General features: G+C 42.2%; 1 protein-coding gene across 2 annotated transcripts; it reads right to left on the bottom strand.

Annotated features, from left to right (window-relative positions):
- Positions 1-74,382: 74,382 nt before the first annotated feature.
- PLOD2 (procollagen-lysine,2-oxoglutarate 5-dioxygenase 2) lies at positions 74,383-138,790 on the bottom strand. 2 transcript variants are annotated; one of them, XM_028731223.2, is made up of 20 exons: positions 138,137-138,790; positions 121,201-121,292; positions 117,701-117,837; positions 105,304-105,467; positions 103,653-103,765; positions 102,244-102,307; positions 101,408-101,505; positions 101,038-101,139; positions 99,781-99,906; positions 96,464-96,585; positions 94,056-94,160; positions 92,562-92,687; positions 86,741-86,882; positions 85,510-85,572; positions 81,916-82,029; positions 81,480-81,545; positions 80,509-80,613; positions 77,158-77,304; positions 76,387-76,512; positions 74,383-75,005 (listed from the first exon to the last, which is right to left on the bottom strand). In XM_028731223.2, exons 1-20 carry the CDS (start codon positions 138,258-138,260, stop codon positions 74,850-74,852), a joined length of 2,292 nt encoding a protein of 763 aa, XP_028587056.2. In that variant the 5' UTR covers positions 138,261-138,790; the 3' UTR covers positions 74,383-74,849. The 2 variants fall into 2 exon arrangements, with proteins under 2 accessions (XP_028587056.2, XP_028587057.2); XM_028731224.2 differs by lacking the exon at positions 85,510-85,572 and having other exon boundaries at positions 138,137-138,789.
- Positions 138,791-144,179: the final 5,389 nt, after the last annotated feature.

Raw genomic sequence — 144,179 nt, 5'->3', positions numbered from 1 at the left:
ACATTTCTAGTGAGGTGCTTATGTGAAACACAACCTTACGCACTGAAGCAATAAAACCAACTGTTCAAGACTCCAAAATGATGAAGCTCTGGCCATATGACTTGTTATGCCAGAACAATGTGGGTCAGGGTGTGGTACACCAGGGAGTACGGGATTACAATGATGGGACATTATAGATGTATGCTAACATGTATGATTCCAGTATCCTCAGCTTTACGGTACCTAAAGTTTCATGTTTTTTAAATACTATTTTCTAGTTGTGCCGACTATTTTCCCTACAACTGTGATACTGGCCACATCTGGCCAGTTTGTGCAAAAGTTTTATCTATAGGCATGCAGTTCTGATAATCCCAAGCATGCCTTTTGATGGACACAATGTAATATGAACCAGGTAACAATAAATATATGTTAGACTACAATCCTATGGTCCCAGTGTGTTGGAGATATGATTTTCTGAATCTCTGTCTCTCTCAGGGTGAAGAGAGATGTACAAACTTGCAAGCCTCTTCTCTGATGCCACAGAAGGGGCCATGGCCAGTGTTTCTCTAGCATTGAAGCTCCAATGTTGGAGAGGGCAGAAAAGAGGTTTTCAGCAGTGCATTGGGTGAAGCTGTGAAACCACTGGATCAAAAGCTCTCCTATTCCAAAATGCCCCCTGTAACTGAGGACAAATTATGGGGCTTGTGTAGCTTATTGGTGAATCAATGCGAGCAAAATTGTTTTTTATAAATAAAAGTTCCCAGATTGCAGCTGGGGATTCCCCACTATCCACCCTGCTGGATTTTAATAGAGTGGTTCCTCAACTTTCATCTCTTTCTCTCCCTTCCCCAGTAGATTTTTCTGCTTTGCAATTGCCACTGAAGTCAGTGCATATTCCTCCTTGCTAAAAATCTAGTGTCTGATAACACTAGATTTCTCCACATGAGCCCCAAGATAGTTAGGACTATTTGAGTGTATGAGTGTATGTGTTTATATGACCTTTAAAAACTGGACTAAATTAGACAGCCCTATAACATTTATTGCTAGCCAATCTATGGTTAAATGTTATCCAAAGAGCATTATTTTAAGTACTCATAGAAGCACACCCCATCTGATGCTAACTGTTCCAGCTGATCAAATGTGTCAAAATCAGATGTGACAATTTTTTTTTTCATCTTTTCCACCTAGAAAATTAATTGGGCTGTGTGTCATCTATCACAGTCTCCACTAAGCTATGATACTTTGATCAACAGTCACATGGTTCATTAGTGGAGAGAAGTCTAGATTGACTTGCTGTCATGGTTTTTTATTTAAGGTACACATAATAAGAGGCTATTCTCCTAACAAAACTGCATTGAAGTCAGGAAAGCAGTTCAGCTTAGCCTTAGAAAATTGCTTATTAGCTCTCTCTAATTGGAATAACTCACAGCCTGAGAAGATTTATCTTTCTGGCCTACATTTCATCTTCGATGTGTGCATTTTATTATTTTATCAATCTTCATAAATTTATAATAGCCTGGTTAAAAAGAAAAGTTTCCTAAACTAAACCCATTTCACTAACAACTCTTCAAAGACTTGTTCAGGTGTCACAAATGTGTTTCAGCCTTTTCTTTCTTAAAGCTAGCAAAATCTATATGAAACAGAGAAAACATTTATATTTTAATTAATTAGGCCTCCTCAGTCATATTATTACATGGGGGGAAATAATAACATTTTGTCATTACTGATTTTGAAGCAGTAATGGCTGGCAGGGCAGTACAGGCTGTGTTACTAATCTGCCTTCCCACCCAGTGCCTTGCATCACTGCTGCTTACAATGAGGAAGAGGAGAAGGTGAAAGGGAGTATGAACTGGGTGTGGAAGGAAACTGATGCTACCCAGTAAACTGAACTCCAGAAAAATGCAAGGAAAACAGCACTGAGGTAGACAGCCTGAGCTAGTATGTGGAGGGGATTCAATCACATATCAACAAATTCCTGTTCAGTTAAACAGCAAACTTTGTACAAACAAATCAGGATGAATACTCAACAAATGCTCATCTAGAAGTGACCTTAGTCCAGGCATAACCACTCAGTAGAGAAACTATACAATTAAAGATTTTTCATTCATTCATTCATTCATTCATTCATTCATTCATCTTCTTCTTGGGTTTTTGGACCAAAGCTAAGAATTTGACAGTTAGTACAGATTAAGGAAAAACTACTGTCTGAAAGTATGGGACACGGGTGGCGCTGTGGGTAAAACCTCAGCGCCTAGGACTTGCCGATCGCATGGTCGGCGGTTCGAATCCCCGCTGCGGGGTGCACTCCCACTGCTCGGTCCCAGCGCCTGCCAACCTAGCAGTTCGAAAGCACCCCCGGGTGCAAGTAGATAAATAGGGACCGCTTACTAGCGGGAAGGTAAACAGTGTTTCCGTGTGCGGCTCTGGCTCACCAGAGTAGCTTCGTCACGCTGGCCACGTGACCCGGAAGTGTCTCCGGACAGCGCTGGCTCCCGGCCTCTAGAGTGAGATGAGCGCACAACCCTAGAGTCTGTCAAGACTGGCCCGTATGGGCAGGGCTACCTTTACCTTACTGTCTAAAATGTATAAATTATTATTGGAATGTGAAACAAAGGACAAGCTGGCTAAAGCTTCAATGCACCACTGGGCAATGGACATAGGGCATAATATAGAACTATTCCTCTGGGAGAAACTTTGGAAGAACGATTTGAAATTTACTGTTTGCTACACTTTGAAAGAGAACTACAAGAAAATGATTCATAGATGACACTTAACCCCGAGCAGATTGGCTAAGTGGTATAAAGTAGAATCAGATTTGTGTTGGAAATGTAAAGAAATGGAAGGAACTCTTTTCATATTTGGTGAGCATGTAGAAAGGTTAAAGAATATTGGGAAATGATATATAATGAGATAAAAAAATGTTTAAAACAACCCTCCCCCCCCCCAAAAAAAGAACCAGAGACATTTTTGTTAGGAATTGTTCAGACAGAGGTCCCCAGGTGTCTGAAAAACTTATTTATGTATGCAACAGCGGTGGCTCAGATTTTGTTAGCCCAGGTAAGGAGGATTTGCAACTTAAGATAATAGAATATACAGAGTTAGCTGGTCTAACGAATAGAATAAGAGAGAAGAAGAACAGGTATTTAAAGAGGAGTGGAAGTTTTTTGCTGAGTATATGGAATATGATTGTGTACAGTTGAAAATGCTGGCAGTATTAATTCAACAGTAAAATAAATGTTGGAGTGATATAAGATAGGGGAACTGAATTAGATGGTTATAGCAAAATATGCAGGAATGGTGGGTAAGCTAAATGAACCATGGAAGGGGAAGGAGGGAAGTCACTCAATGTATGGTATATTGAATGATGTTTAATTTGAGATATAAAACTGAAAACTTAATAACATCTCTCTCACACTGTCTCTCTCTGTCTCTCTCTCAGATTTTTCCTTCATTGAGCTTGGCTCAGTTGATGAGTCGTAGCATTAAAAACAAAATTCTCTAGGTGGCATATACTGTAAAATAGAGAAAATTAAAGCATACCATACAACTCAATAAAGCCATAAATCAATAAAACCCCATTCAGCAGCCATAAAATCAGCCATAAAATCCAACAGACAGACACAAATCAAAACACCAGCAACCAATCCAACAAAACACAGCCCACCTACAAAAGCTAAAAACTGCCCAAATTAACATTATTCTACAGATTAAAATAAAATAAAATAATAGCAATGATATTAAAGAGGTAGTAGAGAAGTTAAAAGACAGGTGACGGAGCCATCATCTGGTGCAAAAACCCTCAAAACATTGAAGTCTCTCTGGGAGAATGAGATGCTGAGATGACCAGTGATGGTAGGTAATTTGCAAAAGGGAAGACATATGTGGGGGCGGGTTGATAGCCAGGGTGACATGGCAAATCCAGAGCTTGCTACATCATCAACAGCTAGCTGTTATTGTTGTGTTTTTATTGTTGTGATGTACACTGCTTAGAACATATTGTTATATTTAGTACAAATTTAATAAATAAATGGCTTTTATACTTTTACAGGTAAAGTATAAAAAAAATATTTAGGGAAATACTAGGGAAACCCCCAAATTAAGGTAGAATAGCCTTGGCTTAATGTAACTGCACTTCATTCTTCCCATCCATATGGTTTAGAAGGACCATAGCTCAATGGGCTTGATGGTGGAGCATCTGTCTTGTATGAAGAAGGTCCAAACTCCAACCTCTGGTGCTGCCAGGTAAGGCTGGGAAAAGTTCCTGCATGACACCTTGGACAGCTGCTGACAGTCATAGAATCATAGCATTGGAAGGGACTCTGAGGATCATCTAGTCCAGTGTTTCCCAAACTTGAGTCTCCAGCTGTAGTTTTGGACTACAACTTCCATCATCCCTGACCATTGGTCCTGCTAGCTAGGCATGATGGGAATTGTAGTTCACAAACAGCTGGATACCCATGTTTGAGAAACACTGATCTAGTCCAACCCCTGCAATGTAGGAATATGCAGCTGTTCCTTATGGGGACTGAACTTGCAACCTTGGCGTTATCAGCACCATGCTTCAACCAGCTGAGCTATGCAGAGTAGGCAAAACTGAACTAGATGGACCAATAAGAACATAAGAAAAGGCTGCTAGATTAGGCCAAAGGCCTATCTAAACCAGCACTCTGTTCTCACAGTGGCCAAGTAGATTCCCATGGAAGGTCCCATGGTGTTCAGTGGTATTTACTTCTAGGTAAGTGGGTACAGGACTTCAGGTTTAAATAGACCCTTCCATCTGGTCTAGCTGTGGTGTTATTATGTTTTTTGTATTACGTGGAATACCCAGTGTGGCCTCTTTTAGTTTAGTTTAGTTTTTTTTTACTTTGAGCTCACATTCCTATTTCTAAATCTCGAATGACAATTTGATATCCAAGAAGCATAATGACATGAAATGAGCTCTGGTGCATCAGAACAAAGGTCCAACATGTCACCATGACTGACAAGGTGTCTGTAGGAAGTCATAGGCAGAACCTGAGTGTTCCAGTCCTTTCCCTTCCCATGATCCCTAGCAAATGGTATTCAGAGACAAATTCTCCATATACAGTTTTGAGACATACTTCACCATTATTAAGTGTAGCACAGTGATTCCTCATAATGAATATATTTCCAGATCTGAGTAGGACTGTCAATGCCTCATTAAATAATAAAAATTATTTCTCTTCTAGTACCAAATCTATGTTAATTTGAATCTTCATCTTATGTAGCTGTATTGCCTTCATTATTCTTCTTAGAAAGGAGAAATGGGAGTTGCAGTGGAATCTGTTTCACTCAGATTTGGTCACATGCATAATCCCATGAGCTTGGTAGGGATAAAGAAGTTGGGTAGGGGGGGGAGTTCACCTCCTTAAATTTTTCTTCCTTTAACTTTGGATTGAAGCTATGCTTAGCCTTGAGAGCTTGTCTTTTAGCATTATGACTAATAGCCTTATATGGTATAATGCAATTGGCTGGTATTTTACACATTTTTGGCAAGGTTAGCTGTTTTCCCTAAGCAAAGATTAGATCATTTATACATACATCAGATCATTCTGAAATGTTGGATTTCAGAAGCATCAAGTGGGAAACATAGACCAGTTAGAGGATTGACAGATGACATTCTTTAACCTCCCCTTGAGTGAAGTAAAAATACGTGTAGCCCATCAGTTTCCATGGCTAGTCCCAATGTTATTCTCAAGTAACAACAAATATGCTATTCAACTGAGTTCCATATCTTCTCATTCTATTGCCAGAAGAAACACTCTCTCTCTCTAAAACTCCAGTATGAGCTTTCCCTCCCTCCCTCCCTCCCTCCCTCCCTCCCTCCCTCACACACGCAGAGTGCAGTCTCACACGTTTCTACTTAGAAGTGGACATGGGACGCAGGTGGCACTGTGGTCTAAAGCACTGAGCCTCTTGGGCTTGCCAATCAGAAAGTCGGCTGTTAGAATCCCCGTGAAGGGGTGAGCTCCTGTTGCTCTGTCCCAGCTCCTGCCAACCTAGCAGTTCAAAAGCATGCCAGTGCAAGTCAATAAATAGGTACCACTGCGGCAGGAAGGTAAATGGCATTTCTGTGTGCTCTGGCACTCATCACGGTGTTCCATTGCACCAGTAGCAATTTAGTCATGCTGGCCACATGATCCAGAAAGCTGTCTGCGGACAAACACCAGTTCCCTAGGCCTGAAAGCAAGATGAGCGCTACAACCCCATAGTTGCCTTTGAGTGGACTTAGCCATCCAGGGCTCCTTTACCTTTTTTTTTTTATCTTAGAAGTAAATTTCATTGACCTCAGTGTGCAGCTCCTTCCTTAAATGAAGCTCATACTCTTCCAATTATTTCAACTCATCTTAACATACACTTAAATGTGTGAGTTGAACGCTGAATCATTAAGAACATAGGAAGAACCTGTTGCAATGCGTCCGAGGGAACGGGGGCAATTGGCAGACCCCCAGCTGGCTCCAGCCCACCGGCCGGCAGCCGGTCGAACTCCAGTCCTCTGTTCTGCATCAAAAAGTGTGACTCAGAGCTTCAGAAGCTGAGCACGCAAGCCAGCAGAGATAACAAACTCCTCGCAACGCAATGGCGGACAGAGGCATATGTAAAGCATATTTACAAGCAGTTTATTCAGCATAGACAAAGAAAACATGTCTGCTCTCCTTCATGTCTAAGAGCAAAAAACATAACACAAAATCTATACACAAACGGAAGTTCCCAGCAAACTGTGCTGGAATGTAAACAGACACCTCTACACATCTGTTTATGTGGAACAGAACCTGATGGGTCAGTTGAAATGACTTATTGAGTTCAGCATCATGGTCTTACATTGGCCAAATAATTGACTACAGGAAGACTGCATACATAGCCTGAGTGTAACAGCCCGCTCCTCATCTTGTGATTCCCAGCCACAGGCATTCAGACTGTCTCTGACAGTGGAGGCAGAGCATAGTCATCCCTGCTAGTAGTCCCTGATAACTTTATTTTCCATGAATTTGTCTAAACCTTTTTTAAAGCCAGCCAAATTTGGACAATACATATTGTACACTAATATCTGAGCCAGCCCAGCTGTCCTTTCTCACTGAAGGCCTGATGTTGTGGTGTTGGGTTCCAAAGCATGAACTATTCAACTGAAATGGAAACTTCTTCTGCGCTCTGGACAAAGATGACATTTTGGGTGGAACAAGTTGCCACATACACATTTGTGGATCAAACGCTGCTGGAAGTCAGTAATCACTGGGTGCCGCTTTTTGGATTGTACACTGACCTCAGAATTATTTCCTCTCTGGGTGAGTCACAAAATGTCATAGCTGAGGTAAGTTTCCTGACCAAGCTGAATACATCATGGAGTGCCCTCTGAATTATCTGTACTTAACTTACCAGCTACTGCGCACGAGGTTGCCGCCAATCTTTTTATTTTCCTTCCAAATTGATAGTCCATCGTTTCCAAAGACATGAACATAAGGGTGGGGTTCCATGCATTCAAATGTAGAAAGGACAGCAAGATCTTCAAATCACTGGGTGACAGATGGTGGACATTTGTCCTTACAACCTTGTAGTAGAAGACTCTTAGCGTCCATAAGGTCTCAAAGACTCACTTGTTCATCTGTTAGTCCCCATGCCACCGGAATATAATTTAAGAGTGTGGGAACACCAGCTTATATGAACATAATTTGTGTAACGTAATTTGAAAGAGATATACTACAATAAACTGAAGTGTCCAAACCTTTTGAAAAGATTCTCCTTAGAATCAAGTTATAATGGGTAGTGTTTTTTTTATCTCAGAAACCTTCCACCTTGGACTAGATTATCCTCAGGGTCCTTTCCAGCTCTGCAATTCTAGGATGGAAAGGCAAGTTAGAAATAGACCTAAGGTGGGTCTAGAAATAGAGCCAAAATAGGCTATTCTGTGCATTAGCAGATGCTCACTTGAAGTCCACAGTCCTTAAATATAATGGAAGCATCAATAAGAACAGAAGAGTCCTGTGGCACCTTAAAGACTAACACATTTATTATAGTATGAGCATTGATTGATTGCCTTCCCCTTCACCAGATGCATGAATCATTATCCTGAGTTACCAGTATATACTGTACTGGTAAGCTTATTGACACTTGCAGTATGTGGAAATAGATAGATAGATAGATAGATAGATAGATGATAGATAGATGATAGATAGATAGATAGATAGATAGATAGATAGATGATAGATGATAGATAGACAGACAGACAGACAGACAGACAGACAGACAGACATACAGATACAGTGGTACCTCGGGTTAAGAACTTAATTCGTTCTTGAGGTCCATTCTTAACCTGAAACTGTTCTTAACCTGAAGTACCACTTTAGCTAATGGGGGCTCCCGCTGCCGCTGCGCCGCTGCTTCACGATTTCTGTTCTCATCCTGAAGCAAAGTTCTTAACCCGAGGTACTATTTCTGGGTTAGCGGAGTCTGTTACCTGAGGCGTCTGTAACCCGAGGTACTACTGCAGATGATAGATAGATAGATAGATAGATAGATAGATAGATAGATAGATAGATAGATAGATGATAGATAGATGATAGATAGATGATAGATAGATAGATAGATAGATAGATAGATAGATAGATAGATAGATGATAGATAGATGATAGATAGATAGATAGATAGATAGATAGATAGATAGATAGATAGATAGATAGATGATAGATAGATAATTCAAATAACAGGAGATAGGACTGAACATACTGATGAATTCTAATTCAGCTGTTTCACGTGGCAGTCTCAATAAGTGTCAATAAATGCCATCCTCAAAGCAAAAGGGAAGAGATGGGATATTTCATATCTGCCTGCAGTGGCTCTTTATAGTATATTTTCAGCTTAGTTGTTGCCCTACCGCTACTAAAACTTTATCCTGGAGAGACTGAGACAGAGAGAAAGATTGCAGAGATAAAGCAATAATATAACATGCTTATTTTTTCCATATTCCTGTATCTTGTAGCATGAGTTTGAACACTGACTGCAGATTTAGTCTCTTTTGTGCCAAAACAGCATGTTTGAAATCCTCTGGAGAAGCCCCAGGCGCCCAACTGCTGCATGATTGATCAAATTAGCCTTCTGATAAATAGCAAAGGGGAGGCCTGCCAATAGCTTTAGACATTCCATTGCCCACAAAATATGCTGCTACAGCTCTGCGCATCTTTATTTATGCTCTCGTAGCAATGGATGCAAGCCAAAATAGATAAGCAATGGGTAGAGAGAATATTTTTTTGGCTGGGTGGATCCAAATCAAAGTTCACCTTATGCACATATACGAAATACAGCGGTATCTTGGTAGTCAAACGGCTTAGTTGTCGAACAAATTGGCTCCCGGACATTTCAAACCCGGAAGTGAGTGTTCTGATTTGCAAACGTTTTTTGGAAGCCGAACATCTGACGTGGCTTCTGATTGAGTGCAGGAAGCTCCTGCAGCCAATCGGAAGCCTTGCCTTGGTTTTTGAAGTGTGCCAGGAGTCGAACGAACTCCCAGAATGGATTAAATTCGAGAACCAAGGTACCACTGTACTACAAAATGGTCATCATGGCCTGATGAACAGAAAGTCTCTCTCTCCTCACAGTTCTTCCTCTGGAGCAGCTCCCAAGTCTCTGTGCAGGTTTTTGCAAAACCAGCCCATAATGCTTAGAGGAGGCAGTGGTGGAGCACATTCCTTGCATGTAGAAAATCCCTGTTTCATTTACTGGCACCTCCAGTCCAGCTTGAAAAGACCCCTGTCTGAACCCTAGAGCATCACTGCAAGTCAGTGTATGCAATATGAGCCAGATGAACCATTGTTCTGGGTATAATGCTTTCCCATCAGTGTTTTATGGGAAAGATGATATATTGTTTCAAACAGAGAAGAAGTTACAACATAAAATAATGCAAGAAGGTGGAGAAAGGAGCTGCAGAGTTATTTCAACAGCCTCTGTGCTTAGTGGGTATAAATCAACATATGGTGACATTTCCCATGATCAAAATGTAACCCTCAAAACCATCCAATACTTTTATACCTTTGACTAGCACACTTTTTGATCAATTCATCAAAGGGACTAAAATGATATTTGCACCTCTTTAAAGAATCACATAGCTCTCCATATGTCCGATCACTACAGCTCTAACATGGTTGCAGATGAGCACCACGAGCGGTTTGAAAAAGGCTCTGTTCCACTACAAGTCCTTCAAATATGCCCTGTGCGGTAAAAGATTCAGTGACTATTCTCTAGATGTTTTAGGATTTCAGAGGTGCTAACGTATACATTGCAATTTTTAGAAAAATAAAACCAGACAATAAACTTGTTAACATGAAACTCGCTTGATATATTGTCAAGCTCAAGGCTTTTCTAACAAAAGCTGTTAGGAAAGCAAAACAAAGGGAAAGAGCGCCATAAATCCTCTATTTATAAAACTGTTTAGTGACACTGAATGGGACTCCAGCGATTTTGCAACAATGCCATCAGACACAACAAGGTCTTCTTTTACATTCAGCTGCACACATTCCCCCCCACCCCCCATGGCATAAAAGTCACATAGTTTGTTTCGAAGAAAAGACGTGAGCTGCCATTATACCTGTGCATTGGGGAGAGTATTACCACTCTGGTTTATATAATTAAGAATTCTTTGTATTTGGATTAATTTGTATACAGTGGTGCCCCGCAAGACGAATGCCTCACAAGACGAAAAACCCGCTAGACTAAAGGGTTTTCCGTTTTTCGATGTGCTTCGCTATGGGCTTGCTTCGCAAGACGGAAACGTCTTGCGAGTCTTGCGATTTTTTTCGCTCCCCCCCCCTTTTCTAAGCCGCTAAGCCGCTAATAGCCGCTAAGCCTTTAATCCCCGCGGCGGGGTGCGCTCCTGTTGTTCGGTCCCAGTGCCTGCCAACCTAGCAGTTCGAAAGCACCCCCGGGTGCAAGTAGATAAATAGGGACCGCTTACTAGCGGGAAGGTAAACGGCGTTTCCATGTGCGGCTCTGGCTTGCCAGAGCAGCGATGTTACGCTGGCCACGTGACCCGGAAGTGTCTCCGGACAGCGCTGGCCCCTGGCCTCTTGAGTGAGATGGGCGCACAACCCTAGAGTCTGTCAAGACTGGCCCGTACTGGCAGGGGTACCTTTACCTTTTAAGCCTTTAATAGCCGCTAAGCCGCTAATAGCCTTTTAGCCGCTAAGCCGTTAAGCCTTTAATAGCCGCTAAGCTGCTAAACCGCTAATAGCGCTAATCCGCTAAGCCGCTAATAGGGTTACTTCGCAAGACGAAAAAACTGCTAGACGAAGAGACTCGCGGAACGGATTATTTTCGTCTTGCGAGGCACCACTGTAATTTCTCAAGGTATTGCTTGGTTTGTGGGTGGAAGAAGAAGAACAAGAGGAGGAGGAGGAGTTTGGATTTGATATTCTGCTTTATCACTACCCTAAGGAGTCTCAAAGCGGCTAACATTCTCCTTTCCCTTCCTCCCCCACAACAAACACACAGGTGAGTGAGGCTGAGAGACTTCAAAGAAGTGTGACTAGCCCAAGGTCACCCAGCAGCTGCATGTGGAGGAGCGGAGACACGAACCCGGTTCACCAGATTACGAGTCTACCGCTCTTAACCACTATACCACACTGGCTCTCAGTAAGATTGCTTCAGTAATGGTTTGTCTCATGGGTTATTTCAGTACTGTAATTCCACACGTCCAGGCTGATGGGTGGGTGATGTTTGCAAGCATGAGGTCATGCTTCACCTGAAATATTGCCCCAGGTTCTCAAGCGTAGTGATAGGCACGAATTCAGGAATATCAGGATGTGAGGTCTTCCAGTTTGAAAAGCCTTGGGACAGACTTGTTCACAGTAAGATTCCCACCCCCCATCTACACTCCACACCACCTCTACAGATTCTCCTAGGTTGGAGCATGGTGCTGATAAAGCCAAGGTTGCAGGTTTGATCCCCATATGGGAGGTATTCCTGCATTGCAGGGGATTGGACTACATGATCCGCAGGGTCCCTTCCAGTTCTACAATTCTATGATACTATGAGCACAAGAAGAATAAAAAAGCTTTGCTTTCGGAAAAGAAGCAGGTAAGTGGTGCTAGGGAGAGATTATTAGTGGCAAGTGAGACCTGTTTAAGGGCTTCATTCTTAGCTAGAAACAATACTACTGAGTATACTACAGGAGCAGCTGGGGATTTTGGGACTGTAGTTCCCTCCATCAGTAAGCTCAATTCAGAACACAAAATAAAAATAAAAACCCATGGTATCTAGCTGAAAGCTATGACTACTGAGAATGCTCAGGACCATTAATTCCTGCAAACAAGAAAGCAGCAAGAAATCTCCTGACTCTAGCAGCCCCTTCCAGTTGCTGATGACAATCTCACACTTCTCAAGTGTTTTTGGTTGTTTTTTTCTGCTGGGGAAACTAGTCAGGTACTGGAAGAAAAGTGGAGCATATCACCCATTTGTCTTTCTCAGAAAAAAACCAGCAAAGGCCAGATATATTTTCTTCAAGCATTCTCTATGAAATCTCAGAGGAAATGGAATTTCAAAGTGAACAGGGGAAAATCTCACTCATAACTACTCGAGGAAGTGTCAGGTTTGTGAATATTCTGTCTGGCCCGTCCAAGAAACACTGTGGATGTGCCATTTCAAAAGCAGTATTCTCAGACCTGGCAACCATCCTCCAATGTCCATTTGAACCCTTACAGAAGTAGTAGCTCAAGGATGTGGTGCCGTCCATATATTTTTGGAGTCGGAGGCACAAACACCCTCTAGACCTGTTTCCACAATTACATTTTCTAGAAGGGCCTCAGAGCCACAAGATTCAATATGGCACCATGCCACTATGGAGCCATTCCGGAAGTGTGACTGGCTGCTTTCTTCCTGCCACACTTCCTGGAACTACACAGTAGTCTGAAGCCATTGAAGTGGAAGGAGTGGGAATAGAGGGACTTGTGCAACTGTAAGCAGCAGGAGGGACACAGGTGGCACTGTGGGTTAAACCACAGAGCCTAGGACTTGCCGATCAGAAGGTTGGCGGTTCAAATCCCCGCGACAGGGTGAGCTCCCGTTGCTCGGTCCCAGCTCCTGCCAACCTAGCAGTTTGAAAGCACGTCAAAGTGCAAGTAGATAAATAGGTACCGCTCCGGAGGGAAGGTAAAGGGCATTTGTGTGCGCTGCTCTGGTTCGCCAGAAGCGGCTTAGTCATGCTGGCCACATGACCCGGAAGCTGTACACCGGCTCCCTCAGCCAATAAAGGGAGATGAGCGCCCCAACCCCAGAGTTGTTCAGGGGTCCCTTTACCTTAAGTAGCAGGAACCCTTGACTTTAAAGTTTTTTTTTCAAAAAGTGCAAAATGAAAATCAGCCGCCTCAGAAACTCAGCATCAACCCCCACCTAGAGTGGTGGGCAGCATGCCCAAACTTCTATAAGAGGTTTTCAATAAATGTTAGAAAATGGGAAAATATCCTTCTTCACTGTCTGGTAAGAACGGGGGGGAGGGTGTACTTTTCCCCTTTTTTCTGATGGGCAAAAGAAACAGGGGGCCTGCTGAAAGCTGTGGGTGGGGCGGGGAAGAGAGAATTGATTTCTCTCTTCTTTTTTGCTTACCAGAATGAAAAGGGGATTCATTCTCTTTCCCTTTTAACCAGGATCTGGACAGCATCTTGCCTGGTAGGGAGCTATTTTGCATGATTAAACACATCATTTATGTAAAATAACTTATTTCTGCAAACCCATATCAATAATGGTCCTGCATTTAATTTTCCAAGACAGAATGAATGAGCACTTCTGTAACTATGAAAAGAACTAAGCTTATGAAAATGATCCAAGAAGATACTGAGCAGCTAGACTATTTTGTAACCTTTATTGGTATATGGGTTCCACACACACACACCGCTTATTGATAGCTGTTTAAAACTGTATAGCATAAATCTGTAACTTTTGTCTCATGAATTGACTTGGTTACCAAGGGAAACTATTTGCTCCCTAGCCGGTAAGAAGCTCCGTCGCTCCCAGGTTGACAGTGATGCTCCTCTACATACCCAGTAATGTTCTGTCTTTTTCAGGGATCAAAGTTTCATGGTTCAGGATAGACAAATCTCACCATTTCAGTTTCTTTCAGTTTCTCATTTTTCCAATCCACATCAGTTTGTAATTTTTAGAGTGAATTTCCCTAATAAAAAGATTTGTGTGTGCAACTTTGCCTAATTTTTAACACAATTTTCCCTGGCACAATTCAATTTTTCACCAGTGAATGCTTTTAATGCTTAACATCCCAAAATCTGTTCATTACTTGACTGGAGGATCTCATCACAAAATTTGGAGAATTGCGAATTTTGAAAGATAGCTGTCTTTCGGATCACATATTGTTTAGACTCAGCAATGAATATTAGGTATATTCATATGAAAATGCAAATCAAACTGAATTTCTCCCCAATCCCCAGTATTAACAGACTAAGACTGGTCCTTAATATGATAATAAGCTTTATGGACTGGAAATAGAGGCAAAAGAATCAGATGCAATCAGAGTTTTAGTTTTGTGACAAGTTAAGTGAAACTAGGCAGAGCACACAATAATATGGTTTTCAGGGTTAAACACAGAAATCATGGGTTTACATGGAATACCCTAATTAGATCTTTCAATGCAGAAACACGCGTTCATTTAATTGAGTTTCATCCCAGCATGCCTCAAAATAAATTGGGTTAAAAAAAGCAAACTTGCTGATTTTCACAGGGGGGAAATGGTAGTTACGTTATTGCTCATTATACTGTATGTCAGCGGTTTGGAAGCTCATTCTGAGTGACTGAAAATAGAAATTACGCTCTGCAACTTTACTTCATCAAGCATATTGGATTTGAAAACCATATGCTTCAAGCTTTGGAATACTGGTATTTTCTATTATTGTCAATCCATGAATAAGGGCTGAAGTTCTCAAAAATGAATAAATCAAAAGGGAAAATCAAGCAAGGCTCTCCTTTTACATCAACCATAGCATACTGAGGATTGAAGAGAATGAATTTTCTGAAGAACTAAAACTTTGATTGATAAAAGAAAAACAGAACTTACTTTTGCTGTGATGGGATAATGAGCTGCTTGTGCGTAAACTGCAAGTCCCTCAGAGTTTGGTCTAGTCCTCAAACCTCTGCCTGCGACGGAGCCCCTCCAGCATGGCTGCGTCAGTCGCTAGCAGAATCCGAAAGTGGTCTCTTACGGAATCTCTTCCAGCATAAAAGCTCCTTAACGGAAACACGTCTTCTGGACTCTCGGCGTGACAGTTTCCGGCGAGGAGTGGGTGTCCCTATAGGAGGTCTTGAAACCTCCCCACTGTTTTCGCTGGAAGTGTCTCTGAGCCATCCCTCCGACTCACTTTCCCCTGGAGCCCCTCCTCTCTCCCTGCTGGTTCCCTCTTCTGCTAAGTCTCTCTCAACCTCCGGGAGCCTTTCCACCTCCTGTCTTCCCGATGGCAGTTCCCTGACATTTCCCTTTGTACATTTTCCTCATGCAACTTGCTGTGCTATTTTACTGAGTTCTCCTACTGAAATTGTCTTTTAATGTTCTCTAATAATGTATAGAGGGAGAAACACTTTTCTATTCCACTACTGTAAATCATGGTACATGGGTGCATACATGTGATAGCCATATAACGCAATCTTTTCATATCTTCTCAGAGGTCCATTTGACTGAGTTTAATGCGGCCTCCAGGGATGTGTGTACAGAATTGCAGCCTTAGTTTTACTTGGGAATAAGTCCCATTGAATGGAAGACTTGGGACCTAATTATGTTAACTTAAGGAAGTCTGTAGAGGGAAGGTTTCCTGTCCCTTCATCTTCCTTGCAGCCCTGAAAAGCCTCTCTGAAGGGCAGAAGAGATGATGGGAGTCCCTTTTTTGGAGAATTTTCTTAAATTAACCCATCTTAGGGTCCAAGGCATCACTGCTTGGTTCTAAGTAGAAATGTATAGTCGCATTGCACCGTTAAGAAGCAGGTATAAATCTGCAATCATTTTCAAAGGATTCGTCCAATGAAATCATGGTTGTTGTTTCCACTGGTTAGAAGGCTATTCAGTCCTCTTTATAAGAACAAAATATAAAACTGAATGGATCTTCAATTTTACAAGGGGCATACATGTCTAAAACATGGGAATGGCCAGGATTTATATTCGGAGGGGGCAGAACCAAACTATCGGAGGGGGCAGAACCAAACTATTGTTGTGGATGGGGCAGAACCAAACTATCTGTGATGTGATTGGTCAGTTAGTTAACTGATTTTACTTGATTTGGTGGGGTCAACTGCATCTAAACTATGTCTAAAGATGTAACCTGGTTGGGAGAACTAACCTTCCAGGATCATGATAAGGATGGCTTGCAAGCAGAGACTGCTGAAAGTCAAAGAATGTACATTTGTGTCAGAGTAAGACACAATGCTCTGCACAGCATATATCTTTTCACTTTATGCTATACCTATCTTTATTGGGGGAAAAGAAAGAATTGTGTTTCTGTCAGTAGTTTCCTTTTTAAAAATCAATTTAGACGTCAGCTTTGTAGGATGAGCATTATGATCTTAGTACTTCAAAAACCTCTGTTGCTTGCCGTAGATAACAGCTCGCTGAAAAGAGATATTCTGGTAATGTTTATGATGTGTTATGCCCATTATATCAAAAACGCAAGCCCTCTAGCAATGAAATGCCATGCTCCTTCATTCCACAATGCTAGATCATCATATCATTCCGATTCCCTCATTTTCCTTTGTGAAAATGTCATGGACTCCTTAACTGTCAATCCTCCATACTAATAGCAAGCTCATTATTGGAACACAGGTCCTTGTGTAGTCAAACGATGCCATCCATGCAAGAAAGGGAGGCATCACCATGTCTGCAAGAACTGCTGAAGTACAAAAAGATACTGAGGGGCTGGGGAGCCTAAGTGGAACACCCAAAAGAGAGTGAGAAAGAATGTACCACCTTCAGTATCAGGTGATGAATACCAGTTGCATTTGCAAGGAGTGTGCAAATGGTCAGGGATAATGAGAGTTGAAGCCCAGCAACTTCTGGGTGGCTGCAGGTCCTGCTCAACAGGATACATATAGGGAATATGACTATGTTCTACAGCCACAGTCAGAGGTAGCATGCCTTTGAATGCAAGTTGCAGGGAATAGCAGGTAGAGACAGTACTGTAGTGCTCAGGGCTTCCATGGGCTCTTGATTGGCCACTGTGAGAACAGCATTATGGACTAGGTGGGCTTTTGATCTGATCCAGTAGGACTCGTCTTGTCTCTTAAGAACATAAGAAATGCCCAGCCCACAAGAGGCTCTTCTGCCACTTTTTCCCAGCTTCTGGCTGACTGTGAAAGGAAATTCCAAGAACAGCAGAAACTCCTGAGTATATCAGCTGCAGTTCAGATTGTAGGCAAAGCAGATGTCAAATACAATATGAAAGCCAATTTGTAAATGATGTTAAATAAATGTGAGCTAAGCAAATAACTTAACATCACTTTGTATAGAACAAGGTTCAGAGAGGGTTCAAATTCAAATATTTGTTATGGGAGCTGGATAACTGGCTTTTTTGTGAATCGTTTTAGTTATATTCCACATGCCATTCACCAGCTCTTTAGCTAACACATATTTACCAAACCCCAACTGTAAACTGACCCAGTTCTTTTACTCTGGCTTTCACATGGAAGTGACTTGGGGTGAGGGTGTAGGGTGACCTTCAGCTTGTTCAACAAGCTTACGTATACTGAATGCAAACACACCATTCTGCAGCAATTTTTCATGAAAAAGTAAGGTTCTTCAGATGAAAAGATGGTTGCCTAGTGGTAATAACAACTGCGAGAGCCAGGTATTCTGAATATACAAAATACTGGAGTTGGGGGATACCTTCATATGTAGTAAGCAGCAGCAACTAGAAACAAGAGTCACCATGCTGTTAGATTTACCCACTTTAACCTGCTGCACACACTTTAACAGGCTAGAAACCCCGGGATCCCTTATTTATTAGCCACCTCCTTGGTCAGATGAACCCCACTCACCATACCTCCACCATGCCAGTAGCAAGCTTCAGTTTAATAATAATAATAATAATAATAATAATAATAATAATAAATTTTATTTATATCCCGCCCTCCCCAGCCGAAGCCGGGCTCAGGGCGGCTAACAACACTAAAACAGTGCAACATTATAAAAACATTATAAAAATTAATTAAAATACAAATTGATGGCAACCATAAACTAAAGTTTTGTAAAGATTGCCAAAGGAGGGAGTCAGGCTGCGCCCTGACCAAAGGCCTGGTGGCTCTCATTTAGTCCTTTCTGACCACATCAACAAGTTAGTTAATAACAGCTAAGTTGTGAAGACTAGATGTTTGCTCTCTGTAAGAGGGCTGTGCAACAAAAGACTGAATGATTAAAGTGATGGCCATGCCATACATTGAAAGCACATTTAAACCACTGTAGCTGCCACTGTAGCTGCCATGGTTTCTCTCAAGGAATTCTGGGAACTGTAGTTTGCCCCTCACAGAGCTACAATTTCCAATAACCTTCACAAACTACAATTCCAATAATTCTTTGGAGAAGCCATGTGCTTTGAATTTATGGTGTGTGGCTGTAACCTAAGTCTGACTAGTTCACTGACTTTAGGAGGGAACAATTGGAAGAAAATGGAGACTAGGTTTCTAGTATACGCAAAGATCAAGGAAGGAGTCTAACCTCAAACAGAAGTCACAACAGAAATAACTGAAATGAAGTTTACAGCTTAATACACATCAAACCAGAGGGTTGTTGTTTTCTGTCACTAACTTGGGCTGCACCCAGTGTAAGTAGCAGAAGGGGGTTATTACAAGCCAGAGAAAAAAATCCTAAATATATGTTGGGCTTCTTCTCTCTGCATAAATGGTGCCTGGCATGCCCTGAACCATCAGTTTGTGTGTCAAACCTATTATTGAAATGTGGATAATCTCATCTGATAAAACGTGTTGGGCTCTTCAGATGGAATGTACAGTTGGAATTGTAGGAAGCTGTGGCCCATGTAGCTCAGTATTTCTCTATATCACAGATGGGGAACTTTTCCAACCCAAACTTTTTCAACTGATTTCCCCTCTGGGTAAATTTCTGAGGGCCACATGCCAGGTATTCCGTCCTGAGACTTCTCTTATCAGTCTAGATAGTATTCAACAAAACTCCAAAAAGCTGTCATACATGGATTTATTGAAGATAATCAAGGCACGTGTAGAAATATTACTCACATTCTAGTAGGCTGTTCTTTGGCACAAAAGTGGGTGGAGCAACAAATGAAATGTTTATATTTGCCCACTTGGCTGCTTTCTGCGCGCGCACACACACACACATGGAGGGGGGGGGGGAGAGAGACCCATTTCTATTCTTTATCCAGACATGCAAAAGGCTTGATCAGAGCTGAAGGAGACAGTCTAGCCAGGCAAAAACACTCAGAATGCCAAGCAGCACTCGTGAGGAGAGTTCTCAGGGCCAGGTGGAAAAACCCAAGGGCCATATTCCTCAACTGCCTGGTGATGCAAGGGATGGAACTTGCAACCTTCTGCATACAAAACACTTGCTCCACCACAGAGCTATGACTTTACAGTTCCAAACTGTATCAAAGAATAAAATGCCTGGTATCAAAGAAGTTCCATCAAATTGTATAAACAGGAAGAAGCTGGGGGTCATTTTTATTTTATTTTTTACAATGGGGGGGAATCAATTTATTTTTGGGAGTCATACTGGCAATGAACTGGCCTGGTGAAATGAAAAAGTTGAAATGTCTCCGGGTTTCTGTTTAGACTCTTTCTGCCTTTCAGGGCACAAGATATTTATTTCAAAGTAAACATGCTGGTGTTTTTTGGCTAACAACAGCCAAGTTATAAAGGATATTACCGGAAATTCTTCTGGCTGAAGTGAACAAAGTCTGGAAAAACTGGGTTGTAACTGGGTTGTAACAATTATGACAAATTTATCTATTTGAAATGAAAAGCTTGCCTGGGTTATTCCTTGCCTATTGCCATGGTCACCCTGACCCTGCAAAATTGGTAATATTTATTCTAAGGTGTCCCAGAGGTTACAAGAGGACACGATCCTAAATGCTTCTAATATGACACAATGTTAACTTGGTAGAGAAAAGCCCACTGTTATTATGAGAATGGTGAGAGTGAACATATTTTAGTCCTACTGTAACCAGGGCAGGATTTAGGTTTGATGAGGCCCTAATCTACTGAAGGTGATGGGGGCCTTTATATGTCCAGCTATCCTTTGTCAACAACAAATTGTCACTGCTTTTTTTGTGTTGAATATATACTATATGGTAATTTATGGACCTAATAGGTATCTAAAGCCACTTGCACATAACAAAATATGTATTTTATCAAATTTGTTTGCTTTTTTATCTTATATTTGGGAAATGTACATCCAGGGTTTTTTCTTTATTTTTTGGGGGGGGCAAGAGAGTGGGGCCCTAAGGTATAGCTTGTTTAGCTTATACGTAAATCCAGCACTGACTGTAACATTGACTTTACTCGTACTGAATTTTCTTTTCTTTTCTTTTTCTATAGATATGGGAAACAGCCAAACATGACAAATAAAAGGGATCTACTCAAGTGACAGTACTGTTTTCAAGCTAAACTTGCTATCCTATGATCAAAACTACATATTTATGTTGAAACTCTGTTAATAATTGTGTGCGCTAATTCTCCTGGCCCCCACTGGTGGCACACTTTCTCCTCCATGCAGTTTTAAGGAAGCAATCTGAATAAGGGCTTCAGCATGGAGGGGAAGTCTTACACATTCTTCAACTCTGGCCTTCTTCCTGATTTCTTGGATGGAGGTCCTATGTAAACTTTCAGGTCAGGTCAGCTTTATCCTGGCTAGAATTTCCCTTCCAGTTGCACAGCTGTGTCTTGATTTGTAAAACTCCACTTTCTACTTGCCATTTGTTGCTTTAGACTGGCTAGATTCAATTGTCCCACCCACCCTCCTACGATGCCATTCACAGGAGGGGGCAGTGTGGGAGTGCACTGACTGGTCCCACCCCTTGTGCTGTGCTCCCAAAGGTCTAAACTTCGGCCACAATCTTTCGGAGCCAAAATTCTGCAGCAGGGCAGCCTGCTCTGGATGTCTTGGTTCCCAATACAATTTAGAACCCTACCACGTTCTGGATTGGTTGCAGTTTCAGAGTCACCTTCAAAGGTAGCCCCATGAAGAGCACATTGCAGTAGTCCAAGCAGGAGATAGTCAGAGCATGTACCACTCTGGCAAGACAGAGCACGGGCAGGTAGAGTCTCAGCCAGATGAAGCTAGTAGGCAGCCGCCCTGGGGATGCAGATATTGGGTCCACGCAGTGGTGTCTGTTGTCCATTGGGACTGGTGGGGTGGGAAGCAGGGAGACCGACAGTAGATGGAACCAGAGTCAACTTATTCTGGTTTTCGACCCATCCTCCTTCTCTCCGTTGAATTCTACTCAGGCAACACTGAGACTAAGGAGGAGACAGCTGGCAACTGCCTGGACTGCTTGTAAGTAAGAAAGCACATGGGTGGGGGTGATTGAGGGCAATCTGTGATTGGTTGGCCAGTGTTTTATTCATTCTAATGGATCAGGCTCTGCTGATATCTACCTCATGCAAATGGACTCACATGAGGAGGAATGGCTGAATAGGGTTAATGGCCCCTTCAGATACTGAGCAATGGAATTTTTTGTCCATAGTTGTTTATTTTTATGACTTTGTTCTCCATTTTCAGATTGAAAATATTTAATGAACAGCAGGCTATAAATACTGCAAATATATAAATACTGCTTGGATACTAGACAATATTAGATAATGACAAAATACACCTGGTCTCAGAGATCTGGCTATGATATCTGACTTTGTCTTATGAAATTTGCTCTAAATTTCATGTGTAGAAAAGTTCTGGGGTTGTTTAAAAGTTTTGCAAGTAAATAAATAAAAATATGACCCTACGTAAACACCAAGCTCTTCTCAAATAATCACGGAACCATGGATAAAACATTTAGGGCCATATGGGTGATAAGTTCTTTGAAGACATCTGTTGTATACTGAAGGAAAAAAGTGCAGCTGCAGAAATGCTGAAAAATGAATGTATTTCTGCAAATGTATACATTGCAATTCAAACATTTGCATGTTGTTAAAATATTTTGAATCTTTCTGCTTGTAGAATAATTACTGTGTACGCCAGAAAACTTAGCCCAAGCACAGACTTTAGCAAACTGTGTATTGCATTTGAAATACCAGCCCAGCCATTTGCTTATGCAAAACAGCTACAGTTGCAAGCTTCAAAGAGCTTATGAAAGGATAGCCTCATTGAAATCAATTGCACTGTGATTAGCAGATTGCTAGTTACGTTTCACACATCTGCAGATAAACTTTTGAAAGCATACAGTTGTAACAGGTTGCTGGATTAGATACTTCTGAAGTAAAAAGACAAAACATAATTCATTCCAAGGTTCAAGCCAATGCCAACACTGGTAGCCACAGGAGTTTCATTCCGATCATCCATTTGCTCATTTTTTGCATTTTGTTTTAAAGAAGGCTTTTTGTTTCATTATATATATATATTCCACTGATGCATAAAAAATCAGTTTTGCAAAGTCTCCCCCAATAAATATCAGACATGTTGTTTCTTCTATTTCATTGGAATTTTCCCACTAAAATCATAGTTGTTGATATATATATATATCATCAAACTGAAAACCAACTTTATGGGTAGCTATAAAAGAAACCCCACTTCAAAGGCTTGGCCTTAATTCTCTTGGCTCTTTGGATGTTGCCATTGTATTCCATCCATGCAGGAGGATGAGTCACAAACTACACTATGCATGGGCACTTTTTCTCTCTTGCTGCATTGCCCAGTGCACATGGAAAATGGATCGGCAGAGACATTCATTATAAAAACAAACCGTCATTTTTGCATGCCAGAATAGACCTTCCTAAAGCAGGCAAACTGGTGCTTGGAACTTCCTTTGTAGCGAACCATCCAGATGGCCTGGTTCACCACCAGCATGAGATAAACCAGGCTACGGAGAAAGATGTTGACATGGTACTGGGCTAGTTTCAGAGATTGGCCTCACTGGCCATTTGCCAAGGCCCACACCTCAGCAGGGAGCCCAATGCTTAACACTCTCCCCATGGCTCTCTGTGTTTCAGCTCCTTCTCCTTGCTATTTGTGTCCATTCACCTGCGGTCTCCAAGGAGTGACAAGAGCAAGGAGAAGGGTGACGGCCTCCACTTGCTTTGCTGTCTCTTTCTGGTCCATGGGGTGCATTGTGCACAAAGGAAGAGCACAGGAAGCTGCCTTATATTGATTCAGACCATTAGTTTGTCTACCTCAGTATTTTCTATGCTGACTTGATAGTGGCTGTTTGGGATTTCAGACTGGGACATCACCAACCCTACTGAGCTATTTCAGGGATTGAACCTGGGACCTTATGTATGCAAGGCAGGCACTACAACTGAGTTATGGTTTTTTCTAGAGAGCAAGCAACTTGACAGAGTCAGAAGTTTAGGAAGATGGCAGCATGTTGGAACCTCCAAAATCAGGAGCAGTACTGTGAACTGATATTTGGGCTTTGAGTTTATTATGGCTTCCGTTTCAACACATTGGCTGTACGTAATTCAAGATCAAGGCAGTCCAGATCACTTCTGTGTGGTTTGGCACACATTTATTGTTTGCATATGCCAAGGAAATTTTTCAAAATATACTTCTAAGTACTACTATCAAATCTTGCTATGGATCTCAGATTTCATAGAATCATAGAATTGTAGAATTAGGTGGGACCCTGAGGACCATCTAGTCCAACACCCTGCAATGCAGCTATTGTATACCCTTGACCGAAGAATGGTACCTTCTATCTGGTTCCTTCTATCTGGTTCCTTCTATCTGGGATGGTTGTCCTCTTCCACCGAGCGCGCAGCTTCGGGAGGGACGCACATGGAGCGGTGAGGGAGGAAAGGGACACCCGCCTAGCCAGCCAGATCAGCTGAATCAACCCTGGCGATCAATGGGGTGACAGATGTCGCAGCCAGATCACCCTCACATCCAACCCTGCAAAGCAGGAATCTCGACTGAAGCATCCATGACAGATGGCCATCCAACCTCTGCTTAAAAGCCTCCAATGAAAAAGAGTCCACCATCTCCCAAGGGAGTCTATTCCACTGTCAAACAGCTCTTACTGTCAGAAACATCTTCCGGATGTTTGCATGTCATTGGGCAGGGACAAAAAGGTTCATTAACCTAACAGATTCCTAAACTTAGAATTGTGGAATGGAGAAAAGAGAACATCTAGTATCACATATACCCAATAAGTATGTTTTATTCTAATATCTTTCTGTATATTTCTTTGTTACCTGCACTGCACTTATTAAAAAGCACTGCAGAGAGAGAGGAAAGCATAATTTCAGAGGACTGTAATAAATGCCCAACTTCCAGCACATAGAAACATTTCAGCAGCTGTCATGTCATAAAGGTGTTTTTCTTTAATGCAATATTTTCACCAGCTGTATTCTGAAGTTCTACATGCTCACCCATGTTTCATGCAGCTACTGCTACACATAATTAATTGAACTGAGCCCCAACACCCCAGTCTTTTAAGACAGCTTCCAGAGTCCCTGGCTGCATTTGGCTGCATTGTGTGGGCTTGCTATTAAATAAAATTCAACTATTGTAATTCATTAGAATTCTTTCCCTTCTATCCTAGTATCTTTTCACAGCATCTGTCTTCATCACTCATTTTACCAGTGAGAAAAGTGAGGCCCAAGGTCATTAACTGAACTTTGTGATTATTTGGATAGTTCTGAGTGAGTATCCTGCAGCCAAAAACCCAACCCTCTTATCTCCTTCAGTCAACAAACAATCAATCTGGACAATGTAAAAGGGAAACCTTTATTTTAGAAAACATTCTGCTTCAAGAAACTGATAAGCTGCATGAGAAAGTCCAGCTTGTGTAAGGCTGACCACTTACACATCACCTTCCCCAAAGGAAATGCATCACCAAAAAGGAGAAAAAAAATATTATGCAAATTTTCATAATAATTGACTGGACTGAAGGGAACAAAGTTGAGGAGGAATGGTGGAGATGCCCCCCCCTTTCTCCTGAAGCTTCCAGAGAAGAGGAAGGCAGTATTGAATTACAGCAGTGGTTTGAGGAAGGTCACAGCTCAGAGACAGGAGAACAGAAGAGTCGGGAGGTGTTGGGAGAAGGGAGGGGGGACAAAGAGCAAGAGCAGCCAGCTGACATGTTATCACTGGAGAGTATTTCTGACCCCCCTCCCTTTCTCCTAAAACACAGTGTTCATTGAGTGTGCAAGAGCAAAGGACTAAGAGACAATTAGCCACTGGCAGCCACCGTAAGGGGAAGTGATGTTGCTAGGAAGGGATGAGCTCAGTTGGAGCAACGCCATTAACGGGAGGTAGACTGCATTCCTTTGTCCCTCGCTGTGATGACTGAATAAACTCATTAGTAAGAACTCTTCCTTGCTTTTCTCTGCTCCTTTCTGCCACTGGGGGAGGGATAGAATTCCCCTGATATTGCCTATATACATTTGTAGAAATTTCAAAATAGTCTCCATCATTTAAATGGTAACACATTGCCTTCATGCGAATTTTAACCCACAAATGATTTCTTGTGGGTTTGAATGCAGAATTACAATTCCAGGACAATCCAAGCTAAAAACAGCTGGAGAATAAGGGAGTGTTGACACACCCATAGGGGAATATTTTGGTTTAGTTCACATTTAAAGGCAAAACCTACCTAATTCACATGTTCTAGAACAATGCAGGAATTGAAACACAGCGATCCTTGAAAAGCTGCACTTTTCTGGATTTTGCAATGCAGTTCGCCAGCCATATAAAGTGTACAAAAATGCATATCCTGAGGCAAAGTGTACAAAAAAAACCCCAACATAATTAGTGAAAACAGCATACAAAAATGTATTCTGTTAGGGAAATTGCATTACAATGCAAAAACATGTACATATGTTAAGAAAAATCACACCGAAACATGTATATTAAGAGAAACTGGCACTAAAATGCTGATGAATTTTCATGAGGTCTTTAAAAAATAATGTGGAAATGTGAGCTGAACTTTCCTAGCAGAAACTGAAATTGACAAGTTTGCCCATTTCTATGGCAGCACGCACATTTTTTGGTTATGATGTATAATTTCTCCGCACACTTAACAGTAAAAAAAAAGGTTCAGTCCTGGGTATAATATATTAAGTGGCACATGTCATATTGGAAAAATTACCTGAGGGGGGGAAACCGGGCATTTAAACAGTTGCGGCAACCAAAGATAATGGCTTGCATCTGTTTTTTCTGGGCTTTCGTTCCTGCAACTTGGCTTCAGAACATAGATCTTACACCCGTCGGAGGGAAAAGCCATCTGGCCTAGTCTGACCACCCACTGAGTCGCACTGGTTCCATCGCAAGGCAGAACTGCGATGCGGCCTCACCCTGTCACTCATGAAAGAGGACCAAAATCCGTGTAGAGGTAGGAAAAGCCTTCTGCAGAACATTTTCCATTGTGAAGGAAGCATTTGTCGTGCACTAATTCAGGAAGAAACAGCTTGCTTAGCGCTTAGGCTGATGCTGACAACTTACTGTGACTTGCAGCAGCCGTGATTTGTTTAGCAGTAATTTACCTCATTGTATTAATATGTGCAAAAGGGGGAGAGGAAAGACATGACTACCAGATGAGCTGCCCCTTTTGCCCATGGCATGCACAATCTTGTTTTCAAAGCAAAAGCCATGCTAAAAAAGGCCAGCCTTGTATTCCAAAAAACTCACAAAGAACCCACTCCGGAAAATGGTGGCATTGGCAGGACATTGCCAATTCTGAATGTACAGTGGTACCTCAGGTTAAGTACTTACAGTGGTGCCTCGCAAGACGAAATTAATTCGTTCCGCAAGTTTTTTCTTCTTGCGAGTTTTTCGTCTTGTGATGCACGGTTTCCCATAGGAATGCATTGAAAATCAATTAATGCGTTCCTATGGAAACCGACTTCAGACCAGGTCCGGGGACAATCTGTCCCCCGACCTCTTCTGAAGGCTGGGGGGGGCGAAAGTCTTTGCTCCCCCCCCCCACGACAGCATTTTAAAATCGCCCCGGACAGCGGAGGACTTCTCCGCTGTCCGGGGCGATTTAAAAGCCCTCCCGGGAAGGCAGCCAGGGGGGACAAAGATTTTCGCCCCCCGCCAGCCTTCAGAAGAGGTCCAGCACCTCTTCTGAAGGCTGGCGGGGGGCGAAAGTCTTTGCTCCCCCCCCCACGGCAGCATTTTAAAATCGCCCCGGACAGCGGAGGACTTCTCCGCTGTCCGGGGCGATTTAAAAGCCCTCCCGGGAAGGCAGCCAGGGGGGACAAAGATTTTCGCCCCCCGCCAGCCTTCCCCTCCTTTGAAGCAAGGGGCGGAGGGGAGAAGATCGCTTCTCCCCTTTGCCGCCCCTTGCTTCAAAAGGGGTCCGGGGGGAGAGAGAGGAAGGCGCGCGCCTTTCCCTCTGTCCCCTCTTTTGAAGCAAGGGGCGGCAACGGGGAGAAGATCGCTTCTCCCCTTTGCCGCCCCTTGCTTCAAAAGGGGTCCCGGGGGGAGAGAGAGGAAGGCGCGCGCCTTTCCCTCTGTCCCCTCTTTTGAAGCAAGGGGAGGCAACGGGGAGAAGATCGCTTCTCCCCTTTGCCGCCCCTTGCTTCAAGAGGGGTCCGGGGAGAGAGAGGAAGGCGCCAGCATTTTAAAAAACCTCGGGACAGCGGGGGACTTATCCGCTGTCCGGGGCGATTTTAAAATGTTGGCGGGCGGCAGCGAAGCCTTCGCTGCCGCCCGCCAGCATTTTAAAAAACCTCGGGACAAAGGAGAAGTCCCCCGCTGTCCCGGGGTTTTTTTAAATGCTGCTGGGCGGCAGCGCTGCCGCCCGGCAGCATTTTAAAATTGCCCCGGACAGCGGAGAAGTCCTCCGCTGTCCCGGGGTTTTTAAAAAACCTCTCCGCCCCCCGCCAGGCTTCGGAGCAGCCTTCCGAAGCCTGGCGGCGGGAGGAGGTCCGAGGACAGTGGGCAAGACGCCCTGTCCCGGAGATTTCCCTATGGGCTTTCGTCTTGCGAAGGAAGCCCATAGGGAAATTTGTTTTGCGAAGCGTCTCCAAAACGGAAAAACCTTTCGTCCAGCGGGTTTTCCGTCTTGCGAGGCGTTCGTCTTGCGGGGTACCACTGTAATTTGTTCCGGAGGTCCGTACTTAACCTGAAACTGTTCTTAACCTGAAGCACCACTTTAGTTAATGGGGCCTCCTGCTGCTGCCGCGCCACCGGAGCCCGATTTCTGTTCTCATCCTGAAGCAAAGTTCTTAACCTGAAGCACTATTTCTGGGTTAGCGGAGTCTGTAACCTGAAGCATGTGTAACCTGAGGTACCACTGTATTGAAATTGTGACTATTAAGCTCATTTGCCTTCAGTCGCAGTAAAGCTCTGCTGGATGAAATATTAATTGCCTCTGGTCTATTTTTTGGGAATCCTGCAACGTGTTTAAGTTGTTACTCTGCTATCTATACGCTGGAATCTGCTCTGGGTCAATACTGAGTAGAATTTCATGACAATAAAGTTAATTAGAATGGAATACATCTTACTTTAAATGGGGAAGATTGTGACAAGGTGACCTGTGTTCCTTCTCAGTTTGCAGGGCCACTCCAAAGAGTCCTGCTGTTCCTTCATGTGGCACTTTATCCTTATACTTGACTTGGGATTGTCCCCTGGCAGCCCTATAAACAAAAGATTGTCCTCAAAGTAGGGCACATGACCACCCGACTCTTGGCGGAACTCCCTGCCCACTAACCTTTCCCTCAAGTCCCACAGCAAGGCAAATGTAACAAATGTATTTTCCATTCAAGGGTTGTTGTCAAATATGAATTTAAATACAGTAATTAAAAACAATCAAAATGTTGCAAATGAATTGAGGGGATAATAATACAGTAAATTTTATTTATATCCTGCCCTCCCCAGCCGGAGCGAGGCTCAGGGCAGCTAACAACAATAAAACAGTACAACATTCTAAAATCATTTATTATAAAATTAATTCAAATCAAATTGATGGCAACCATTGGGCTAGAGTTCTGTGAAGATTGCCACAGGAGGGAGTCAGGCTGTGCCCTGACCAAAAGCCTGGTGGAACAGCTCTGTCTTGTAGGCCCTGCGGAAAGATGTCAAGTCCCGCAGGGCACTAGTCTCTTGTGACAGAGCGTTCCACCAGATTGAAGCCGCAGCCAAAAAAGCCCTGGCTCTAGTTGAGGCCAGCCTAACCTCTCTGTGGCCTGGGACCTTCAAAATGTTTTTGTTTGAAGACCGTAAGATGAGAAAGATGGGCTTGTTCCAACAGGCACATTCTGTGACCAAGAAGAGCAACAAATGACCAGACAGGACAACAAGTGTTGGGATGAAATCAGGCCAAATCTTCATTGTTGGCAACAGGCAGAATAAGAACTGGCCTAGCAGTAGGAGCAGGACCAGTTCATCATCCTGCTCATCTCATGCTGGTGGAATGTGATCCGCTGGGGCTGGACAGTGCCAAACCTGTTCCATGGGCGTTGGCCAGTGTTCAACCCTGTCAAGGTGCAATCCAAACTGGCAAGGTCTCAGTGGACAACCAGGGTGAGGATTCCAGACAGACAGAGACCCCCAACCCAAGCTTTCTTATATCTGTCTCTCCAGCCACAGCAGTTGCTGCAACCTTCCAATAGTTTGACTTCGCCCCCGAAGACGCACTCCTCCATTGTCTCCTGAGACAGACCGATGCCAACAACAATAAGGCTGCAAATCCTAATCCCACTTATTTGGGAGTAAATTCCTTTAAATTCCATAGGACTTACTTCTGAGCTGACATGGTTAAGCTTGCACTGTAAGCCAGTGAAATCATACATACGCAAATGTATGATTCCTAATTTTTCAGGAATGTGTGTGTGCCACCTAACCTGCTTTTGTTAAATTCAGTCTGTTAGGAGTCTGAAATCATTGTCAACAACAACAATTGCATATGTTAATTGATTGATACAAAAATAGTCTCAAAGCAAAGATAAAACACAAATTGATTAAATCAATTAAAAGCCAGAAGATTTTAAAGCAACAACGCTCATCCAACAACACAAGAAGGGCAGGTTTCACCCCACTCCAATGAAAGTGGGAAGCTGTAGTAGAGGCTCACTTAACCAGCAGAGGTAAATTAGTAAAATGGTTTAGCCTGGCACCTAAAAACTGACAACGACGACACCTGGTGTATTTTTCTGGGGAGAGCATTGCACAAACAGGAGGCTGCTGCTGAAAATTACACATTAGTCTATGGTAATACCCAGAGTAAAAAGTATACACTTTATAAGCTTTTGTTTTCAGGTTACATATTCATTACTGGTTTTAAAACATCTGCACACTTGCTTAGAGGGGATCTGGAGCCACTGGGTGATTTTTGTATGGAAAATGTGCTTTCAGAAAGGGTTTACTTTGTGCAGCCTGAAGCCAAGCAGTTACACTACTAAAAATAAAAGCTAAAGTCTCCAGCTGTCATATGTGTAAAACAGATTTAGGGATGAGTGACTCACTTTCATACAGACTGTAGCTTCCCACCTTAACTGTCAACCCATCATGTCATTGGTAAATTTGCCAGATACCAACCAACTTCATATCACCAACCTGTGCTCTCTCTGCATAAGAAAATAAACATGAGAACACAAGAGCCCTGCTGGAAAAGCCCAAAGGCCATTCTAGTCCAGTAACCTGTTCTCACAGTGGCAAACCAAATGTCTAGGGAATCCCACAAGCAGAATGAGTGAACCAGAAATAAAGGCAAACATATTTGAACAGTGTACCAGTCTCACTTCAGCAACATCTTAACATTTATAGGTAAAGGAACCCCTGACCATTAGGTCCAGTCGTGACCGACTCTGGGGTTGCGGCGCTCATCTTGCTTTATTGGCTGAGGGAGCTGGTGTACAGCTTCCGGGTCATGTGGCCTGCATGACTAAGCCACTTCTGGCAAACCAGAGCAGCTCACGGAAACGCCGTTTACCTTCCCGCCAGAGCAGTACCTATTTATCTACTTGCACTTCGTGCTTTTGCACTGCTAGGTTGGCAGGAGCTGGGACTGAGCAACGGGAGCTGATCCTGTCGCGGGGATTCATACCGCCGACCTTCTGATCGGCAAGTCCTAGGCTCTGTGGTTTAACCCACAGCACCACCCGCGTCCCTCTTAACATTTATGTATGTGCAAATATACACCTTATTTGAAATTTACACATCTAATTTGCCTTCATTGGTTTCTGTAAGACGAGTGAGTCATGAAAGCAGTTGAGAATATGCCAGGCTGGATTTGAGACATAAGACCTTTTCGCACCTTCACTTGAACATGTGAAGGGGAGCAGGATTGCATCTACTGACCTCAGCCTCAGTCTCTGTGCATTCAGCAGAAAGTGTACAAGAAGGGGTGGCTTCTACATATCATGTGATTCTGTTTCCCTGGCATACATTCAATATAAGCTACAGTTTTAACCTTTTCACTGTTATTAGGTACTCAGAGATTTTCTGTTATCTTTGTGCCTAAAGGAATAGGGTTGAGCATGTCGTAGAGAATAGCATCAGAGGTTAGGCTGCAGTCCTAGACACACTGGACTGGGAGCTGGTTCCATTGAATTTAGCATTGCTTAACTGTGAGTAGACACACACAGAGTTGTGTTGCTAGCTCCAGCTAATGAAACTCAAAGTCCCTCATGTCTCTACCTCTGCAATGTTAAGTATCGGTATAAGGAACCTGTCACCTATTTCACTGCCATTGTAAAGAAGAGTATAAGATACAGCTGCAAGTCTCCCACATTCAAGCCTGAGACTTCCATCTGACCAGCTAGACTATGCATGCAGGCACCTGCACAGTTATAGCATTATTATTGTGCAGAACAGTCGGAAATAAAGAGCAGCAAAAGAAAAAGTCATTTTCCTGGGAAAGCAGCAAGTGAGTTGAGTGTCTTGCAAAGACTTAAAGCTTAGTTTCTTATCACATGATCTCCAGAGACAGATATTGAAGAGAGTCATTTAAAAGAAATTCCCATCGACTTTCATTCTTCCTTCTTTCACCCTCCAAAGCCATACCCTACAGCCTGTCATGATGACAAACTGGGATGCCATCTTCTGGGGTCCACACTCCCAGGCAAGGCACATGACCCCTGCAAGATCACAGTCCCGAAAAGTGCTTTTTTAAGGGCCAAAATTGCAGTGCTAAATTGTGCTCTCGTGAGGAAAAAATGGGGTGTCCTGTTTGCTTTGGGAGCATTGAGGGGTATGCAATGCTGCACCCACATTGCACTGAGCTCCCTACTGTCTTCTCCTCCCTTTCCCTCTCTCAGTAACCAGCATGGTATTGGGTTGCTAAGTCGGCAAAACAGTCCTGCCTATGGAGCCCTAACAGCAGCCATTGGTCATCTCCAGCTAGGGCTAGAAAAGTCTGCCTGAAACCCTGGAGAGCTGCTGCCAGTTAGGGTGTGTGTGTGTGTGTGTGTGTGTGTGTGTGTGTGTGTAGGTAAGTAAGTAAGTACCAGTAGGTAAGTAAGTAAGTAAGTAAGTAAGTAAGTAAGTAAGTAAATAAATATACCCCACCCATCTGGCTGGGTTCCCCCAGTCACTCTGGGCAGCTCCCAACAGAATATTAAAAACACAATAAAACTTCAAACATTAAAAACTTCCCTAAACAGGGCTGCCTTCAGATGTCTTCTAAAAGTCAGATACTAAGCTAGATGAACCAGAGCTTTGTTCAAGGCAGCTTCCTATGGTCATATCAGTGCACTAGACTTGCAAAACCGTCTTCTATTAAATGTACCATTTGACTTGAACCAGTGAGAAGCTGCTGAACCTCAGCAATCTGGTTCATTTTAAAAGCCACAGGTAGCATCATCTCTAAATAAGTTCTGCAAGAGAGGTTAGGACTGCGCAGAGTTAGCCACGTATGGCTAAACATTCATTCCAAGACAATGCAAGAGCAGCAGAGAATGCTGCGAGACTGGCCTTTTACTGATTAGCTTGCTAATATGAAAAAAAGAGATTTTTAATTAAAGCTAGAGGCTTTGATGGCCAAAGATCACAACCATGAGGTCCCTTTAGTGCAAAAACCAAAGTCCTTTAAAAGAAAAAGGAAACACTATATCTAGCATAGAGAGAAAACAAGGAGTTTTGAAGTCAGTTCCCTTTTGACACCGGAAAAAAAGATAAAAAAATAACAATCAAAAGCTCTGATGTAGGAGGATTTCTGGCTGGTGCACCCAAACCTAGCTGGTTAACGAATAGTTGAAGGAAATTAAGGGTTTTTCCTGTTTGGATGTGGTGGGTAACTCACTCTAGTTAGCTTTAGAAAGGAAGTGAACATTGCTGAATTCCACCCCATTACCACATTAGAGAAGAGGGAAGGGAGAATTGATGTTTTCTCTTGCTCATCCAGGTGACAATAAAGTATGGCTATTGTCATATCCAAAATGGGCCACTGTATTCCAGCTGTCAATTTCATAACAGCTTGCTACTAGTCCTCCTTTTGAAGGGCAATCTGGTCCAAGTCCAGTTTGATGATGAAGACCATAAGAAGGGAGAGTAGGAGACTTGAAGCTTCCCATCAATAGTTCTCACCTGGACAGCAATCTGAGTAGACACACAGGTTGTCTGGCCATGGTCTTCTCCATTCTGATACAATATACTGTATTTATAGGGGCAGATGCTGCCTTGTGGGATAGGAAAGGCTTTGTGTGTTGTTGCCCAGAAATGCTGAGAAATGCTATATTTCAAAGAAGCTGCTGGATCCTTGTCTGCAGGCCTCTAGTTTATATATGTTAAAATTATTTGTCTCCTGCTCCATTTATGAGTCCTTTTCCGGTAATAACATTTTATTTTTTAATAAAAGGAAGAAGAGCGCCTGTCCTCGCTTCCTCGTTAACAGTCTGGTTTCTCAGAAAATGAGCCTGCTCTCCATTTCATTCTGTGTTAAAGGAAATTTAACCTGAATCTTTTTTATTATGTGCTTGCAACTATGTTAATATTTTAACCAGAAAATATTCCACTTCATAATTGCCCATTTAGTGGAGCTATTTAGAAGAGGTTTCTGAAAGCATCTGAATCATTAGAATTTCAGAAATTCATTATCTTTCTTTTATTCGTGCAGCCTTTTATACTGGAGACAATCTGTCCCTAAATCTGCAATCTAGGCCTGGATGAAAGCTGAAAGAAGGTAAAATGAAATCTATGAATCTTTATTCTAATCTCAATATTTTATTAGAACAGATTCTTTCCTCGCTGGGATGCGGTCATCAGTGCCAAAGCTTTGCCAATACATTGCTGTGTTTTCTGTCTCCACCGCTTTTAGGATAATGGTGACTATGGTAAGTACATAAGCAAAGAAGGAGATAGTGGAATTTAATGCCAAGCTTTAAGAACTTCTCCTCCTCCTCCTCCTCCTCCTCCTCCTCCTCCTCCTTCTTCTTCTTCCTCTTTTGCTTTATTAACAATCTGTTATATCATATGACCCATTTCATATAGCATATCTCATATAACATATACCACCAAGCTTTAAGAACTTCAAGAAGTTAACATAATGAAGAACTGCTAATCTTTTGGAAACCTGGGTAGAGTGTTGCATTTCTGGCCTTTAACTTTAGTTCCAGAAAATTCATAGACTCCATGGAAATGTATAGAAAAGAAACCACCTAGGCAGCTGTCTTACAGTGTCAGACCATACTTCCATCTATCTTCCATCTGTACTGATAGCAGTAGCTCTCCAGCATTTCAAACTGGGGATATTTGCAACCCCACCTGGAGAATGGCAGGAATTGAACCCAAGACCTTCTGCATGCAAAGGCAATGCACTACCATTGTCTTGGAAGCATAGTACTGTAGAATTGGAAAGGACCACAGGGATCATGTAGTTTAACCCCCTTCAATGCAGAAATATTTTGCCCAACATGGGGCTCAAACCCACGACCCTGACATCATGAGTCTCATGCTCTGCCAACTGAGCTATCCCACCTTGCAGCTACCTTACTGGCTGACCATTCTAGGGAGTCTCACTTACTTGACTCCTGCTCCATGCACTGACAGAAATTCATTGAGAATTCTATACATATCTATTCCATGGCGGTCATCTGATCCTCGGGGCCACATTCACACCATGCATTTAAGGGACGATGATACTGCTTTAAACAGGAATGGCTCCTCCCTAAGATTTTTAGGAGCTGTAGTTTGTTAAGGGATCTGAGAGTTGTTAGGAGAGCCCTATTCTGCTGCCAGAGCTGCAATTCCTAAAACAGTTTAACAATCCATCTCCCGTCACAGGGTGAATGGGAAATACCAGCCCTGGGAGGTGAACAGGGGATCTCCTAACAACTTTCAGCTCCCTTAACAAGCTAAAGCTCTGAAAGTTTTTTGGAGATAGCCATAACTATTTAAAGTAGTGTCACCATGCTTTATGGTGTGACTTGGTATTATGCTACATACTGCTGCTCTTGGTGGGTTCAAGAAGAAGAAGAGTTTGGATTTGATATCCCGCTTTATCACTACTGTCAGGGAACTGCCATCGGCTCAGAGGCGAGAGGGGGAAGGGCAGATGGATTACAGAGAGCCTCCAAAGATCATGGGAAGCAGCCCCTCCTCAGCGGAGGAAGGAAGCCACGCCTCTAGTGGAGAGGAGCTTCAGGGCTTGGAGGTTGCAAGGCAGTGCCAGGACATCTTGCCTGAGCAAAGTGGGGAGGAGGGAGGTCCCCCTTTACCTAAGCCTTCCTTGCGCAGTAAGCTTCCGCACAGAGAGGGGAGGCGCAGGCTGGGGGTCAAAAAACTACTCTGCTGGGGAAAGTTTAAGGACTGCCCACTCTCAGATTCTGCTAGTGAGTGAGCAAGACATGGAATAGAGGCGTTCTGCATTGTAAAGGTTTTTGCACCGATAATAAACCTTTTGAAAAGACCTGTGAGGGATCTTGCCTGGTCGCTCTTGAGCAACCACCTGATAGCCGTAACAACTACCTTTAAGGAGTCTCAAAGCGGCTAACATTCTCCTTTCCCTTCCTCCCCCACAACAAACACTCTGTGAAGTGAGTGAGGCTGAGAGACTTCGGAGAAGTGTGACTGGCCCAAGCAGTTGCATGTGGAGGAGCGGGGAAGCGAACCCGGTTCACCAGATTACGAGTCCACCACTCTTAACCACTACACCACACTGGCTCTCAAGCATGGATGTGTACATATGGAGCAACATACACAGTTGCCTGCAATTTAGACTCTCCGTGGTGGGGCAGCAATGAGCTCCAACACTTCAAAATCTGCCATTAAACTACTTCCCATTTCATCTATGTGCCCGTACTTTGCTATTCAAGCATTTGCTCACGGATGCTGACAACTGAATCCTGCATGTAACAACAGATGCCCACAGCTGGTTTGTCAGAGGATGAGAGCTAGCACCTACCAGCTTCCTTCCCCATGCTACTATGCATCCAATAGTTGTATGAAATGACACTTAGAAAACATTTGTGAAAAGTGTTTTTCCAGCTACTCAATTCCTACCTATGGGACTTGCAGTGTTTCATGTTGTTCAAACTTAAAAAAGACAGGAAAGAAACTTACTATACTAAGGTGTTTTTTCTATCTGTTGTGGCTCGTCTTCCTTCAGAGGTGTGTGTGGCCTCTTCTGTAGAGATTTTTGGAAGGTTTTTAAAAAATTCTTCTTTTCCAAAAGGCTTTTTCCACAGAGTTGTATTGCAAAATACAGCTAATGTGGCCGCCTTATTCAATTTTGATTATTTTGGGACATTCTGTTTATTGCACTACTATAATTTTGTGAGCCACCTTGGATGTGCCATGCCTAAGAAGGCAGCTTATAAATAATGTATAAATAAATAAAATATAGCAAATAAGATAAGCAATAGCAATCTCTTTTTTTGCTGTTTATGTTTCATTCAGTATCTCTCCCTGCAAAATATATTTCGTCCCCACCCCTTCCAATGAAATAATTGAACCTTTGCTAGACATTTAGCTTTATTTGACTCTCTACATCATGCAATTTGCTATTTCTTATTGACAAAGGTAATTTGGAATAATTGAGATATTAAGTCTAAATAGATACCAACACAGGAAGTCGGCCTGGATGCCGACTGGCATGGTATTAAATATCTATAGAGAAAGTGAAATGTTTTATATTTAACTCTTTTGTTTCCAATCATTAATTTTTAAATTAATCAGTCTACACCTAACTCGACAAAGGCTTTGTCAGCTTTCAACTGTAGTTCAATGTTGCCCTCTTCTGGATTGACAGAAGGAATAACTAGAATGTTCAAACCCTTTTAAACCTTAATTTCAATTGTAAATGTGTGTAGCTTGTAATTTGTGTTTGTGACACAATAGCTTCAGAGATACTGTGATTACAGTAATCAAATTACTTTAATCCATTTGCTCAAATCTATTATTTCTTTTAATTCCATTACATATTCAATACAGAGGAGCTTCTTATATTTGTGGATTGCTTTAAAAAACATTTTCTGTGGTGGCTAATGGCACATAATTGGAAGCACATAACATTCTGTGGTGATTGCGAATTCAGCTACATTTGAAGGAACTAACGGGGAGACCCAGCCAATAAATTGTTGCTATTATTATTATTATTATTATTAATGAAGCCAAATCAAACTTAGGTGGTCAAACTCAAGGATTCATACCTCACAATTTCATACCTCACTATTTCCAGCAATCATGACCCTAAAATAACTTAGAGCAAGGAACTGTACAGTGGTACCTCGGGTTAAATACTTAATTCATTCCAGAGGTCCGTTCTTAACCTGAAACTGTTCTTAACCTGAAGCACCACTTTAGCTAATGGGGCCTCCCACTGCTGCCGCGCCGCCGGAGCACGATTTCTGTTCTTATCCTGAAGCAAAGTTCTTAACCCAAGGTTACTATTTCTGGTAACCTGAAGCGTCTTTAACCTGAAGCATATGTAACCCGAGGTACCACTGTACCTTGGATGGTAAAATGTCACATCCATAACAATATAATTAATAGATAAGATAGAAACATAGTTGAAGGAGTGCCCTTCATGAAATCCACCCTCTCCTCAAGCTGAGAAATTGTTGGTTAAAATGTTTCCATTTAGCCTACAGGCAAGAATATTGCTCCCATGTTGGATCTCAACACATCAAAGAAGTGTTTCAGTTTAAAGCGTTGTAAATTTAAACAGGGAAAACAGGTAGAGAAGAACAGGACTCCACGTCACCATCTGGTGGCACAATGTTATATCGCACATACAACACATATCAATCGCTTTTTCTCTACCAGTCTGTGTCCTGGTTTATGACATTGTCGCAAGGTCCAAGCTGGTTGATTTTGTGGAGTCATCAAGAATGATTTCTTTTGTTTTGGCTTTATGTCACTATGTAGCCAAATTTAACTGGTTCTGTGATATTGTGACATCATCACAGTGATCCATAATTGTTTGAGATAATCTTACAAGTAAGTCCTTGTTTCAACTAAGTATTGAATGGGAAAAGCAGCAGCTGTGGATAGTTGGTGTCCAGTGTATCAAAATTAAAAACAAGGGTGTATGTAAAATTTTCTCCAGACATCCACCTTTAAACCCCCAGATTTGATAGGTGATATTCTGTGACGGGCCTGCATTTAATGAAATTAGTTGATATTCTAAAGGAAGCTCTTAGTAAGGATGAACATGTCAAATTACTTCTGGTCTTTGCAAATTCACATGAATTCACATATAAATCTATTTCATTTCTGCCTAATCTGTGGGTTTATTTTTATTTTTTTAAAAGAATCTACATGAAAATGCATATTTAAATAGCACAGGAATATATGCAAATGCGTATTTTGAGTGCTATACAACTCCCTCACCCCACCAGTGCAAGGATTCTGCTTGTGCAGCAGAACCTCCCCTCTTCTCCACCTGTGTCCACCCTGCACCCTCCCCAAATTTGCCCCAGAAGATTAATATTGTACCCAAAGGATAATCTAGTCCAACCTCCAACAATGCAGCAATCACAGCTAAAGAATCCCTGACAGGTGGCCATTCAATCTCTGTTTAAAAACCTCCAGTGAAGGAGAATCCACACACTCTGAGGTGTCTGTTCCACTGTTGAACAATTCTTACTACCTGAAAGTTCTTCCTAATGTTTAGTTGGAGTCTCCTTCAATGGAATTTTAATCAATCAGTTCAGGTCCTACCATTGAATTGGCATAAAAAAGCTAGAGACATCTTCTTTGTGACAGTCTTTCAGATATTTGAAGATAGCTATCATATTACCTTTCAGTCTTCTCTTCTGCAGGCTAAAAGATGCAGCTCCCTCAGCCATTCCTCGCAAGGCTTGGTTTCCAGACCATTGATTATCTTGGTTGCCCTTCTCTGCACACGTTCAATATCCATCTTAATTTGTGGTGCTCAGAATTGGATACAGTATTCCAGGTGTGGTCTGACCAAGGCAGAATAGAGTGGTACTATGAGTTCCCTTGATGCAGCCTAGAACAGCATTAACCTTTTTTTTTGCTGCTGCATCACACTGTTGACTCATGATAAGTGTGTGTTTAACTAAGACCCCTAGATCCTTTTCACATGTATTACTGGCAACCTAGGGGTCCCCATCTTATATTTATGCTGCTGGCTTTTCCTGCTTAAGTGCAGAACCTTACAATTGCCCTATTGAAATTCATTTTTTTAGTGTTGGCCCAGTTTCCCAGTCTATTAAGGTCATTCTGAATCCTGATTCTATCTTCTAAGGTTGGTAGAACCCCCAGAACAGACTAGGGAGTGGGGTGAGGAGAATAGGGACAAGGGAATTAGCATTATATTGGATTCCACACTTTATCACAAGATATGCATTTCAAAGCATATTTTATCCCAATACATTTTGATACTTTTTTGAGCTCCAAACAGTATTACAAAATTCAGAAAAGTGCAAAATCACATTATCACATTACTCCAGGAGGTTCAGATCAGGGAAATTAAAATTGGAACTGACAAAAATTGAATTCGTCAGGAATCCCTAATATATTAACCCTATAGCAAATGTTAACTCCATAGTAAAAGATGAGTTGCAGTGATGACTTTACAGTAACTCCTGTGTGTGCCATAATCAGGCACCCTCATGTTAAGCTAAGGTAGTGTAATAAACTTCAAAACAGGCCTTTGAACCAAGCCTGAATGCTGACAGTCATCTTGTGATATGTAAAAATTCACACGGTGTTTCACTGAGCACTATGTTCCGAATGCAAATTCTTAGGCATTTGAGAACTTGAGAACATCTGCAGATCAATCCACACACTCATCAAGAGAATAGTTATGCTCTCCCTTCCAGTGACAATGAACAATTTGGTATGAAGGAATGTCAATGAGAACAAAAATAGAGCTGAAATCTTTAACCCACACACCCCACCCCCGATTGTGAAAAAGAGAGAACAAAAATACTAAACCAAGAGTGTGAATCACTTTGAGCATTGTTGAACTTCACATCTGCATCCACATCCAAATTTTACCGCAATATGTAAAGCCAAAACCTCATTCCCATCAATTTTAAATTTTGGGAGAAGCATAGATATGAAATTAGGGAGTTGGAAATGTGTTTTCTAAAGGCTTTCCTTTGAGGAAGATGGGTGTTAAAAATCAAGCGAATAGCCCAGTGCAAACAGGGTCATAGGGGAACCATCCAGGGGAAACATCTGGAAGTAGTAAGGAAGGACACTGAAAAGAAAATCACAAGACAAGGCCAAGTGCTCGGTTGCCAAGGATGAAAACAATGTTAACAGTAAGAGAATTTCCTCCTTCCATCACAAAAGGAAGATTTTGTAACTAATACAGTTGTGTCGCCAAAGAAAGACAGCCCTCTCCCAGCAAATATGTGCACAGCTGCTTTTAAACAGGGCATTGGGAAAGAACTAGTGGGAGCCAGAGATGCAGTGCTGGATTTATGTATAAGCTAAACAAGCTATACTTTAGGGCCCCACTTTCTTGGGGGCCCCCCAAAAAATTAAGAGTACTTCACTATTAATATAAAAAAAGGTAAAGGTAAAGGTACCCCTGCCCGTACGGGCCAGTCTTGACAGACTCTAGGGTTGTGCGCCCATCTCACTCAAGAGGCCGGGGGCCAGCGCTGTCCGGAGACACTTCCGGGTCACGTGGCCAGCGTGATATCACTGCTCTGGCGAGCCAGAGCCGCACACGGAAACGCCGTTTACCTTCCCGCCAGTAAGCGGTCCCTATTTATCTACTTGCACCCGGAGGTGCTTTCGAACTGCTAGGTTGGCAGGCGCTGGGACTGAACAACGGGAGCGCACCCCGCCGCGGGGATTCGAACCGCTGACCTTTCGATCGGCAAGCCCTAGGCGCTGAGGCTTTTACCCACAGCGCCACATACCTCCTAATTGTATTTCAGTTCAACAATTACTTTGATAAAATACATATATTGTTATGTGCAAGTGGTTTTAGATACCTATGAGGTCCATAAATTGCCATATAGCATATATTCAACACAAAAAACAGCGACAATTTGTTGTTGACAAAGGACACATAAAGGGCCCCATTACCTTCAGTAGCTTAGGGCCTCATCAAACCTAAATCCAGCCCTGGGGAGACGCATGGCTGCAGTTTGTCTGGGACAGGCTGCCTTATTTAAATATGAGGATCATCATATGGAAGCACCTGTACATCTATCTCAGAAGATGGGTCTTTCTTTCCTGGAAAGCAGCATGAAAATCCCACACTCGTAAGTGCCGTCCATTGGCAAACTTTCCCTCTCCTTGAGGGGTGTGTGAGCTGTGATGCTGCAACAAACATGTTGAAAAAGTTCCTGAGCACAATTGCAGAACCATCTCAAAGTCACCAGAGTAGCATATTTGGCACACAGAAGAAGCTTTTAAAATTCCATAGTGGGTGGAGCGAAACCCTTTTTAGTCCATACAGAAGGTTTAAAAAACGAGATGTGATGAAAGAGACAAATGACTTCTATAACCGGCATCTTGAGTCTGATGATCTTCCTTCACAATTTGTTCATGAGCCAGTATTCTTAAGCTTTGTAGGGAACAGATGATATATCAGCTTGCACAAAAGAGGCCAGCTGTAGATTCTGAAGTCAAAGACGCAATTATGTATACTTCAAATGCACCAGGGATCATTACTATACAGTTCACGAGAGGCCCCTTGCATAACATTTTCGAGAAATCTGGTAATTTAAAAGTTCTGTATACTCCAAAGGGGGGAAAAAATAGATAGCAGAAGAGTTTAGTTGACAAAGTAGTTCTATTCTTTTCTTTTTTCACATCTGTTGAGAAAGGCTTGCTTCATCTTTATCAGGCTGACCAAAGCTAGTAATTATTATCTTACCATTTTTTCTTCCTTTCCTCTCCCTTCTTGAACTGGCATAAATGCTCCCATTTAAATGAAATTCACTGTAGAATTTGTTTTGAAGCTATAAAGCTACAAAATCATGATTTCTGAGAACAGTTCTATGGAGATGATGGCATAAATGTGAAGCACCAGTTATATCTTAACACAAACTATGATTCTCAGGGCAGGATGCCATTTTCTGATTCGCCTCAGGTGGCAAAATGTCTTGGGCTGGCCCTGGGTGCAACCAACCTTCCTGACCATTGTCCATGCTTGCTGGGGTCTGATGCCTGGGGGGTGATGCTCAGAACATCTTGGGATCAAAGGGTGAGGAAAGCTGGTGTAGACAGACACGTCACAAAGAAAAGGAAAAGATGAAATAATAATAATAATAATAATAATAATAATAATAATAATAATAATATTGTTATTTATACCCTGCCCATCTGCTTGGGTGTCTCCAGCCACTCTGAAAAGACAAGATTGTCCATTTTCTCCAAACATTGGGGGTGGAAGATGGGTAACAGAGAACTGGCAAAAAATGAGAAGAAACAGACAACCAGACAGTGTGTATTTGTTTATAGCTCTTCCTTTTTGCCAGGGCTTAGTGCTTAGTCAAAACTAGTGCTTCACTTTCACTGAAAATGTATCTGTTGGCTCATTCCTCCCCAGGCTTTGTTTAGATTTGTTACATAAGACATGCTAAATCAATTCTCTGTCATGAGATACATTAATCTGCTGGATGCATCTAACCGGCTGTTTTAAGAAAGGCATGTAAACCAGCTAATCGCCATTGAGGAGCTAATGACTACATGGAATCCTGCTTTCCATTAGTATGGATTCCAAAAGCAGCTTTTTGTTGTTGTCGTTGTCACAAAAAAAGTTGTTTCTCCCACAGCTACAAAATTGCTGAACGGCAAAAGGCTGCATTTTCTGTCCTCTTATGACACTGTCTGAAGGATCAGCCATGCCGGTTTCATTTTGCATTTCCAGAAATGGAAATGCTAGCTCAGCTCCCCACAGGAAAACCTTTCCAATCCTTGCTGGTAAAACTGCTTAATATATTCAAATTTACAACCACAGCAGGATTTTCAACATGCAGCCTAAATCTCTCTCTCCCTGCCCCCACCACAGCCACCCCCCACCACTCTGTTGGAAAAACAACCTCAGCTGATTCCCTTTACTATCTATAACAAGAAGCACAGGATACCTTCACTGCAGAAATATTGTTCTTTGTTCACATGTAGTCTGAGACTTTTTTTAAAAAAAAAATACATTTTAAAAATACTGAAAATTGGATATTAACACTGTTGCTGTCTTTGCTTTTTATGTGATTGGTGACTTAGTCAGTATCCTAAACCAATTCAGCTTGGTCTCATAACCTGGCAACCAGGTGTAAGTTAAGCTAGAAAAAGGGACAATGTGTACCTCAAACTCTATTTTAAAACCTTATTTTCCCCTCCCAGGCTTAGTCTGGCTCAGCCTGAACTGGTGTGCTTTACCCTAGCTTAATTTAAGGCAGCATAATTTATGTTCCAAGGGACGCGGGTGGTGCTGTGGGTTAAACCACAGAGCCTAGGACTTGCCAATCAGAAGGTCGGCGGTTCGAATCCCCACGACGGGGCGAGCTCCCGTTGCTTGGTCCCAGCTCCTGCCAACCTAGCAGTTCGAAAGCACGTCAAAGTGCAAGTAGATAAATAGGTACCGCTCTGGCAGGAGGGTAAACAGCGTTTCTGTGCGCTGCTCTGGCCACATGACCTGGAAGCTGTACACCGGCTCCCTCAGCCAATAAAGTGAGATGAGCGCTGCAACCCCAGAGTCGGTCACGACTGGACCTAATCGTCAGGGGTCCCTTTACCTTTAATTTATGTTAGTTTCCCATTCTTAGGATTTCTCCCTTAGTGTGCACCCATAGTGCGCACATTGAAATCAGTGGGCATTACTAACTTAATTAATTTGAACAAATCTACCATGAGTACAACTTAGTTGAATACTAACCCCATATCTGAAAAGGCTAATGTGCAAATCACTCTGTTCTGCCAAGGGGAGTTGTCCTTATGCGTCTGGAGGTAATAAGCACACTTTGTGGCAAAAATTTACAAGTTCTATTAGCTACACAGCAAATATTGGACATAAAATGTTCATACACAATAACTAAGGCAAACTACTAAACATTTCTCGGAACATAACCATTCTCAGATTATTTCATTCGTAGGTTCCATCGCCTGTCAGAAGTTCTATCACTCTCCATCACAAGATTTTGTCAGGACCTCCATCTATGATGAAATCGTTACATGTCTCTGGTCTCTGATCGCTTCGGTGCTCCAGTCTCCTGAATTTATATTATTTGGGCATGAGAATTTGGCAGGCAGCCATCTCCCTGTGGTCAGCCAGGGCAGGTACCAATGGCATCATCCCAGGTACATCAAAGGCTTGGCAAACTGCCCTCCCCACTATCAGCATGGAAATCACTGGATCCTGTCATTCCCATGGGCTTGATCCTGCAAACCCATGAATTAATCATCAATTTTGGCATTCATCCCAGATTGACCTCATGTACTAATAATTCAGGTTATGCCACCACCTTATCTTTAAAAATAAGCTCACTTTCCATTATACGGCACTTTATACACTGTTATAATTAACCCCTTAAATGATGCAGCCTAAAAGGTCCAACGTGACTAGTAAGCAGATTCAAGGTCTTTCACAGCCCCTAAATAAAGCCTCAAAGAGATAATTGTTGGATATCACATTATCACAGTATCCTACTGATTATTTCCATACAGCTCTTGCATCATTCAGAAGATGTTTGTGAATTAACTCTGTGAACACATTCATAGTATAGGGTGATGTTATGTTATTGCAGTGGTGGCGATGATACTGAGCCTTATTAGGAACGGTAGTTCTGTTCCAAAACTTATTATAATACTAGAGGTGTCTTTAGTCAGTTCCCTTAAGATAGGAGATTTCTGACTTCACTTGTATTCTAGACAAATAACAGGCTCTTTTAAACAGGGACAGTATTAGATTCTTTAATAAGGCTAAGAATCTCATACCAAGGGAATAGCAAAAGAAAGTGTGAAAGAACTCTGAATAACAAGATGCACAAAACTGACCACCTGAGATTTCTTTTTCGTTTTTGGCTTGGATGTAAACAGAAAAATCTTTGGGGGCCTCCAGCCTGTGGAACAAATTCCACACAGTAGACAGAGTTAATGACTCAGAAGCAGAACTGGGAAGCTCCAGCACTACTCCAAGTTTCAAAATTCACGCCAGTTTTCCAGAAACTTTGTGATGCCTGCAAACCAAGTGTCTGCATACGCATAATTTGCACCTGAAGGCAGCCTTGCCATAATTTACAGCCAACAGTGTAAATATCCCTGATCAAGAACACATCTGGCAGCCCAATGATGCCTATAAACAAAATGTCCTTAGCCAATTTTGCACAGAATCAGTATTTCACACAGAGGAATGTATATACCCCACAGAAACATAATCAAATGGCACGGAGACAATGGCTTATTCCAATTGCACCACGAACCACAGAAATTGGTTTCCAGCACTGGATCCAATCTATCCCTCAAGTTTCTAAGAATCTTATTTTTAAAAAAGATTGTGCTATAGTTTCAGATTGAAACTGTGGCATCAATAACAATTCCAGACATTCAGTCCCCTCCCCCCCCCCTAATTAGAATTGCATGAAGGAGAGAAAGGACAGGCTGGCTGTTTTGGTGCTCATGTTCCACACATGGTTTTAAATTGCATGGGGACTGCCATACCCAATGGAGGCCGGAGATGATAATGTAATGGAAGGGTGTGCAGCCACCCTCTTCTTCTCTGAACTCTCTCTATCACATAAAAAGAATACTTTAATAATAATAATAATAATAATAATAATAATAATAATAATGATGATGATGATGATGATGATGTTATTTATATCCCGCCCTCCCCAGTCAGGACTGGGCTCAGGGCAGCTAACATCAAAGTGTATAATACATTAATACATTAAACATGAAGTCAAACAATCAATTAAAATACAGCTTAAAATCAAGTTAAGATCAGAATGAAATCAGATGGCAACCCACGAATTATATCTATGGGGTTGAGGCAATTAAGTGCTCACCAACACTTTTAGAGGATGGGGTCAAACTAGATGACCCTCTCAGTCCCTTCCAACTCTACAATTCTCTCTCTCTCTCTCTCACTCTCTCTCTCTCACACACACACACACACACACACACACACACACTGCAGGAAAATGCAGTGGAGAAACCACTCTAACCTTAAAAAACTAATGAATATCAACATTGTTAAGTCCCTCTCTGTAAGTAAGACTCTCCTTGACCCAACATTTCAGTTGGGCAATGTACTTGTCAGGAGAAAGAGAACTGATGAGTACAAAAGATCGAAAAACCAGATCTAGCCTATGACCTCCATCTCTCCTGCTGATACAAAATAGCCAGGGATTGTATGGTATGGTATGGAGTGAAATACAAAACATTCCAGTTTTGTTTTATAAGGAACCTTCTCTGCACTCTTTCAAATATATATATTGTGGCAGCACTACTCACTTAATTCCTGACTCTTTTTTGTTTTAAAAAGTTCAGCAGGGATGAATTGGGAAACATGCCAAAAACAATCCCTGTAAAACAGAAATTCTCTTTGAGCAACAGTTCAATTGATGCAGGCATGTACAATGAAATGAGCAACAGCCTCCAACTGAATATTCTCCAGTTGACTGGTGAAATTCCTGGAGAAAAGCTCTTTCTATAAGCCAGGTTGTAATTTGCAAAAGTGTCACTGACAAGAAGACATGGCCATGATGGTTTATTCCGCTGTTGCTGATATATTGTGAAAACTCTGGCACCTCCTAAAATGAGAAAGCCCAGCATTGGACAGACAATGTACAATGTCTACTGAGGCAGTCTTCTCAATCTATCAAGGCTTCTGTTATTTTCCAAAGCTAAATGTGGGCCAAAGACATGAATTTTATTCATGTAGTTCAGCCTTCCATAGGCAAGAGAGATGAAGGGAGAGTGAACCTTTTGCCCTGAGTCAAAACTGGGGCTCTCTGTGTCTTCCATGGATTAAGGAAGGGAAGAAGGCTCTCATTGGTACAACCCACTCATTGAGAAGAACAGTTGCACGGAGTCTCTGACTTGGATTGGGACAATGGCAGGAGCAAAGAGTTCAAGACTCCATCCTTCATGTCATGATTTTGAACTGGGAGGCATCCTTGCTAGATATTTGTTGAAAATGAAAATATCAGCCATGCAAGGTCAGACAATAGGAGTAAAAGCACACCTAGTTCGCCCTAGAACTGATGGTCTGTTTGCCTCTTCTTCCATCACCACCACTTCTTCCTCCCACTAATACTCAAGGAAGGCTGTAGTTTGGTGGTAGAGTACCAGTTTTCCATGCAAAAGATCCTGGGTTCAATCCCTGGCATCTCCAGGTAGGTTCTGGGAGAGAATGCCAGCATCCTGTTCTCACTGTGGCCAAAATGATGCTTGTGGGAAGACTGAAACTGGGACATGAATGCAACAGTGAATGCAATTTCTTAACACGTGGAAGTATTTTAAAAAAAATGGATTGCAAGAAGATCAAACCTCTCCATTCTTAAGGAAATCAGCCCTGAGTGCTCACTGGAAGGACAGATCGTGAAGCTGAGGCTCCAATACTTTGGCCACTTCATGAGAAGAGAAGACTCCCTGGAAAAGACCCTGATGTTGGGAAAGATGGAGGGCACAAGGAGAAGGGGACGACAGAGGATGAGATGGTTGGGCGTGTTCCCGAAGCTACCAGCATGAGTTTGACCAAACTGCGGGAGGCAGTGGAAGACAGGAGTGCCTGGCATGTTCTGGTCCATGGGGTCACGAAGAGTCGGACACGACTAAACAACTAAACAACAACAACAATTTTTTTAAAAAAAGCAATAAAAATACAATTAAAAACCATACAGCATCTAACACTGGGTACTGAAACTGTAACAACAACAGCAGCAACAACAACAACAACAACAACTTTTATTATTTGTACCCCACCCATCTGATTTGTGACTAGTATGCTCATTTGCCTTCAGTAAATAATACTGGATAAAGCTGATTGCCTCTGAATTATTTTTTGGATCCCTGCACCATGTTTACTCTGCTAACTAAGTGTTGTGACTTGCTCTGGATTGTTATGGAGCAAAACCACGACAGCCTCAGCCACTCTGGGCAGCTTCCAACAAATATAAAAGCATAGTAAAACATCAAACATTAAAAACTTCCCTATTTATTTATTTTTTACAACAGGCAGGAAAAAATCATTAGGAGATCCACCAAGACCCCCAGCAATTTACAAGTGGTCTGTGGGGGCATTTGGGAACCACAGGACTACATGATCTTTGAGGTCCTTTCCCAATTTAGAATTGTAAGCATCTGGAATCCCAACCTCAGAACCTAGCTTGATGGGGTTCCTCTGCCAACAGAAGCTTTTTTAAAGAAAAAAAACAGCTTGCCAATTGCAGTTATCAAGATGAAGGAAAGAGCTTTCTAATGTGCTGTTTTTGAAACCGTGTTTTACGGCTCCAGTCAAAGAATTTTAAAAAGGTAATGGAAATCAGATGATCCACTGTTAACAGCAATTTCCAGGCATGACCCCAAAACTGATACTATTATTTTTGTTTTACATCAATTGTTTTACATTGAGCATATTATCTTTGTTGTGGACAGGCTACAATTACTAGTTGTTTATTTTACACTTAACAGAGCTTTTCAATGCTTGCCATGGTAATTTTTTAGCAACCACTAAATGAATTAAATTAAGACTATTATTGTAGCATGTTTTGCTTGACGGCTGTACCCAGTTTGCATTCTTGACGGCAAGATCAAGCTAACCCAAAGGTGTACCAACATTTATTTTACTACACAGCTCAGTTTGATAAAAAGAACTTTAATGCATTTCTTCCCACTGTTAAAGTGATTCACATTAACAGCGGCCACAATAAATAAATAAATAAATAAATAAATAAATACTTTTGGCATGTCCAAGGGCTTAGTGAGCATAATTTTGACTATAAAATCCAGAACAGCTACAGGGGAATTTTTTTCAAGAAAAAAGTCACTTTTTAAGCACTTCTTTGCATTTGTGCTTAAAAAGACAAATAAACAATGTTGGGAAGTCACTGAAGAAAGACCCAGGCATTTTCTTTGGAAAATTAGATGGACTTTCCCTATGGAACACTGGTTAGAAGACTTCTAGGTCAAGAAGACAGTAGTAGCACACATGTCCAGTGATGAGGAAGGACTCTTCTTTTCCTCAGATTCTGGTCACATCTACACTATACATTTAAAGCACTCTTACATCACTTTAACAACCCAAACTTCTCCCAAAGAATCTGTAGTTTGTTAAGGGTGCTAAGAGTTGTTGAGAGATCTTTCACAAACTACAGTTGCCAAGGTTTGGAGCTCTTTCAATTTTTACCTGTGCAGGACATGCACATGATATCACACAACTATTTGGTCATTATTTGTTTTATGTTCTATTTTGAAAAAAGTTCTGTGAGTAAAGATTTTGGAACATATTTATGGATCTGGGCAATTTTTGTTCCAAGAGGAGTCAGCTTTTATTCATCCAATTGCTTCAAGCTACACGATATTAATATCTGAAATACTTTTATCCTCATGGAATAAGACCTTCTCATGGTTTATTTTGATGCATCTTAACCTTTAATCCAGAAGCTACCATTTTCTTGATTTGAGCATCTCTGGGCACATGCATTAAAAAAATGCCTTAAGTCAAAGCTTTCATATCCTAAAGGTTGTTAAATAGCCAGCTGCTCTAAACTGGTAAATGTAGTGAGGCATCAGGCATAAGCCTGCATTTTATTAATGTTTGATCAGGACTTGTATATTAAAGAGGGCTTAGATTTTCAAAAGTTTCATGCCAGGCAGACCAGCTGCTTAAGAAAACACTGGCAATGTTTTCCTCCTAGACAAGGGGCCCCCTTGATTTATAGCAGGAAAATAACTTTCAAAGTCGTAAAAGCTGAAATTACAGGCTGAGAACGGACACTGACCCTACATGTTACAGAAGATAACAAAGGCAGAGATAAATATAATTAGGAATGAGTAAATAGTAAAATAATACCAATGTGCCTCCCAGTAAAATGAGCTAGATCTTCTTTCCAAGGTTAAAGACCAAATGGAGAAGCATCTGGCTGGCAGAAAGAAAGCATTTTTGGGAAGTCTTTTTTAAAGCTGTTTTCTTTCTTAAACTGAGAGAGTTTAAGGGTAATAAATGTTGGGAAGATCTAATGGGAAAAGCAACTGGCTGAAGAGGGGGGGGGGTAAACTGAAGGGGTTCCTTTTAAAACCTGTTTTTTACTGAGTTCCTTCCTTTCTATTTTGAGAAGCTTTATTCTTTTAAAAGGTTACCTATGATAATGTATGAAATATATTAGCTTAAATATATTGGCTTAAATGTAATTATGCAAAGGATTTAGAAAGTAACAAATTTAGATGTTAGATTCTTATTTCATAGAGTCCTAGAGTTGGAATAGACCACAGGGGCCATTGAGCCCAGCCCCCTGCCGGACAAGAAGACGCTATCTGGGCGCTCCTGATATATAGTTGTCAGACATTTGTTTAGAAACCTTCAAAATGAAGGAGATCTTTCAATGTTGATGTGAAACTCAAGATCCTTGACATATGTTTAAGATAAAAATTTAAGATTAACCATTTGTTTTAGAAGGCAATAGGGCAAAGAGGGCAAGAGGTGAGCTGGTAATTAAGATTCCATGTAAGATATATTATTACTTATTTGTCATTTATAGATGTAACAATATATAGCTCTTTGTCTCCCTTATAAGGACAGGAGGATATGGGTGTATCTTTTGTGATTGGATATAGCAGGCAGCCAATAGGAATTTCAACCAGGCTGATTGGACAGATGCAGCCCAAGGAGGAGCAAAGGGGGCTGGATTAAGGGAATATAAGTGCTGGCCATAATGGCAGGAGGCCAGGCCAGAGCTTGGTAACCATATACCACTGTGCCTCTCATTTATTTGTCTGACAAATAAATTATTATTATTTTAATTTCTCTATTGCTGCGTTGAATATTTCATTCCAGCTAAGCGTTAACCACAAGCAGGGTGCTACATTTTATGGTGCGCCTGTGACTCGGATAAGTGGTCTGCTGGAACGCAGCCCCTTCGCTCTACTGAGCAGGGTACAAGAGAGAGGATCTCTAAACTGCCTACCCAGCGCGCATGGAAAAATTTTTTTCCAGGGGAACGCAGCAGTCTCGTCTGTCTGATACCCTGCTCACTGGCAGCGACGGACCGGGGGGAAACGGAACCAACCAAGGGGTAAGTGCACAAAGGGATTTTTGGCCCTCCAATTAATTGGGAGGAAGAGAAGTCTTGATCAAACTTCTGCGTCTCAGTAAGTGGGAACTGAGTACGCTAGGTGGTTGGGTATATCAGATGGTGGTCTGGTGGGGGGAAAGGGAAGAATGGGAGGTAGAGTGTGGTGAAGTATCTTGCGCATTGTATGTGTGAGAAAGTACAGAGCAATCTGTAGCTGACCTGAGTGTGGAGTGGGTAGTACTTCGGTTCCCAGTGAGGCGACTCCATCTGGGCAAGAAACCCCACGAAGCGTGTGTGTGAGTGACTGAGTGGATACTTCACAGGGCCATACAATGGGAGTTGGGGGTTCAAAGGGGGGAAATACACCTCTTGAATGTATGTTAAATAATTTTAAGAAAGCCTTCTCAGGGGCATATGGAGTCAAAATGACGCCAGAGCGCTTGAGAACGTTATGTGAACTAGAATGGCCAAAACAAAATACTGGATGGCCATCTCAGGGAACTTTTGATATAAATTTAGTAAGCAAACTTTGGTCTAACATCACCAAAGAAACTGGAGGGTGCCCAGAACAATTTTCATATATAGATTCCTGGCTGAGCACATTAAATAAAAATCCTCCATGGATAAGAGAATGCAAAGTCCAACGATGCAAATTATTGGCTGTAAAAGCCGAAGCTAGGAAAGGAATCTTGCCAAATAAACTCAAACCCATTTTTGAGGGACCAGAGGAAGAGGTGCTTCCACCTCCACCCTATGCTCCACATCGAAGGGAGCCTAATCCAAACCCTCCACCAGTTGTAACCCCAAGACAAGAAAGTGGAACGAATAATGGGGGTAGAGACACAGAACTTGACTCCTTGATAGATTATGATAAATATCTTCAGGAGGCATTGGAGTCCTATAATGAAGCCCAAGCAGAAGTGGTTATTCCATCTGTGAGTCCCAGTAGAACTCCATCTACAGTCTCTTTTAGTGGAACAACTGATTGCCTACCCCAAACCCCTGTACATCCAAGTCCTAGAGAATTATTACAGAAGTTACAGGGAGACCTTAATCGGTCAGCAAGCAATACAGCCAGGCGTATTAAGCTGCTAAAAGAACGCCTTGGGACAAATACCATCCCCTATGATTTGAGGCCCCTAGAGCAAAGTGAAGAAAAAGATCACGTAGTAGCCCCTCTCAGAAGAGTATTTGATGCACTTGAGGAGCCTGTGCTGGTTAACGGGCAACTCGGACCAAGGCCACCTCGAACTTCGACCCTGCAGTACATTCCATTCACAACTACGGATCTGATGAATTGGAAAACACACACCCCATCTTTTGCAGAAAAACCTCAGGCTATGATGGACTTGGTGACTTCAATAGTAAATACTCATAGTCCTACTTGGACAGATTGTCGCCAGCTTCTGAATACTCTGTTCACCACTGAGGAAAGAAGAGACATAATTGAAAAGGCACAGATATATTTGCGTGAGCAGGCCAGAGTGGGAAATATTTTTAATATTGACCGTCATCTCCAAGATAACTTTCCCTTGGAAGATCCTAATTGGGATCCAAACAATGCAATTCATCTGGCCAGACTTACCACCTACCGCCAGACGCTTGTGCAAGGTATCCGCAGGGCATGCCAGAAGCCCACTAATATGTCTAAAGTCTCAGAAGTAGAACAGAAACCAAATGAGAGTCCGGGAGACTTTTTAGAGAGGCTGCAAGAAGCCTATCGTATATGGACTCCTTTTGACCCTGAAGCCCCTGAAAACAGCAGAATGATTACTGCTACATTTGTGGCCCAATGCGCTTCTGACATTCGTAAGAAAATTCAGAAATCAGAAGGATGGGAAGGGATGCTGATGAGCCAAATTATGGCCATTGCACGCCGAGTTTATCGGAATAGGGATGAGGCTGAGAAGCAAGAGAAGAAGAAGTGGCAGAAGGAAAAGATGGTAATGCTAGCCACAGCAGTGAAGCAAGACTACCGCCCCTTAAATGGAGGAAGAGGGCGGGGAAGGAATCCACCACTGGGAAGGAATCAATGTGCGAATTGCAAGAAGGAGGGTCATTGGAAGCGGGAGTGTCCTGAACCCCTGAGGTTGGAAGAAGTACGCCCAGGCCCAGGCCCAGGCCCAGGCTCCGGCCCAAGAAACCAGGGACGGGGACGGGGAATGATCCGAAATGGAAGATATCAGAGACCTGGACAAGGACAGAGTAGAGACAATTTCATTGGACTGGCAGAGGAGGATTTTACCCAAGACTAGGAACGACCGGACTCCATAAAGTTAGGCTTCCAGGAGCCCACGGTCACGATTCAATTAGGGAGCCATTTAATAGACTTTATGATTGATACTGGGGCTGAATACTCAGTACTCCCAGAACTATTGCAGAAAAAGGCATCCAAAAGTGTAGTCATTAAAAGTGCCACTGGTCAGTCAGCTAAGAGGTCTTTCCTCCAACCTTTGGAATGCCAGATTGGGGGACATCGTTTAACCCATCAGTTTTTGTATATACCTGAGTGTCCAATACCTCTCTTAGGTAGAGATATGCTGTCCAAACTGCAGGCCCAAATCACCTTCACTCCTCGAGGTCCAGAAATGAAATTGCCATCAAAGGCAGCAGGAATAATTACCCTCTCAGTACCTAAGGAACAATCATGGCGCCTAATGTCAGCCTTGCAAGTCCAACCCACATTGGATACAGAATTAAACAAGCTCCTCCGAACCCTACAGGTGCCACCAGGAGTATGGGCCGAAAATAGCCCACCAGGAATGGCCAAGAATATAGCTCCAATTGTAGTAACCTTAAAACCTATGGCTACCCCTGTATCTGTAAAGCAATATCCTTTACCCCGGCGAGCAGCAGAGGGCATCCAGAAACATTTGGACCGCCTATTAAAATATGGTCTGCTTAAGCCCTGCCAATCAGAATGGAACACACCCCTTTTGCCTGTTCGGAAACCTGGGACAGATGAATACAGGCCAGTGCAGGACTTGAGGCTCGTAAACCAGGCTATCGAGACCTTGCACCCAAATGTACCAAACCCATATACCCTGCTGAGTTTGATCCCACCAGAAGCAACATTTTTTACTGTATTGGACTTGAAAGATGCATTCTTCTGTTGCCGGCTGGCACCACAGAGCCAACCTATATTTGCCTTCCAGTGGGAAGACCCTTTAACAGGAACAAAAGGCCAGCTAACCTGGACAAGATTGCCCCAGGGATTCAAAAATTCCCCAACTTTATTTGGCACTGCCTTGGCGAAGGATCTAACAAGTTACCCTTCAATACCTGGAGAAAAGGTGGTTCTGCAATATGTAGATGACCTTATACTAGCAGCAAAGGATTTTGATACCTGTAAAGAAGGGACAGAGGAACTGCTCCACTTGCTCTGGCAAGCTGGCTACCGAGTTTCCCAGAAAAAGGCACAGTTATGTTTAGAAAAGGTCAAATATTTGGGCTTTGACATCTCACACCAACAACGAGCATTGAGACCAGAGAGGAAAGAAGCTATTTGCCTTATCAAGGAACCTACCACAAGGAAACAACTTAGAGGATTCCTGGGAACAGCAGGGTTTTGTAGACTATGGATACCTGATTTCAGCAGTCTGGCCAAGCCCTTACATGAAAGCACTCGAGGTGCAGAAAAGGACCCATTCGTATGGGGACCTGAGCAGCAACAAGCCTTTTTAGTTATCAAACAACGACTTATGGAGGCCCCAGCCCTTGGACTGCCTAATTCGGAAAAACCCTTTCAGCTGTATGTACATGAACAGAATGGGATTGCAGCGGCAGTCCTGACCCAGAGATTAGGAAGTTGGAACCGTCCAGTAGCTTATTTGTCAAAACAATTGGACTCAGTAGCAAAAGGATGGCCTCCATGCCTAAGGGCAGTAGCGGCCACTGCAAGCCTTGTCAAAGAAGCTGATAAATTTACCTTCGGCCAGACGATGTATGTGAATGTACCTCATGCTGTTCTGACACTCATGGAATATAAGGGTAGTTATTGGCTAACGAACCCAAGGATGGCTAGATACCAAGGCCTATTGTGTGAAAATCCCAGGATTCATCTACGAGTAGTGAATATGCTCAATCCAGCGACTTTGCTGCCCCTACCAGAGGTAGATGATGAGGAATCACATGATTGTCTCCAAGTAATGGATGAAGTTTATTCCAGTAGACCCGATCTGAAAGATGAACCATTGAAAAATCCAGATGTTGTATATTATACTGATGGTAGCAGTTACCTGCATGAAGGTGCCAGACGAGCAGGATATGCTGTGGTCACCAATGAGGAAGTTGTGGAAGCTGAAGCTTTGCCTGCTGGCACCTCAGCACAAAAAGCTGAACTTATAGGTTTAACTAGAGCTCTGCAATTGGCAGCCGGATGTAAGGCAAACATCTATACTGATTCTAAATATGCCTTCTTAACCCTGCATGCACATGGAGCTCTATGGAAAGAAAGAGGTCTAATAGGAGCCCACGGGAAGGCCTTGAAATATGGACCTGAAGTAGAAATCCTGTTAGAAGCAGTATGGGCTCCAGAACAGATTGCTGTAATGCATTGCAAAGGTCATGGACGAGGAAGGGATCCAATAACCAGAGGAAATCATGCGGCTGACAAAGCAGCCCGAGAGGCAGCCCAAAAGCCTGTGGGAGGATTTATAGCAGCCCTCATACCAGAGGTAGCTCCAGAAGAAGTTAAACCTCACTATACCCCAGAAGAGAGGAAGTGGGCTGAACAGGAAGGAGCAGTTGTGAAGGACGGTTGGATGATCCTGCCGGACAATAGGATTTATGTACCTCATCATCTAGCAGGCACAATTGTAAGAAATTATCATGAATCTACTCACCTTGGCGGTACTGCAACCAGAGAGAGTCTCAGTCGGAAGTTGTATATTATTAATCTATCACAATTAGCAACTTGCATTTCACAGAAATGTGTTCTTTGTGCTAAAAACAATCCCAGGCAGGGACCGGTACAACCTCCTGGAATCCAACATGTGGGATATGTCCCCATGGAAAGCCTAATTGTGGACTTCACAGAGCTGGTCCCTTCTAAAGGATTCAAGTATCTCCTTGTGTTTGTAGACACTCTTACCGGATGGGTTGAAGCTTTTCCCACCCGAACTGAAAAGGCACGAGAGGTAACTAAGAGACTCCTCACTGAATTGATCCCGAGGTTTGGATTACCTAGATGCATTGGAAGTGATAATGGGCCAGCGTTCATTGATCAAGTAGTACAAGAAGTATGTCGAGTCCTACAAGTGAAATGGAGACTGCATGCAGCATATAGGCCTCAGAGTTCAGGGAAAACTGAAAGAATGAATCGGACTCTGAAAACCCAATTGGCAAAATTAACCCAGGAAACGGGATTGGGATGGGTAGATGTGTTACCCATAACACTGTTTCGTGTTCGGTGTGCACCCACAAAAAGACTTAAGTTGTCACCTTTTGAGCTCCTGTATGGGAGACCGCCCTCCTTTGTTCAGGATATTCCAGCTGACCTTAAACAAATAGGAGACTATGTGACACAGGGACAAGTGCAATCTCTCTCCCGTGTTTTTGTTTCTCTTAACAGGTGGGTCCTCGAGCGCACGCCGTGCAGCATTGCCGAGCCGATTCATCAGTTCCAGGCTGGCGATAGCGTATGGGTGAAAGAGTGGAAACGTGATCCACTTGCACCTAAGTGGCGTGGACCTTACACCGTCTTGCTCTCTACTCCAACAGCGGTGAAGGTAGCTGAGGTGACCCCCTGGATTCATCACTCTCGTTTGAAGAAGTCCGAAGGCAGTTGGACGTGCAAAGGTGACCCCTCTAATCCTTTAAAACTGACTCTCTCCAAAAACCCCTGTATCTAGCCCTACCGGGAACGGGCTAGGTCACGGGCAACATTAGACGACCGGCCTGCTGCAGCCACAACCTGGAAGCTGGCTGACCTGCGCACGCCTGAAGCTTGAGGAGCGTCTGAACCAGCGACTGTGAACGGGAAGATTCTCTTATACAATTAATTGACTGGCCCCCCCTTGTGGAACAATTATCAGAGATATTACTCACTGGGGATCCTCGGGATATATGTTTTGGTCTTGGTGGTTCCCCATTTCTGTCACTGGGGGAATTATATTGGGACTAATAGTTTTATGCTATCACAATAAGGTAATCTTTTGTGGAAGGAATGCATATGCTAGACATCAACATGATTTTATTATTAATCCTGATCCCTTGGGAAGGGGAAGGGTCCTTGAATCTGACCAAATTTGCTAAATATGGATTCAGCCATGACCACAATATGTGGGTAGGTTTAGCTGAAATGGTAGCCAATGTTGCAAATAGGACCAATTGCCTTGTTTGCTCTCTTGGGCCAGATGATTCAGAGGGAGGTATGCCCTTATTACCGATACCATTAGATGCCATTGGTATGGTAAGCGAAATGCCACACCAAACAGAAATACAGAATTTCCCCGGATGGAACTCAACTAAACCATTACGAGTTATACCTGTACAAGGGGAATTCTGTGTACATAAATCATCAGATGCAGCTGATTCTATCATGATAGGCTCTTCTCATTGTCACTATACTTGGGATTATTTTAAGAATAGTCATACCTGGGCACACGGTACTACCTATCGAACTCGGAATACCTTGCCCTGTGCACCTCCTTTTATTCATGCATGGAAAGCGGTATGGAACATAACTGTGACAGAAAAAGGCAATCTAACATACTGCACTGTGAACTCTCTACCTCTTTTGATATTTCGCCTTCTGTACTCCACGTACCAAAAACCTCAGACCCGATGGTTGTGGTGGATATGTGGAGAATGGGCATACAAGAAACTCCCTTCCAAATGGAGTGGGACTTGTTTCCTGGGATGGGTATTACCACCAATGTGGATTATGCCCACTAGTTCGGCCAAGCGAACACGAAGGAATGCTGATATTTCTCGTATAGCAGGAGGAAGTACCCAAAGTTGGAGCGGTACTGATGATTGGCCACCAGAGCGCATTATAGCTTATTATGATCCTGCCTCCTGGAATCCTGGTGAGCTCATACAAGGGGCACGGGATCCTATTTATAATCTAAACAGAATAATTCGATTGCAAGCAGTAGTGGAATTGGTAACCAATGCAACGGCCCAGAGTTTGAGACTTATTGCACAACAGTTGGATGAAAGTAGAGCCGCCATTTTGCAGCTGAAAATGGGAATGGATTATGTACTTGCCAGGCAGGGAGGCCTATGTGGAGTCTTGAACTTGACAGGGAATGCCTGTTGCTTTAACATTTCTGATAATGGTGAGGCAATCCGTGTGTTGGCTACAAAGATGGAGAATATAGCACATGTCCCAGTACAAACATGGGAAGGATGGGATATGGGATGGCTCACCAATTGGTTACCTAATGTCACAGGACTCAAAGGGATACTATTGTCTTGCTTGTTTTTCTTGACAGTAGTGGTAATGGTTTTATGTATGATGCCATGTATCATTTCATGTTTTAGAAGTACAATTAGCAAGATGGTTTCAAATGAAACTCTACCTCATATCATGGCCCTATACAGAGCTTTACCTCAGGAATATGATGAAGGTCAAGCTATCAAGGACACTTGGGACGAAGGTCCTTGAGCTTGAAAGGGGGGAATGAGGCATCAGGCATAAGCCTGCATTTTATTAATGTTTGATCAGGACTTGTATATTAAAGAGGGCTTAGATTTTCAAAAGTTTCATGCCAGGCAGACCAGCTGCTTAAGAAAACACTGGCAATGTTTTCCTCCTAGACAAGGGGCCCCCTTGATTTATAGCAGGAAAATAACTTTCAAAGTCGTAAAAGCTGAAATTACAGGCTGAGAACGGACACTGACCCTACATGTTACAGAAGATAACAAAGGCAGAGATAAATATAATTAGGAATGAGTAAATAGTAAAATAATACCAATGTGCCTCCCAGTAAAATGAGCTAGATCTTCTTTCCAAGGTTAAAGACCAAATGGAGAAGCATCTGGCTGGCAGAAAGAAAGCATTTTTGGGAAGTCTTTTTTAAAGCTGTTTTCTTTCTTAAACTGAGAGAGTTTAAGGGTAATAAATGTTGGGAAGATCTAATGGGAAAAGCAACTGGCTGAAGAGGGGGGGGGTAAACTGAAGGGGTTCCTTTTAAAACCTGTTTTTTACTGAGTTCCTTCCTTTCTATTTTGAGAAGCTTTATTCTTTTAAAAGGTTACCTATGATAATGTATGAAATATATTAGCTTAAATATATTGGCTTAAATGTAATTATGCAAAGGATTTAGAAAGTAACAAATTTAGATGTTAGATTCTTATTTCATAGAGTCCTAGAGTTGGAATAGACCACAGGGGCCATTGAGCCCAGCCCCCTGCCGGACAAGAAGACGCTATCTGGGCGCTCCTGATATATAGTTGTCAGACATTTGTTTAGAAACCTTCAAAATGAAGGAGATCTTTCAATGTTGATGTGAAACTCAAGATCCTTGACATATGTTTAAGATAAAAATTTAAGATTAACCATTTGTTTTAGAAGGCAATAGGGCAAAGAGGGCAAGAGGTGAGCTGGTAATTAAGATTCCATGTAAGATATATTATTACTTATTTGTCATTTATAGATGTAACAATATATAGCTCTTTGTCTCCCTTATAAGGACAGGAGGATATGGGTGTATCTTTTGTGATTGGATATAGCAGGCAGCCAATAGGAATTTCAACCAGGCTGATTGGACAGATGCAGCCCAAGGAGGAGCAAAGGGGGCTGGATTAAGGGAATATAAGTGCTGGCCATAATGGCAGGAGGCCAGGCCAGAGCTTGGTAACCATATACCACTGTGCCTCTCATTTATTTGTCTGACAAATAAATTATTATTATTTTAATTTCTCTATTGCTGCGTTGAATATTTCATTCCAGCTAAGCGTTAACCACAAGCAGGGTGCTACAGTAGAGTTTGTCTTTTGGAGGTGTTTCACAAAGAGTAGTTGGGAAAAGATTTGCTGGGGTCATACAGAATGCTGTGCTTTGAAGCAGATGGTTAGACTAGATGATCTATTGGGCAAAGATCTGGGTTAAAGGAACAACCCATCATCAAATGTTAAAAGAACCCCCCCCCCCCTTGACAATTATCTGCAGATCTGAAGTGGACAGAGGGTTACACTTGTCAACCCAACATGCAGAGCAATTGAAAGCAGCGGGCCTAACGTATAAAAAAGACTAATGCCTGTTAAATACTGCAGTCAATGAAATAAGATTATGAAATAGAAAGCAAATGAAAGAGAAATTCCAGTGGAGTTGATTGTAAGCATCAATGACAAATCCGAAGAAGTGTGCTCAAGCCTGGGGAGAAGGAGTTGCTGGCAATAAGCCTGGGAAAATGAGATTAACAAAGAAATTTCTCAAACGGTTGTTAACAAATTTAGCAAGTGAACTGAAATGCAACTAGACTGAAAATAAAGTGTGTTGTATTCAGAATGAGAGCAGTTACTTCGTTCTAAATGGAACCCTAGCCAGTAATCTGGCTGCTGCAATTTGGACCAGCTGATGTTTCCGAGCTGTCTTCAAGGTCAGTCCTTTATAGAGTGTGTCGCTATAATGCAATGTGGAGCACAAGGAGTGCAGTGGACAAGTCACCTCTGTCCAAAGGGGACTCTAGCTGGTGAACCAGGCATAGCTGAAAATAGGCACTCCCAACTACTTAGGACACTTTGGTCTCCAGGACTGTGCTGCATCTGGGACTACCAATAGTAGTAGTAGTAGTAGTAGTAATAATAATAATAATAATAATAATAATAATAATTCATTTATATCCCGCCCTCCCCAGCCGAAGCCGGGCTCAGGGCGGGTAACAACAATAAAATAATACAACATTCTAAAATCATTTCATTATAAAATTAATTCAAATCAAATTAATGGCAACCATTGAGCTAGAGTTCTGTGAAGATTGCCAAAGGAGGGAGTCAGGCTGTGCTCTGGCCAAAGGCCTGGTGGAACAGCTCTGCAGGCCCTGTGGAAAGATGTCAAGTCCCGCAGGGCCCTAGTCTCTTATGACAGAGCGTTCCACCAGATCGGAGCCACAGCCGAAAAAGCCCTGGCTCTGGTTGAGGCCAGCCTAACCTCTCTGTGGCCTGGGACCTTCAGGATGTTTTTGTTTGAAGACCGTAAGTTCCTCTGTGGGACATACCAGGAGAGGCTGTCCCGTAGGTATGAGGGTCCTAGGCTGTATAGGGCTTTAAACCAGTACCTTAAACCTGATCCTGTACTCCACCAGGAGCCAGTGCAGCTGGTAGAGCACCGGGTGAATGTGAACTCGCAAGCTACAGACCTGCACATTCAAGGATAGTACTACACTATCCAAAACAAACTTGTGTTCCCACCTCATAGACCTGAGAATTTGGAACACATAGCTCCTCTGCTTTTCAGGATTCAGCTTCAGTTAATTGACCCACAGCCAGCCCTTCACTGCCCCCAAACCCCGGTCTAGCACCTCACTTGCTTCAGATGGAACAGAAAATGGTTGAACCTGCGTCCCTCAATAGTCATTTATGGTTGCATTCATGATATAGTCATGTTCTTGCTAATGCTCCAGTTACATTTAGCATTCATGTTTATATTTAGTGTGTGGCTTGTTAAAATAGTTTGTCATACATTTTGCACTGATCTATTTGCAAACTGAAAATGTTTGTGTAACTTTTCCTACATCCCTAGAAAGGGTTACAGCGCTGCCTCCTCCACAGAAACAGCATCAGGAAGGAAAGTTCCACTCCTACTAATAGATTCAGCAAAATGAATAAGAATCATGCATTTAATTATTTGGTTCTCTGGATCTATCCTCTGTAATAATGAGCTGAAAAAAATTCTCATTACACCGAGCACTGCATTTTACTACAGGATTTTAATTACTGCAAATCAACATGCAGAGAAAATCTTTAAATATGTAGAAAAAATTGATTGCAATTTCAATATTGTGCTTTTCCCCTCCAGGCTTAGGAAGCCATGCCAAGTCTCAATTGAATTTTAATATGTTCTCTCCACTGAAATCATTTGCACGGTTAATTATTGGAAGGAAATCTTTTCAGATGACTACAAACTTTGCCCAATCACCCTATCCAGCAAGAGTGATCAATACATGTAGACTGGATTCTCGCTGAATGCAGTTCCATAAAAGGGGAAATTGCTGAGTGAAAGAAGAAAGAAAAAAGAAACTTCCACTTACCACACCTCCCGAATTGTGTCCTCTCAGTGCAGTTTCGTGATGGTCTGGTGAAATCTGCTTTATGGACATGCTATGAACCTGTCCCTGTCCCTGGAGCCAATTGCTTGCACAGAGTGGCTTATTGTTGGCAAGGCTTGGTGAAGACCTAGAGAAAGGTTTGGCACTTCTGGTCTGTACCAATATAGGCTAAGGCCCAGACTTATGCAGAAACCTGGAAAGGGCACTTCACAGCTATCTTGCTGAGGAAACAAAGAGGTCAGTGTTAGTTCTGACAATATCAACAGGAACAGGAGCAACCTCAAGAACACTTTCCTTCTCCTCAGCACACAGCCAGCAGCATGGGAAGATCTTACAATGGAAGAACATGCAATGGACAGCCTGTTCAGTTATTTTAGAAGAGGGCAACTTATTTCATGGGTGTTTTCAAAATTGAGGTGCTGTTTGTAGTGCCTTTGCTCAATAACTGCACTGCCTTACTTGGATAGAGACAGGCAATGTTGTACAGGGAATAGGGTGTTGGACTGGATCTGCAGAGGCCTAGATTCAAATATACACTCAGCCATAAAGCTCACAGAGTCACCTGTTACCCATTAATCCCCTTCAGAAGGATGAGTTTGGTTTTTTAAAAAAGGAAAATAACTTTCCTCACATAACTTCTCTTGAAGAAGTGTAGGATATACAAATATGATCAACGATTGTTTTCTTTAGAGTCAGACCATGCAGAAATTTAAACTGGAGGCCAGTTTGTGTCTCCAGAAATTTGAGTAACAGATACTCATTACTCTCCTGTGGAAAAACTGGCAAATATTTTCAATACAAATGTGTCCTATATAAATAATCTTGCTTTTGGAAAGCTCTCTCAAGAAAAAGTCTAATATAGGAAAGGGGTCAATGGAACTTTGTGGTGGCAAAATTCGGCAGCCTATGAAGAAACTCTATGCCCAAGAAATATATATTGAGGATAAGATAGAGACTAGCTGACAGGACTTGATTTACATGTATCTCTTCTTCTAGATGTCAAAGCCATTCATTTATTTATGTTTGATATTTGCAGCCAGTTTCATACAGTTGACATCTAAAAAAGCACACACTCCAACAAGGAAGTTTGTTGCTTGTTGTGTGTGAGCTGCATGACAAAACAGAACACCCCACTGGTCAACTTTTTGGATTCCACAGTCAACTTCCAACTCAGAAGCTCCCTGGCCTCAGCTAATCCTTATTTGGGGATTTTGTTTTTGTTGATCATCAGTAAACTGAAGGTCAGTCGGTTTTCATCTCCTCCTGTACTTGCATTCTACAACATTGTACTTGCTAGACAATTTCCTTAAAAAGAAAATTTGATTTAGTTGGAGGAAGTGAAGTCTGACCCTGGTTGTGCAAAGAAGAAAAGGCATGTGAATGATTTTCAGTAAGAGGAAAGCTGAGCTATTTGTGATATACAAAATTTTGAAATAATAAAAATAAAAAAAGTTTTGCTTGTTGTAGATGCACCCAGTGATGCTTATTGTGTTGGAAACGATTAAAAGGCAAGTCTTAGTCCAAGTGGGATGTGCTGTGTGTGTAAGTAAAACTAAATCAGAGTGCAGACATTAAGGTTTAATCTGTAGCAGGTTGCAGAGTTGTGTGTTCCTCCTTGCAAATTTGTTCTACTTTACCTTCACATCATGTCTGACATTTCTTAACCCTGGTGAAAATGAAGGAGACTTCCAAACCCCTTTTCAAAACTGACTTTTTAACAGACAGTACAGTAAAGCCATGAAATATAACCAAAATATGGAGAAATGGTTTGGAAAAGCTTTTTTTGTAGTTATTGGGTTGAACACCTGACTCCTTGCTATTAAGTTTAAGCTTGTTTACTGAGAAAACTTCACCACAATGCAGACAAAGGCACACACTTTTAAATACTATTGATTTTATGTGAGAGTTAAGTGTGTATTTAACTTTCTCAGACTGAAAAACCAATGGAGCTGAAAACTCCCTTACTGTGGGTGGATCATGCACTTGAATTTGTTCAAAATAAACCAAGCAGGAATAGGCAGGTAGCAAAAATAAACCTTGCAGAATTGATGTGGTTCTTCAACTATATTCCTTCCGTACCTTTTCTGGGCGTTTGGTCATGCAATAGTTCCATTCATCTGTTCCTGTGGAAACTATGAAACCTTCATATTGGGTCAGAAAATAGCTTCTTTGAAGTTACGGGAGGATTCTGATTTTCTTCTCCTCAGGAGCCCTAAATAGAAATGCATTCTGCCCCACCTCCCCAATGCTGTGGCTTTTAGATTTAAAATAAATACAGAGGAATGATTTGCTTTTAGTTCACAAAAAATTCAAGATTTTATTTTGCTCACCCTATTCCTAAAGCTCAGATAAACCAACACTGTGTAAACTCAACCTCTATACTTTTAAAACTCTATATAGGTATAATGTCTGCTCATATTTTTATACATACTCATATTTAAATATAAACAAAATGTACCAAACATAAATATGTACTAGGAATATAACTGCAGTCATTAAAATGAATATTTCACATAAGCCATGGGGAACCTGTGGCCCTCCAAATGTTGTTGAACTACAACTTCCATCATCCCTGACCACTGTTTCCCTCTTGTCTTTCATCATGTCTGGAAGAAGTACAGAAGCAAAGGCTGATCTAGGGGAACACAACCAGTTTGGTTGCATCAGGCACAGCGCTTCTGGGGTGCTGCAGCGAGTGCTGCAACTACGAAGTTCACTGGACGGTGAGAGGCAGGGGGCAATGGATTTTGGCCTTGTGTAGGACATCACTGAAATTTGAGGTGCCAAGGTCCACCACTGACAAAAGTCTTGAGTTTAGAGAGTGGAGCCATCCATGATCCTTGCATCTGGAACCTTTCTAGAGCATGGTTTTGGTGCAGTTGCACAGACTTGAGTAATGATATGAAGGACTGGAAGCCAGCAAGGAGGTCAGCTTAGCCATTCCCCATCCTCCCTGCCCCTCTTTTTCTGTTTGCTACTTACCTAGAAGCTGTGGAACAGATTAGACCAGATAAAGAGGTTTTCTAAGGAGCTTGCTGCAGAATAAATTTGACTTGAGGAGTGCAGGTTAAAATGTCATATGTGGTGACCATATGGTGGACCATGTGGTGTTGGTTTCTGTTTTCCTTCACTGTGCAGCGAAAGGGCTTGTCACGAGACAGGTGTTTACATTCCACAGTCTGTACTGTTGGAGTTTCTCACGGGAAAGGGAGACTGGATGTGACGTACACTGGTTTCCTGTTTTTCACTGTGTGATTCTCTCCAAGCTGTCGAGGAGAGAGGATGCATTTTTCTGCTCCGGCAGAGGCAAGATGTCTTTCTGTAATATATCTGCTTTGAACTGTAAATAAAGCAATATAGAGTATGTAGTACGTACTCCTCATCCTTCCGCTGGGCACCAAACTCTGCTTTACACCAACACGTGGTTATGGGCTCCAGAAGTCGAATCGGAGTGCCGGCAAAGGATCGGAATGCAGAGGGACAGATCGGATCGGAATCTGCTCTGCGCGTAAACATGATTGATGAGGTATGTACTACTGCTCCGGGCAGCCTGCCAGCTTCTAGTTAATGGCTTTATGGCTGGACTTTGAACTTTTAAAGCCGTTTTGCCGGGAATACGCAAAAGGCTCCCAGGCTCAAGTTACTATGCTGGGGAAATCGAAAGTAACTTTTAAAAGCGTCTTTGGAATAAGGCAGCTGCAGCAGTGACGCAGCAAGATTTAAAGCAGCATATATAACGCTGAAGGCTAATGCCAGAGTCATGATGGCCCTTCAGGATGCTTGTGGGATTCCTAAGCTCAACAAGAAAAATTATGCGGACTGGGTTCAGTATGCAGAGGCAATTCTGCGGAAAGAGGGTTTGTTTGAGGTGATTACAGAAACCCCCCCAGCTCCAGTTACAGATGCGTGGAAAGCTAAGGATTCCAAAGCACGGGGAACACTTACATTGATAGTATCCCCAGAAGAGCTCTGTCTATTGCGTGATAGGACCTCAGCCAGAGAAATTTGGGATTCTTTGAGGGAGGCTCACTTAAGGACAGAAGCTGGATCTACTATGTTTTACTTCAACAAGCTGCATAATATGGCTCTTGCTGAAGGTGGAGATGTGCGTTTACATCTGATGGAGATGCAAAATCTGAGACATGAGCTGCAACAGAGAGGACTCAACTTTCCAGAGGCTGTGTATTCTTTCATGATACTACAATCTTTGGGTTCAGGTTGGGAGTCTGTTGCAACCCAGATTGCTGTGCAGCCAACTGCTCAGCTGACAGTGGACTTTGTTACTGCCGTGATTCAGAATGAAGCAGATCGCCGGGGTGCTAGCTGCATGGGCAAGGGGGAGTCTTCACAGACGTCATCCCATAGTGCAGTGGAACCACCAGATGGCGCCAAAGCTTTGAAGGCAGTGAAATGCTACTCATGCGGACGTCTAGGCCATATGAAGAGGGAATGCAGATATCCCAGGGCCAAGACAGAGCAGCGCAGCGAAAGCTCATCGCGCGGAAAAGGCCGAGGCAAAGGCAAAGGTCCGGTGTCTAGGACAACGCAGCACAAAGCTATGGTTTCACGCTTCACTCCAAAGGTTGCAGAGGTCCAGAAGACGTCTAGATCTTTCTTCGTTGTTGATTCGGCGGCGACCCACCACATGTGCAACGATAAGAGACTGTTTGTGTCTTTTACACCGCAGGAAGGTGCGATTCACCAGGCGGATGACCACACTATTCCCAGTAAAGGCTACGGAACTGTTGTTCTTCACAGTTTGGACTTATCGATACAGAATGTCCTTTACGTGCCAGACGCTAAACATAATCTTCTCAGCGTTGGACAGCTAATTGAGCGGAACATTGACGTGTCCTTCAAGAACAAGAAGTGCATCATCACAAAGAAAAATGACTATGAATTGCATGCTGAATATGTTGATCGTTTGTTTGTTTTGTATTATGATGATGTTGTGCAGGATGACACTTGTTGCATTGCAGGTTCTAACAAAAGTTTGCATGCAGAATGTATTCATGATTTTCATCGAAAATTTGGACATTTGCATTTTGAGGCAGTATCTAAAATGCCTGCCTTGGTTGAAGGTATGACTATTAAACCCTGCAGGTACCACATGAAGTGCAAAGCATGCGCAGCAAACAAGGTGAAAATGGCTGCGAAAGGTAAGGTGTCTAGTAGGCAAGCTACGGAACCATACCAAATTGTTCATGCTGATTTGGTTGGACCACTATCGCCCTCTTTAGGTGGAAATAGGTACTTCATGGTTCTCATTGACGCATTTTCCAGGTATATTTTTGTGTACAATCTCAAGCAGAAATCAGAGGCTTTTCCTAGGTTCAAGGAGTTCTGTGCTTGGTTGGAAAATGTGCATGGTAAGAAGATAAAGACTCTTTTCAGTGATCGCGGGGGAGAATTCACTTCTCAGCAGTTTGAAGCTTTTCTGACTGAGAAAGGAATTCAACACGATTTGTCTAGTCCTCGCTCGCCATGGCAGAATGGACTTGCGGAACGGGCAAATCAGACGTTGCTTCAAGGGTTAAAAACCTTGCTGCATGATGCCAATCTTCCAGAGAGTTATTGGGCCGAATCTCTCTCGTGTTTTGTTTACAGTTACAATCGCAGGTTATCTTCAGCGATTGGTTGTACCCCCTATGAGAAGATGTTTGGCAAGAAGCCATACATCAAACACATGAAAATATTTGGTTCTGACATGTGGGTTCACTCACCACAAAACTCCAAGTTAGACAAGCGTGGTTTGCATGGTATCTTTCTAGGTTATCAGAAAGGGTCTTACAGAATAATGATGACTGACTCTAAGACAATTAAGCTCACGAGAAGTGTTGAGTACAATGCAAAGTGGGGGGAGAATGTGGGAATTTTCCAATGTTATCCTGATGACGGTGATGAGACTGAGGATAGTCAAAAGCAACCACAACAATCCACACCCACTGATGAAGGTTCTGAGTCTGAATCTGAAACTGAATCGGGTGATTCAGAGGATTTCAAGAGTGCGAAAGCCTCTATGCGACCCTCTGAAAGCTCTGATCGAGAAGAATTGGAGGAACCATTGTTCACAATAGGTCGTTTTTCTCCTAAGAAGGAAGAGGAGAGTGTTGAAGACTTAAGGCTAATTCGTAGGTCACAGAGAGCCACAAAAGGCAAACCTCCAAAGAGATTTGCTGATGAGTTTGCTACGATAGCAGTAACAGCTGTTAAAAGCTCCAAGAAGGTATTTGAACCTTCAAGTTTCCAAGAAATCCAGGGTTTGGATTCAAAGGAAGCTGAGCCATGGTTAAATGCCATGAAGGCTGAGCTTGATTCCTTGGAAAGGAACAAAACATGGGAGCTAGTTCCAGTAGTTCCAGGAATGAAACTGCTTGGAAGCAAATGGGTCTTCAAAGCGAAGACAGATCAAAATGGCAAGATAGTCAGACACAAAGCCAGATTGGTAGCCAGAGGTTTTGCACAGGTACCAGGTGAAGACTATCACGAGACCTACTCACCCACAGTGAGGTATGAAAGCATTAGGCTTATGCTCAAGCTAGCTGCAGAGGAAAATCTACACATTAGTCACCATGATATTAATACAGCTTTTCTGTGCGGATCTCTAGATGAATCACTTTATATGCTTCCACCTGATGGCGTACAGGTAAAACAGGGATTTGTTTGTGCTCTGAAGAAATCCCTTTATGGTCTCAAACAAAGTGCACGGTGTTGGCACACAAAACTCACTGAAGTATTGTTTTCTCTAGGTTTTCAGCAAGGGAAAGCTGATCCATGTGTATTTGTCAAAGAGGAGGGGCAAAAGAAACTGTACTGTTTGTTTTATGTTGATGATTTATTATTCTTTTGGAAAGATGTCGCAATGTACAATAACGCCCTAGCTCAACTGAAAGAGCACTTTGACATGAAAGATCTTGGTGAGGTAAACAACTACCTATCTCTGGAAATAGAGAGAGATCAAGATGGTAACATTCTAGTACACCAGTCACGGAAAATTGCTGATGTGTTAAGCAAACTAAACCTGATGGATGCTAACCCTGTAGACACACCGATGACAACAGGTTATCAGGTAGATGACACTGAAGAAGCATTTTCTGACACTACACTATACAGAAGTGTGCTAGGCAAGCTAAACTTCATTGCCAGATGTTCAAGACCAGACATTGCTGTTAGCTGTAATTTGCTAAGCAGACAAGTCAACAATCCTAATGTCAAGGATTGGAAAGCTCTGAAACGCATAGCGCGGTATTTGAAAGGCACTATGCATTACAGACTGAGATTTAACAATCAGAAGTCTGGTGGTCTTGAGATATTTGCAGATGCAAGTTTTGGAAGTGACACTACAGACAGGAAAAGTACGTCTGGAGTTTGCTACATGTACAATCAGGGTCTGTTTGATTGGTCATGCAAGAAGCAAACAACAGTTAGCTTAAGTACTTGTGAAGCCGAACTGAATGCACTGTCTTATTCACTTAAGGATTGTGAATGGTTGATACAATTGTGCAAAGATATGAAAATTCCTGTCAAATGTCCAATCCAGGTTTACCAGGACAACAAAGCATGTTTGGCTTTGCTGAAGTCTGAAGGTTGTAAGCAAAGCACGAAGCACTTGCAATTAAAGTTGCAGCATGCTAGGGAATGTATTCAGAAGGGACTCGTAACGGTGTCCTATATGCCAGGTAATGAAATTCCTGCTGATGTATTGTCCAAGATTGTATCAAGGGATCAACACTGTACCTATGTGCAGAAGTTGGGTTTGTACTGATATTGTACGAACACGCTGCCCAGTGATGTTCACAGAAAGGGGGAGGATGTTGGTTTCTGTTTTCCTTCACTGTGCAGCGAAAGGGCTTGTCACGAGACAGGTGTTTACATTCCACAGTCTGTACTGTTGGAGTTTCTCACGGGAAAGGGAGACTGGATGTGACGTACACTGGTTTCCTGTTTTTCACTGTGTGATTCTCTCCAAGCTGTCGAGGAGAGAGGATGCATTTTTCTGCTCCGGCAGAGGCAAGATGTCTTTCTGTAATATATCTGCTTTGAACTGTAAATAAAGCAATATAGAGTATGTAGTACGTACTCCTCATCCTTCCGCTGGGCACCAAACTCTGCTTTACACCAACAGGAATTACAACTTTGTTTTTATTTTATTTTTGATGATGATGATGATTACCTTAAATCAGGTTCCATTTGGAGTCAAGGCCAGAAAAGTAGCAGACCTAAGGCATCTGTGCCAGGAAAACATGCAGACTTTTCCTGCTCCTCACCTTCCATCCTAAGCCAGTGCAAACAGCAGGGATCTGGATGTGGCAGCAGATCAGCCATTCTGCCAAGCCTTGTGCCTCCCCACCAAGTATTAGGATTGCACCCTCAAAGTCATTTGTGAGGAAGTGATGCCAGACAGGCCAATAGTTCCACCTTTTGATTACACTGGGGGGGGGGGTCTGTACAGTGCATAGTTAAACCCAGGCACTTGGTCCCACAGGAAGCAGTCATGGACACCAACTTGGATGGGTTTGAAAGAGGACTGGGCAAATTCATGGAGAATAGGCCTATCAATCGCTACTTGCCATGATGGCTATGCTCTGCTACTGTGGTCAGAGGCAGTAATAATAATAATAATAATAATAATAATAATAATAATAATAATAATAATAATAATATTTTTATTGATATCCTGCCCTCCCCAGCCAGGGCGGCTAACACCAAATATGAATTACAATAAAACATAATAGGAAAACAAACAAACAAACAAAAACAGTTAATTAAAATACAGCTTAAAATGCAGCCTCATTTTAGTAGTAGCCCATAAATCAATACCACAAAGGGAGGAAACATCAGATATTCACCCGAGCCAGCTATCCATGCTGGTCCTACATGGGCCAGCAAAAAAGCCAAGGGAAAATTTATATACCAAATCCCATATAAGGGGTCAGAGTGAGTCCAAGCCAGGGGGAACAGCTCCGTCTTGCAGGCCCTGCAGAAAGATGTCAAATCCCACAGGGCCCTAATCTCTTGTGCCAGAGCGTTCCACCATGTCGGGGCCAGTGCTGAAAAGACCCTGGCCCTAGTTGAAACTCCTTGAAGCTTGGGACCTCCAAAGTGTTGCTATTTATGGACCTTAAGGTCCTCCGTGGGGCATACCAGGAGAAGCAGTCCCATAAGTATGAGGGTTCTAGTCCACATAGGGCTTTAAAGGTCAAAACCAGCACCTTAAACCTGACCCTGTACTCCACCAGAGTAATGCTTCTGAATTCCAGTAATGCTGGAAACCACTGGAGAGGAGAGTATTCTTGTCCTTGAGTCCTTCTGGAGGGTTCCCCTCAGGAATCTGAGTGGTCACTGTGAGTACAGGATGTTGGCTTGGATAGGCCACTGACCTTATTATTATTTATTAAATTTGTACACCACCCTTCATCCGAACATCACAGGGTGGTTTACAGCATAAAAATACAAAATGAGAACACAAAATACATGATAAAACAAAGCAAAACCAATAAATCCTCCTCTCACAAACACATTTAAAATGCCATAGAATGTTAATCAGCCAAAGGCCTGGTTATAGACAAACATTTTCACATGGTAACTAAAGGTACCTAAGCTGATCCAGCAAGTTCTAATGTTCTAATGTTCATTTATTTTTCTTGAGCAAAACAAAATAACACCTGTGGAACTGTTAGGAAATCTGCCATATCAGGAGAAACTGGCCACTCTCCAGGCACCCGGCATGATCTCCTGGTGACCTCCCTGTCTGCATTCCCGGCAGACGCAGGCTAGGTCACGATCGGCGATCCTCCTCAACGTGAGAAGAACACACCACTCTTCCCCCCCTCCCAGGCAGGGGGAAAGAGATAGACTGAAATGTATTTACATGCCTTTATTTCTGTCTTTGCAGCGTTACAGAGAAACACGTCTGCTCTCATCAGACTCCATCAGTAGAGAGAGAAAACTCCTCCTCCTGTACTTCCTGTACAGGTCATATTACACTCTGAGCTAATTCCGGTGCTTTGCACTGAAAATAGACTCTCCCTCTGTTCCCACGGAACAGTTCCAACATTCCCATTATGTTTTGCTTTCAAGCCACCTGCTGCTCGCGGTCGCATTGCATCCATATCGTAACAGGAACATAATATATTGGAGCCCTGCCTGGAATGGTGATTGGCAGTAGTGACTGAGTCCCTGTCAGGGGAAAAAGGTAGGGAATAAATTATTAAATGATAATACTGACTATATGGTTGTTTGGTGACTATGCAGACTATCTTAGGCCACAGGGCTCTGAACTTTGGAACCATTATTGTAAAAAGAAATGTATTTTGAATGACTAAATGCAGAAGCAAAAGTATACATCATAAATCACTCATACTGGGGCGAAAAATGTAAATAAAATTGTTCATTTTAATTTGGGAGCTCCAACAGTTAATCATTAGGGCCTGCCCAAACAGTCTGAAGCACTTTGCTTGGAGTTCAGTAGAGATTGTTTTAATAAATACAGTTCTTTTACGGGAACTCAGCTAGGTGGGCCACCACAGGGTGCTGCGCTATCCCAACAGATCACAGTGTAATGCCAAAAATAACTTCATGAAAACAAAGATCACTTTCATGATCACACAGAGATGTTTGAGTTTCATAACTTGCAGCATAAATCTTATTAAAAGAGGCCAGTCATTTGGTAGAGTTCACATTTAAAGGAATCTGGCCAGAGCTGAGAATCCACTAAACCAGCACTCTTTTGCAGTCTGTAAACTAGGAAATTGTAAACTAGGAAACAACCAAGCTGCCCTGAAAAGTAGGTTAGGTTTCTTCTTACTGTAGATTTCAGCAAGCTAGACTATTGCATATTTTCCACAGTGGTGGCTGCTGATGGGGGCGGATGCAAGACAAACAGCTTTTTTTGAAAAGTAAAACGTTTGTTAAGATGTAAAACATTTGTCAATTTACCAAACACAATCCAAAATGTAGTAAAAGCTATCATACTCTGCTTATAAAACAGAAACCAAACACTGCATATTTTTAAAAGCAGACACACCAAAAACTTTTCTTAATTTAAGACTTCTTTATTTTCCATAAAACTTAGAAAATATGTGCATTTTAGCACCTCAGGTTTCATGCTTCAACATTCTTTTTTTTTCTTTCAAGTGTAACCTTTAAATTACAAACAGTAGGCACAGCAGGAATAATTTTAAACTGATCCCTTAAAAAACAAAGGCAAGTCAAAACCCTGCACATTTTATAAAAGAGCAACTTCAACTTCTTGATCTCCTGATACAAAATTCAAGTAAGAGTAGACAAATTTGGTTTCCCAAGACATCTTGGTATTAGGAAGTTTGCAAAAAGAGAGCTTGGATTTCCAGCACTGAACTGATGAAAAAAAAGTTGCAGAATAGTTCCCAGCCTGATCAAAGGACACTTGGTGGGAAGAAAAGATTTCCAAGTTGAGGATTTCTTCTTTTAAAGGCTTTTTTTTAAAAAAGTACCCATATGTGTATTTTTGCCAATGCTTTGCATTTATCTATCATTCACTTCTTTCTTAGAAGAACATTCATAGATAGCTGGATATGCAAATATTTCTTTCTTTAATCAAGATATGTACAAAAGACATATTCATAATGTTATTGTAATGGATGGAAAACCCACGTGAAAAGTTTTATAGATCATTGGCATCAATGATTTTCCCCTTTCCTTTTAGACTCCATTTTCACAAGGGAGCGAAATTATAATTATTTAACTTTGCAACTCAAGGCACATATCAGATGCTTGAAGGTTTATATTATTTTTTAAGTGTTTGGGTTTCTTTCCCTGCTCATTCTTTTAGCCCAAAGCAAAGCAGCAATCTAGAAGAAGTTTCTTTTGTCACCATCTTCTGGGAGTAGAACTATAAATAAGAGTTTGTCATAGATTGCCAAACGTTGTCTGTAACAGGCCAGGGAAATAAGATTAAGGGTCAATAAATGATACTGCGATGTATCTTGTTCCTTTCAAAATGGGAAGTCCTTCATGTAAATGGGTAAGTCTTCCTGGATGCATGAAACTCCATCCTTTCCTGGGTGATTCTATGGAGCAGTTGTACCTCAGAAATTTGCATCCACCTCCCTATTAAAAAATCAGAAACAAAAGTCTTTAAATCACCATCTGGCAGAAATCAATAGACACTGGGAGGGTTTTTTGGTATAAAGCCCAAGACAATAATCAGAAGTACAATCAATCCCAAGTGTATTAATTTACACCAGGAATATACTGCATTTGAACAATAACACACCTTAGCATTTCCCCATTCTAATTCATATATAGGTCAACATCATTGTGGAAATTGCATGATAGATGATACTGGCCCTGTTTGCATCAAATACTAAGTCAAACCATGCCTTAACATCTGTGTTCCAGGAGCAAAGGTTGCAGCTACTACTACTCACCTGATCCTGAAGTTGTTCCACCCAGGCATAAGCCATGGTTTGGCTTAGTGTTGTATTCAAACCTGGGTGTGTAGTTTATCTACCCCAGAAAACCCACAAGCAGTTAACCAAGAACAAACTTTGGTTACAACTCATGGTTTGTCCGGAGTGAAACAAATCATGAGCCCGGCTTTGGATGTAGCACTAACACAAACAATGTGATCTGCATGCCAAGAATCAACACATGTGCTTGTTTGTGCTAAGCCAGGCTACCTCAACCTCGGCCCTCCAGATGTTTTTGGCCTACAACTCCCACGATCCCTAGCTAGCAGGACCAGTGGTCATGGATGATGGGAATTGTAGTGTCAAAACATCTGGAGGGCTGAGGCTGAGGCAGCCTGTGCTAAGCCATTGTTTGGTTTAGCGTTACATGCCAACCAGGTCAATAGCTTTTCTAGTCTAGGCATCAGTGGTGGGAGGTCGCTAGGCCTACTCCATCCCTTCAAATGCTGTATCTGAAATCAGGTAACAACCTAGAGGAAAAAGATTGGAGGGGGTGGTTTCCAAGGCAACAAGTCATACCACTTGGAGAGACAAGGGAACTTTGCCTCTATTCCTTAAACCACCCTGTGCAAAACTGAGGGATGTGGTATCTACTTTGTTTTTACTGCTGCCATGTGCCAGCTACTGCAAATCATTCTGCAACCTACCTTCTGCTAGCCACTGTCTTAAACTATTTGTAACATGATCCTTCAAGAAAGCAATTTTTTTGGTGAGGGATCTGCTCCATCTCCTCCTCCAACAAGACACTCCTCAGAGGAAAATATTTCACCAGCCATACAAAATAATCCTATCATTGATTTCAATACTGAATACAGCTGTCTGCTTAAACTGCCGTATCACCGCAGCTTGATGCAATTATACTGTCACTGAAAGAAATGCTGTTCTAATACTTTAAAAGAACCAAGAATTATCATTGTGGTGTCATTTTCTTATTTGGGACTTCTAAGCAAGCTTAGTGGGAAATGAGTCAGAGAAGTTGAAAGCCATTGCTGGAATAAACAGATTTGCTCCAAACATACTTCAAAATCTCTTCCCACTTTGTTGAGAGCTATGTTGATAGTAAATGTTGAGGAGTCGTGATGAGGTCTGAGGGAACGTTGTCTCTCAGTAGTGTATTTCACAACAAAATTCAGCAAGGCATGGCCCTATAAAGAAATAACAGGACAGTTAAGAAAGGATAGCTCATGGGAATCCCTCAAGCCTACTCCCTGTGGTGATAAATATCTGTGATTTACTGTCATGGATCTCCTCCCACCCACTGTTTATAATAACTCCTTCACTTCCAGATGTCCTCAACTTTTGTCTCTCTCTTCCTTTTTTAAAGATTCTGAGCCTGCAGACACAGAGTTCACCTAGCACATACTTCATAGGAAACTACTGATAAATGGAATAAATAATACTTAGCGTCTAATTTTGGCTCCTGAGCATGAGAACATAAGAAGAGCCTACTGGATCAGGCCAACAGCTCATCCTAGTCCAGCCGCTAACCTGATGCCTGTGGGAAACCTGCACACAGGACTCAAGCAAAAGAGTACTCTCCTCTCCTGTGCTTTTCAGAAATTAAATAATTTGCATAGTGCAGAAGCTGAAGTAGGGATAGGAGAGGCATGAATAGCTCTCCTATTCTCTGCAATGCCCCCTCATGTTGCTTGCATGTTCTTGGTGCATCCACATTGGCAGAAGGGCCTGTGGGGTGGACATACTGGGTCTGTCATGACTACTCTGTGTTTGGGTACTGCACCTGTGCTTGAGCCTTTAAGTCTTACTTTTTAATAACCATTTTAACCTACCTTTGTATAGTAGCCAGCAAACACTTTTAGTGTTACAGGCGCTATGTATTCTCTAATGAAATGTAGCCACACGCTTTCCAGCCCAATTTGTTTCATGTGAATGTCATCAGTTGGAACGTTTTCATATCCTCCAGAAATGCGGCTGTCCTAAAACAAGACATCACAGAGATGTTCAGATACATAGGGCATAAGGTTATGTTTTCAAATCATATGGGACACTTTGTAAAGTAGCACATGCCTGTCTGATTCTAAGGCTTTCATACTCCGGTACCTTGAGACACATCCCAGTGAACAAATATACTCGTCGTATGGCTTAGTTTATGGGACCAAAATGGCAATCTCTTCTTCCATGTGTTGTGTAAGGAATTGGTACAACAATGCATTGTTTTGTTCACCAGATAATTCAGTAGTGGCTGAATGCATCAATAATAATAATAATAATAATTTATTATTTGTACCCCGCCCATCTGGCTGGGTTTCCCCAGCCACTCTGGGCGGCTTCCATAGAAACCAAAAACCCCACTAAAATATCATACATTAAAAACTTCCCTGAACAGGGCTGCCTTAAGATGTCTTCTGAATGTCAGGTAGTTGTTTATCGTTTTGACATCTGATGGGAGGGCATTCCACAGGGCGGGCGCCACTACCGAAAAGGCCCTCTGCCTGGCTTTGCTTCTCGCAATGAGGGAACCGCCAGAAGGCCCTCGGCACTGGACCTAAGCGTCCAGGCAGAACGATGGGGGTGGAGACACTCCTTCAGGTATACTGGGCCGAGGCCATTTAGGGCTTTAAAGGTCAACACCAGCACTTTGAATTGTGCTCGGAAACGTACTGGGAGCCAATGTAGGTCTTTCAAGACCGGTGTTATGTGGTCTCGGCGGCCGCCCCCAGTCACCAGTCTAGCTGCCGCATTCTGGATTAGCTGTAGTTTCCGAGTCACCTTCAAAGGTAGCCCCACGTAGAGCGCATTGCAGTAGTCCAAGCGGGAGATAACTAGAGCATGCACCACTCTGGCGAGACAGTCCGCGGGCAGGTAGGGTCTCAGCCTGCGTACCAGGTGGAGTTGGTAGACAGCTGCCCTGGATACAGAATTGACCTGCGCCTCCATGGACAGCTGTGAGTCCAAAATGACTCCCAGGCTACGCACTTGGTCCTTCAGGGGCACAGTTACCCCATTCAGGACCAAGGAGTCCTCCACACCAGCCCGCCCCCTGTCCCCCAAAAACAGTACTTCTGTCTTGTCAGGATTCAACTTCAACCCATTAGCCGCCATCCATCCTCCAACCGCCTCCAGGCACTCACACAGGACCTTCACCGCCTTCACTGGCTCTGATTTGAAAGAGAGGTAGAGCTGGGTATCATCTGCATATTGATGGACACCCAGTCCAAACCCCCTGATGATCTCTCCCAGCGGCTTCATATAGATGTTAAAAAGCATGGGGGAGAGGACGGAACCCTGAGGTACCCCACAAGTGAGGGCCCAAGGGTCTGAACACTCATCCCCCACCACCACTTTCTGAACACGGCCCAGGAGGAAGGAGCGGAACCACTGTATAACAGTGCCCCCAGCTCCCAACCCCTCTAGACGGTCCAGAAGGATGTTATGGTCGATTGTATCAAAGGCCGCTGAGAGATCCAGCAGAACTAGGAAACAGCTCTCACCTTTGTCCCTAGCTCGCCGGAGATCATCAACCAGTGCAACCAAGGCAGTTTCAGTCCCATGATGAGGCCTGAACCCTGATTGGAAGGGATCCAAATGGTCCGCATCCTCCAGGCGTGCCTGGAGTTGTTCAGCAACCACACGCTCGATCACCTTGCCCAAGAATGGAAGATTTGAGACTGGGCGATAGTTGGCCATACTGGCCGGGTCTAAAGATGGTTTTTTAAGAAGCGGTTTAATGACCGCCTCTTTCAGCGGATCTGGGAATGTTCCCTCACAGAGGGAAGCATTCACCACCCCACAGAGCCCATCGCCCAGCCCTTCCCGGCTTGCTTTTATTAGCCAGGATGGGCAAGGATCAAGGAGACAGGTGGTTGGTTTCACGCGTCCAAGCAGCCTGTCCACATCCTCGGGGGTAACGGATTGAAATTGGTTCCATGCAACTTGACCAGACAGAGCTCTAGCACTCTCCCGCCCCCGCCCTGCTCCCACGGTGGTGTCTAGCTCCTTCCGAATATGAGTGATTTTATCTGCAAAAAACTTTGCAAAATCGTTGCAGGAGATCAATAGATGTTTCATTTTTTTAAAAAAACAGCATTTGAAACTACAGCTGATTATTAAAACCATCTTAGATTAATGAAAAGGAGCTTTTTAATATACAGAAAGTGTAAACTGCCTTACAATGTTGAAGAAAATAGTAAAGATGTCCTTTCTTTTATCATTTGTTATAGTAAGCAGGGACGCGGGTGGCGCTGTGGGTAAAAGCCTCAGCGCCTAGGGCTTGCCGATCGAAAGGTCGGCGGTTCGAATCCCCGCGGCGGGGTGCGCTCCTGTTGTTCGGTCCCAGCGCCTGCCAACCTAGCAGTTCGAAAGCACCCCCGGGTGCAAGTAGATAAATAGGGACCGCTTATTAGCAGGAAGGTAAACGGCGTTTCCGTGTGCGGCTCTGGCTCACCAGATGCAGCTTGTCACGCTGGCCACGTGACCCGGAAGTGTCTCCGGACAGCGCTGGCCCCCGGCCTCTTGAGTGAGATGGGCGCACAACCCTAGAGTCTGTCAAGACTGGCCCGTACGGGCAGGGGTACCATTACCTTTTATAGTAACATAACTAGACCCACCCTGGGACCTCATGCTGAAGAGTAAGAAACTCTAAGTAAGAAACCTAATAAATAAAAAAATCACAATCTAACCCTTTATCAAATTTACAATGTCAAAATGTCATATGGATTTGGATCTAAAACTAATTGTGTACTTTGAGGTAGATGTATTATGAATGGACTTGTAACAAAAATAACACTGTATCTCCATTATTTCTATTATACTGTCATCATTGCATTGTGCTTGGTATTTTTTCCATAAATAAAAATAGTGACATAAAAGCAAAAGTGTTTTTTTTTATAAGGTAGCCCAAAACTCTTAATATCACTGATTAAAATGAGCCCTAAGCTTCATTTGCCAATCTAAAATTGAATTTTTCAGTCCTGATGGAAACATTGGGCACAATCCTGTCCCAACGAACTCCCCCTTAGATGAGTGTATGTGTGTACCTGCAATGACAGTCCCTTGGGTGCCTCCCACAGGGGACATCTGCATGTGGATTGTGCTCACCTTTTGTCAGTGGTCCATGCTTTATTTTCAAAAACACCCATATAAAAAATAAATTAAAAGAAGTTTCCAACTATTATACTTACATGGTGCTTTCCACCTGACCAACGTCCATAATGTTCCATCTCCTGGACCAGTTCATCACAGGCTGTCTCAGAAAATATGGGGAACCAAAACACATCCGGGCATGGCTATAGGTGGGAAACATAAACCTGTGTGTTAGCATTTTGTGCTCCTTTGTGTGCCAGATAAAGCTGTTGCGTAGCTTATGCTTTACATCTCTGAATCTAAGGTGGAGGAGGGCTGCAGGAATACTTGGTCCATCACTACAGCAACTAGTCTCACCCCTTTGATTTTGTTTTGCTTCTTAAATGTCATTTCTTGTCTTTTAGGTTGTGGATACAAGAGTTATGCAGCAGTTGCTCTGCATCATGCACTTGGCCAGCTACGTAAGAGAAAACACAGCGAAATCTCTAATTATCTGAAAGGAGAAACCATTTCAGTGGCTGCTTGGGTCAGTCACTGTAGAGCAGTTTCCTCTCATGTGCCCACAAATACCCACAGCAGAAGGTTACATTTGTACTGATCTACCCAGTGTTCCCATATTTGAGGAAAGGAACATTTTCGGCTGTGGTAATTTGGTTTCCCTAGCAGGACTGGCACTACAATGTAGTGAAGAACAGCTGCCCAGGCTTCCAGCAACCCCATTTCTCCAAGCTTATGGGACTCTTGATGCTAACCTGCTGATTCTTCCCACATACACATGAGAGAGAGAGCACAAATTAGCATGGCATGGAAAGCCAAGTCTGTTGAAGAAGAGATGGTTTTTCAGTGTCAAAGCAGAGAAGTATTGGGCTACCCCAACCCCAGGTGGTTTCCATTATTATTAGTCGTGCTGCTGCCAAGTTTCAGGTGGGTGTGGGAGTTACAGAAACACATACAGAGCCCATAAATAATTAGCTCACTCCAATCCAAGTTAAAACCCATTTGTATTTTAGTTCCGCTCATCAATGAAGTTCAGTCCCTTTGTGAGTCCCCAAATAGCGGCTTTCCTTACCTGTTCTACTATGTAATCAGTGAAAATTTTTGAATAGTTGGGGTTTATGTAGGTTTCCTTCCAATCCTGAGAACAAAGATTTGTTTGTTAGATTAAAAAGAGAGAGAGAGAGAACAACCCACACAGAAGTGCTTAGAATGTAGGGTTTCAGCAAAGGATAGTCCTGCTCAAAGCAGACTCGCTAAAATTGATGAACATGGCGAACTTTGTTCCATTTCAGTGGGTTGGGTCTGAGTAGGGTTTAGCTGGATACAACCCATAGGATTATTTTTTTCCAAATTGAGCAATGAAGGTTAATGTTGAAAAATTAAATGGATTAAGATCCCCATGCAAGAAAGCATTTTGTGATTTGTTTGCTCACAAAAGAAAGAGGTTATTGGGGGGGGGGGTGTTTAAAAGAGGGGAAAATAATTATATTGCATTCTTTGATACATACCACTGGATTTTCAAAGATCTGCCAAAGATCATTGTTGTAGTGAGATATATTGTAGTTGGCAGTTGATAGAAGTCTTCCAAATTCATGTCTGTTAGTGATGTACATAAAGACACCCTACCACCAGACAAAAAACATCCTTATGTTAGTTTACATTTAATATTTAGAAATGCAGAAGAAGCTATATTATCCAGTCTATATTAATACTCATCACCCAAACTCGCTATCATCCCCATTCTGAATATACAAACTACAGTCTTCTTTATCTGAAATTCTAACTATGTATGTTGCACTCTTTGGGGTATTTAAAGAAGCTGTACTGCCAACTGACCAGATATAGTCAGTAAACAAAGCATGGATTCTGATATGGGCTGAGGCAATTTGTTTCTTTTCTACATGCAGTCCATGCATACAGAGCATTCCCAATTCATGAAAATGTAGGGAGGAGAAGCCCTGAATGTAAGGCAATGAGTAAGCCCTGAATGTAAGCCCTGAATGTAAGAGACCCACACACAGCAATCTCGGTTATGTTCTTAATATCTATACATTTATATAACTGATGATGAGTGACCAGATTAATTTTATGAAGGAAAAGTGGGTATATTTCCTTCTATACATTTTTATGTAGTTGTCTTATGTCCTAAATATTTAACTAACATTGATCTGTTGAATTCAGGTAACGACATGAATAGAGAAGCAAGTGTCAGAGCTCTATAGAGTGCCAATTTCAGCCCATTTCCTACCAGATCCTTTGACGAGTTGACCTGTAATGAAAATGTTCCCCTTCAAATAGTTATTTTGATGAATATGATGAAAACAACAAACCACTCTGCAATGCTTGAAGAAGGATGAAGAGCAAAATGAACTGGAACAGTAGCAAAAGCCACATCATCCTTGTAGGACCGATTAACTTCATATTAAATTGAACAAATCAAATTAAGTAAATTGGGAAGGTATGTTGTTTTCCTTTTCAATATAAACAGGCCCACGTTTTCAAACTGATCAAAGATACTGTTGTGTTTGTCACAGCCCAATCGCTTGCCATTTTGAATAATGGTGCTTCAAGACATTTGCTGTTTCTGACATTTGTGGTTTTGTGAATGGCCAGCATGCTGGTCACCTACAAGCCAGACATCAGCCATACCAGTCCTCATGTTGATGATGATCTCTGTCCAAGCAGGCTAGTAGGACCAGCCAGGGGCAGCACCAATTGAACGAAATATGTGATAGTAACTTCAAACCTACATGGCAATACAGGCCTATCCTATAATGAGGTACTTCCTGGTTTGCTTCTGGGTCTGTGGCTACTGTCTCTAAGGAAGCAGATGTCTATGAGTTTCCTCAGTGATCAGGATAGGGCAGCCTTTCAAACCTGGAGCTGCTGTGATTGGCATTCCAAAACGTCTGAAGGCTACCAGGTAGACATAACAAATTCTGTCGCAGACCATGTTGTATAGGTAGTGAGGCAGATACACTATCTCAAGTACATAAGGGTTGGGTTTAAGTCTTTTGGGGGGATTTTTTTTTTTAATGTAATGTTCTTTTTTAAAATATGAACATAATGAACGTGTACTCAACCCATGGCTCTTATTCAACAATAAATACAAAAAGCTGAATCAAAAAAGCTCTGCCAAAAACAGTTAAGTGATGATTATGTAACACTTCCCTCTGCTACAAAAATACACCACACCACTGTCCAGTTTTATGCTCCATTACTTCCAATGGAGTTGCGTCAGCATAGAACTGTAGAAATACAGTGGTAAAGCATGCTTTTGCCAGTGGGTGTATTGAAAACCATGTCATTGCGTTAAAGACATAATTTATCATGAGAAGTGTAGGGAAACCACAGTATGTTCTGTTTTTACAGCATGGGCGAGCTTCAGTTTTAATCATAACAAGAAATTGAAAAATGTGCATTAGGGGAACAGGGAACGGCAAGCAACCCTTATTAAGCAATGGATTTTCTGGTTCCTACAGCTACAATAGATAACAGAGTGTGGGTAGCTTTGTCTCAGCAACAACAAAAAGCCATTGAATTACATCCAGTTTTAACTAGAAAGAGCCCATTAAATTGTATGCAACTGTATGCAGTTTACGAATGACTGTTCGGTTCTTGACTTCAAGACTATTTTGGCATTATATTTCATTATTTTTTCTACTCTTCCATAAAAAAATTCATTCTGAAATTTGACTTTATTATGCTGCTAACAGCTGTGGCTTCTTCTATTTGCTAACGGTGGGACTACCTCTCGAATGATGTGGAGTGGCCCCAATCATAGATTCATTCATTTATTAATTAATAGGGTCACATAATTTAGGTTCTACAAGCTGATTGTAAGGCTTCAGGGAATGAAAGAGTTTCCTACAATTAATCCTCTCCCTGCAGCCTCACTTCCCCTCTAAATCTGGGTTAAGAGTCCCTTTGGGGTTTTTGGAAAGTGGGACAGCGTGGGAAGGGAATTTCCAAAAATCCATTCCCTCTCCATTCTGCCAGCAGATGCTTTACTGTCAGCTGAGTGAAACCCATTGGATGCAGCCTTTTGACATCCAAAACAAGTGAAAGTGACATAACTAAATGAAAGACAAAGAAAGTTCAAAAATGAAATCCTCAATCTCCATTAGTCTCAATGGAACATGAGCAGATGTCCGCAATGAAATTAATGGAGACTGAATCTTAGAAGCAATGGTCAATGCTAAAATGAGTTGCTACTTAAGACGATACCACAAAATTTGTGATTCTCACATGTATATAACTAGGAAGCAGGGACTTGTAGCACAAGAATGATTTGCATTAAAAGAATGAGGATAGTTTGATTTTTGGTGATTATTTATGCCACATCAGAATTTTGGGTGTATGTTTAAGTACACTAGCATATTGGTTTACAAACTCAACAATGTGGAAAACGTGCTACTGTTTGGGCTGAAACTTGCCCTCCTGCATGCCGAAGGCATCTTCTCTCACTATTTTATGTGGAACACAGAAGAAGCAAAAAGTATGTCCTTCCATTTGGACAAAAGGCTTCATAAGGCCTTGGGCAACCTCCTATGCAAGCATAATAATGAAAACTGTTGATCAGCAGTGGTCGCTTACCTGACCTCCTGACAGCCCCATTGCTGGGGCATGCCACAGAGTAGGGACAAGGCAAAGGTGAAGTTGGTTTGGTGCACACCAACCAGGCAGAGAGTGCTAGATTGGCTTTGCTAGTACGTCTGCATCACAACAGCCTTTCCTTTCCTAATACACTGTAGCGATGTGGGTGACAGGAGGTCAGGTAAATGCCGGCAGCCAATTGACCGCCATCTATAGAACCTACTCAACATATCCCTGTGTGAATTCTTGTACACAGGTTTGTGTGGGGCAGCACTGATAGCTGTTTTCCTTCCATTCATGATTTAATCTTTTGAACGGCCACAGAAGAAGAAAAAACATTTTTTTATTTTTATTTTTTGCAAAAGTTGTATCCATGGGGCTAAAAGCTCAAGACAAAACAATGCCCAGTTATCACTGGGATACAGGGAACGGAAGGAGATACCTCCCTCTAGGAGAGTAAAACCGCATTGTAATAAATGAGTAAAAAAATGAAAAGAAAGAAAAACCTTTGGGGGTCTGAGCATATGGAATGTTTCCGCAGAAGGGGAGCCTTTTTCCCTTTGTAAGGTCTAAAACGAAGGAGAAGAAGGACCACATCAGTTGACCTTTCATTGCTCTCTTTTGCACTGTTAGACCTTTCATTGCTCTCTTTTGCACTTCGCTTTCTGCTGCCATGTTAGATAAACAAGATCCTTTAATCAAAAGCTGGTATTCTGAAATACCATTTACGGACATCATGCAGCTCTAAGCAAAGCTTAAAACGTACGGGTTAAAAGCTTGAACTCTCAGCCTCTTATCTGCTGCAACAAATATATACATATATATGTATATGTATTTTTAAAAACATACACACAGAGACAAGCTCGTACCAGGCTGCTTCACAGCATAAGAATGAGAAAAAAGAAGACTTTTTCTGATGAGCCACCAAGTCAGATTAGTTGGACGTGAGCACATGGTAAGCACAGATTGCAATAACTGATGCAGGAAAGGTTGAGAACAAGAGAATGTTGATTGGACTATTCTGCAGAACGAGTACAAACAAAAGAAAATCATGCCTTGTTAAAGGAGGGAATAAACTTCAATACTTGCCAACTTTTCTTGTTCAATTCAGCAAAATTATTTTTCAATGCTACATTGCCTGGAAATAGCTGTCATTTGATTCTGCTCTGGAACTAGTGTAGATATCAGTACAGATACAGATTTACATTTGTATTGCAATGATATTCATATATGTTCCCATAATGCTAGCATCCATTAAACACTAATAACGACAAGGAGCATTGGTCCTGTTTAGCAAAATTTAATCTGCCTTGAAATAACAAGATCAATCATTCCTGCCCTTGAAAAAGACAATTCTAAAATGCAATAATGTGACATCAGTTCTATTGTATCCTTCATACAATATATAGCATTTGCGATGGTTTATTAACTCAAGAACAAAATTTAGAAAAAATAGAAAATCAGTGCTGAGCTACAATTACCATTTGAAATAGGTATTGATTAAGTTCACAAGTAATTTTGCATTCAGAAACAGGCAGCACACAATATTTATGAGTGTTAACTATACTCAAAGCCAAAAAGTTGTGATGTGAATTGGTTTAACTGCTGCCATTGTGAAGAGGTAACAAAGAGTCAGAAAAGTGATTGTAACTCACAAAAAAATTGGCTAGTACTTTAAATTGGAAAGAAAGAACAACCAAAGTGTAGCGAGACATTTTCAAAGCTCAGGCAACTCACCATTTCCCTGGCATTCCTGCAGAGGGCCATATCAGGATCCAATCTGTCCCTTGCAAAATAATTTCTCTCTTTCATCTCAGATCTGAGGGTTTGTCCTTTGATCAAATATATGTTAGCCACATAAGGGATGTTCCATACACCCCTGGGGGAAAATGGTAAAAGGAGTTGGGTGTAAAATACACTTGGATGAATTTCATTCAAGTTTCATCATTTTTTCATCATTTGTTTCCTATGGTGAGAATTTTCCACTCATGAAACAGGATGAAAATACTATGGAGCATAATTCTTTTTTTTTAATCATTTGTACTCTTGTTGCGGAAAAGCTCCACAAAGCTCCACTATACAGAACCGAGAGAACATTATCCATTTGTAAACAAGACTAAGGAGACCAATAAGTTACTGTGGAATATTTGCTAATGCAACCACATGGATAAAGGCACAAACTGAACCATTCTAAAATTATATTTAACACCCAGCTGTAGAACCGCATGTCCCAGAATGCTACTTGACCTTGTGGCAGGTTTCAAAAGCTGGACAAACAATAAACAAGCAAAATCAATCATTTTTGGCTTGTTTTTCAGGTCAGGTTTCTCGCTCGCAGACCCATATACAAGAATAAAATCAGAAAATAGCTGAATTGAGAACATTCACTTTTAAATCTCCCTTCCATTTTTTATTCAATTAAAGTTATTGACAGAGCACATACTCTTCAAAATCAGCTTATAAATTAAAATATATGGCAATTACAAGGAAACAGAATTAAAAACAGCCTTTCCAATAACTAACGTCTTTATATGTCACTTCTTTTATGGTTGTTGTTTTTTTCAAATAATTTTTTATTAGTTTTCCAATATTCCCCCAATAATAGCCAGCTTATAACAATATCAGTTAATTCCTTCTTTTATGGTTTCTGGCTGAGGAAAAAGCCAGAACTGAATCATGTGGGAAGTATGGGGAAAGTAAATGGTTTGGGGGTATGCTGAAGGAATTTAATACACAGTCAATGCAAGCAATTCAAAGTAAGTTACAACCCAGGGTTATGCAGAACTTTACAAGCGTTAAATACAGTAGTGCCCCGCAAGACGAATGCCTCGCAAGACAAAAAACTCGCTAGACGAAAGGTTTTTTCGTCCGCGATTTGCCTCGCAAGACGAATTCCCCTATGGGCTTGCTTCGCAAAACGAAAACGTCTCGCGACTTTGTTTCCTTTGTGTAAAAACCGTTAAAACCAAGGGTGCTTAGCTTGAGCAGCTGCAGTTGCGACTTGACTTCGAGGAGCAACTGTTAGCACGTGGTTTGGTAGCCTTTTCTCAGACTTTGCTCACTTTTGAAGATTTTCCAAAACTTTTCCAGAACTTTTCCAGAACTTCTCTTTCATCCATTTGGTAAGTTAAACTTTTAAAACTTTTTTGGGGGGTTTTGGATTTTGGGTTGGGGTGTTTGGGATTAAAGGACTTGGTGTTGGGAAGGGGTTTGCGATAATCTGGGAGCTTGTGGGGGGGTTTTGGGAATTTTTATGATTTTCTGTGACCACTGGGCCAGGTTGTTTTTTTTTGAAAATTTTTCTGAGTTTGAATTTCTGAGTGCTGGCTGGCTGGGGGAACAGTTGGGGAGGTTTCTGCAGAAATCTGGGACCATGTGGGGTTTTTTGGGGAATTTTTATGATTTTCTGTGACCACTAGGCATGGTTGTTTATTTTTGAAAAATTTTCTGAGTTTGAATTTCTGAGTGCTGGTTGGCTGGGGGAACAGTTGGGGAGGTTTCTGCAGAAATCTGGGAGCTTGTGGGGCTTTTTTGGGATTTTCTGTGATTTTCTGTGACCACTAGGCATGGTTGTTTTTTTTTTCAATTTTTTTTTCCTGAGTTTGAATTTCTGAGTGCTGGCTGGCTGGGGGAACAGTTGGGGAGGTTTCTGCAGGAATCTGGGAGCTTGTGGGGCTTTTTGGGTTTTTTTGTGATTTTCTGTGACCATTGGGCCAGGTTGTGTTTTTTTGAAATTTTTTTCTGAGTTTGAATTTCTAGTGCTGGCTGGCTGGGGGAACAGTTGGGGAGGTTTCTGCAGAAATCTGGGAGCTTGTGGGGCTTTTTTGGGATTTTTTGTGATTTTCTGTGACCACTAGGCATGGTTGTTTTTTTTTCAAATTTTTTTTTCTGAGTTTGAATTTCTGAGTGCTGGCTGGCCAGGGGAACTGTTGGGGAGGTTTCTGCAGAAATCTGGGACCATGTGGGGTTTTTTTTGGAATTTTTATGATTTTCTGTGACCACTAGGCATGGTTGTTTATTTTTGAAAAATTTTTCTGAGTTTGAATTTCTGAGTGCTGGCCATGTTGTTATTTTTTGAAATTTTTTTTTGTCTGGGTGGGGAAGCAGTTGGGGAGGGGTTTGCAGCAGTTGGGGAGGGGCTGGGGGAGCAGTTGGGGAGGGGTTTGCAATTTCTGTGTTGTGGGTGGGTTGGTGCGTGTCTGTGGGAGCAGTTGAGGTTTTTGAAGACATTGGTGATTTTTGAAGCTTTTCCTAAACTTATTTTGCAGCCATTTGAGGTTTCTGAGGACTTCGGTGGTTGATTGTTGAAGCTTTTCCAGAACTTCTCTTTCATCCATTTGGTAAGCTAAACTTTTAAAACTTTTTTGGGGGTTTTTGGATTTTGGATTTGGGGTTGGGGTGCTTGGGATTCAAGGCCTTGGTTCTGGGTTTTAATTTCTGTGTGGTGGGTGGCTGGCTGCTTTTGTATTTTTTGGGTTTGAAGCACATCACTGATTTTTTTTTCTGTTTCTGAGTTTACGAAGGTAGGAGCTGTGCTGCCATGGGACCCAAGAAGACTGCTGCTGCGGTGGCCGGCGATAGGAAGAAGGAGAAGGTGACGCTGGAAATGAAGAAGGAGATCATCTGGAAGCACGACGGCGGAATGCGTGTGACGGACATCGCCAGGGAGTACGGCAGGAACCCATCGACCATCGGGACCATCCTGAAGATGAGGGAGAAGATCCTGGCGACTGATGCAGCCAAGGGAGTCACCAGGATCGTGAAGAACCGCCCAGCTGTCCTGGAGGAGGTCGAGAAGTTGCTGCTCATCTGGATAGAAGAGAAGCAGCGTGCAGGGGACACAGTGTCTGAGGCCGTCATTTGTGAGAAGGCCAAGGCCTTGCACGCTGACCTCATCCGGGAACAGCCAGGAACCTCAGCCGAGCCAGAAGTCTTCAAGGCTAGCAGAGGTTGGTTTGACCGGTTCAAGACAAGATCTGGCATCCACAGCGTGGTCAGGCATGGAGAGGCTGCCAGTTCTGATGTTCCTGCGGCTGAAGACTTTGCAGCGGAGTTCCTGGAGCTTGTGAAGACGGAGGGCTACGTTCCGCAGCAGGTCTTCAACTGCGACGAGACCGGGCTGTTTTGGAAGAGGATGCCCAAAAGGACTTTCATCACTCAGGAGGAGTCCAGGCTGCCTGGCCACAAGCCCATGAAGGACCGCCTGACCCTGCTCTTCTGTGCCAACGCAAGCGGCGACCTGAAGATCAAGCCCCTGCTGGTGTACCACTCGGAGAACCCACGGGCCTTCAAGAGACACAAGATCGACAAGGAGCGGCTGAGTGTCATGTGGCGATCCAACAGCAAGGCTTGGGTCACACGTGTGCTGTTTGTGGACTGGGTCAATCTTGCTTTTGGCCCTGCTGTCAAGCAGTACCTGCTGGACAACGACCTGCCGCTGAAGGCTTTGCTTCTGATGGACAATGCTCCTGCCCATCTTAAAGGCCTTGAGGTGGACTTGTTGGAGGAGTTCAGCTTCATCAACATCATGTTTCTGCCGCCTAACACCACGCCACTGCTCCAGCCGATGGATCAGCAGGTCATCGCCAATTTCAAAAAACTCTACACCAAGGAGCTTTTCAGGCGATGCTTCGAGGTGACTGACTGCACCACCATCACCCTGCGGGAATTCTGGAAGGACCACTTCGACATCGTCACCTGCTTGAAGATGGTCAACACGGCCTGGAAAGGGATCAGCCAGAGAAATTTGAATTGCGCTTGGCGCAGCCTGTGGCCGGACTGTGTGGCACCAAGTGACTCTGATGCACCAGAGTCAACAGTGGTGCAGGACATTGTTGCCTTGGGGAGGACCATGGGCCTGGAGGTCACGGAGGAGGACGTCTGCGAGCTGGTGGAGGGGCACGACGACGAGCTGACCACCGTGGAGCTGGTCGAACTGCAGGCAGAGGCTGCGCAGGAGCAGGCCTCACTGGAAGAGGAGGAAGCAACTGAGGAACGGCTGTCCTCCGAAAGACTGAGGGACATTTGCCAGAAGTGGAAGGAGGTGCAGACTTTTGCAGATCTACACCACCATGAGAAGCACGTGGCACATGACGCTGGGAACTTTTATGATACGAGGGTCATGTCGTCTTTCAGGGAGCTGCTGAAAAGGCGGATAAAGCAGCAGACTATGGACAGGTTCTTGACCAAGAAGCAAAGAGTGGAAGAGGAGCCTTCTTCGAGTGGTCCCCCAGAGTCTTAGAAAATGTACTGTACACTTTGTTGATTTTTAAATGTTTTTCTGTCATGTTTATAAAGTTAATTTATTTTCCCTTCAATTTTTGAACTGCTCTTTACAGTATGTGTGACTTTAAAGAGCAGTTAATAAACTGTTGTTGTACCAAATTTGGCTTTGTTTGGACTTTTTTTGACCATAGGAACGCATTAATTGATTTTCAATGCATTCCTATGGGATTTCGTGCTTCGCAAGACGAAAAATTCGCTAGACGACAAAAATTGCGGAACGAATTAATTTCGTCTTGCGGGGCACCACTGTAAAGTCCTTCTTACCAGATTCTTCTTTGGTTTTATTTTTTACTTTGACTGTGGGGCATGCATGGAGACGGGTTTTGAGGATATCCACAGGATATTTCAACACGTTACAGGGATTAGTTAGCCGAAAAAGGGCTGAAAGCCACTCACAGCTGACTGTGTCTTAAAAATAACTCACTTTAAGAAATGTTCACTGAAGCAATACTCAATACAGCCACCACAATTGTGTCCGTCCGTCCCCCAGAACCAATTTATTTAACACATACGTTGATGTGGCATGTTATGTATGTTTTATACCCCACCATTCCTCAAAAAAACTCAAGGTGGCATACATGGTTCTCTTCCTCCCCATTCCATCCTCACAACCACCATGTGACTACGACTGGCCAAAGGTTACCCAGTGAGTTCTCTGCTCAGCCATGAAGCAGCTCCTTGGAGCAAAGCTGGAATACAGTGGTACCTCAGGTTACAAACACCTCGGGTTACAAACACTCCAGGTTATAAGACTCCACTAACCTGGAAGCAGTACCTTGGGTTAAGAACTTTACCTCAGGATGAGAACAGAAATCGTGTGGCGGCAGCAGGAGGCCCCATTAGCTAAAGTACCTCAGGTTAAGAATGGTTTCAGGTTAAGAATGGACCTCCGGAACAAATTAGGTTCATAACCAGAGGTACCACTGTATAGACATGATCAATACTTACATACGTGCCAAATCAAAAAAAGTATGAACAAGGTGGTTTTTCAACAACTAGTATTGGGATAGCTGTTGGATGTCTGTATGTGGAATTGCATGTGCCCAGGGTGTGCTCATGTGCAACTCTGGCACACTCACGGTGGGCCAATGTCACTCCTGCACATCACAGGGGTGTGTCGATGTGACATCAACATGCTCCAGAGTGTGCGCATGCCACCAAGTCGAATCGGAGGGGGGGGGTAGCAGCCCCTTCATTTTAAATTTGTGGGTGCCCGGGCACTCAGGGCCCCACATAGTCCGCACCTATGCAAAAGAGCAAACAGTTAACTTACACTCTGTTTCCTTGGACAATATCCACGTAGTCTTCAGACCGAGCATAATATCCATCAGGGCTCAGCGCCCCCCAAAAGTTTGACCAAAGCTTCCCATGGCGCAGTACAAGAGGGGCAATCATCTTTCTGTTTTAAAAACATGATTGCATTGAAAGTTAACAAAAAGATTGAAATGTCAGGCAATCACAAGGAGACACTCTATAACTGGGGAAGAGACGGGTGTTAATAGCTGTCACTTATTCTAAATAGGCCTCTTTGCTTCCAGTCACTGCCTCTGGGATAGTGAGAAAAACCAAGTCTTTCTGAATTCTGAATTTGTAAAGCAACAACTGCAACGTGAAATTTCAAGGGACATAGCTCAACGAAGAGTATATGTTATGCACGCATGCATGCATAAAGTCTTATATTCCATCATTCGCATTCCCACTGAAAGGCTTCTGCTAGAATAGCGATGAAAGATCTCTGCCTGATGGGCTGCCAATCAGGATAAAATGGATTAACGGTGTGAATGATAAAATAGCTCTTTAAAGCCTTAACTGACACATAGTGAAACTGAGCCTCTCTTGTAGACACATTGTCGTCAAAGTCAAGAAAGTTGACGTGATCAAAAAGCAAACATGCTGAAGGAAGTGCCTTTACTGCAATATGTGCAGAGAAGCATGGGGGAGAGGGCCTCCATCCCCGCAGCACATATCCACCAATGACAGAGCATTCACATGATTAAGAAGAGCCCCCTAAATCAGAATTTAAAAAAAAAAGACTGGGAACCTTTTATCATGTATTTACAGAAATACTGTAAAGATATGGACTCACTAGCAGGGTTTGATTAAACACTTTCAAGTAAGAAAATAATATCAACGGTTAAGTAAGGACAACATGGAATGAAATTGACTGTAAGATGTAATCATGAAAGAAAATTTGGTATACAACTGATAAGAAAATACAAGTATTAAGGTATAAGATTATAAAAATAAGTTAATAAATACTCAGAAGTAGTAAATATTTAAAGAACCAGAAGGGGAAGTTGAGGGAAGTCACGGGGAGGCGGGGGGGATTTCTTTTTCTTTTATATAACAAATGTTATATTGTGTTGTTTTATTGAATATAAAACTGTAAAAATCCAATAATATATATATTAATTTTTTAAAAAAGAAAGAGCCCCCTAAATCATAGTGGAAGGCTAGTTTTCACATAAAGGAGTGCATTAATATTCTCCTCTGCCCGGACATAATGGCGATATCCAGTGATGCAGAAGTAATTTTCCTCTCCTCCCCCACTGCAGCTCTCCACAGTTTTTAGGTACAGAGATAGGAATGGGAAACACCACTGCGCAAATGGAAATCTACTCTACCGGCAGATGAACACCACTGGATGCCACCCGGTATATCTTCTTTCATGAGAAATCTATTTCAAGGAAGTACGAAACAAACCTGTAGTAGTAATAAAAGAACCTAGAATTGATAAGTTCCCCAACCCCTCCTGCCATAAGCGTACCGATTCTGTTCTATCAAGAGTTTTAAAGTCCTGGGGTTCGTTAAAACAACATCCGCGTCTATGCTGAAATAATAGTCGCATCCTTCATTCTGCCGACAGATGTCCCTTGAAAAGGAAGAGACACACAAGGCATTAGCATTGCAAACATGTTCCATTCCAAAGAGATGATAATAGTTTTAAGCATACAGCTGCAGTGTGCATTTAAGAAGTTCCTTTGCTTAATAGCTACCTGAATTGGCAACTCGACTCCTGAAACAAGTCTACTTAAAGCAACTGTTAGTAGTTGAAAGTAATAGGTTTTATGGCTAATAATGCAATCTGGGTTTCGCTTGATTTATCTATCCACCAGAAGGAAGTTTTTCAAAATATCAGTCTCACTCTTTGCACAGATGTCTTGGATTTTTGAAGGTGATGTTACTACCAATTTGGGGGAATTTGTCCATCTTCTGGAAGATTTGCATAGTGAAATTCCTCTATTTCCCCCAGATTTGGAGAGCTGTATTCCCAACATTTTCAAAACCCCAATTTTTTTCTAAATTCACATTCACTGTCATTAACTTGTCCCTTCCTAGTAAATGAAAAAAAATCATTCTTAATAACAATGCCATTAATTAATACAACTGTACACCTATTTGTTGAAAATTAAATCTGACAATACAATAGCAATTTACGGATACCCACCATACCTATTTCATACCTATTCCTAAATACATGAATGCAAATATAAATTACATATTAATACAACCATTGTCCTCTATGTACAGCTCTAATTTCTGTTCACAATATTATCCCCCACGTGACAGACAGGTAGGTAAGTGGTAAACATAACCCTAGTTTACTGTTTTACTATTGGACTGGAGCCTCACTCAATACCTCAGTTGGGAGAGCATGAGACTCTTAATCCCAGAGTCATGGGCTTGAGCCCCAATAGATGACCCTATTGCAGTTAAGGTGTGGATGTTAACAAAATACTGACGTAGATAGCTGGCTGGTTTAATACCAGGGAATTCTGTTGGAAAATAAAATGTGATATTAAACTGCTGTGCTGCACTGTTAAAGTCAATGGCCAATCCAGTGCACATGTATGTGCACGAGAGACAAAGAGATGTGATACCGGGATCTGATTATAAAAGCTATGGAACATAGATCATTCTGAAGACTATGAACATTCTTGTTCCCAGAACTTTCATAATTTATAACAGCTGGATCTTTTTTTTCCTGTGGTGCAACCTTTCAATGAAAGAGAAACCAGCTGTATGTTATCATCCCAAACATATGTTGCAGGTCATACAATGATGAGGGAGCTATTCTGTTCAGTGGAAAGGTTGTTTGAGAGTGAAAGCCACATAGATTTTTTTTCCATGATGCAGCCCCACTCCACAGCAAAAAGACACTCTGTTGAGACGTGGCAGCGTCCACCTCTGCTAGAATTGCAACTAGCTTCTCACGTTTCAGAGGCAAGTGTCTGGGCCTTGGGAGAGGCAGCAAGAATTCACAGGATCAAGGTGTGCAGGGCAGTGAATGCTTGGAAAGAAGAAAACCACAGCTCACAAGCATGATAACAGGTGCCTTACTTATGAACATCTGAGCAGGGCAGCCCGCATAACACTGTTAGAGATGGGTAGAGATTGGAGAGAGTAGTTTGGGGAGGGGGGTTGGTGGTGCGGACCAGTTCTGGACCAGTTTCCCTAGAGCAGGCACCCCCAAACTCGGCCCCCCAGCTGTTTTGGGACTACAACTTCCATCATCCCTAGCTAACAGGACCAGTGGTCCTAGGGATGATGGGAATTGTAGTCCCAAAACAGCTGGAGGGCCGAGTTTGGGGATGCCTGCCCTAGAGGCACACAGCTGGTGCCTATGTTGTTAGCTTCTTGGTGCAAGATCAATACAGTTTTATCATCCTGAACTTCTAGTGGATGATTTATTTTATACCTGCTGTTTCCCTATTTTTATTGCTAGTCTTTCTGCTTTTTAAATGGCTTTTACAATTGCTTTATTACTATTACTATTTTACATTACTTGAATGTTAATGCTAGATGTTGAATTTTAAAAGAAGTTAGCCAACCTTCTTTAAAAAAAAATACCTAAAAATAAAATAATGATCTTAACAGAGAGGCTGATGAATAATCTACAACATCTGCTGAGTTTCAACATGAACTATTAGTCTCAGCACTCTAAAAACATATGTTGGAAGTCTCAATGATGGATCATTAAATCTTTGCCAACAAGCAACAGCCCTACAAGAAAGCAGCAGGAATTGCTCATAAACACAATACATTGTTGGGGCCACTGCATCAATGATTTGGTTGTGTGTTCATTTTAATTAGACATCTTCCCGTCTAAATCTACACATTTCATTCCTGTCCATATATAGATCTGAGGAGATAAATCGTTAAAAATAAAATTACATTCCCATGTTCCTGGCATCAGCTTCACTCAGATATTCTTCGGGACCCACAATTTGTATCGTTTTGAACATGTGCTTGGCTTTTTCCCAAAACGTCTTGATATGTCTTTCATGGTGAACTTCCTGAAAAAGTAATGAAACAATTAATAAATGAGAAATCGGTAATACCGTGTAAAAATTAAACATGCAACAGAGCAGTCCAGTACTAGCCAGTGGTGTAAGTTCTCCATAGAGGTGTAGCAGGTGCCTTCACTATACCTCCTGCAGAAGGACATCCTTGACCTACAGACATTTGTTTCATGGTCCAAAGTAAGGCTAATTGCATAGACTTGCTTCAGACACTGAAACAGATGCACACACATTGGTGGTGGAGCCCCAGGCAGGAATGCCTCCCCTCCCCATAAACATGCTTGTTTCCACCAGGGACACCAGAAATCAGGAATAGTAAGAGACCCAGAGGAAAGGAAGATATATTTATCAGTGTATAAGACGCCCCCTATTTTGGGGGACTCCAAATTAAGAAAACACCCCTCAGCACTACCCATGTATAAGACAAGCCCCAATTTCAAACCTAACATTTTGGTAAAAAACAAACCCTAGTCTTATACACACAAAAATATGGTATTTTGTTTAGCAAGCAAAAAAAGAATCAGAAGAACACACAGACCAGCGACAGGAAAATACCATACCTGCAAAAAGAAGGTGCTAGAGGAAATAACATTTTAAAATACTTTGTTTTAGCTGCAACACGCCTATAACACAACTAAATCTCTGACAAGTGATTTTATATAGTTACTCATTTTTATAATGATGGTGAAAAAATAAGAAGAGCACTAATCAGTCTAAAAAGTCAGTCCACCTTTACAGAGTTCCTCTTTAAATATTATTTCACCTCAAATAAGTTCCACTTTGAACTTGGATGTTAGTACTTACTAAAAATATTATGATAATCAGCAGGAACCGTCACAGTAAAAAATAACACTGGAAATTTAGCAGCAGAATAAACAAGCCCAAGATCAACTACTATTTTAGGTCACTCCTGCTATTTGACAGATGTGTTAACTCCTTAGGCTACAATCCTATAACAGCTCAACCTGAGTGTATGCCCCATTGAACACAATGGGAGTAAATCTGAGTAGACATGCATAACATTAAGCTGTTAATGTATTGGATTTTCTTATTCTTAAAAGAAGGTGGGTGGAAATGGAAGGTTGTAGCCAGTTTTTGTTAATTAATGTAGAATATATGGTTGTGATCTTTTGCCCATGGCATTACCTTCTATACTATAGAGTAACACTACATATTAAATATTCCCTAACTGGGATTTATTATTCCTAGAGAGATCTTATCTTTTTACACATCAGTCAGAGTGGTTAAAAAGTGATAAAGAGGTGGACCCATTGCTTGTGGAAATTCAGTTTCATTGGATAAGCTCTAAAATCTAGGTTTTTTTGAGGGGGGGATAAAACTATTTCAGTACCTTCCCTGAACCACTAAATCCATACTAGTTAGCCAATAAAAAATATGTGAAATTGTGCCAGGTATAAATTTATAAAACTGTTTGTTTTCAGTTTTGTGACTCTGTTTGAGTTGCAAGCCTCAGTATATATAGAATTGTTTGCATTTGTAAAAATGAATAGCAACGGTTCTCCATAATTCATTATTTGCTCATGAATAAATTGGGATGTAACCTAAGCAAGGTCTTTCATTGGACCAACCTTTTTTTAGGTGTGGCAGCACGCAAACATCAATTCCACAGAACTAACTGCTCATCAGGGTGTGGTGGTGGACATTGCTGAGGTCAACCCTATGTAAATGTGCTGTTGCCGGGTGGATAAACTGCCCCAGGGTGGGTGCAGGTGCCTGAAGTCATCAGATATGAGTATCCAGCCATACACTTGAATGGTGCAGCTGCAGCAACCCATTTCTCTACTTCTCAGCAATTATAAAGTTAAGAGAATTCTTCTCCCTCTCTATTGCCATGCAGTTGCCACCAGATATCGCATTGTGACCTGCCTCACCAGTTGTTGCTTGCTCCCCTCTCAATATTGACTACCCTAAACTTATTTGGACAAAATAAGCAAAAAATGTAAGATGCGCCTGTTGGATCAGGCCAATGGCCTATCTAGTCCGGCATCCTGTTCTCTCAGTAGATGTCTGAGGGAATCTGCTAGCAGGATCTGAACACAAGAGCATTCTCCCCTCCTGTAGTCTCCAGCAACTGGTATTCAGAGGCAGTGGCCTGAGCTGTGTACAGTGGTACCTCGGGTTAAGTACTTAATTCGTTCTGGAGGTCTGTTCTTAACCTGAAACTGTTCTTAACCTGAAGCACCACTTTAGATAATGGGGCCTCCTGCTGCCGCCGCACCGCCGGAGCATGATTTCTGTTCTCATCCTAAAGCAAAGCTCTTAACCTGAAGCACTATTTCTGGGTTAGCGGAGTCTGTAACCTGAAGCGTATGTAACCTGAGGCACCACTGTATACTTTCTATGAGGAATAGGTGACAAGTGAAGTTAAATGGAAGGGATAAGCAAGAGATGAGGAACCTTTTTAACCCATTGGGCAAAGATCCTTGTCTTCTACTGAAAACATTTGGAAATGGACTTCAAAGTAAAGGTTGTGCCTTTACCTCCTTCCCATTGGACATCAAGGGTTGAAGAGGTGGGCGTGGTTTGTGGGAAATGGCCTCATAGGAAATTAGGCCTGTGGGCCATTGGTTCCCCATCCATGGTATAAAAAGAAGGGGGGCAGCAGAGAGAGAAAGAAAGAGGGAAACTTTCAGATCTGAAGGTATACTGGAAAATAAACTGGAGAAAAGCATCTAGAGGCCACACAAGGAGCAGACCAGATAAAATGCCCCTTCACAAGTGAGGAGCTATACCCCCAACACACATCAACATTCCCCCCTCTGGTTATACTTATAGATGCCAAAACACAGGAGCTTTAACAGCTGCCCTTAAAAATTATTTGGAGGAGCTATTTAATATTTATTGGTAGATGGTGTAATTCCACCACTTTCAAAAACCAAAAGAAGAAGTAGTTTAAGTCATGGTGGCATAGCTGCATGTCTTATAAGCAGTACTGAACTGAAGAAGAATGGAAAAGTTAACATGCTTTTGATGAAATTTTATTCTGAACGTGTGTGCATGTACATACATGTATGTGTAAACATATATGTACACACACATTATTTTTCTGTAATAAGAGATGCATTTAAATGTTTAAGAACTTAACTTTGTTGTCAATCTACATAACTAGACCAACTTCATTAACTAATTTACAAATGTGACTGTTCAATTACCACCTAAAGTACTTACATTATTGTGAATGAAGAGGGTAATTTTTTCCTTTGCATAGTCCAGAGTCAACAATCTGTCTAGAAACTTAGGCAGGAAAGGAGTTGGTTGTTCAATGAAAACACCAATTGTTACTGTTGGAGTCTCCTTTAAAAAAAAGTGCGCAAAAATAAAAGAAAACCACAAAAAGCTTTTACTTTAAAGTTTAAAACAGTATGAACAATCTTACATTTAACCAAAATGATCCATATTATATATCTTGGGAAATAACCTCCAGTTTTACACAAGTTATAAGTCTGAATACACTTTTAATCGCTGTTTTGAGATACTAATAGCTGAAATGAAATGATACAATAAGAATCCATGAAATTCCTCCTGATATCAGTGAGCAAAATGCTGTCTGAGAAATTAGTAAGTTTTATGCTGCATACCCATATTCCTGAAAACAAGCAGATGTTCTACCACTGAGCTATGACCCTTCTCAGGCTGTATATAAGTGTACAGTATTAATCATGTAATCAGAATATATAATAGAATAACTAAGGGGTAGGGTGGGAAGGATGGGGTGGGAAAGCTCACTGAGAATTTTGAACAATGGAAATAGTTTCCTAGAGTTCTAAAGTTCTTATGGGATCAGGGGTTTTCCCTGAAGACTATGGTAGCCTGCCAAAGTAGCTGACCTAGATGGCATTCAGAAGTTATCTTACCCCTGACACTGATGGAAGAACTGCTGCCAGAAGTTACAATGGACTGCAAACGCATAGCCAATAAGCTTAACGATCCAATTAGCCAGTAAGAATCCTGACGGTTGCATATGTAGTGTAAGATTTGACGATGTCTATGAAATGTCAGCTAGCAATTGTTTCTCTTTGAGTGAGTGCAAAAAAAACTTTGTCAGCTATTTCCCCCCAAAAATGATACTAAACATTTTATCTGAATCAATGAAGACCAAGAATGTACTGCAACCTGCACAAACATGTACCAAAAAGACAAAAAAAAAATATGTTTCTACCGCTGTACCAGACACTTTATATAAACATCTGGAAACTGTGAAGCATTAAGTGATTCAGACCAAAACTAAATATGGGCATGAAGGGCCTGGAAGAAAACTGTGAAGATGAGGGAAAGGTAGGTGGTAGCAGGATGGGAAGGGTTGATAAAAGCAAGGAGGGAGAAGCTGGAGCAACAGTCCAGGTGCAGAAGGAGGTAGACAATGCCATGACAATCAATATGTAGCTCAACATTGAAAGAATTCAGCCGCATGCAACAGATACTTACATCAAGTGTGGCGAAGTCTAATAAATCTGTATCACAGGCACCACATCCAGTTTCACGGGTCCAGCCATTAGGGATATAATTTCCAAAGTAATTGAGATTAAGCTACAATTGGGAGGTGGAGGGGGAAAAACAGCCCTAATTAATTCAGCAATATAATAAAATCTTGTTTCTGTACCTTTCAATTAAAGGCCAGTTTCACAAGGCTCTGCTGTCATGCTCACTCAACTTAAAGGAGTGGAAACCAGGGGTGAAACAGAATGTGATAATTCTGCCCTACTGCCACTGTCAACTAATCCTCAGTAGGCTGCTAGTATCCCAGTATCATTAAATAAATAAAAAACTTAGCTGAAACAAAGACACCGTCACTCACTTTGGTTGGGCCGTTTCCATGGAGAGTGACTGGCAAAGTGTCATACAGTGAATTTCTCGCTCTGGCTCTTCCATCTTCAAATTTCAGGAGCACTTCATCTGCAGCCCACCAGGAAGTTAAAGATACATCATCTGTAGTTTACTCAAACAAGACTCTCACAGCATTCTTTCCATTTCCCTGAGCATCCCTTTTTTTTAAAAAAAAAGATCTCCATATTTCCTGTCATTTCAGCCTACGATCCACAGGCTGTTAATTTCTACGTTCACTAGGAACATTTCCAGTTGCCAAATAAGAACCACAACATTTTGTTTGTTTGTTTTACATATCATTATTATTCCTATCCCAAGATCATATTTATGACAATGGGACCCCCTGCTTCCTCAGAGGAACTGGGTTACCATTTCCCAACACTTGTTGTAAGTCAGGGCCTGTCCAGATACAATCTTTTCCCCTCAGGGCTGTTCTGGAAACAGTGGAGGCAGACTTTCTTCCTGCCACTTCTCTCCCTCTCTCTGCCGACTTCTATTGTGGGGAGAAAAAAGCTGGGGTATCTTTCTAGGTCTTATTTTTTCTGGGATGAGGAGTGATCCAACGTTCAAATAACTGCATGATCTTCCAGATGGTTAGTCAGTTCTCCCACTGGGAAGCCAATGAAAGATCACATAAGCCAGGGGGGCTGTAACCGATCACCACTTGATGTTAATTCCATATGAAGTATAAATGTACAGAAAGCCCCTTGGATGTATTGTATTATATAATAGCTAATGCAGAAATGGCAAGGAAAAAATCTGAGAGGCATATCCTTCATCACTCAATAGACACTTCAGAATACATACCAACTGCTCCATTTAGAGTCTGGAAAATGTTGCACTTGTGATCCAACGTGATATTAATGCGTTCCTAAAATGTAAGTATATAAAATATGCTAAATGAGGCATTATAAAATCAAGGGCAGTACAGTGGTACCTCGGGTTAAGTACTTAATTTGTTCCGGAGGTCCGTACTTAACCTGAAACTGTTCTTAACCTGAAGCACCACTTTAGCTAATGGAGCCTCCTGCTGCTGCCACGCCGCTGGAGCACAATTTCTGTTCTAATCCTGAAGCAAAGTTCTTACCCTGAAGCAATATTTCTGGGTTAACGGAGTCTGTAACCTGAAGCATATGTAACCTGAAGCGTATGTAACCCGAGGTACCACTGTACAAACTGAATTCTAAACATCTTGACAAATGTAAACTATCTAAAAACATGACTGCATGTTTTCACTGACAATTCATTTTAATATCCTTAATTCTTATGCCAGATGTTTCCCAATCTCTCATATATCTTCATAGTTCAGCGTGTCATAAAGATCTGTCCCTCGTCAAGAACATACGATTCATTTAGCCAACAGTTTCTATCATCCTACAAACAAAGGCTTGCTTTCTGTTTTGTAAGCCAAGCAAATTAAGTTCATGACTTCTCAAAGAATGATGAGTCAGCGGTATAGGAGAGGAGCTGCCAAATGACACTAATACATTGACAGCTTGAAATAAAGAAAAGTTGGGAATATACCAGGATATATACAGAACAATTTGGGTGTAGATGCTGCTGCTATACATATTGACTTTCTTGTTTGTGCCTTGCTTTGAAAGAAGAGAACAAGCAGCAAGCCATGTTCTTCAAAGGGACCACTGCAATAGAATTCTCACCCAAAGATCTGCTAAAATCTCCACTAAAATCAATACAACACCCATGCAATACTGGAATCATGCAGGAGTTTATTTCCTGGATGTCCAAAAGTCCTTAGAGAGACTACCTCTAATTTAGGAGGATGACAGCATGAAACTAAACACATCGAACCTACAACAAAATGTTACAGTGAGGAGTGTTCTTGTCCAGGTTCCTATTGACCAGGTCCTTTTCCAGAATACTCCCATATGCAAAACCCCATACACATAATCTGCCAGCATTCCACCTGGCCACTGAACATGCACAGTCATCATTGAAAAAAAGAAGTCCATCCCAATGAAAAATCTTGAAATTTTGGGGTTCCAAAATTTTCCAAAACCCTGCACCCAAACCCTCTTGTTTGTAGATGCCATTTGAGCTAATATAGGATATTTATAGAAGATAGAAACTTTCTTTCAAGTGACCTAAACACAGCCAGAATTTCAGCTTGGTTCATCACTCGTTTTTCACAATTGTGTGCAAAGCTGATGTACTCCAGGAGTCATAAAAATGATTCATAAAGTGGTTCAACATACCCTCTTTAATTGGTCGATATAGACTTTTGTATAAAAAAGCTGATCGTCATCATTATCTTGGAGGTTCCATTGTTGCACAATACTGTTTACAGCTGGAGAATATCCAATAAATCCTGAAAGAGACCATAGATTGAACTAAATAAAGACATCACTGTTTCCACTTGAAAATGAGCTGCCTGCACTGAACATCTAACTTTAGGAAGTCCCAGTAGATGAAACTAGGTAAAGTTTTCCCATCCATTTCTGACCAGAGACTTGTCTTACGACAAACTCCCTGCATCTCTGTGCAAGTAAAATCCTCAGTGATACACTGGGCAATAGATATCAGTCATAATATAGACATGGAAGCATGAGAACAATTGTGGAATATGGATATAAAATTTACAGCACATAAATGATATAAAAATGATATATCATTGGTATCTAACACCAAGTAAACTAACAAAAATATATAAATCTAAATCAAACAAGTGTTGGAAATGTAAAGAGAAAGAAGGTTCTTTTTATCATATGTGGTGGTCTTGTGAAAGGTTAAAGCATACTGGGAAATGATATATAATGAACTGAAAAGGATGTTCAAAATAACCTTCGTAAAAAAACAGCAACATCAGAAGCTTTCCTTTTGGGAACTATAGAGACAGAACTACCTAAATAGTATACTATATGTATGCTACTACAGCGGCAAGAATGCTACTCGCCCCAAAATGGAAAGAAGCAGAAGTCCCAGCAAAGGAAGAATGGATACAAAAACGTATGGAATATGCAGAAATGGTGAGATTTACTGGAAGAATAAGAAATCCAGATAGCAAACTTTTTATAAAAGAATGGAAATGGTTTATTGAATATTTACAGATAAATTGCAAGCAGATAAAAACATTGGCAGGATTTTTGTAATAACCTGCAGTTTCATAAGAGTATATATTTAAAGTAGATAATCAAATGAGCCAATTAAATGATGTTGGATATGCAGAAGATATTAAAAAATAAATTTAAGGAACCACAGAAAGAGAGGGAAGGAAGTCAAACTTGAAATGTTAAAATGATTGTAAAATTAATGAAAAATATAAATTTGAAAATATAAATAAATTGAGGAGGAGGAGGAGGAGGAGGAGGAGGAGGAGGAGGAGGAGTGGTGTGGAATCTGTGGTCTTCCAGATAATGTTAGGCTCCAACTCCCATAATCTCCAGCCAGCATGTCCCATGGAGTCAGGAGTGATGTGAGTTCTAGTCCAACATGACGTGGAGAGCTTTAAGAATGGCATCAAAGTGTGAGAGTATGTCAGAGTTCATTAGCTGCTAGATAAGTCCTGCCCTGGATAAATAAAAAACATCTAGTTTTCAAAGTGGGTGGATATCTGGAATATAGAATCACAGAATTATAGAGCTGGAAGGGACACGAAGAGCATCTAGTCCAACCTCCTGCAATGGAGGAATCTTTTTGCCCAATGTGGGAGTCAAACCCATGACCCAGAGTCTCATGCTCTACCAACTGAACTCTGGACTGGGCAATTGCCACAGACTCTCCAGAAACAGTAGGAACACCCTCAGCACTAAAGAAGATGTTTTGTCAACTGTTTTTGAAGTTTCATTATGATCAAGCATTAAATAAATATGGTGAAATAAATCAAACAGTTTTTACAAAACTACCTACCTCCTGCATTAAGGTACCGTTTTCCACTGCGAACAACAGGGTACTTGTCTGCTAGTCGTTTATCAGGCCATATCAATCCATCTGCTGCAAACACTACCTTGTGATTAGCTTGCTGGAACTTCTTTAACAACTCTTTGGGTCCCCCAGCAAATATAACATCATAGCTGAAGTTTGGAGGGATAAAAAGATGACCATTAAGGGCATTTCTAGGCTTAACATAAACATTCAAAACAGGAGTGAGTGAGTGTATACACACACACACACACACACACACACACACACACTTAGAATAAACCTCATTTTCAAAAAGTTATTTCATGTGCATATTTTATTATTTAGAAAATACGATGCATGCAACCTCAAAGAGATACATACAATTCATTTACTCTGAAAATCTGGCTAATTGTCACCATACCAATCACTTGGGCTGCGTTCGTACTGCAGTTTATTCCATTTTATTGACATGATATTTTGTGTGTTATATTTGAACTTTCACACAACATAAAATGTACATCCAGAAAACTAATTTTCTCGTCATGTATCATTTCCCAGAATACCCTCGCTGGATGCCCTTTTTTCAGTTCTTCCTTTCGCCACCACACAACAAAACCAGTTTGCTTCGACTTACACAGGGCACACTGAAGTATGCAAATCTAGTTTCCTGCAGTGAGCACAGATGAGCCTCCACAAGAAGCAACATATCGGGATATAAATAATAAAATTATTATTGCTACTACTACCTATACACTACACCAGGAATAGCCAATGTGGTGCTCTCTCTCTCTCTCAATCCTTGCCAGCTTCACCAATAGTCAGGGTCCTTGGAAGTTGTAGCACAACAACATGTGGAGAACACCAGCTGTTTGTCTATGCCCTAAAAAGTAACAGCCAACTATTACCTCAGTCCTCTAGATGAGGTTTAGGACAACCATAGGGACAGCCAGAAAGAACCAATTAGAAGCCATTTTTCTTCTTCCAAGTTTGTTTTAAATTAAGTGAGCTTTGTACTCTAGAAACTGGTTTCTATTCAAAAGATATGGTGAAGTGGAAAAAGAAAAATAGGCCAAATTATCTGTGTTCTCCACACCTGTACTTGACATAGTAGAAGTCCTAAGAAACATTTGTGATCTTGTCTCAGAGACAGTAAGGTTTTTTATTATTATTATTTTAAAACATTCGTTTTCTTGTAAGAATGCCTTGTAAATCTAGAAGACGGCAATAGGCAGCTGCAACAAATTTAGGAGAGCCATCCCTGTGTGCCTGTTTCCAAATTTTATGAAGGAACTTTTAAGAACCGATAAGCAAAATCATTCTAACAGAATGTTCTTTCACAGTCATTTTAACCTTAGGAGTCAGCATAACGGTCACTAATGTGATTAAACTTAGCCCAAAACTTTTCCATCCATTTAACGATATTGTTTTGTTTTTACATATTTGTCTTAAAGCGGGAAAGCATTATTTTCTGTTGAGGGCATCATCTCCTTTCTGCTAAGGCAATGTGGCCCTCAACAGAAAAGGCCAAAGCCAGTAGCGGGTGAGGCCAGAGTTGGAAGTGGGCAGGTCCACTCTTTCTCCTTCTCTGCCCCCTGCCACTTCCCCCATTTTCTTTCTAACAGCCACTTCTCTCCCTTCCTTGTCTCGCTCCCTCCCACTCTTGCCTGTCAAGGAAAGGACAAATTATTCTGGTCAGAGGTTGAAACTAATCACTTGCAGAGAGCTATTGAAATTATGCAAAGCCTAAGGACTTCAGGTTCCCCACCCCTGTCTTAAAGCCATAGCTGCTTCGTTGGTTTTATTAATATTTATTTATCACTGAAGAGAAATGAATTTCTCTCTTCACCTTTGTAGGAAGAGGATCTCAACTTAATGAGAGTGCATACCCCCACAGTAATGGTTGTTGTTAAATAATCCAGGATCACTACATTCCACTAGTTCCATGCATATTCATACTAGCAGATTAGGAACTCATTTTGTTTTGCTTTTAACCTACCTACTTCTTCCCCTGTCTAACTCCTTACTTGGCTGAGAGTAAAAAAATATGGATTGGCATGCATTAACAGGTCACTTCAACCACCCATGTGATCTCAAGGGATCTCAAGAATGGCTGGGGAAACCCAGCCAGATGGGTAAAGGTAATTATCTTAAAATGATAAATAAAGGGGGGAAACAATTTTGCAGAATGTAAAAGAAGACACTGAAAAGGATTAGGGTGAGTCTAGAGGACCTTTCAGGTGTTCCTCCATATACAGAAGATGAAACCTCTTTGATTTTTCCCTGAACTTCTCACTTTCACCTATTTTCTTCTTCTTTTGCAATCACTTGTAGCTGAGTAAGATTGTCTTCTATAAACACGGTTTTAACAATGAGTCCACAAGTGACTGTGGAGACCGATTCTGGATCCACACGTCCTTCCACAGTGAGGACATAGATTTCTGGACGGGAGTTGATCATAGAGAAGGTTTGCCAAACGTGCCTTTCTCTTAGCTCATTTCTCCCTCTTGTCGTGAGTTTGCGTGTCTTCAGAGCCCATGACACCTTTGATAAAGGCTGTTTTTTGTATCAGATTGCTTGCTCTTTAAGTGGCTGCATAAAATACCACCGCCTTGTGAGTGATTACAAATTCCCAAATCTGTCTGCTCTATCATGGTTGTACTTTTACACACCAGTTCCAAACATCAGTGATAATATTCACAGCTGGCAATACCCGTTCACAAACAGTTTTTCAGAGACTGAGGCTCACTGCTGATTCCTCTGCAGAAATAGCTTGTTTAGGATGTAACATGCTGAATGTTGTACCGCATGATATCACAAACTATGATATTTTTGCTGATGCTGCTGAGATTTTACAGCTAACTGGAGACATATATTTGAGAAGCAATGTTTTAGCAGTGCAGCATTCAGCATATACAAAGCATTACTATGGTCCTTTGACAAGGATTGATACCAATACAAAAGGGCAGCAGAGTGCAAAATGGGCTGCTTTAATTAAGGTGGTTTGTAACAATCACTTGTTGTGTTCTTCCTTTGCCAACGCATGTTCCCTGGAAGAAAACCAATATGTTGGCTTTGGCATGCCAACTTTCAGTAGAACAAGGTTGTTATAGATGCTACCGCAGGTCTTAAGACACAGGGCTCTGTCACAACACACACGGTTTGCAAAAAGAAACCCCTGCTTTCTGTATAAAACCATGAAAAGGGCTAACAATGAATGAGCCCCTGTTGGAATCATTGCACTGCAAATCCATTAACTCAATGAGGCCTTTGTCTAGGAACCGGAGCAATTATTGACTTGATTCCACTCAGGCAAATCTCTATTCTGCCATCACCATGCCCTTTTCATCCAATGTCTACCTTCTTTGCAAACACAGTTAATAAAACTCACTAGTCAATAAAACACAGACTACTTGCCTCTCTGAAAGTTACTTAGCTCAGTCATTACATCCAATGCTACTGGGTTACATGTTCAGCTGCACCTATTTTAATGGCCTTTGGAAAGCTTAAGAGAACAGAATTGCTCTTTTGGATTTCAATAGCACTGTTTTACAGCTTGGTGTTACATGTGCGCATCTGCACTCTCTTATTACAGGCCCCCCCCCCAAAAAAAAAAATCATTCCAGGTTGTCTCTAGTTCTCCCTATGCAGCACTTCAAATATTTTCTGGACACACGGATCCATTACCAGGAAATAAAGAAAACTTATGCCTCTTTTCATTTTCCTCTCCCCGACCACAAGCTTGCCAAACTGTATTCCCCTGCATCTGGTAATTCAGCAGTCCAAGATCTTGGCTGCCTCTATCCTTCCCCTCCTTGTCTCCCCAGCTCCCTTTCTCCTCTTTTTTTTCTTTTTTTTTTCCCTCCAGTCTCTCTCCAGAGAACGACTACCACAAATGCATAAGCTGTAGAGGTCCTTGTCATTTGGTAGTTTTAAACCACATGAGGGGAAGAAGAAGAATGCCTTGTTCTTTTCGTTCTTTTTGTAGTCATGAATATGCACTCAAACAGGTTTCTTCTCTACTAAACTTTCAAACGTAATCTGTTCCAGAAGACCATTTGACTTCTGAAACATTTGAAAACCGAGGCACAAAGGGCAGTCTGCAAATTTACAGAGAAAATTGAGAAAAATACAATGCCCGTTCGACTTCCAAGACACATTCGAAAACGGAAACATTTACTTCTGGGTTTTTGGCGTTCGAGTTCTGAAATGTTCGTCAACGGAGACTTTAGAAAACTGAGGTACCACTGTACAGTATTCTTCATTTTATGTTCTGCTTGTCATCTTCTCCACAACCCTATAATTTCTTGCTGCTGCCATACCTTGGTTTCCTCCATCATCAGCCTGGTGCTTGCCAGATGTTTTTCACTGTAACTCCCATCAGCCCCAGTGAACATAGCCACTGGTTACAGACTATGAGAGTTGGAAACCAAAACATCTGAAGAACACAAGGTGTGCTTTTTTCTTTTCTTTCTTTCTTCTATATAGACTTCCCAGACAGCTAGTCCAACAGAGGCAAGAGAAGGAAACCTCATCCATGGGGCCAACTCAGCCTAGGGAGGGAGAGACTTATACTTTCTAGGACAGCAACTAATTATTATTATTATTATTATTATTATTATTATTATTATTATTATTAATTTATTTATTATTTATTTATTTATTTATTTATTTATTTATTTATTTTTATCCCACCCTCCCCAGCCAAAGCCGGGCTCAGAGCAGCTAACAACAGTAAAATAATACAGCATTCTAAAATCAATTCATTATAAAATTATATAAAAGTGCTGGCAATGTTTGTTGAATCCACAACCAGCTCTGATGGTAGAGAAGGAGCCAGGAAGCATTTCTCCAGGAAATGGGACATTCTAGGCATCACAAAGGAAAACAATACCTCTTCAATGGGGCTTCCCCGAGAACAGGAGTGGAGGACTGAGCAAGAAAAGGATTTGAAATGAGCATGTCAAATTATGTTTAAAGACAGGTTACGTGAAAAACAGCAGGCACAGGATCATGGTCTGGCTGCATTTCAGTGACAGAAGCTTTACAGCAGCGTCAGGCAGAACTTTGCATTGCAAAATATTATTTTTTCTCCTCATACTACCAGATTGCTTTTTTAAATTATGAAGTCCTCTTACTGTTTGTTAACTCCTTTTATGTTTAAGCTGGAAGCATTGCCCAGCTGCATAAAAGGATGATGTCACTGTACCAAAGTAGGTAGAGTTACATTTCAGACATCTGTGAGCTACATATGCAAGTTATGTTTGTTGTCCTTTGGCTGCTATTGCATGTTATTCTGTCTAGTTCTGGCCAAGCTCTCTCTCCTGGGGGTGGGGGGGGGGGGACATTGAACTGCCACTGGAGGAATAGAAACACTCCAGCAGCACTTAGGAAAGGCTTAAGGGCCCTACTTCTCCTTGGCAATGTTACAGCATCTGAGGGCCATTAACACAGTGCTGATCTAACAAGTCCAACAACATCTAAGTGAGCAGAGCATTCAAGGAGACAGAACCAATGCAAGACAGCAAGGCCACTCCTCACGGTGTGGGGCTCTTCCACCAGACATTATGCTTGGATATCAATCTGCTTACTATAGAATCAGATGGTGATGGGTTCAAAAGAGGAGGGGGGACCTTGGATCACAGAACAAGGGGCCTATGTCTGAACATCTGTGCCTTACATTTAAAGGACTATTATACCACTGTGACAGTCATGGCTCCCCCAAAAGTCTAATGTGGCCTGAAAAGAACAAAGAAAAACAATGTGATGTGGGCAGGGGTGTCAGACTAGACCCAAGGAAACCCTCATTTGAATGGCTACAAAACCATAAAGCCTAACTTGAGCAAGTCACTATTTTTATCCCAACCTGTCTAAAAAGGTAGTTTTGAAATGGGTGAAGGTACCCAAGCATGCAGCCTTCTGCTTTTGGAGAAAACTGGGATAAAAATCTGATAGACAGGTGCAGAATTGGGCCTGTAGGAAATGTATAATATGATCCTTCAGAAGGTTTACAACTGTTGAAGCAGATAAATGCTTAGCAAAACATAGCAGACCTAAAAAAATGTCCCAAGGAGCATTAGCATTCTCTGAAGAGTTGAAAGATATAAAGAAAAGGAATACTTCTGGTTACGAACTTAATTCATTCTGGAGGTCCATTCTTAACCTGAAACCGTTCTAAACCTGAGGTACCACTTTAGCTAATGGGGCTTCCTGCTGCCGCTGTGTGATTTCTGTTCTCATCCTGAGGTAAAGTTCTTAACCCGAGGTACTACTTCAGGGTTAGCAGAGTCTGTAACCCAAAGTGTTTGTAACCTGAGGCACCACTGTACTGTAAACCCCCACCTGAAGGGTGGGGGGAACAAAAAAATCATTCCAATCAGGTCAAAGAAGTACTGTATAATGAAGCCCTGTAAGAGCAATATGTGAAGAAAAGTTTTTCAGGGTTACCTAATCTGAATTAAAACCACTGGCAGCATGACAGTAGTGGATCATATAAAAAAGCCACACTGGCCATGGTAAAGTTCCACTGCCAAAGGAATGCCTTGCTCAGAAGTTATGCTGTGATTTGGCAATGTATTTTCTGGCCTTTACACTTTATTTTTTAAAAAAGAAATCCTTTGTTGGTAGGAGAAGAGGGAAGCTTAGCTAGCAAAACAATATTGATTTCACTCATAGACTTGAAACATGATATTTTAGTTTGAAAATCTATCCTTCCTTCAGCTGCAATACTGGTGTCATCTGCAAACTCAGGAACACGTTTCTGAAATGGTGTACTTGAAGTCCTTTATATAGAGCCAGACTGTCAGAATTCACTACTGTAGAGGAATAAATTATTGCTGTAGCCGGTCTCCATTTCCCTGACAGGACTGAAACCTGTGTGAAAATGCACAGAACCCCTTTACATAGAAAGATAAAGCTTTTAACAGTTTTCCCTGCTATTTTATTGTATATCACCTTGGAACGATTATAGAGATGAACAACAACAACAGCAACAATCTCCACACTTAGGTTTTAAATACTGTGAATCAGGGATGAGGAATTCAGCACCTGGTATTGAAAAGTCTTGTTTAGATTGGTGCCTCAAAATGTTATTGCACTGCAACTCCCATTGCCCTTGAGCAGTTGCTTTCCTGGCTGATGGGAGCTGGAGTCCACAATATCTGGAGCGCACCATATTACCCATCCCTTCTGGAAACCATAGCAAGCTATTTTTCACAGAAAAGCAACAACAACAATGCCTTCTCTGAAGGAGAAGGTATGTTCAAGACAGAGGGCACTGACTTTTGCGATGCATCTGCACACATTGGATTGATCCAGAACGTGTTATAAAGTTATGCCATTCTTTGCTGAATTTATTGTCCTCTTGGTGTCTCAAATCAGCAGACAATAAATTCAGCACAGAATGGCATAACTTTATAGACTATATTAAAGATCACTATAAACATTTAAAAACGTTAGCAGGATTGATATAGCACTTGCAATTTAAAATGATAAAGGATAAAAATGGAAATGTAATAAGTTAGATAAATGCAATTAGATGCAGCAAAAAAGGAAGGAAAATTTTGGAAGCCATGGGAGGGGGTAGAAAGAAGTACAGGGGTCCAGGGAACCCCATAAATGTATTGACATGCATTATGGTTTTAATGTAAACAAGTGTCTGTGTGTGTAAAAAAAATGTTATTTTCAAAATTTGAAAATTAAAAAGAAAAAGAAAAAAAGAATGCTGATTTGAGATTTGGGACACATACATATTTATGTATGTATATACATATACATAATTACATATGCATATATAGAATTACATACATAATTCTATCTATCTATATATATATAGAATTCAGAAGTGAAATGTTATTTCTGTCTCTATAGCAAGGAACTGACATACCATCAATCAAGTATACAAGGCTATATTGATTATTTGCTTCAGAATCAAAGTCAGAAATAATTCATCAATTGATTTATTACAATGTATACCCTGCCTTAATGGGACGCAGGTGGCGCTGTGGGTAAAAGCCTCAGTGCCTAGGGCTTGCCGATTGGAAGGTCGGCGGTTCGAATCCCCGCAGCGGGGTGCGCTCCCGTCGTTCAGTCCCAGTGCCTGCCAACCTAGCAGTTTCAAAGCACCCCTAGGTGCAAGTAGATAAATAGGGACCGCTCACTAGTGGGAAGGTAAACGGCGTTTCTGTGTGCGGCTCTGGCTCGCCAGAGCAGCAATGTCACGCTGGCCATGTGACCCGGAAGTGTCTGTGGACAGCGCTGGCTCCCGGCCTCTTGAGTGAGATGGGCGCACAACCCTAGAGTCTGGCAAGACTGGCCTGTACGGGCAGGGGTACCTTTACCTTTACCTTTATACCCTGCCTTTGGTTGCTCCAAAAATATACTACAAATAGCATCTTCTTGCTTAAAAACAGAACAGAAAATAAAGCACAAGAAAGAATATAAATTGGCAGGTGGGTGCCAAGTGAGCCTCTCTGGAGAATATGTTCTAGAGTGGAGGCACAATCAAGGAAAAGGACCTTTCCCTGGTAACTACCTCCCCCACTCCCATATGATGGCAGGGGCTATGGTTTCTCATGCAGTTCTCAGAAAGCTTAAACACATGGGAAAATAGGTAGCTATTACACAGGTAAGGTTGACTGACATGCTGTGTTTTTCGTAGAGGCAAATAATCTCACTGCAAAAGAAAGCTGAAACAAAAAGTTGCTGATTTACAGGAGGAAAGGGGGGAAGGCAAAAGCTCGTCTTTTGCTCCAAGCGGAACGGCAGGTATTTAGGAACTTTGCAGGGAAGGAAGCCTATTAAGTAAGCTGTATAATGTTACCCAGTGGGTTTATGAAGACTCCCACTGTTTTGCTTTTCCCCAAAGTTTGGCAGACTAAATGTGAAAAGTGTGCCTTGGAGTTTCTCCAGCTCTCAACAAAAAATATAAAATGAATAAATGAAAATGGCTAGCTTGTACTCCAGACAACCCTCCATTCAAGCTGGCTAACCCCAGAGTTGGACCTAAAGCACAGTGTGAAACAGGGGGTGCTCTGAGAGGAGAAAGTGGTGGCTGGCTCAGAGCGGCATTTTCCCTTTTTGCAAAGTTGTAGCAGGAACTTTCAGTCAGCGACAGGAACCAGATGCTCTCTAGAGTATGATCTCCCAGACAACATTTTTCCACCACAAGATGGAATGACCTCATGTTATTCCTTTGCTTTTCTCTGTCCCAGAGTGGCAGCATATTAAGGCATTCAGGCAACTTTTGAAGTGGTAACAGTAGCAGCCATATGACAGAGTGGAAGGGCTTAAATATTTAAAGTATGTTTACAAATTCCAATTCCAGATTTGTTATCAGTCATAAATAGCTATATCAACCATGGCATTTAATAGCTTTGAAATTCTGCCTGTTCCAAAGTGGCCAAAGTGAGTATTTTTCCTATCATGAAAACATTTGTCTTATGGCAAAACACAATTTACCAGGCTATACTTTTTGAGTCATGAGCTACTGGGAGAATCTGCAAGTCATCTGAGGGTTTTTTCTACAATCAAGGGGTATATAAATTTTATTAAATAAAATAAAAAATAAATTATTGTTATTATTGTTGTTGTTGCTAATTCATGTGTTGCCTTATACTCAAAGATCTCAAGGTGACATACATAGTAAATATTGAAAATATACAACGACATCTAAAAATGATCACAGTAGACAGCCCCCACAAAGTACACATTTCCTGCCACAACTCTCTCTCTCTCTCTCTCTCTCTCTCTCTCTCTCTCTCACACACACACACACACACACACACACACACACAGCAATAAAACAGAAAGCAGCTAAAAACCACCAGATATCAACATTCAAATGCTTGAGGTGTTTGAAAGGTCTTAGCCTGAAACGATATAAGCAAGACTCAAATAGGTTTTTAAAAAGTAAGAATATGCATCTAATGCTTATGAACAGAAATTGAAACTCTTAACAGCATGAAAGTTTCAGAAGAAATGTGTGGCAATGTGTGACATTGCGCATCAAGTCTTCCACTTCCTTATTATTTGGGTTTCTCGCCTTGAGAATGTCTTAAAGCCTGTTTTGAAGTCCTGGAGAAGCTGCTCTCCTAGCTAATTGTGGGAAGCAGAGAATGCTGTGCTGTGGTGTTAAGTTCAGCCAGAGGACCTGCCATTTCTCCCATAGGAAGGAAGTTAGATTGGCAGGCTTCCACAGGCCATGTGTAAGTGACTGAAGCAGAGTCCAGACAGTTATTCCCCATACAGCTAGATCAGGGGTCTGCAACCCGCGGCTCCGGAGCCGCATGTGGCTCTTTTACACCTTTGCCGCGGCTCCGGGGCGGATACTAGCGAGGGGAGGAGGCGCATTGTGCGCCCCGACACTGCCCACTGTGGCGGGCACTGTACTGGCTGTGACGTCGCATGGGGGCGGTGCGTGCGTTGTCACGCACCATCCCGACGTCACCTTCCTGGTTTTGCGGCTCCCAGTTTTTTTTTCTTCAGAAACGGGTCCAAGTGGCTCTTTTTGTCTTAAAGGTTGCAGACCCCTGAGCTTGATATTCAGGGTGGGGAGGGCATTACCAACTAGGCTGGCTCATTCATGGTGTCCAGCCTCCATGCTTTGGAGGCGATGTCACACACTTGAAAAATGAAGGTTATACAAGGGGCTTTTTTGAAGAGGGAACTCACAGGAACTCATTTCTGGCATCTCTCAGGTGGGTGCCATTGCCATTCTAAGGGAGGTGTTCATGGTGAGTTCCGGCACCTCTTTTTCTAGAAAAATAGCACTGGATATTCATCATTCAGAATCCACACCTGCTGACATGTAAATGCCTAGACACTTTTGTGCAAATGTCATCTTCAACATGTGAAGGACTGGTGCAATAAGTGAGCCAGAAGGCAGGATTCAGACCTTTCCTTTCCACACTCACCACTGTAGCACAAATACCACATGCAAAGGGTCTGAATCTTTATGCTAGTAAACCAAACAGAACAGACTGGGAACTGGCCGGCTGTCCCATGCTGTTAAGACTATTACTCCCATCATCCATGACTATTGGTTGGTACTGGCTAGGGTTGATGGGAGTTGTAGTCCAACATCATATGGAGGGATTAGACTTCACTGTGATAGTCTTTATTGCAACTCTAATCCCATTAAACATTTCCTTAGGATTATTTGCCTCTGATTCTCTACTCGCAAACTCCAAGCTGGCTGAAATTCCCACTTTAGCTATAAACCTGTACAGAATACAGGGGGAAATACATGTGTGTGTGTGCACGCGCACACACACACAATACAAAAGAGTGTCTAAAATATTTTTGAAGGGCGACACCAATTAATTATAAAACATGCACCCTAAGAGTTAGGGCTCCAAACTAACAGCTTCTACTTCTGAGACACGTATGAATTATGGGTCACCAGGCTCAGCCCTGCAATTTTCTTCAATAGGAGGGCCTGGGAAACATGGGGCTGTGGAGAAGATCTAGGAGATTGTATGAAGGGCATCATTGAATAACTTCAGCCAGTTCCCACACAAAACATCTGAGACTGGTGGAGGAAGTCTCCAAAGTCAGAAAGAATTACAACATCAGGAAACAGATGGGTAGCCGTGTTGGTCTGCCATAGTCAAAACAAAAAAAATTCCTTCCAGTAGCACCTTAAAGACCAACTAAGTTAGTTCTTGGTATGAGCTTTCGTGTGCATGCACACTTCTTCAGATACACTGTGTATCTGAAGAAGTGTGCATGCACACGAAAGCTCATACCAAGAACTAACTTAGTTGGTCTTTAAGGTGCTACTGGAAGGAATTTTTTTTGTTTTAACATCAGGAAAGCTTGCGTCCCAGTACTGGACCTCTGAATTTTAGAAATTAGCCAATATGCTGTCTTCCAGATGTTGTTGGACTTCAGCTCCCATAAACCCCTGCCAGCATGACCACTGGTCAGGGATAAGAGCTGGAGGGCACCAGGTTGAAGGAATCTGCTGTAAGTTTAACTTGAATTTGCTGCTACCGCTCACTGTGCATTCTTTATAAGAACACTTTCTTATTTAACTGCCAATTGTGCAGGTCATTTACCCATTTACTTCTGACAGGAACTTCTAACTCATAAAGCAGGAATATTTATTTTAGGCTGCGTGTCTCACAGCTTCTCGAAGCTAGATAACATCCACTCCCCCCCTCCTCCCTTCAAGGAACACAACATGCCCCGCTGACAGTTTCTGCATCTGTAAATCTGTTAAACAAACAAAGCCTGCTTCTTATACAGCCTAAAATCTCTGGAAGTGGAACGAAGCACTAGCTTTTCCCATTTAAAAACTAGGACACAGGGAAATATATGCATGTTAACCAGCAGCATGTCACAACAAAACTGATTTTCCCCCACAGTCCAAAGTACAGGATCCAAAATAAATAACTTATCTTACCAGTCAACATACATAACCACCAAATCCTCTTGATCAGCATATGATTCCAATGCAGACTTCAACAGGCGTACTTTCTGACCTCCTCCGATAGAGTTTAGAATATCTCCTCCTTTCCACTCTTCACCTTTACCCAGCACCTAAGACAAATAATGAAGGGTCTTAAGCAGAGTGTGCTGTCACAACTTGGACCATTATTGATAAGCCGTGAGACAGTATTTGGTCTTCATGCCATAAATGAGTGTCAGCTCCAGGGGGACTGGCTAATGTGTCCTCTGATGGGCTTCTTCCTCTGCGGTGGGTCTTGGTATCTCCTGGTATTCTCCTGATGGACATCTGCTACAACTGCAGACATCTCCAAGAAAAAACACAAGCAACTGTCAATGACAAAAGCCACTGACAAGGGCAGTCCATAACTCCAACTTGCTTGTTACAGGTACCAGAGAATACCTTCACCCAGTGAACTGGCTATTTGTCCATCAGTGGCTTTGACTTTGGCCAAAAAAACCGCCAAAAAACCCAATACCTGCTGCTGGAAGTAAAGGCACTGGTTGCAGCAAATCATCACAAGCCCTACTGTCAGCAGAGGAGGCTGTTGGTGGTATTGCTTCTGTCTCCTGCCTTTTTGGCACTGACCCATGACCCATGAGTCTTCTTAGTGGTAGTTCACCATTGGTGGAATGCCTCCATGGCGAGCTATGTCTGTCTCCCTCCTTATCAACTTTCCAGAGAAATATAAAGACATTCCTGTTTACCCAGGCATTAGTAACTGTGAGGGTCTGTGGTAGCTTTTAAATGTTTTTAGGTGTTTTAGATGTTTTTAAAGGTAAAGGTAAAGGACCCCTGACAGTTAAGTCCAGTCGCGAATGACTCTGGGGTTGCAGCGCTCATCTCGCTTTACTGGCCAAGGAAGCCAGCATTTGTCCACAGACATTTTTCCAGGTCATGTGGCCAGCATGACTAAGCTGCTTCTGGCAAAACTAGAGCAGTGCATGGAAACACTGTTTACCTTCCCGCAGGAGCAGTACCTATTTATCTACTTGCACTTTGACGTGCTTTCGAACTGCTAGGTTGGCAGGAGCTGGGACTGAGCAACGGGAGCTCACCCCGTCATGGGGATTCGAACCGCCAACCTTCCGATGGAGGGCAAGCCCAAGTGGCCCAGTGGTTTAGACCACAGCACCACCCGTGTCCCCCTTAGATGTTTTAAGGTAGTATTTAATTGGATTTAAATAGGTTTTTTTATTTTAAATTGAATTGTTTGCCACCCTGGCCTCCTTTGGGAAGAAGAGTGGGGTACAAACACAGTCAGTCAATCAATAAACCACACAAGAAAGAGCTGCAAGTGGATTATGGAGGATTAGTAAAAAGACAGCTATCATTTTATCAGCCAGTTTCTCAGGTCTTATGGGGCCTGTCAAATACTCAACCCTTTCTAAATCAGACTTTTTCTTAACTATGATTACTGTTGTCCTATCTAGTGGATTGGGGGTGGGGGGAATCCTCAATCCACTTCCAAAGAATAAACACTGTTTTCCTATGACATTTTAATTCTCGGTGCATTTTCTGTAAGTCGGTGAGTATCAAAGAAACTTATTTTGAAGTGAACATGTTTAGGCTGAAAACAAGTTACAACAAAGCTCAACGCACACCTCCCAGGCCTTCCAACAGTTTAGGCATATTAAAGACAACATTTCACTGCCCATAAATTTTCCATGTCCCAAGCCATCCTGAGCACTATGACATCACTCTAGAAATATGAGAGGCGATTCCTAACCAAACAGTAACCCAGCAATTACTTTCCACCGCATAAGTCGCTCAAAGCACCAACTTGCTGAGAAAGAGAGGGGAAAGCTTTTGATTCTTAAACTAGATAAGTAGAGTATTTCCAAGGATAAATCACAACTGGACTAGGACACTGTGGACAATGGAGACGAACACCACTAATCTGCATGTTGGAGGAGTTTCGTTGGGCAGTGGTAATTGTAAAGTTTTGCTTCATTTGCAAAAAGGAATCCTGCACAGCTTGTGTTTCAATCCTGGCCATCACAGTGGGATAAACATTCATGCTATCACAGCTAAAGCACCTTCATAGTGTTGAGGTGCCAGAACAGATGGTGCATTCAGGATGGAATAGTATTTGTTTAGTTGGTTGGCCGGGATTTCTTTTTAATCTATTTTAGCTAAAGAAAAGGGATAAAGGCTCTGAGAACTGAATTAAGAGAACTGCATGTTGCCTACACCAGCCTCTTCCTTCCATGCACAAAATAAATTGTGCATATATAGGCAATGTCCACACAACTGGAAATTACCTTTTTGGGGGTTGCTGAATCCTGATTGTGTGGAGAGACCTTACATACACAAAAGTTCTTAGCCCTGTTCACAAAACAGCATGCGGAGCCTGATTGTGATGGCAGGCACGACCCAGCTTCTTTGTCACATATTAAGTAGCAACCAAATACTGATGGTTTTAAAAAGGGCTTTTAAAAGGAGGCAGGGCCATAGCTGAGTGGTACAATAAGTCCCAGGTTCAATCCCTGGTTGGACTGGGATCTAAAATCCTATAGCTGTTGCCAGTCAGTGTAGACTGCATTGAATTAGATGGACCATAGGACTGACACGGCGAAATGCAGTTTCCTAAATTTCTTACATTCACTGGCAGAGAACAGGCATTGAATGCAGAAAGTTCAAAGTTCAGTCGCCAATGTCTCCAAGTAGGAGTGAGAAATTCTCCTGTCCAAAACCCCAGAGAGCTGCTACTGGTCAGTGTAGCAATACTAAACTTAGATTAGCCAGTAGTCTGACTCAGTACAAGTCATATCTCTATGCCTTGCAATCAGGCCCATGGGAATCTGCTAAGCAAAATATTTTTTATTGACCTCCATTGCCCTGGACCTCTCTGATAGGAAATTCCCTTTAAAGTTGAAGTGCTAAGTCCTTTACAGCCTATTTCAGTTATCAGTGTTTTCCTACAGAACCAAGTGGAGGAGCACACATTCCTTGCAGAAGTAACTTTTTTAAAGCAGCAGTTGGGATAAGGCCAAAAATAAGGAGGAGATATAAATTCCAAGAAATGGATGCATTTTATTCTGAAAATGCAGAATATAAGGGGGGTGCTTTCGGATGAAAATAGTTACCAAGCATAAGCATAAGTTAACTGGAAAGGAAAAGAGATAATATTTACACAGACTGTGGATAAAACCTTGCCAGCCCTTAAATCTATAAGCCTGTGGAATAGCCTCCTGAGCTAAGTAGAAAACTCCACCATCTGGAATATTAAGAGCTAGACTAGGTGAAAGATTACTAAGCCTACAGTAGGGAATAATTCTGAATTGGCAAAGGTATGCAGCAAATGACCGAAGTGGTATTTTCCATGACTTCATTCTACAGTGGTTTATTTTATGAGTGTGTGTGTGTGTGTGTGTGTGTGTGTGTGTGTGTGAATTCACACACAGAGAGAAACTATTTTCCATATTCTGAAAGAGCAGGAGGGTTCACAATACCTTTATAGTGTAGTTGAAATGCTTTGCTGATTGCATGAATCTGTGAAAGCCGTCCGTCTCCTTTGTTGCAACAGTTAGAATTAGTAGCTTATCTAGGAAAAAGGGGGAAAGAGAGAGAGAGAGGTGTGAGTTCTTCACAGATGAAATAACAACAACATAATTAATGGATTTCTAGCCTGCCTTATCTGACATATTGGAAACATTGGACTGCCCAATTCAATATAAGGCAGTTTCATACATGGCATGCATATGGCATGAATAAAAAAGTAGAGCTAATTCTCTTCTGATTTACAAATAAATATTCTTCCCTTCTCACCAGGAGGCAGTTATTGCCATAGGCAATGAGCTAGGTAGCTATTTACAAGTGACTACCATCTTTCCATTTTGTGACAAGGGCCGCATCCCTGCTTTGCAGAAAGTACCATGTTCAATCTCTGGCATCCGCAGGTAGTGCTGAGAGTTCCCTGCCTGAAACTCCGGAAAGCTGCAGCCAGTCAGTGTAGACAGCACTGAGCTACTTGGAGCAATGATCTGATTTGGGATAAGGTAGCTTTCTGTGTTCCAGATTAAACCTATTCAAAGCAGTCGAGGAAGCCAAGCTTGTGTCTTTCTTTTGCCCTGAAAAGTGGCATACAAACATTAGGAATTATAGAGGGAAATTCACTGGGGAGCTCAGAGCAGTGCAGAAACCTAATCACTACCACCCTGTGTGGTAGGTTAGGCTGACAGATAAACCCTTGGCGACTCAGGAAGCTCAGCTGAACAGGAGTTTGAAATTGAATTGGCTACTAACCACTGCACCACATTGGCTCTGTGTTACACCATTTACCATACTTTCTCTTTGATTCAAACTGGATACAATAGAACTAAGCATTTCAACAGCTCACTAGAGAAAGTGCAGCCATTCAAGCTCATGAACAACTTTCCCTTTAAAAACTGTACTGAAAAGCAAGTTGTCAAAACCACATGGCAAGAAGGGGCCCCTGAATGATGGTTTTGGAAATAAAGTTGTCTAAATGAATGTCTGTGTCCTATTATTCAGGATGCAAGGAGTCACAAGCCCAGGCTAAAATCATTAATTTGCTATCCCTAATGTGCCACTGCTGACATAAAGACTTGGAAATGAAGCCATTTGGAAACCCTTCAAACTCATGGAAAATTATACATTTTCAATAAGCTAGATTTTATAGCGCAAAAGAGAAAATCCAGTTTGTGCAATCAAAGTCTGTTGTTTCAAGCTATTATGTCACCAGCTTGAACATTATTGGGGATTAGTTAGTTAACAATGCATCTCTGTTTTCAAGCAGTATTTTAAGATAGGATTGCTACTAATAGTGGGTATATTTCAGCAGCAGGAACAAATTAGATTCACAACAGCATCCTATGAACATGATAAGAAAAATCGGTATTCTGTCTAACAGGTATGGCTGGAAGTTACAAAGCAGCTATTGGCAGTTTCCCCTATCTTTCCCTTGTCCTCTTGGCTCTGAGAAGGCTGAGCAAAAAAAAAGTAGCAACTATGAGAAACAAACTTGCAACCAACCCACCCCCACCCCCCTTTGATTTATGGAGCTTTTGAAAAGAAAGCACTAGTAATATACTGGAAAATGTGATCATAGAAGACTAAGTAAGCCAAATGAATTCCTTATTACATTTCCCTGTGTGAACTATTTTGATTTGAGAGCAATTTCAGGTTTGGATTTGGGAAGCTATACCGTATTTTACAGCTACACTTGCCAGCAAGTTGGAACAAATGTCAAGACGCTTTATAATCACTCCAAAGGAAATGATCATAGGCATAGCAGCCAACACATAAACACTCAGTAGGCACCTCTTGTGACAGAGATGGGGAAACTGTGGCCTTCCAGATACAGTGGTACCTCGGGTTAAGTACTTAATTCGTTCCGGAGGTTCGTTCTTAACCTGAAACTGTTCTTAACCTGAAGCACCACTTTAGCTAATGGAGCCTCCTGCTTCTGGCATCAGAAGGAAGGCATTTTGTACAATTTCATATTTGTGTGAAGGTTATTACCTCTCAGTAGGTTCATTTCAGCTTTAAAACTAATAAAATGTTTATGTTACAGTACTACAGCTGTCATCGACCAGCTCTATTATGTAGCAGAGAATGTTCATGAATATACAGTTCTAAACTTTGGAAGAAATTATTCTGAGGGTGCTTAAAAACTGAATGAGTTTACAGGAACTCTCTTCTTAGACAGATACAGAGCAGACAGAAAATGCCGTCATCCCGTCTATTATGTGTCTGGAATAACACTGTAATAAAGAATTAAGTTGCAGTTACATTCCCTCCCCCAGAGTGCATTACTAACCCTCTGAAACAGGGAACTGGTTCTCCAAATAAGCTGTAGAAAAAACACTTTGCAAATTTCATGTTTCTCATCCATGGACTTCCTTTACTTTCATACTGATTTTCCAGCACACAATTCTAACTGCAACTAATACCATTAAAGGCAGAGCAAAATATAGAGTGTGCTTTTCTTTACAAACATGGAAGCAAGCTGATATTTGCAGTTTTCTCCCAGCCTGGAATTTGATAACTCTCGAGGGCATCCCTGTAGCTTTTTCCAAACATTTACCAGGTGTGTGTAGACAGGAAGCAAACAGAAGAGCCATAATTTAACAAATCAACCATTTTGCCTGATTTGGGCACAGCAAAACTCTATACCTTTGCTGAAAAAACTCCTGCTTCTGTGCCTAACGAAAACAAGGCTCTTCCAGCATTTGATTCTAATGTGCCACCACACAGTCCTTGGGACTAACAAAGCATTGTTCCATATGCAACACTCTTCCATCACATAAGGGAGAGATGGGAGCCTATGGTTGAAGGTTGCATGAGACCATTGGCCTAATTTCATGCAGGTGCTGAGAACCCAGAGAAAAAGGAGAGAAGATGAGAGGATGATCAAGCAATATCTCACATATTGTGCATTTTAAAGGCATATTTACTTAGGCCTTTCACAGGTGCTGTAGACTGGTATCAGTGGGCACCACATTGGTGACCCCTGTAAGGGCTTCCCCCAGACACAGCCAACTTCTAAAGAAAACAGATTCTTCCCTAATAGTCCATTTCTCAAGGTGTTTAAAGAAGTTTTATGTGGTTCTGTACATTGGCATCCCAAATCCATTTTTTTAAAAAAATGATAATCTAAATGGAAAAAAACAATGATAAAATCTGACTGATTTATTCCAATCTAATTTTCATTTTATTTAAGACAGACAGACAACTGGCAACATTTTCCTTAATTATGGCTTGTTCAAAGGAAGACCTTTATCCTTCCCTTTGATGACATTTCCATTGACATGGAAGCTGAAAGCAGAAGCATGCCCCTGAAATAAATACAAGATGTGATTCATTTATTCTGTTTAGAACTGGCAATTTGTGTGCCCGCAGAACTTCGAATTACAAAGCTCTCCCTACTGCAGATTTAGGGATGAGAGAAGATTAGCCAGAGGCTTTACTTTTTTTTTCCCCTTTTTTTTTTTTTTGCATTCCCTACCCCCAACGTATTCACTTTCTAGAAACAGGAAGACTGATATTGTCATGGAAAAGCATCTCTCCCAGGGAAACACACTTGCACTCTGAGATGACACATGTCTGTAATGGTTGTACTATATCCATATGTATTTACTGCTCATTTGAATTCACTGCTGCAGATTTCCATGCTTGAGGTAGGAAGGAACTGACAACCCCGAGGATTCATGTTCATTGTACTATTGATTTAATTTTCCTTTGTACTATGCCTTATTTGCTTGATTTATTTCACTGAGGTGCTGCTTGAATTTGCAGATTGTTCTGGTCTGTTGCATTCATTTCTGCCTAAAAGATCCTTTGAGCCTGGTATGCTGTTTGTATTTTGGTCCCACCCACAAAAGGGACGCAGGTGGCACCGTGGTCTAAACCGCCGAGCCTCTTGGGTTTGCTGATCAGAAGGTTGGCAGTTCAAATCCGGGTGAGTTCCCATTGCTCTGTCCCAGTTTCTGCCAACCTAGCAGTTCAAAAGTATACCAGTGCAAGTAAATAAATAGGAACCTTTGCGGCAGGAAGGTAAATGGCATTTCTGTGTGCTCTGGCTTCAGTCACGGTGTTCCATGTGCCAGAAGAAGTTTAGTCATGCGGCCACATGCTCTGGAAAGCTGTCTGTGGACAAACGCCGGCTCCTTCAGCCTGAAAGTGAGATGAGTGCCACACCCCATAGTTGTGTTTGACCAGACTTAACCATCCAGGGGTCCTTTAGCTTTACCCCATCCACAAAGCAGTGTGATCACAAATTACACGACATCTATCTCAGCTCTGAAGGTTCAATTGTACTTAGCTTGAACCTTGGGTGCACCCTATCATTAAAATTTGATTCATACAGATTAAGCCTGGTTGACACATCATGCTAAACCAAACTATGGTTTAGCAAGCCCTCACAAGCATTGGAAGAAGAAATCGTTGCTGCTTTGCTACTCTCAGGTCATTCTGCTGCTGTGAGGTGCTGAACCATGGTTTGATTTAGCAAGTCTTCAGAACGCAGCTCTCCCAGACAAACCATGAACTACAAACCACAAGTTCAGGCAGCGTGCTAAGGTTGTTCTGGTTCAAGCAGCATGCTAAGTCAAGCTATGGTTTAGCGCAGGACAGTGTAACAGCAGAATGACCAGAAGAGGAGGAAAGTTGCCATTTTTCAGAAAGTGACAATCCAGACATAAAAGTTGTTGAGCTATGGGTTGCCATAGGTCTGGATTTTCCTGGACATTTAAGCAATTTCTGCCCGGACACTGCTCCTGAAGGCTGAACCAGGCCTAAAAGATGGCCATAAATTCATCTGTAGCAGGGGAAGGGGAATGGTTTAGCAGCAATGCGTACACTGCATGGTCTGGCTTGCATAAAGTCTTTGTTTCATTCCCTGCCATTTCCAGTTAAAAGGCCCTCTGGTAGCAGAGCTGTGAAATATATCTTTCTACATTCCTCTGTGGATGCAAAGAGAGGATTCCGCTTCAAGTCTGGCTCAGGATTTTAATTTTATGTGCCGTTAAATCCAGAGCAATTCTGGCAGGCAACCAAGTACTGATTCTTGAATGGTGCAGCGGCTAAACTGAATTTAAAGTTCATAAGTTAGGATCACACTCCATATCTGCATGCAATGTGAGGTCACTTTTTGGAACTCAACCAGGAAAGCCAATATGCCTCATGGTATTTCATATACATCAAGCTAAATAATCAGGATTTTAATAAAGGACAGATTTAATATATCCTGGGTATTGCTTTTCTTACTATTTAAAGAGGGTGGGGAGTGAACATTTGCTTTTTCTTTAGCATGAATCGCATCTAGGTTCACCTTTGCCTGTGTATTTCATGGAATATCTGTTACATATTTGTACATCAAAATCTAAAGGGGGAAATCTAAAACCATTCCTGTAATGTGCTTTGAAACAAAGGTAGAAAGGGCATTCCAACATTTCTATACAGCAGGAGTTGGGAACCTCAGGACCAGGGGCTGGCTTCTCAATCCTTTCCCTGGCACTCTCCCCAGGCCATGCCACTCTCCAGGCCACAGCCCTCAATGGCCAGCTCTGTGCCCTCCTTGAGTGCCTACATTGGCTCCCAGTACATTTCTGAGCACAACTCAAAGTGTTGGTGCTGACCTTTAAAGCCCTAAGCGGCCTCGGCCCAGTATATCTGAAGGAGCATCTCCACCCCCATCGTCCAGCCCAGACACTGAGGTCCAGCGCCGAGGGCCTTCTGGCGGTTCCCCCACTGCAAGAAGCAAAGTTACAGGGAACCAGACAGAGGGCCTTCTTGGTAGTGGCACCCACCCTGTGGAACACCCTCCCATCAGATGTCAAATAAATAAACAACTATCCGACTTTTAGAAGACATCTGAAGGCAGCCCTGTTTAGGGAAGCTTTTAATGTTTGATGTTTTATTCTGTTTTTTAATCTTTTGTTGGAAGCCGCCCAGAGTGGCTGGGGAAACCCGGTCAGATGGGCAGGGTATTGTATGTATGTATAAATAATTATTATTATGCTTGGGTGGAATGTGTCCTAGAGCTGTAATCATGCTTTTTGCTTGCCTGTATGGAGGACTGAGAGTTTTGTGTGGAAACACCAGGCATTTGTATGGATGCAAAGTAACCCACTGCAAAAATGTAAAGAGACACTCTCTCTTTTTTTGCTCCACCCACTATGCACCTCTGGCATGAGGCTACACTGGAAAAGAATGAGGCCCCCATTGAAAAGGGGTCCCAGCCACTGATGCAGAGCAAGCCTAAATTTGGATAATTTTTGCAAATCACATACTGAGCAAGGTGCTTAAGGATTTGCCCAAAAGTGCACATACTTATTAAGAACCAACAGACATGCCACCATGTCTTTTAGTGGAGAAAATGGGAAGGAATGCAAAACAGACCTTACATGGTCATCCCGCAGTCAGTACTTTCATGGGTTTATGTGTTCATAAACATGCAAGTTGTTTACTCAGATCTGTCTACGCGTATATAGCAAGACTGACGAATGTGAGCTACTTCTGCACTGACTAACAAACGAAACAGAAAATGTTCAAATCAAATGCAGGGCTCATAAGGCTGAGCATGGAAAAACACTCTACCAGAACATATTCTTTCCCTGGCAGGAATCTGAAGCCAACGCTGTATATATTTATGCTCCTAAGTGATCAACGGCCAAACATGGTGCCTTCTTCCTTCTCTGTCCTGAAACCTGGCTAGAATTCTATAACTCATCCCACATATCTAGTATGGAGTGCTGATAGCTTATTCAGGACTATACCTTTGGATATGAATACATTAGGAAAGAGACAAGGCCGTTTATAATGCCTTGGAATCCAACTTATAGATAAAATGGAAAGGGGAAATCTGGTTCATTACCTTGAGCTTCTTTGAGGAAAAGTGGGACAAATTGTAAAAATGAATGAATACTACATTACAATTCAAATTTGTTATAATATAACATAAAATGTGGCCGTGTTTTCTTTTGGAACAGAATTACAGTGACCACTAGGTCTATCTTGCATTTAAAGCACCATTATACCACTTTGAACAGACACAGCTTGCCACAAAATAATCCTGGGATGTTCAGAGTGCTGAGAATTGTTTGGCAACCCCTATCCCATTCACTCGGGGACGTGGGTGGCGCTGTGGGTTGAACTACAGCGCCCAGGACTTGCCGATCAGAAGGTTGGCGGTTCGAATCCCCGTGACGGGGTGAGCTCCCATTGCTCGGTCCCTGCTCCTGCCAACCTAGCAGTTCGAAAGCACGTCAAAGTGCAAGTAGATAAATAGGTACCGGTCTGGCGGGAAGGTAAACGGCATTTCCGTGTGCTGCTCTGGTTCGCCAGAAGCAGCTTGGTCATCCTGGCCACATGACCTGGAAGCTGTCTGCGGACAAACGCCGGCTCCTTCGGCCAATAAAGCGAGATGAGTGCCGCAACCCCAGAGTTGGTCACGACTGGACCTAATGGTCAGGGGTCCCTTTACCTTTACCTATCCCATTCACAGAGCTACAATTCCTGGTTTGACAATCAATTCCTCTTCCCAGGAAGCTCTGGAAACAGTAGCTCTGTGAGGAAAGTAGGGGTCTCCTAACACCTTTCAGCATCCTTAACAAACTTGCAGTTCCTTTTAATTTTTTGTGGGGAGCCATGACTGGTGCCATAGTGCTTTAAATGTATGGTGCACAGATGGCCTTAGTGGTGGGAGACCTCTAAGTTAGTCATTCTTAGATTTACACAAGGAAGGCCACGTCTCTGCAGTACAATGATTTAACTATTTTGTTTCGTGTTAAACATGTGGATCACTGATGTTAGACAAGCTTTAAATCTGTCAGGATTTTAAATCAAGCCAGCTTAACAAGGAGCATATTATCTGAAAAATGTACATTTTAGCAGCTTACTTGGTTGGAAATAAATTGCTGGCACACAGCTGCATTCCAAATATTAAAATATGACCTTCAGTTTCCTACCCACTCCCATGTTTACAGAACTGCCTTGTGAAGAGTGAGTCCCAAAAGGTGGGCAAGAAATTCATTTGGCTTTGTACCCAATTGGTTGTGTGCATGGGATACAGCTCACACAACTGATTTCTCTTTTCCCCATCTCTCCCTATCACCATGGCACTATCCCCAAATCTTCAGAGGGTTGATGAGGGGTTCCCCCTGAGAATAAGGGGTTGTGTCACATGGGGCTACCATGGAAGAGGACAATTGACTGGAGAGGTTTGCAGCAAAATCCTTTCAACCATATTCAGGTGATTCCTCTCTCCCACCTCAGAATTTTCCGGTAGGAATTTTCCCATTGGCTGATTGGCTGGTGCCACTTGGGTCACAAATCGTCACAACTTCGTAAGGTTTGGCAGTTAGACATTGGTTCAAGGTGTGGTGGAGGGGAGGTTGTCACACCTGCCCCTCCCAATGTGCGACAGGGTATTCCGTTAAAGGAATCCAGGTGCTCGCCATGCTCTTGTCCGATCCCCTTCCAGGGGTTAGGGTCATGCCAGAGCACCTGGGAGCATTTTGGGGTGAGGTTGTGTCTGCAGTAGGACCAATGCTCCCCCAGTATGTTTACCCTTATTGACTTCTGCCGGTGTCCAGTTGTCAGTGCTGCTCTGCCAGTGATGTAGGTGCAGCTAGTCGAACCAACGCCTAAGCAAACCACTCACATGGTGACAACTGTGTCTTTCTTTGGGAGGTCTTGGGGGGTCTTCACAAGCAATGAACGTTTCAAGTAACCAACCAAACAGCTTCTGCTCTACTCAGGGCCAAGGCAGCGCCAGCATTACAAGCTATGCCTGGAATAACCCTCAGTTACACGTATGCTCAAGCACTAATCTTAATTCTTCTAGGATGCAATGTCTGAGGCAACAGATAATTTTAGGTAAGCACGTCATTTGCTGCTACTTCTTATTGCAGTTGCAGCTCCACAGTGTATCAATGAGACATCTACTGCAGGGCTGAGAAAGTTCAATCCCGGGTGCTGAAAGTGGCCCTCCAAAAATCATTATCTGGCCCTTGGGACTCTCCCCATGTCACATCCTTTTCCAGCCTTGCTCTGCGCTCTTTTTGAATGCTTTTCCCTAGCTGGAATAAGTCTTTGAACTGAGATCATGCCTCTTATTTGCCTGGATGCCTGAAAATTCAGTTTGACTTTTGTGTGGCTATAATGTAGCCTACTAGAAAAAGAAAAGAGGTAATGAGTCACATCTGTTGTGCCACCCACTTCTGCCTCTGGGTTTGCTGACCACTTTCCTGCTACCACTGCCACGACCACAAAGATTGCCACAAGGAAATGGAGACTGAAAAAGGTTTCCCACCTTTTAGTTACAGTGTAAGTGGTGAACATCCTTGAAATGTGGGTTGATATGATTAATGGTTATCCCTGATATAGCTTCCAAAGCTAGCTCAAATACCATGCACATGCCAGCATTGGCACAATAGTTCTTTGTATTGGCTCTGCATTGATCAGAAGCATGACCGGAAACACCCAAAATTATCAGTGTCAGGCACTTAGCATCAATTATATTCTGCAGCCAACATTGGAGACAAATAGCTCCAAAAGGAGCAAGAGGCCTTGCCAAACCACGTCTTGCCTTCCCTTTCCCCGTTTAGGCATGCTGAAGTCATGGTGCTGAGTTAAAGTAAATAAGCTACAGTTCTCTGGTGAACACTGCAATTACACACTGGCAATTTAGAGACCACATATATTGCATCATAAGCCCAGTACATACTACCCCGACAGGAAATTGAATAAATCCATGTATGCAATAGCCAAATGCGTGTTTTCATAACCTTTTGTGCTTTCGAAAGCTACATCCGTAAAGTCGCAAAAATACCATACAAATGTAAGGCTATTATATGGAGTCAGACTACTGACCCATCTAGCCAGTGTTGTGTGTCCGGACTGGCAGCGGGTTTCAAAGGACTAAGCTTTGTGAATAAGTACACCTTTTAACTGAAGATGCCAGGACTGGACCTGTAACCTTCTAGGTGCAAGCCTTACATTCTTACCTTGTGAGCTCCCGTAACTAAATCTGAAGCCAGATATTTCAGTAACATTTCCAAGCACAGAAAAATGAACCACCAGGAAATGACTGGTTTGGCCCAAGTGTCTGTTTGGGTCTGGAGGTGTTGGATAAGACTGGAACTGTCAGACAACTGGTTCCAGTACCAACACATGGTTTGTTTGGCCTGGTGAGGTACAAAGACCTTGACTTCAACTTTGCCGCCTCTGCTCAGAAGCCAACAGAGCAAGACTAACATTGCTGCTGCATTCTTAGTTTAACATACTGTTCTGTGTTTGTTTTTTAAACAATCAATATGACTACAGTTTCAGCAACTGGCATCACTTTTACAAAGCGAGAAGAGTTTACTGGCACAGAAAGCTTTGTGCCCTCAAGGTATTTTCTTCTCCTTTTTACAGGGCCAGCTGTTTAAACAGCAGCTGTGAGGCAAGATCCCCAGAACACTTCAAATTACTCTTTTAGCACCCAGTTTATTGACTTTTGACCAGGAGTATTTTTGTCTGCTTTCACATTGATACTTGATCACTCACCCAGCCAGACTTTTTCCTTTTCACTCTCTTCCTTGTCTCTCTCACTTCACTCTAATGTCGCACATATTGGCTAAATCATAATAAAAATGTAAATGGAGCACTCACAGAATCATGCAGGAACCAGATTCATAAGAAGCTACCTCAGACCTTAGTCAGAACATTGATCCATTGAGCCTAGTATTGTCTACACAGACTGGCAGCACCCCTTCACAGTTTCAGGAGTCTTTCCCCTGGAAAACCCGGGACCTACCACTGAGTTATTACAGATACAGATCTATTGAAGCAGAACTTTTGAAGAATACAAAAGCACTACAGATCTCCTGTATATCAGTGTGTCAGTGATGTGTCTCCGGTTATATGGACTCTGTTCTGAAACCATATGCCATCAGTGCTCCCAGCTATGTACGTGACACCACAGATTTTCTGAGGAAAATACAATCTTTAAATAATCTCCCCAACAATACTATACTAGCCACTATGGATGTGGAATCTCTGTATACCAACATCCCACACAACGATGGTTTACAAGCTATAAGGAACAAGCTATAAATTCAAAACCCCACTCAGCTATGAAGCTTGGACCAATCACTGTCTATCAGCCAAACCTACCTCACAGAGTTGTTGTAAATATAAAAGGGAGAGAGACAGCTACTTGGAGGAAAGTTAACATATAGATGTAAAATAATAAAATCACAGTAACCAATCTGTCTGCCAACTACTGCCATCTGTAGGGCAATAGGCCCTTCCTATGACTTATTCATGCCACTCATATTGTCAAAGTTCTGGTGAATCTACATGGTTTAATTGTATGCTGTGCTCTTTGCTTATATTTTGGTAAATTGTCTCACTGTTGTTGTTAGCCACCTTGAGTACAGGAAAAGTAAGCTACAAAATACTTTAATTAATAGTTATCTAAATGAAAATGGGCTGTTTTCAGTTACAAATTGCCACATTACCCACAGTTGCAAAACCAAATAAGACATTCTTAGTCATATTAAATTGGCTCATGACTTTTAAAGTGTCCAGTATTAAACATTTACCTAACAAATTCTACTTTTTTTTAAAAAAAAGAGAGAGATGCACACATATTCTATACTTGTTCCAACTCTATTATGAATATTCAAAGCAATGAACACAAAAAAACCCCAATGTAGGTATTTTATAGAAGTGGCAATTATAGTTTTCTAGAAGAAGGAGGAAAACTAAGAGAGCCTGGTGTGCGTCCAGTCAAGAATCTAAGTCTCTGGAATATAATAGGACTGTTAGTTTAGGTTCACAGGCTTCAGCAAAACTTTTTGTGGGTCAGATTGGCACTTGTGCAAGAAACTAGAATAGATGACTGAATTTTGCCATTTCAAAGAGGCAGAATGCAAATCTACTGAAAACACACCAGCTTTCAAGTTCCACTCAATTTTGATCAGGTCGAGAGACAGGTATAATGGAGCAACAGAGAAGGAGGTGTAGCTATGCATATAATTGCGGTTTTATCAATAACCACAAATTATTCCATGTCAGAAATAGATGTGAAGTTTACAAAGGAGACTTTGTAACTCAGTTTTTGCTCTGTTTCTGGGTAGCTTTTCAGGACCAATAAGGTCTCTTCTAACAAACTCTAGCTTTCATAGACTCAATAGAATGTTTGTCACATAAATCAAAAGTTCCACCGTAATCCCTGAATGTTACGTATCTCTTTTTAATGAATAACACACTTCCTGTAGGTTTTCACATCAATCAAACAAGCTCATTTGTTTTAATTGCTATAAGATGAGCAAGAACAGTTTCCAGGCTTGGACAGAAACCTTTATTATTATGGTTACATCAACATCGAAGGACCTTGTCAATTTGGGATTCACCTCACAATGCATTTCTCCTGAAGCATACAATTAAGGGTGTGTGTGTGTATGGAAAGTTCTTTGTAGCTTAAACACTGCTCAAATCAGACTTAGAAGCATTTTATTAAGTATGAATAGGATCTAAATTATGTAGAATAAAACAGAACCTACATCAAGGTCAGTCTCATTAGATTTTGAAACGTCTGATCGATGGCAAAGAAGTGTATGTAAAACAACTCAGAAAATTAAACAAGGATTAAAACTGGAGTCTGTTGTTAACAATCCCTGCAATGTCTGGGGTCCAGGCAGAAGTGGAGTTTGCACATCAGGAGAGTCTGCTATACATCAGTGAATACTTTCTTACTGTTTATGTTAACCAGAATCCACTATTATTATTTTTACTCTGTAACATGCGTTTTGTTAGCACTACTTCAGCATTCTAGATCATTGCCTCTTCATTAAGATGGCTTGAACAGTGCTATTCCATAATACTTTACAAATAATAAACTTATTTGGGATTAAGTTATTTACTCCTGTTCTGTTTATTAGCCTGGGATGGACTCCAGGGAGTTACAAAACAATGTCCTGTTCACACAACAGTTCCTTCTGCCATGGGGGGGAAGGGGGGCAACATGTGTTTGTGCAGGGGGGGTGATTAACAAATCTCATGCACAACTCACCCCACATACGGAATCTGCCTGTATATATGTACAGCCCTAAAATCTGTAAACTTCAGTAAAGGGAATGGGCAAATGATGCATTCATGAGACATCTGGATATCTGCACATAGAAGGCAGATTGCAAGCTATGTTGTACATCTGTGCCTGCAGAGATAAGGAGATAGAAGCTGCACACAAGAGTCACTGTTCTGTATTGTCTTCCAAAAACGGGACTGTGTAAACCAGTGTTTCCACTAAAAGTCACATTTTGATTTGAAGAAGGGATGTGATGTGGCTTTTATGATATGTGGGTACCTTGGTTCTCAAACTTAATCTGTTCCAGAAGTCCATTCCAAAACCAAAGCGTTCCAAAACCAAGGTGCACTTTCCCATAGAAAGTAATGCAAAATGGATTAATCTGTTCCAGACTTTTAAAAACAACCCCTATAACAGCAATTTAAAATGAATTTTACTATCTAACAAGACCATTGATCCATAAAATGAAAGCAATAAACAATGTACTGCAGTCACACAATCAATCAATCAATCAATCAATCAGTAGTTGAACTGGGTTCCACAAAGTCTCACACACAAAAAAGCTGCAAAAGCAAAACAAAAAAGCCGCAAAAACAAAAATGCTAAATACATAGCAAAAACAGACCAACCTCAGTGTAGCACTCAAAACGGAAATGTGGCACTCAAATCGGAAGCATAACACACAAAACAGAGCACGTTCAGCTTCCAAAAAAAAGTTCACAAACCAGAACATTTACCTCCGGGTATGTGGTGTTAGGGCTCCAAGTTGTTTGAGTACCAAGGCGTTTGAGAACCAAGGTACCACTGTACTTATATAAGCCCTTATACAAGTTATGTAGTTGAGCAGAGAAGTGATTGCCCTAAAAGTATTTTAAAGAAGAAGAAATAAAGCTTACAAGTGCTATTATTCCTTATAAGACACTAACCAATAAGTGAGTAATCAGACAAACTACATCACATGCAATCAGGCACAGCAATTCTATGGGGATGAGGCCTCCACAGCCCCCAGCCCCCAATTCCACAGGGATGGGGCTCAGTCACAATCTTGAGGGGGCAGAGGAGACCTGGCGGGAAGTCACCCCATGCCGTATATCATCAGGAGATGCAGCACAGCCTGGTCAGAATCACCACAGCCCGCACAGCGCTGGGAGCCGCCATGCAGAGCAGCACGGCCTTGAGTGCAAATGTTGCATCAGGAAGAGGGTCTTCAACCAAGCAATGGGTACAAAAAATGCATATGCTCAAGTAAAGTGTGCCTTAAAAGTTATATATTGGTGAAAATAAAATTTTGAAAATGCATCATATTAGGGGAAATTGTTTTGCAAAAAATGGGTATATTAGGCAAAATTGCATATCAATATGTGTATATGTGTATGTGCACAAAAATACTGGTGAATTTTCATGAAGACTCAAAAAAACACACACCCATAAACTGATGTGGAAATGTGAAGTTAAGATTGGGGGGAAATGAAAAACTGAAAGAAGCAACAGTGTTCCATCTGTGTGGCAAAACAATCACGGCAGAGTTTTGAAGCGAGCCATTTACTACCTCAAAGGTGTGAATCAAAACTCTGAGCTCTTTTTATTACCATGTGAAAAATATAAATCACAGATTATGGTTGATTTCCCAGGACTGATGCGAGTGAGAGCTGGGAACGCAATCAAAGGCCTGCTCAGGATCCAAGCAAGAAGGAGTGTATGGCAAGCAACATGATGTGTATTTAAAACCAATTGTCTCTTTTGACTGGAAGCACTAGAACACATTAGGGGCCCTTTTCTTTAAACAGATTTTATGCATGTCTTTCCTCTTCTGTTTTGCACATTGAGGATTGAATTTCTTCCTGCCTTCCAGCTCCCTGGAACAAGCACTTTACACGACCCAAGGAGCAGAATGCGAACAAGGCTGGGAAGGAAACTGGTTGAAAATCCGACCAGAAGAAAAGGGGGACAGGGTCACAAAGTAACACCTTTCATGTTTGAGAGACTACTGAATGAAATAATCATGTCTTCCAGGTGCCAGGTCTCTTCTGCCAAGCATCATGGCTAACAGTGCAGTTGTATATTGTCTACTCAGGAGTAAGCCTTGCTATGTTCGATGGGGCAAATAGGCAATGGTGTCCCTATGGCGTAAACTCCATTACACACAGTGGGATTTACTTCGGGCAAACATGCACAAGATTGCACAGTAAAATACAGTGGTACCTTGGGTTAAGTACTTTAATCCGTTCCAGAGGTCCGTTCTTAACCTGAAACTGTTCTTAACCTGAAGCACCACTTTAGCTAGTGGGGCCTCCCACTGCCACCGCGATGCCGCCACACAATTTCTGTTCTCTTCCTGAAGCAAAGTTCTTAACCCGAGGTAATATTTCTGGGTAAGCGGAGTATGTAACCTGAAGCGTATATAACCTGAGGTACCACTGTACTGGAAATGAGAGAAGTTTCTTGCAGGGCAAAGAATCAGGATTGTATTTAAGGCTTAGCGGGGAAATAGAAGTTTCCCCGCGATGCCCATCTCAGAATTTGCATTTCTATATTGCTTGCCTTCTCAAATGCATCCTAAATATTGATCATCACCAGTATGAAAGTCATGATTCAACTCTTCACCACAGCCAGGAAAAGACAGCTCATATGGTTACAAGGTGCTTAGAAGTAAGGACTCTTTTAAAGGATTGTTGAGATATCACAAGGATGGTTGGGAACAGGTTTTTCAAGCTTATCGCCCACCCCACCCCCAGTAAATTCGGATTAAATTAAGGGGGTACAAGCTGGAATTCTGATGGCAACAGCATTGTGTGTGAATGCTGCAAAGAAAGAAATGAGGAGCGCAAACCTCACCCATCTCCCTCTGCTAACTCTCTCTGCATTTTCCATGTTAAGGAAATTGCCAACCTACATGAGAATGCACACCTAGTGAAAATGGACCTAAGCATCTCGGAGAAACTGTTTTCCTCTTGAAACTTGGAAACTTTGTTTTTTGACGTTACTGTATCTCAAACTGACTCCTTTTAAAAGACCCAGCTTCCCAACGTGGAACGCTGCTTGCTGCCTGTAACTTGTGTCTGGGTGGGCGGCCAAGAAAACCTTCGCCAGACGTTTATGTTCCACATGAATGTTACAAGGAAAGTGACAGGGAGAAGGGAAAGAAAGAAACACACACAAAGCATGTGCAACAAATTCAGCACTCAAGAGGCAAGCCAGACCCGCCTGAGAGCTGGGGAAATCAGCTGCAGTTTGAACAACGGGGCTTTTGTCTGAAGATCCCGAAGCGGGGTCTGAATGAGAAGGTATTTTTTTTCGGGGGAGGGGGAGGGGGAGGGTCTCACTCCCCGTCTCTCAGAAAGTAACGGACTGGCAAAACTCGCCTTGCAGCAAAAGAAACTCATTTCCCCCAGGGATATTTCCTCTCTCTTCACGAACCCAAGCTAAAGAGAATCCACTTTCAGATTAAAGGGGTGGGGGTAGCGTCACCTTTTAATTTTAATGTAAGAAAATCAGGATTTTCACCAGCAATCCATTCATTTATTCATAACGTGGACCTAATCAAATGTTAAAGTGGGGGGGGGGGGTTGGGGGGGGAGGGTGGATTTCATATAAAAGTACCAGGGCGCAAATCCACGCCCCAGCCCCTCCCTTCTAGAAGTGAACCCGTCTCAGAAATCAGCTTGGTCTATGCAACAACTCTGCACATGGCAAGGAACCCTCTCGCCTTCTGCCCTGCTCATCGCACGCGCGCTAAGGTTAAGCTTCGCAAAAAAAAAAAACCAAAAAAAAAAAAAATGGAGGAGGCCCGGCTCAAATGAAAACGTGGGGGCGTCGGGGAAGTAGGAGCGGGTGCGTCAAGTTACCGGTGGGAATGGGCGATCTCTCGGCCTCGGGCTCGGCGGGGTGGGTCGGCTGCAGGAGATGGATAGCGAAAGCCAAGAGGAGGGCGAGGGGTCCAGCGCTGCTGCTACTGCTGCTGCTGCCCATCTTCGGCGCTTCAGCCAAGCCAGGAAACGAAACAGAGCCAAGCAGAAGACCCGGAGAGGCTCTTTCCCTTCTTCCCTCCCTCGCCTGCTCTCCCACCCGCGACAAGAGTCCTGCGAGGCGCTCGGCCGGCCGGTTTCCCCGTTCCCTTGTTCGAAGCGCGTGGGGCCGCCGTGAACTCCAGAAGGGAATTGCTTCGCGGGGGGGTGGGGATCCTCCAGAAGAAGGGTCGTGATGAAAAAGTGCCGGGAGGAGAAAGAAAGAAAAAGATCCGCTCGATCCACTCGCCGAAGGAGCAGCGGGGAAGCGTTCCGGAAGATGCGATCAGGTGGAGGCAGCGCCGCGGATCCCGCCGCCGTCTGGCCCTCGCTTAAGGGCACCAGGCAAAGGGAGCCGTCGGTGTGCGCTGGAGCCTTTATAAGGCGAGCGGGAGGGGTGGCCGTCGGGGAGCCCCGGGCGCGGCCAGAGGAGAGCAGCTACCCAAAGTGCTGCCGGGTCCTCCCAGCTATTGGCCGGGGGGCTGGCAGGGGAGGGGGAGCAAGCCCGAGGGGTGGGTGGGGTGGGGAAAGGGGTGTCTCCCTCCTTGCGCGTCCCCCAGGCGCGCCTGGACCCTGCCGGTGCGAGGACATCCTCTGGCGCCCTCGCAGGAGCAAATGGGAAGCCTTCGCACATGCTCGGTAGAGACGTGAAGCCCTTGCCCAGACCCGGACTTTGACTTTTGGCAAGCGTCGTCGGTCCTCTGGCGCCGGGCTGCTTTTCCCATCCTAAGAGGTGCTCTTCTCGGTCTCTGCAGCTTTAAGGGGACAGGAATGGCGGCGCGCTAACAAGTGACAGCTGCTTGCCTAGGGCGGCGTTGGGACGGAACTGGTGGCCGTGGGATGCTTTAACCGTCGGTTGATGCAGTTACGTTGGTGTTACTTTAGAGGAGCAAAGTAGCGCGTGGAGTAGAATAATAGAATTGCAGCATTGGAAGGGACCCTGAGGATAATCTAGTGCAATGCAGAAATTTGCGGTTGCCCCGTAGGAGAATCGAACCCGCAACCTTGGCATTATCAACACCATGCTCTAACCAAATGAGCTATCCGAGTAGGATGCCTGTATTGCAGAATAAGTATTATTCACGTAAAATGTGTTGCAAATGATAAGCAGTTGTTACTAGTTATTGTTGCCTCCTGCCCCCCCCCCCCCATGGTAGTTCTAACAGTGCCAAGGATCTCAGACGTTAGTCATACTAAGAGTAGACCCATTGAAATCAGTGCATTGATTTCAGTGGTTCTAATACAGTATGACCTATGTGCACACCATACATTATACATTTAAAGCACACACTAGAATCCTGGGAACTGTAGTTTAAGGGTGCTGGGAATAGTAGCTCTGTGAATTCCAAGAATTCTTTTGGCGTAGGGGGTGTGCTTTAAATGTACAGTGTACGCAGGGTTTTAGATACCACCCCCAAGTCTCTTCCTGTAAAGAGTTTCAATATTTGTTAAGGGATTTCCTGGCGTTAATTGTTACTGTTGCCAATGCATTTATTTATTTGTCGGGTTGATACCCCGCCCTTCCGCCAGAATTTAAAAACATTCCAAAACAGTTGAAACATTCTAAAAACATGTACAATTAAAACATTTAAAAGCCGTTACAGTTTATCAAAGGCTTGCAAATCCAAACATTGTGATATCTGTGCACAGTCCCTCATTTTCAGAAAATTCTTACAGCCTAGCACTCCACAGAACAGCCACTTCCAACATTAATCCCATTTTACAAGTGATGCTGAGGGCACTTTCTGTTTACTTGTATGCTTTTTTGCATTTTCCATATCTGAAAATGGAATGCAAAACCTGTTGGGTAGAACACACATTATCACAGTGTGAATAGCGGTGTCTGAATTTGCAAGCCTTTGGCTAGCTTTCTCAATAAAGCTGAACTGGGACTGTGGGGCATACTTGAGTTTTTTGTGTGCAGTAAGTTTGTCTTGTGAGTGAATTTGCTTATTTGAGGGATCACTTTTTACTCTGTCCTTCTGTAAAACCCCCAGGTTCAATTGTACCTGGGTAAGACTGTACAAATGGCTTCAAAATGGCTCACTCCTATTCTGTTCGGCACTGAATCACATGTTTACTGTTTTCACATGGCATGAGAAATCTATGACCACTCAAAGCAAATGTGGGGCTCCTGATTTGGATAGGAGACATAGATTCCCCTTCTGTTTTTGACATCTGTCTGTCGTGAGCAGGTTTCCTCAAACTCAGCCCTCCAGATGTTTTGAGACTACAATTCCCATCATCCCTGACCACTGCTCCTGCTAGCTAGGGATCATGGGAGTTGTAGGCCAAAAACCTCTGGAGGGCCAAGTTTGAGGAAGCCTGCTCTTGAGAGACAATGGAGTGTGCTTCTGGGGGGAAATCCAAACGGCAGTGTTTGCAGCACCGAAGTGACCTCCCCATGGTGGAAACTTGGGCAGTGTGTATGGGGGTCCTGGGCTGCCCAGACGACAGGACCCCACTCTCAGCCTTGCTCTGCCAAAGGAAAGCAGAGCAATACGTTTGGCACCAGCTTGGCTGATGGAGTTGCCCGCATGAGGTATACAAGGCACCACCCAACTGTCATAGGGACTCCACTGCAGATTTGTGAAGAGTTTGCTCTTTAGCCTTTTCTCCTAACAAATATATCCTGCAAGGCAGTGGTGGTTTAGGATCAGAGTTTTCCTTCTCCTAGATGGGCTACCTTCCCAGGTTGACAAGCCCCATCTACCCCTCACTTCCCTCATGCAGAAACCACCTTCTTGATCAATTGTTGGACCCACTATTGTCCACTCATTCCACCAGAGCCTGTGTGTGTGTGTGTGAGAGAGAGAGAGAGAGGGGGGGGGAGGGAGAGAGAGGGAGACTGGGGTACCATATGGCCCTCTGCTAATAGCAACATTGAGCTAGGACTTAAATTGAGCAAATGATCCAAGGGGGAAGGGTTAAACAGTCTCTCCTTGTGCCATGGCCCTAATAAAAATGACTTTTTGTGGAAGTGAAAGATATTGAGAGATTGAACTGTGGAAAAACTGTGTCTTATGGAGCAAAAAATACGGTGCCACACATATAACAAAAATAGGCTGCCAGGGTGCTCATTTGTAAAACTGCTCATCTATAGAGCAGCACATTCCAGAATTTATTTATTTTTTGGTTAATGTTACTTGTGAAAATGATATTAATCACCTGTGTCTGCTTGCCACGTCCCCATGATATATTTAACTATGTTAAATATTTCATAGTGCAAAAATATTTACACAATATATAGTCTGAAATTTGCTTCGTGGCATCTTGGAAAATTTCATAAAAATCCAACACAAATTAAGGCTGGCGGTTGCTGTTGGGTTTTTGTATTGTTTTTACAATGTAGGCTTTACATCTGAATGCAACTGCTTCTGTTTAGCTTCCATCTGCTTTTCATTGTGCCATATAATTGTATTAATTTTGTGCTTCTGAATGATGTGATGCTGACATTTATTTAACTGATTTCAGAATGCAGCCCAGAGTTTTATTTTGTTGTTGTTTTCTCTCAAAGCAAGCAATGGTGTCCTAATAGGTTATGGCATGGTGCACAATGTCCAGAACCTTATTGTCTATTTTAAAAGAATAAACACATTGCATGCTTTTCTTTCTCCTTCTCCTCTTGCTTTCCCACATCAGGAAGACTATTGCTCCTCCAGAATATAAACCATTGCAGAATTTGGCTGGTGGGTATGAAAAGAAGCTCTGCTTTGCTTTCTGGCAGCCTTTCGATATAAATGCTTATTTTGCATAATTGTATCAGATAAATACAAAACCATAACATGTGCACATGGCAGAGGTTTTTGGCTCTGTGCATCGTACTGGCCCAAGCACCATGGGGCCAAGATTGCTATGGCTCCCTGCCACATGATTACACAATGGCAGATGTGTTGTCCAACATGGAATAGTTAATATAGCTGTCAGAATATGAAAAAACCTGCAAAAAAAAAAAAACCTATCAGCCTCGGAAACTAAATAGAACCTCCTTGCTCAGAGATGGTGGGCCTGTGAATACCAATTTCAGGCAAAGCGAACAGAAGCGAGGAGCCCCTATCTTCATGCCCTGCTTAGAGGTTTCCTGGAGGTCTCTAGCAGGCTGCTGTTTTTCCTTGTTACAGCTGGCAGAGCATGAGACTTAATTTCAGGGCCATGGGTTTGAGCCCCACATTGGGCAAAAGATTCCTGCATTGCAGGGGGTTGGACTAGATGATCCTTGTGGTCCTTTTCCAACTCTATGGTTCTGTGATCAACTATGTTATGCATCTTTGTGTTTTATATTGTAAACCTCCCTGTGCTGCTTGGATGAAGGGTAAGTAAAGGTAAAGGTAAAGGTAAAGGTACCCCTGCCCATTTGGGCCAGTCTTGCCAGACTCTAGGGTTGTGCGCTCATCTCACTCTATAGGCCGGGAGCCAGCGCTGTCCAGAGACACTTCCGGGTCACGTGGCCAGCGTGACAAAGCTGCATCTGGCGAGCCAGCGCAGCACACGGAAACGCCGTTTACCTTCCCGCCGGTAAGCGGTCCCTATTTATCTACTTGCACCCGGGGGTGCTTTCGAACTGCTAGGTTGGCAGACGCTGGGACCGAACAACGGGAGCGCACCCCGCCACGGGGATTCGAACCGCCGACCTTTCGATCAGCAAGTCCTAGGCGCTGAGGCTTTAACCCACAGCGCCACCCGCGTCCCATGGATGAAGGGTAATATAGGCAAAAAAATCAATCAATCAATCATTCAGATGTGTGTGCAGAGGACTGCAACCTTAGCCTTGTCCAGATGGCAGCTCTAGTAAAAATTAAAATTAAAAACATGGTGCTAGAATCAACCATTCCTGGTCGAAACAGGCATAAAGCTGCTATTATTATTATTATTATTGTTGTTGTTGTTGTTGTTGTTGTTGTTGTTGTTGTTGTTGTTATTATTATTATTATTATTATTTAACATCTTTATTGAAAATTCAAAAAGTTCCTAATTATATGTGCACTAAACATGGTGAGACGTAAATAAAAGAGAAACAGAGAAACAGAACCTGTGTAGAAGGGGAAATATAGGGGGGACGGACCCAAAACTGTATATTTTACAAAATTCTTATTGTACTTCACCAGATCTTAACCTATTACAGTATTTGTAAGAATGGATTCCAAATATCATTGAATTTGTCCATGGCAAGTCTGTGTATATATGAAAGTTGTTCATATGTTGCGAGTTTGTATAAGTCTTCAATCCGATTGTAGAAGGGAGCCTCGTTTTTATTTTTCCAATTCATCAGTATCAGTCTTTTTGCTGTGGTAAGGGCACTGAGAGTCCACTCATATTGTCCTTTTGTAAGGTTCCATGTGCTGGGTATATAATTCAAGGGGTTATTTTGCTCTGTAAATGTAAGGCACAGTGGTACCTCTGGTTACAAACACTTTGGGTTACAGACTCCGCTAACCCGGAAGTAGTACCTCAGGTTAAGAACTTTACCTCAGGATGAGAACAGAAATTGTGCGGCAGCAGCAAAGTAGCAGCGGGAGGCCCCATTAGCTAAATTGGTACCTCAGGTTAAGAACGGTTTCAGGTTAAGAACGGACCTCTGGAAAGAATGAAGTTCGTAACCAGAGGTACCACTGTATAAAGCTTTACCACAGTTGGTGGATGGGACAGGGGGAGTCAACAGTGTTGCAGATAGTGACTTCCCTTTTCTCTCCTACCACCCTTACCATACCACCAGAGCTTTCTTCACCACCTTCACTTCTAATTTCAGCTGATATGACTAGAGGAGACAGTCTGAGATATGTGCTGTGTGGAGGGAAGATTCAGTGTGTGTAAACAGCTAAGGGGAGAATAATTAAATTTCACAAATAATTGGTGCTGCCCTCAAGGAAGCTTGTTCTAGATGGAC

The sequence above is a fragment of the Podarcis muralis genome, chromosome 6 (genome assembly GCF_964188315.1).
Source record: "Podarcis muralis chromosome 6, rPodMur119.hap1.1, whole genome shotgun sequence".
NCBI lineage: Eukaryota > Metazoa > Chordata > Lepidosauria > Squamata > Lacertidae > Podarcis > Podarcis muralis.
The sequence above is the reverse complement of the archived record's forward strand: the minus strand, read 5'-3'. Positions and strand labels throughout refer to the sequence as shown.

What these genes read in the sequence shown, in the direction of transcription:
- PLOD2 (XM_028731223.2), bottom strand. Translation starts at nt 138,260, where the DNA reads ATGGGCAGCAGCAGCAGTAGCAGCAGCGCTGGACCCCTCGCCCTCCTC. An exon ending in ATTTCAACTACACTATAAAG is followed by an intron (nt 117,838 to 121,200) that starts GTATTGTGAACC and finishes TATTTGTCTTAG; the next exon opens with GTGCTGGGTAAAGGTGAAGA. An exon ending in GGTCAGGTGGAAAGCACCAT is followed by an intron (nt 77,305 to 80,508) that starts GTAAGTATAATA and finishes GTCTTGTTTTAG; the next exon opens with GACAGCCGCATTTCTGGAGG.